This window comes from Orcinus orca, chromosome 7 (genome assembly GCF_937001465.1).
Source record: "Orcinus orca chromosome 7, mOrcOrc1.1, whole genome shotgun sequence".
Lineage (NCBI taxonomy): Eukaryota > Metazoa > Chordata > Mammalia > Artiodactyla > Delphinidae > Orcinus > Orcinus orca.
This window is the reverse complement of record NC_064565.1, coordinates 18,658,516-18,798,069: the sequence shown is the minus strand read 5'-3', so window position 1 is coordinate 18,798,069 and position 139,554 is coordinate 18,658,516. Positions and strand designations below refer to the sequence as shown.

The 139,554-nt window shown below is 46.2% G+C and overlaps 1 protein-coding gene, 1 long non-coding RNA gene and 1 pseudogene across 6 annotated transcripts; 2 read left to right on the top strand and 1 right to left on the bottom strand.

Annotated features, from left to right (window-relative positions):
• Positions 1–22,364: 22,364 nt before the first annotated feature.
• LOC101269483 (5-hydroxytryptamine receptor 5B-like) lies at positions 22,365–23,432 on the top strand (annotated as a pseudogene).
• A 15,408-nt stretch (positions 23,433–38,840) lies between these two features.
• On the bottom strand, positions 38,841–126,009 carry CCDC93 (coiled-coil domain containing 93). 4 transcript variants are annotated; one of them, XM_033440367.2, is made up of 25 exons: positions 125,788–125,967; positions 121,584–121,697; positions 120,019–120,113; positions 112,751–112,862; positions 108,642–108,740; positions 107,784–107,840; positions 99,013–99,113; positions 90,704–90,740; positions 87,872–87,964; positions 87,534–87,584; positions 86,587–86,673; positions 67,949–68,065; positions 63,957–64,019; positions 60,341–60,414; positions 59,175–59,256; positions 58,299–58,370; positions 56,996–57,049; positions 55,470–55,532; positions 52,322–52,430; positions 50,258–50,340; positions 48,224–48,261; positions 46,564–46,648; positions 45,016–45,112; positions 43,706–43,819; positions 38,841–39,227 (listed from the first exon to the last, which is right to left on the bottom strand). In XM_033440367.2, exons 1-24 carry the CDS (start codon positions 125,827–125,829, stop codon positions 43,728–43,730), a joined length of 1,917 nt encoding a protein of 638 aa, XP_033296258.1. In that variant the 5' UTR covers positions 125,830–125,967; the 3' UTR covers positions 38,841–39,227; positions 43,706–43,727. The 4 variants fall into 4 exon arrangements, 3 of the variants coding, with proteins under 3 accessions (XP_033296258.1, XP_004276544.1, XP_049568579.1); XM_004276496.2 differs by lacking the exon at positions 45,016–45,112 and having other exon boundaries at positions 125,788–126,009; XR_007478536.1 differs by lacking the exons at positions 38,841–39,227; positions 43,706–43,819; positions 45,016–45,112; positions 48,224–48,261 and having other exon boundaries at positions 49,978–50,340.
• Positions 124,895–133,325, top strand: LOC125965057 (uncharacterized). Of its 2 annotated transcripts, none has more exons than XR_007478540.1 (2): positions 124,895–125,563; positions 126,621–133,325. It is a non-coding gene; the product is annotated as an uncharacterized LOC125965057 (long non-coding RNA). The 2 variants fall into 2 exon arrangements; XR_007478539.1 differs by lacking the exon at positions 124,895–125,563 and adding an exon at positions 125,983–126,160.
• The last annotated feature ends 6,229 nt before the right edge of the window (positions 133,326–139,554 follow it).

Genomic DNA, 139,554 nt, shown 5'->3' with positions numbered 1-139,554 from the left:
GCGTGCAGCAACGAAGACCCAATGCAGCCAAAAATAAATTTATATTAAGAAAAAAAAAAATCATGGTGGTTACAAATGAGTGCTCTGGAACCAGAATGCCTGGGTTCAAATTCCAGCTCTGCCTGTTTTCTGGGCCTGTTAAATGAGTAAAACAAAGAAAGTGATAAAACCTACTTTGTAAGGTGGTAAGAATTGAATGCACTACCATGTAAGGTGCTAGGACAGTACGAAGTACCTGTTAGCTGTCTTTATTAGTACCTAAATCCTACACAAAAGGCCTGCTGCCCAACGGACTCAGGTACAAGGACTCACTGAAAAGCCTGAGCTATCTTGGGCCTTTTGGAGAACAGGCCAAGGATTTCTGACAGTCCAGGTCCCCTGGAATTCTGATCAGATCCACGTTTTGGGAAGTGCTCCAATCCTGCAGTACCTTCCTAAGGCAACTGTCAAGTTGATTCATGCAGTTTTCAAGGCTGATTTGTATTGGGTGTTTGGTGGAGGGAACAATGACTGGATAACGCTGAATGTTCATGAATCGAGAGCCTGCTAGGTGCCAGGAATTGCAGAGGACACGGATGCATGTGGCTGAGCTCCTCTTAGGAGCCTGGTAGGTCTAGAGAAGATAGGTGTCCTAAGCAATTGTGATATTGTTTTCCAAGTCATGTGACATGCAGATATCTAGAGAAATGTCCCAGCTATTTCTAAGCCTGGAAATTCTGCATCCTTGGGTTCAGGTGGACTTCAGCTGATAAAGAGCCGTCGGAACCTTCTCTACCTGTGGAAGACAGGCTTCTGTTCTGGGAAGTGAGTTCCCAAATGCCACACAAGAAATGCGCCACACAAGAAACCCCGAGATTTTTTTTTTTTTTTAAGATTTTTCTTGCCCATGCCCAGGAGATTGCCCATATAGGCCTTTAGCAGGGCAGAGGAATCTGGACGGTTCTCAGCACAGCTAGGTGTGGGAACATCCAGTCTAGAGTACAAACACAGTCTCTTGCTAAACCTTGTAATGATCTCATCCTGTAAAGTGAAATTGCCAGACGCAGGAAATGGCGTTAGTGTGTTTAGCCATCCACAAGGCAGGGTGGCCAGAAGACACACCTAAGACTCAGGCTTTCCAGCAAGAAACAGCTGTGCCTTTGTTTGAAATGCCTGACGTGGGAAAGCACAGTGCAGGACAGCACAACCACCTTGGCCCCCATTCCTCCCCCAGCCAGCCAAAGCCTCGAGATCCCCCAACAGTGCTCCATTCAATTGGGATCCAGTTGGTGGGTGTTAGCACAGGAGATGTCATTAAGAAAGCCATTCTCCCCTCTAGGACTCAGCATCTCATCTGTAATTTAAGGCAGGGGGAGGGGAGGGGATGCAAACAAATTTTAACTAGATGACCGCTGTAGTGGACATTTTTGGTTCGTGGGGCTGCCCAGCATCTAATCTCCTTCCTGGGTTCAGAGACCGAGCCATGTAAGTCCTGGTGTGTGGGCAGGATCGCTTCCCATTGGAAAGCAGAAAGTCTCCCCTGCAGTCAGAAGGGCTGTGACCTAGGTGTAACCTGAAGGCATCAGAATGCCGAATCAGGTACCAAAAAAGGAGCAGAAGCAAAGTGGCGGATTCCTCATGCATCTTCCAGAGACAGCTGCGTCAGGAGCAGAGGTGGCTCCAGCTGCGGCGTCCAGGCAGCAGCAGGACTTAACGCCAGATTGACTGTGGGACGTGACTTTGGCTGTGGTCCTGCCCATTATCGACCTGCCCCTATTTCTGCCTCTTCTCCAAGCCGGGGTCTCCAGCCACCCACTGTCATTTCAATTAATTCCTTTCAGTTTAGATCATTGAGTGGTTCTTTGTTGCTTATAAGAAAGAACCTAACGAAATAACCTCTAAGGCCCCTGCAACACTCAGCGACTCTCAGATTTGGTTCGTCTCTCTCCCTCTGTTGGGAGAGGGTAGAAAGTCCAGGTTGCTTCCCACCATCCAGGCTCTCCCCGCGCAGACTCCTGTCTCCTACACAGAGAAAATGGCTGATGTGGAGCAAAGCCAGGCGTTGAAACGTGCAAACATCCTTGAGGCAAGGATGCATCAAAAGAGGAACAAGCGGCAAGTTCGCCACCTCCAGGGAAAGATCATGGAGTACTGCTCTGGATCTGGGGGCCTGCGGGGCGGGAGGACGTGGGGCCTTCGCATTTCTCAGAGCCTCGTGTGGAGCACCGGCCCTGGTAACGGACCGGGCTGCCCTCATCGAACCTTCCAAGGCCGCAGCTTCTGGAGTCACAACCTGTGTGAAACCCGACTGCACCACTGACCGCGAGGCTTTGAACAGCGACTTCCCTCTCTGTGCCTCAGTTTCCTCATCCACAGAAAGGGAGGAAGTGACGGCATCCGCAGGATTAAACGCAGTAGAGCAAGGGAAAACTTTAGCACCGAATGGATGGAGCCGAGTCAGCTCTTGGAAATGACAGCTATTGAAGCTACTACCGCGAACATCAGAAAAGGGATAGGGTGGGTCAGAAACAAAACAATGTTTTCTCGGACTTCCCTGCTTTCTCACACCCTCTCCCCACCATCAAAACGTCACGGTTTCAGACGTAGGCCAATAAAGCCCGGGAGGTGTCGTACGCTTTCTGTGATTCCGCATCTCGCCAGCAGGGGCCGTGGCAGCCGAGCGGGAGCGACCGGCGTCTGCGGCTGCGTCTGCGCTCCCGCGGCCCCTCTGCGCAGAATCCGGGGATTGATTGGTCTTCCTTTTGTTGGCAGAGGAGGGCCATAGGGGACTCCTTCCCCCCGGCCCCAGGCTAGAGGAAAGGGGGCGGGGCGAGTAGGGGGAGAGCAGGGGTGCTCGCTCGCCAGGCTCCACCCTGCTCAGGGCTGGCGCGGGTGTCCCCAGATGGAGACGGGACACAGAGCCCCTGAGTCCTGACAGAGCAGGCGATGCTGGACGAGGGCTCAGGAGGCGTGCCTCGTAGCCCTGATGCTCCGGTCAATAGGGCTACCAGGGCGGCTGTGATAGATGAAAAATTTTAAAGGTCAGAAACCACATGAGCAATGGGCCTCAACTTTGTTCAGATAACGTGTATTTGAGCATCTACTAAGGGTAGAACCCCAGGAGTGTAGGGCGGTTCTGATGCCATTCTAGAAGCTTACTGTGAGAGGGATATGACATAAATACAGGGACAATGTACTATACAGAGAAAATAACCATCTCCAAGTGTTAAATGATGGCAGTCAGAGTGGAGTCTTGCAGGAGGCTTCACCTGGAGCAAAGCGGGTGACACAAGGGAGGAACCAGGTGTCCAGGCAACGATGTGAACAGCCTGAGCAAAGGCAAAAATGAAGCAGCTTGGGTAAAACAAGAACAGCACTGTCCATCTCACTGGGCTGCTGTAAGGATTCTATGAACCAATGTAAGCACTTCAGATATACTAGCGGCTATTAGCAGAGCAGGACGTGTACTTTAGGAGGCAGTGAGAGATGAGACTAGGAACCTGGGTGGAACTCAGAGAAAGGAGGCTAGAAAGCCAAGCCGTGAAGCTTGGACTTTAATTTGGTTCTCAGCGGAAAGAAAGCGGGTGCAATGTCAGATTGTGCATTAGGATTCATGCCGGCTAATGTTTAGAGTGGAGAGGACCAGGGTGAAACTGGAGGTGGGGCAAGCTGGGAATTAGAGAAGGAAACAAGAACAGAGATGAGACACTGTGATGCTGCAGTCCTCCAGACATGACACTGATGGATTCGGGGGTGACACTGGAGTGGCTCGAAGAAGACGGTGTGCTGACCACAAAGACGGGGCGCGGAGAGGAATGTGGTGCCGTTAGCGAATACAAAGGAGCCGAGGTGTCGCCTTGAGCAGGTAACCTTAACTCATTAGCTCACTTTCCTCCTCTAACTAATGGAAAACCATCCCTGCCTCACAGGTTTGTCATGAGAATGAAATGAATCAACAGATGCAAAGCAGCTTCTGCATAGCAAGGACTGAACAAGTTTTAAGCCCCTCGTCTCCCATTATGAAAATGCTGTCTTGTGTTGCCTTTTAATTATTTCATGTGACGAAGCTTTAGATCCTTGGCCAGTTCATCAGTGTACATACAAGTATTTTCCAAGTCTCCAATTTAATTTTCTTACAGATCATTTTTGTACTTTGTGCTTACATCTACCTCATTTGGAAATTTTTCTGTTTCTTGATGTCTCTGCATGTACACCAGCGGTTCTCAACGGAGGTCAGTTCTGTCTCACAGGGGACATTTGACAGTGTCTGCAGACATTTTTGGCCATCATGATTGGGAGAAGGATGCTGCCAGTGCTTATCAGGCAGAGGCCAGAGATGCTGCTGAACACCCTACAGTGCACAGGACAGGCCCCCACAGCAGAGAATTATCCAGCCCCAAATGTCAGTGGCATCAAGAATGGGAAACCCTGACCTAGACCGTCCTTGAGGGCATGGCTCTGGGTCTTATTTATCTTTGTACCCCTTGTGTCTAGCACACAGAGTTAAGAGTTTAATGAATAGGGATTGAACAGAAAAGAAATCAGGAAGAGGTGCTGATTTCTGGGGAAGAAGAGGGACTTCGGAGCAAGTCAATGTTGCGAATTCAGCGGATTCTGAGAGGCAAGGAGGACCAGAAGTCGTAAGAGAACCTGCAGCAGGACGTTGGGAGTCATTCCGTCACCCATGAGAACTGTACTGAGTAACTACTTTGTATGAGGTGCTGTGCTAGACGCGGCGGCAGCAGAGGGGAGCAACTCCATGCCTACGCATAAGGAGCTCGTGGTCCACTGGAGGTGGAGACACTCGGACGTAAATCCATCATGAGCAGAGCCTCGTGTGAGCCCTGAGGATGGGCCGCTAATGCTGCCTGGGGATTCATGGATGACGCGAGCAGTGACCAGAGGCAGGAGGGGCCGGGACAGATCTCTTGGGTAAAGAAGAATAGCAAGGACTGGAAGATATTCCAGGTGGTGGGAACTGCTCGTGCCAAGTGAAAACGGTGGAAACGCCGGGCAGGGCTGCATGAGAGGACGGTGCGGAGTGATGTGTGGTGGGGAATAGCAGGTATTCCTGGGTATAGCCAGGGCTCTGTATTTGGAGAAGGGTAGGAAGCATTTGTAGGTGGACACAAAGACAGAGGGCGGTCAAGAGTCCTGTACAGCAGCTACACGGTGTCCTGTGTAATGAGCACTGATTTCCTGTTAAATAAAGTTTCTTGAACTGCCACCTTGCCTAGGTCAAGAGCCGCTGTAGCCGCTTCCCATTACCTGGGAAGGTAATGCTGTTTGCTTTCTTAGGATAGAAGAGGCTTAAACATATCCTTGGGCAAAGGAGCGAGAAATTGAAGATGGAAGAGAGAAAGTGAGGGTAGTCGAAGAAGCAAAACCTCAGAGAAGGCTGGCAGGTGAGTAATTGATTTAAACAGGACACTTTCCTGTTTGATATTTTCCCCACTCTATGTGAAACTTAAGAAGTATCTGTTTCCTAACAGCATCCCCGGGCATCCTTGGCTTTGAGGTGTAAGGTGGCATTCTAGCTCCCCTGGCACCAGAGCCTGGAGGTTTTCAGCTCCATAGGGACCCAGGTGAAAAGACCAGGTTCTGGTTAGAGCAGCCGTACCTCAGATATGTTGGGATCTGTGGCAGCCAAAATAATGCCCCCCCCAATAATGCCCATGTCCTAATCCCCAGAAACCATGAAAACACTACCTTACGTGACAAAAGGGACTTTGTGGATGTGATTAAGTGATAATCTTGAGATGGAAAGTTATCCTGGATTACCCAAATGGGCTAACTGTGATCACAGGGGTCCTTATAAGAGAAAGACAAGAGGGTCAGACTCAAAGAAGGTGATGTGACAACAGGAACAGAGATCAGGGAGAGATTTGAAGATACTACCCAGCCAGCTTTGAAAACAGAGGAAGGGCTGTGAGTCAAGGAATGCAGGCAGACGCTAGAAGCTGGAAAAGCAAGGAAACATTCTCCCTGGAGCCTCCAAAAGGCTCTGCTGACACTTTGACTTCAGTTCAGGGAAGCCCACTTTGGACTTCCGATTACTGTAAAATAATAAATTTGTGTTGTTTTACACCACGAAGTGTGTGGTAATTCATTACAGCAGCCATAGGAAACTAATATAGCACCTTTCCCCCATTTCGAGTTGAAAGACTTCTTTGTACCTGTGCACATTTCCCGGGATCCTTGGCAACCACTTGGAAGACACAAGCTGTAAAACCCTGGACTTCTGCATTCAGCCTTGGAACAATGTTCACAGCTGTGGAAACTGGAGTTTAAATCTTAATAGAACTCCACAGGAATTGAAGACGCTTTAAAACAAGCTATCTTTTGGCCACAAATTAGACATCTGGAAGTCTCATTACAGACACTTCTGCAGACGCCAGTGTGACAAGGAATTAAATTCACCAGCATTCTCTGCTTCAGAGAAGTGTCCTCTGCAAACGCCAGCTGGATTGAACCCTTCCGCATCTGTGATGGACAGAGTGCAACAATGTATTCAATACCTACATGTTTGTTTCCCTCAATTCTTTCAGGTGCCTTTGGGGAATACGCGGTGGTGGAATGGTTGGAATACTCAGGTTTTTAGTCCACCTTCATTTCCCTCAACTCTAAGTAACAGCTTTACATGCCAGAACAGGTTACCATAGCAATATTTTCTAAGCAATAGATGGGCTGAATTGCACTATTGAAGAAGCTCAAGAGAAAATATGAATAACAACCTGGGAAAGTCCAGCATGCTACAGAGCCTCGAGGCTGTTAAAACAAGGGGCTCAATGGATTCCCTAGTGATCGATCAGAAAGGTGCGGCCCCCAGGTCATATAAAGTGCAGTGTGGGCAGCCATGGATCACCCTCAGAACGCCCACTTCCTCATCTCCAAGTGACCCATCCACGAAGCTCAAATGACAAAAGACAAATTAAACAGGTTGGGGGGAGGAATCTTTGAAATTCATATCAAAAAGGGGTACTTGACAAAGCTCTCCTACAGGGATCCCAGGAAGACGGTGGTCACCCTGACAGAATAATTTTTTGATTTTTCTGAATCCCCACATAAAAACAGAGCAGCCAGAGAGCAAAACGAAAAACCACAGACAATAGTTACATAAAAACAGAGCAGCCAGAGAGCAAAACGAAAAACCACAGACAATAGTTACATAAAAACAGAGCAGCCAGAGAGCAAAACGAAAAACCACAGACAATAGTTACATAAAAACAGAGCAGCCAGAGAGCAAAACGAAAAGCCACAGACAATAATTACAACAAAAAGTAGGTTACAGAGTGTCCTGTTGAATCCCCAAGCACAGGTGGGTGGGACAAAGCAGCAAACAGCCACAGACCTGTTGGTTATTGGCAAAGTGCAGGAGGAAACAGTGGGAAATAATGCAGCAGCTGATGGATCTAAGAACAGGAGAAACCCAAAAAGAACAAACAGGGGGCCAATTTGAGACCAGCAGATGAAACTGGAGGTTTTCACACTCTATTGTGAGGGAGGGCAAGGTTGGAAGGGCTAGAGGAGTCCAATCCCTTTGAACCCTTTTTTGGGTAGCTCTAATGAGATATAATATATATTATTATACCATTCATGTACCATACAATTCACCCGCTGAAAGTTTTTTTCACATATTCAGGGAGTTGTGCAACCATCACCACAACCAATTTTAGAACATTTTCACCGCCTCAAAAAGAAAGCCTGCACCCATTAGCAGCCCCCTACCCCTGCCTCCAGCCACTGGCAGTCACTCATCTACTCTCTGTTTTGATAAATATGCTTATTCTCTATCTTTCACATAAATGGAATCATACAATATGAAGCCTTTTGTGCCTGGCTTCTTTTGCTTAGCATGTTTTCAAGATTTTTCCATGTTGTCACGTGAACTTCATCCCTTTTTATGGCCAAATAATAATCCATTGTATGAATATACCACATTTTATTTAAACATTTGTCCATTGACGGGCATTTGGATTGTTTCTGTTTGGGGGTGTTATAAACAATGCTACAATGAACATTTGTGTACAAATTTTTGTGTGGACACATATTTTCATTTCGCTTGGGAACATACCTAGGAGTGGAATTGTTGGGCCAAATAGTAACTCATGTTTAACTTTTTTGAGGAACTGCCAGGCTGTTTTCCAAAGTGTCTGCACCATTTGCATTTTTAACAGCAGTGTATGAAGTTTTAATTTCTCACATCCTCAATGACACTGGTTATTGTCTGACTGTGGCTTGTAGCCATTCTAGTAAGTGTGAAGTGATATCTCCTTGTGATTTTGATTTTCATTTCTCTGATAACTAATGATGTCATGAAGATTTTCCTCCATGTTGTCTTCTAAGAATTTTACAGTTGCAGCCCTTACATTTTGGTCTTTGCTCTATTTTAGTTAATTTCTCTATATGGTGTGAGGTAAGGGTCTAACATAATTTCTTTATGTGTGGATATCCAGTTGTCCCAGCACCATTTTTTGAAGAGGATGTTCTTTCCCCCATTGAATGGTCTTGGCATCAATGTCAAAATCAACTGGCCATGAATATATGGGGTTATTTTTGGACTCTCTATTCCAGAGGTCTATTGTGTCTGTCTTTATGCCAGCTCCACACTATTTTGATGACTGTGACTTTGCAGTCACTTTTGAATTTGGGAATTACGATTCCTACAACTTTGCTCTTCTTTTACACAATTGTTTTGGCTATTTTGAGACTCTGTATAAATTTTAGGATCAGGTTTTTTATTCTGGAAGAAGGCCGTTGTGATTTTGATAGGGAGTACATTGAATCTATAGATCACACTGGGGAGTATTTCAGTCTTAACAATATTGTCTTCCAATGCGTGAACATAGGATGTCTTTCTGTTTCTTGAAGTCTTTTAAAATTTCTTTCAGCAATATTTTGTAGTTTTAGTTTACAAGTCCTGAACCTCTTTGGTTGATTTTATTCCTAAGTATTTTATTCTTTTTAATGATATTGTACATTAAATTGTTTTTAATTGCCTTCTTGGGTTACTCACTGCTTGTGTATGGAAATATTCGTTTTCGCATGTTGATCTTATAGCCTGCAACTTTGATGAATTTGTTTATTAGCTCTAACAGTTTTTTGTGGAATCTTTAGGGTTTTCTTCATATAACATCATGTCATCTGTGACATGTCTTAGTACCTTCTTTCCAATTTGGATGCCTTTTATTTATTTTCTTGCCTAATTGCTGTGGCTATAAACATGGTGAACAGAAGTGATGAAAGTGGGTATCCTTGTCTTGTTCTTAATCTTAGCTTTCAGACTTTCACTACTGAACATGATATTAGCTATAGGTTTTTCATTTATATCCTTTATTATGTTGAGAAAGTTCCCTTCTATTCTGAGTTTATCTAGTGCTTTATCTTCAAAGGGTGATAGATTCCTCAAATGCTTTTTTGCACACAGGCATAATTTTTAAAGATTTGGAAACAATACCCAAAGATTACCTTATACTTTTCCTCTATTTCATGTTCAAAACATATAAGGAAAAGAAAGAAAAGAGAGTTTTATTTTCCTTTGTGATTGACTGCCATTAGCCCTTCTTAAAGTCATTAATGAAAATAATGGCTAGTATTTGGCTGGGGAAGTTTTTAAAGAAAGACAGTCTGAGGATTTCAGAATTTGTCATGAAGTCAATCATGGCAGGGTAAGGGGTGGGTCTGGTTGTAGCTACTTCCATAGTCCTGTATCATTTCACCCTCAATAAAGAACACTCTGATACTGGGAGTTTCATATCTTGCCAACAGAATATAAATGTTACTCAAAAGAGACAGCAAGGACTGCTCTTTTGACTAGATAAGTTCAACTGTCAGATTGCTCAGGAAACAGAAGAATCTCCACTGGACCGTAGAGGCATAACACTAGAGACTTGACAAAGAAAAACAGAGAAAGAAAATCCTCCATGACAAGATCATCTAGGAAGTGAAAAGCAATCTGAATGGAGAGCTTCGTAACACAAAATGTGAGCTCTTTTAAGGCAGCTTAAGTCCAGTGTATCTATTTCTAAAAGGCTTACAATAAAAATCAATATAGAGCTAGGTTATTAAAATCGTTGCAAAGTAAGAAAAAAGAAGTATGAAAAATAATTTCTACAATTAAGAATGAAATACGAACCACAATGATATACCACTTCACATCTACTAGGATGTCTATAGTTTTAAAAAATGGAAAATAACAAGTGTTGGTGAGGCTGTAGAGAAATGGTAACTCTCACACATTGCTGGTGGAATGTAAAATGGTGCAGCTGCTATGGAAAACAGTGGGGTGGCTCCCCAGTAAGTTAACTATAGAGTTACCGTATGACCCAGCAATTCCACTCCTAGGTACCTACCCAAAGGAATCAAAAACATGGACTCAGTTACTTGCATGCCTATGTTCATCACAGCATTATTCACAATAGCCAAAAGGTAGAAACAACCTAAGTGCCCATCAGTAGATACATGGTTAAACAAAATGTGGTTTATACACTTCACTACAATATTATTCAGCCATGAAAAGGAATGAGATGTTGATACATGCTACACATTGTTCCTGCCCAGATGCCAAGCTCCCTTCACACGCCACTTGCAACAGTGGAATTTTCACCCACCTGCTTTCCTTCCTCCAATTTAGTCCCAACGCTAACCCGTCATAAAAACTGCTGGCAAAATATCAATAATGCTCCTAAACACACAAACCCAGGAGGGGGAAATCATGGCAGTACATGCCCTGGTACATCCCTCAAACTCCCTACATTATGTGCCAACATCCCAGGAGGGGGAAAGTGTAATTGCAATGGAACAGTCAAAGGTTGATAAAACAGCTACACATGTAGTAAAATTTGGATCCAGGTTGACATTTACAACCAAGTAAAAAATAGTGGATTTTTGTTAAAATAAGTAAAATTAGAGTGATTTTCAATAACTGGCATCAAGCATTACTATGAAATCTCTGCCCACCTGTGGCCCCAACAATGAATCAGTGTCACCAATACCTAGATAAGCTTCCTCGTGTCCTCATCTGCTCCAACATGCCTAGTTGCTCCTCGCTGCTTGTGGGTATTGGATGTCACAGCCTGGCCATCAAAGTTCTTCCAAATCTAATATTTAACCACAATCTAGCGTATCCAAACCCTATATCTAGCTCCCTCCCACCCCCCAGCAAATGGTGTCTGCTTTGCCTTCCTAAAAGTCCTGTTTCACAGACTAGGGATGTTCAGTCTCAAATTGCTTGAGTGATTCCCTCTGTCAAAAGCACCCTGTGTTGTTCTTTCTTCTTTACAAATCCTACCCATCAAGAAGTCCCAACACTTACAACACCTCCTCCAGGAAGCCCCCCTCACTATTTTCACCCTATTGAAGTTTTCCTGTGAATGTGTTTTTTGAATGGTAACTTAACGACCCTTCATTAGCCTTCATCTTGTATTGCTCTCAACCTATTTAATGTGCATTTCCTCATCCATCAAACTGTGCCTTCGGTATCCTACCTCATCACAGCTGTTGCAGGGGGAATTCCCTAGGACACGGGGAGATGCTGGGATGGAGATTAGTGTGCAGGAAGTTTATTGGGGTGTGGCTCAGGGGAAAACATCACCTTCAGGGGCTAAGGGAGAAGCTGAGCTGGGACACAGTCACCAAAAATTCACAGCTAAGCCCACTGGGGGCTCTGAAGCTGAGATGATCCTTCTGAGTGTCAAGTTGGAAAGAGGGGCTGAGACTTTATACTCTGTGTTGGTCATGGCTGAGCGGTCCTGGGAGGGGCTGCGAGCTGGGCCAGGGACTCCCTTCAGCAGAGTCAATTCCAGAATAAGCCGGGGTTGGAGGACTCTCTGTGGCAGATCCCCCAGCCGCCAGGGGACCAAGTCCCTTGATCCTAAAGGGGGAGCTGGTTGTCAACTCTGAGGGCTTAAAAGGAAGTGAGGAAAGAAAGGGGGAGATGGAAAAGAGGGAAGAAGGGGAGGGGTCCATCGTGTTACCCTGGGTCTTGTTTGGAGCAGTATGTGACAGGGTAGTCACTCCCTTATTAGGGCGACGAGCTGCAAGGAGACAAGAGGACGGCCATGCAGAGCAGTGGTGTCCTAAACCAGGGGGCTCTGCTGGCCGCTGGTTGAGCTGGGATTTGCACCCACGTATGGCAGGCTCCAGGGTCCCCCTTCGTTGTCCCCTCAGTTGGCAAACTGAGCCTCTGGTCACGTCATCGTTTGGAAAGTATCTGGAGATGTTGAAGGAAAAGTGGGCTCAAAACCAAGAAAGAGAATTTTGAAAGTCCTCTGCTCTCTCTGTAATCTTTAGAGACGGAAAGAAAACTTTCATAGAAGGAACATAATTCCGTGCACAATAAGGGTATTTTTTTTTAAGGTAAAAGTTAATTTTGCCTAAAAAGAGTATCCAGAGACCAGACTTTCTGTAAAGCCCAGAAAGGAATTCAAATTTTGGAGATAAAAGAGTGTGCCTGGAATGTGTTGGAATCTGAAATTATAAACCTCAAAGAAAGCCCACGGCGCAGGCATGATAATGACTCCCTCTTACAACCCGCAGAAAATCAAATTCCAGGAAAGAGAAAGGTCAAAACGATAGAGGCAGGGAGGAGAAGCGGAGGCAGAGGTGAGCCCAACTGGCATGACCTGGGCGACTTGAAAGTATTATTCCCGCTTCCAACTTCTGAAGCTCATTTAGCGGCCAGTTGTCACATCAGGGAAATAGGAACCACGGAGGCCTTTCCTGCAGTTCAAGAATCTGAATTCATCTCAGAACACCCTCCCTGCCCCCAGGAGGAATGAAAGCCCAAGGCTTCTAGAAATCATAATACCTTCTGCCCCCAAGGATCTTGGGCCAAACTGGGGTTTGCATCCAAGAGTGTGAGGCAGGACAGTGAGTGAGGAATTTTTCCTAGAATCCGTCCTTAAATCCATGCCTTTTTCAAAATATTTAATGCTTTTCTCTAACACCTTATAGTTAAAATTCACCAACAAGCAACAGATTGGTAGGGTATTTCTTTATGGCTCTCTGTATTCATCCTATAAATCTATACATTACATTTACCGAGTATCATCTGATCTTGATCGATTTTTCTAATCTGTACTCCTATCAGTGAGGTGTTTCCTGATTGACCTCTCCAAATTAAGAGACTTAGAGATCTTGGATTTATTTTGTTTTCTAAGCGCTTCTCTCTTTTGCTCCTCTGGAGTTAGAAATTGCAACTCTTGGTCATTCTAAGGCTGATGTTTCAGTTACAGGATCTGGGGCTAAATCAACAGCTCAGATAGGGTTCAGGGTGCAAATTAGCCTGCAGGGGGAATGTGGATAATTCCAGATCTCATTACAGCCGTGCTTTCCAATTTTGCCTTCCTGTGAACTGCTTAAAATGCAGAAAAAGTCCACTGAGACACCCCTTCTCTTCCATGCACCCCCTCGTCTCCCTTATTCTGCTTCTAACCCCTTCTGATGCTGGGAAGCAACATGTGGGAAGATGAGCCAGAGGTAATTAGACTGGCTAATTCTCCGACTGGTGGGAAGAGACCACTGAGCGTGGAAAACACTGAATTAGGCAGAGCCCTCGGTTCAGTGGACCACCCTGGGATGTAACCTATTGATGCAGGGTCCTGAAGGCTCTTGGATAGGCTTTACTATCATCACTGACATTGGAGAACTTTCAGCTTTGGACCAAGAGTCTTTGCTAGAGGTCTTTGCTTTAGTAAGAATGGAGGGATTTTCAAGGGTTGAGGTTTGAATGCACAGAAAAGCAATTACCTTTGGTCATGGAAAAGAAAGTAGCTGGGGAAAAAAATGGAACCCATCTGCTAATTAAAATTCTAGGCGTTGTAGGATGAACAATTACTCTAAGGCACTATCTCTCCCACATTCCTGCAAACAGATTGGCCTCAACACCCACACGTGGAAAAACAAACACCAATCACACCTGGATGTTTCCTTGAACATGTTTTCTCTTCCCCATCACCACCTGATCATTAACGTTACTTTGATGGTGAGTTGCCGATAAGCTCGTTGCTTATCTGGAAAAATTATTTTTGCCCACTTTTATTCTAAAGCAAAGTCACAGGAGTGGGGAGGCTGGGACCAACACCAAACCCAGATCAATTCCTTCCTGTGTGTGAGGTGAGAAAAAGACCACCTTCTTCAACTCCAGATAGAACACAAATTTCTGGGTGGCTGAGGACTAGTTATAGTCATTCATAGCGTAGGAAAGGAATATGCTTTAATTGTTAAATTTCAATGTAAATCATAATTGAGGAAATGTGGCTAAAAATAGTTTTATAAAGGCAGATGACACTATGACATAGGTTAATGTATAGAGGATGCGTTTCTAGATTTATTACTAACAATAGATACACTGGGGTACCTGCCTGAGACTAGTCCTTGTGCTTTTTAAAACCTTGATAAAGGCAAGCAGTGGGTTTGAGGAGGAGAGGTGGCTATTTTAAAGTCACAGGCATCTATTGCTTTCTCTGGAGGTGGACACCTGAATTTCACCCTGGCCGGCAGGCAGTTCCTTTGAGCATTTTGGTTATGCCAAGGCAGGGGTGCAGTCCCTTCTGGAATAGAGATTTCAGGAACCACACGGAGGGAAACTGGTCCGCACGGGCTCCATAAAAGAGCATGTTCACTGGGTGTGAAATACGGGTCACACTTCCTTTAGGGGAGAAAAATTCCTCCAAATGTGGATTTAGACCATACTGTCCTTAAAACTTCTTTGTTCTTGTGTGTGTGTGTGTGTGTGAGTGCAAGTTCATGCAGAAGCATTCTTGTTCAGGAATTTAACCGTCTGTATTAGGAGCAAAAAGGAGCTGGGGTGGTAGCCGGAAGGATGCAGTGACATGTCTTCATTTCACACTTGCTTTGTAAAGCTTCACACCAGGCATCAATGCAGATTAAATAACTCTGCTTTCAGGGAAGGTACCTCTTTGGGTTTTGGTATGGTCTAGGTGAGGGGAGCGACTAAGGAAAGGCCTTAGGAGGAACATTTGTTTCTGATGGGACTTTCTAAGGGCCAGACACCCCAGAAATGGGCTGGGCTGTGAGGACTGAGGGGTAGAGGCTGGCACTCCAGACGGGTGAGAACTCCTCAGGGACCCACCCTTGGAGGGACCTTATCACCTACAATATGGTGATTTGGAACAGCCATATCCAGCCCCCAGTGCTGTTCTCTGATTCCTGAGGAGCTAAGGCAGGGGCCATGCCAATGTGGAGGAACTTTCTCTGGGAAGCCGTAGGAAGGGAAACAAGTAGGACTAAGACTTCTGTAGTCAAGCAGGACATTTGAGAGGGGACATGCCAGCCAGAGAGACATGTCTGAAATACCGAAGTCAGTGGTTCTCAACTTCAGGGGCTTTGACCCCCAGGAAACGTCCGGCAGTTTCTGGAGACATTTTTCGTTGTCACGCCTGGAGAGGTGCTGCTGGCACCTAGTGGGTGGAGGGCAAAGATGTGGCTAAACATCCTACAGCAACACACTCCTCCTCCCACAGCAAAGACTGTCTAGCCCAAAATGTCAACAGTGCTTAGGCTGAGGAACTCTGACCTAGATGGATGCAGTAAATGCACTTAGATGTTCATATGCAAATATACTGAAAGCTCTGTCTCAAAGGTACTAGTAATGTTGGTTTTAAAACAAAAGGTTGGGGGCTTCCCTGGTGGCCCAGTGGTTGAGAGTCCGCCTGCCGATGCAGGGGACATGGGTTCGTGCCCTGGTCCGGGAAGATCCCACATGCCGCGGAGTAGCTGGGCCCATGAGCCATGGCCTCTGAGCCTGCGCATCCGGAGCCTGTGCTCCGCAACGGGAGAGGCCACGACAGTGAGAGGCCCACGTGCCGCAAAAAAAATAAATAAATAAAATAAAGAATAAAACAAAAGTTTGTCTGGCAAAAAACAAGACAACGAGATGTGTTTATTGAGGGTCTAGTGTGTGTTAGGTTTTGTTATGTGTTCTGGGGTCCTAGAAATCAACAGGACAAACTTCTTGTCCTCATGGAATTTATATGCCAGTTGGGAGGGGAGACCCCTAAGAATCGGGTACACTTCAGATCATAATTATGCTATCAGCTCTTGTGGATTAACACATTGAATTCTCCCAACAACCCGTAGTGAAATATGTGCTACTATAATAACCTCATTTAAAAAGACACCGAGGCCTTGGACCGTAAGAACCTTGTCCAGGGTCCCACCACTGACAGTGAGTCGCAATCTTTACAGCATTTAAAATTGCTCTTACTGTCAAACAGACTTTAGAGCTTCACTAGCTATACGATTTTTGGTACCATAATTTAATTTCTCTTGCTTCTTCCTTTATGTGTAGAATGGAGATAATAAAAGTATCATAGAAACAAACAAACAAACAAAAAGTATCATAGAAGGTTTTTGTGAAAATTAAGTGTGTCGCGTGATAGAAAGCGCTTGCACAGAGTGAGGGTTAATAAGTCGAATAAGGAAAGTGGAAAGTAGAGAGAGAATAGCTGAAAACCTGCTTTAGACCAGTGGTCCTCAAAGTGTGGACCCAGGATCAGCAACTACATCTGGGAGCTCATTAGAAATGCAGACTCTTGGCCCCCAGCTCAGGCCTAACTCTGGGGCTGGGCCCCAGCTCTCTGGGTGACTCTGATGCACGTTGAGGTTTGAGAACTAATGCATGAGACCAGTCTGAGGCGGTGGTGTTTGGGCTGTGATACAGGGGTGCTTCTCCACTAGATCCTAACTTCCTCCCCAACTACAAACTTTTTTTTTTTTTCAGTTTTTTTTGAAACTCTATATTTCCTCCCTTCTCTTTTGCTGTTTCTTTACTTTTGCTTGGCTTCATGCTTAACTGAACCTTCTCCTCACCTTCCACGACCAGATATCTTCCCTGATACCCTTCCACACCCTCAACTGCTCTCTACCTTCAGTTAGCTGGTTCTTGGCTCTCTTCATTCATTCACTCATTCATTCATTCATTCACTCCTTCCTTCATTCACTCACTCACTCATTCGTTCATTAAAAATCATCTGGGAGAACACAAGGGCAATAATATCAAAGAACAAATGCTTTTGTAATAACAGCAGAAGAAGATAATCATGGGAGATGCATGGAAACACTAAAGAGAAATAGCGGGATCAGCTGACTAAAGATGATTGAAATGTTCTACCTCTGTTTTCTTTAAAAGCAAAACCTGACAAACCAGAAGGGAATGAACTGCTGTTCAGTCAATGTCGGGCACTTCCTGATTATTCTCTGCCGGTGCCTTGGGTTTGTTGTTGTTTTTGTTCTTCTTTTGCCTCCAAGCCTTTGCTCACCCTCTTCCCCCAGCCAGCTCTGCCTCCCTCCTCCTTCACCTCCGTCAGGGAAAGTCCTCCATCTTTTAATGTCCAGGTCAAAGGCTGCCTCCCCCTCTGCTCCTTCCCATCGGAGGTGACTCCTCTCCCCCAGCAAGATCAGACACCTTTGTTTCTACTTCTAATCAGTGGTTGGCACATTTTGCTGCATTCCGGTCATGCAACAGATGGATGAAAGGTCTTCGGGCCAGGACAACATCTCAGCTGCATCTGTACCACCTCAACGTCTTGCCCTCAACAGTCAGGGCTGGGCTTCGCTGCAGACGATCACACATGGCCTGGGGATGAGAAGGCCGATCACCGTCTCCTGCTGCACCACACACAACGACTCCAGAGGGATCAAGGAGTTGAATTCCCAAATCTATCCATAAACTTGAGAAATAGAAATAAAGGGCAGCAAAGCAACTTAACAATTGCAAAGTAAATTGCAGACATTGGTGGAGACAAGATCAATGAGGCCTAGTATATAAAGCAAATAAATTATTCAACAAAATGTAATAAAATTATAAATGTGAACACAGGAATGACAGAAAAAAGTATGTGACAACAACACAGATGAAAATCTGCTCTATAATTACACTGAAATTGATCAATAGTCATAAGGTCGGTACCCAGATTCCTGTGTAAAGTAGCTAAAAGGAGATGAACGGTTTCTACACAAGAATATATAGACAATAAATCACCATGTGGAAAATTCAGGGCTTTTTTTAGCCATTGAAGAAATGTAAATTAAAACAATTAAAACAGATCATTATACACCAACTAAACTTTTTTTCTGATAAAAAAATTTATTTTGTCAAGGCTGTCAGTCTCTCGTTTCTCCAAAGCCAGGGCCAACACAACAGTGAATCCAATAAATCTCTCTAAGGTAAAGTTTGAAAATATGTAAAAAGAACAATCACACAGTTCCTACAATTCAACTCAGTTATTAGATTTGGGAGAAAATGTATCAAGGAAATAATCTCAAAGGGGCGAAAGAATTTTGCTAATTGTAATTTAAAAATCAGCAAACCGAAAAGGCCTGGCAAGTACTGTGCAGGGCCTGGAAGTTTACCTGGCTTGCAAGCTAACAAGCTACCCTGTCACTGTTTCCTAGATGCTGTCAGAAGACAGGAGACCCCCAGGTCAGAGACAGAGGACTTTATTCCTCCGGGGAAAAGCTGTAGCCAGAGCTCCAGGTTCATGTATGCCGGCTCCCCACGTTTCCCAAGTCCCATGGGGCTTACGGAAAGGACCTGGGCTGGATCCTGCACAGGCAGGGGTCTCTGTTACAGGAGAGGAACACTGAGCTTGGGGGGCTCACCACGGCTATAGTAATGGGAGCAAGCTTGCCTTTTGCCCAGGGGGAGAGGCTACTTCATCTTTTAAGGTGGCTTGCTGCACACACAACTCTGAGAGATGGCCTAGATAATGAGGAGCCAGGGCCTTGTAACCTTGGCCTGCCCTACGTGAGTGTGCAGGGGGGCTCAGGGCTCCCGGATCACCTCTCCCAATAGTGACTCATTCACTCATTCAACATATCCATTCAACTTTATTGTCACCTTCTATATGCCTTGCACTGAAATACAGTTGACCCTTGAACTGTGCAGGTCCACCTATACACGGAGTCTTTTTTTCTATAAATACCTACTACAGTACCGCGTGATCCGCAGTTGGTTGAATCAGCGGATGCGGAATCCCAGATAGGAGGGGCTGACCGTGAAGTTAGAGGTAGATTCTCCACAGCGCGGCACCCCTAATCCTCGGCATCGCTCGAGGGTCAACTGTAGAGGTTAAGGATACAGCGGTGAATAAACTTCCTGCCTGAGAAGAGCTTATATAGTAGGGGAGGCAGGTATCCAAAAGGAATTCAATAACATGATGGCACTCTGTGAACTGTTATGAAGACAAATAAAGCGAGGAGTGGGATAGAGCCGTCTTCAGACAGAACGATGGACTATAGATACGATGGCCAGGGAAGGCCTGAGATGGTGACACTGGACCAGACACCAGAAGGAATTGAATAAGCCACACGCCTACCTGAGGGAAGAGCATCCCAGGCACACCCCAAAGCCCAGAGAATGGGATGTGCTTGTCACCTTCAAGGAACGGAAGGCCGAGCAGCTGGGGTGTGGTGAGCAGGGGAGAGTGGTCTGAGATGAGAGTAGAAAAGCCCAAAATGACTTGTAATGGAGACAATATAATTTTCTAAAATGACAAACAGACTTTTTGCATGAAACGATTTTTACAGAAGAAGTCAATGAAACCCATCAGACCGAAGCCCCAGTCCAGTGGATGGAGGGCCACTTGGTGTCATGGACAAATGGGGTATGGGGGTCGGAAGAGCTAAGCCCCCCGCATCAGTCACCAGGCGACAAACCTCTCGCTGTTTCTCCATCTGCAAATAGGAAAAATGCTTAAAAAGCTTGCGGGTAAGATCAAGTGAAATAAAATGTGTGAATGTATTTTGTAGTTACAAATATTGGAGAGAGTAAAACTGTAATAACTCGATCTGCATCAAATGTCACAAGAGAATGGAATCTAAGCTTTGAACTAGAAGTTAAAAATAGTGGCAATTGGGCTGCCCTGGTGGCGCAGTGGTTGAGAGTCCGCCTACCGATGCAGGGGACACGGGTTCGTGCCCCGGTCCGGGAAGATCCCACATGCCGCGGAGCGGCTGGGCCCGTGAGCCATGGCCGCTGAGCCTGCGCGTCTGGAGCCTGTGCTCTGCAACGGGAGAGGCCATAACAGTGAGAGGCCCGCGTACAGCAAAAAAAAAAAAATAATGGCAATTGTCATCATTTATTGAACACTTATCAACTATTAAACCATACTTTTACAATAATCTCCTGACAGGTGTTAATTATCCTTATTTCTAAAATGAGAAAACTGAGTCTCCGAAAGCTTAAGTTGCTCAACGTCTCTCACCTAATACATGGAACAATATAAAAAAATGTAACTATGAAGAGAGTATATAGCAACACGAAAAATGTTAAGAGAAATCTGGAAAACAAAAAATTGACTTTAGGCATGAAAAGTGTATGTGGATAGAAGCAAAGACGGGAAAATAAAAGCATGTCCTGCATCCGACTGGGGCAAGATGAATGCTTTTACATCTTTGATATTCTTTGCTCTCGTTTGCCCAATAAAATAGGGAGAAAATTCTTGTGAAACTATTTCAGTTGCTAGTCACCATTTTCTTCTAAAGGATGGTCTTTGTCATGTCAATTTTCATCCCAAATCCAGCTTTTTCCACGATCAAGTGCAAACCCTGCTGCTTGGCATTTGCACTCTGCATGTCCATCTCCTGGTGGCTTTGCCCCAGCTACCCACACTGTGGCCAGGTCCCACCCTCCATTCATCTCATCCAACATCTAAATGCCTTCCTGACAGCTCAGTAAGCCTAAGGGCTTCTCCGACCACAGCTCCCCGCATCTCTGTGATCCCTGAACAGCCCATCACTTCTGAGATTTTTTGTCAACCACTTGACACTTACGCCTGCAAGTCCAAGTATTTTTATCTTGACTCCTCTGCCTGTTGCTCTTTATGCCCCAGGAGTGAGTCTGTGTGTGTAAGCAAGACCAGTCCCACACAGGATGCAGAAGGCAAAAGTCCTCACTCTGTGAATGGATGATGAAGGGAGAGTAAGGAGGACATTCTTTGTGTCCCTCCTGCAGGGTCCAGATCCCCAAAGATTGCCCCAGATGCCAGGGGTGGGATGCTCAGAGGACCAGGGAAGAAACACTTCCCTCCACTGCAGCCTAGGGAACCTTTCCAGAAAGAGCCTCTTCTGGGCGGCCTGCTCAGCCTGAGGCTGTTCCCAGGGTGTTGGTAAGAAGCCAGTGAATGACCGCCAGTCGAGCTGCCCTGACAAGAGATGGGGCAGTCTGGGCTCTGTGTTCTTTAGGTTCTAGTCTACTCCCAGGAACAGAAGTATTGCGGCTTTAGGCTGATTTCATTTTGATTGAACTATTTTTTAAAGTGTAAGAGACTGAAAATGGGGGCTGGGCGGCAGGTTAGGGGAATTTCACTTCTCACTGGTTTCTACCTTTGCCCAGGGGTCAACAAAATATAACCCGATCTCCACCCTGGATGTGAAGACTGGAAGACATACACTAGGGTCAGGAACTTCCGCAGGCGCAAAGGGAGGGCGGGGTGGGAATGCGGGTAGGGATGTGATGGGACGGGTTAGGGGTGGCATGGCGAGGAGGTGGCGAACCCTCCCGTGTCAGAGCCTCTGCCAAACTGCCTAGAAGCTGCGTTCTTTCTGCACAGAGCCAGAGAGGGAACTTCTCAAGGCAGCGGGAAGCCTCGCCCGGCAGAGGTGTGGCGAGTGAAGCGGCAGGCAGGATGGTGCCGGGTTGAAGAGCTTCCTGTTTGACATACCCAACACCTGAGTCTCCTAGTTCACCCAGGATGGGGATCCAGGAAACCAGAATCTCTCTGTCCGGTGCCTCTGTTTCCGGATGTCAAACTGTGCCCCAGGCTGGTCCCAGGGATCCGCGAAGGTGGCGGCCACGGGATTCCTAGGCGATTGTGAAACTTCTCCGCGGACTCCCGCGTTGGGGTTTTCTCCGCGCGGCGGGGGCGGGGAGACTCGGCGGGACAGCCTGAAGGCCTGGCTCTAGTCGGCGGGCTCTCCGGACCACCCGCCCCCGCGCACCCCGGGTGCAGCTCTGCTCCAGGGGCCGCCGGCTCGTGGTGGGGTCCACTCTCCAAGGCCGCCCTGCGCAGGGACACCGCGTGCTCTCAGATTCCCAGCCCTACGACAGCCCGTTGCCCCCGGGAAGGCGAGGAGAGGCGGGAAGGACTGGCGCGCCCGGCGGAGCTGGACTCCTGAGGGGTCCCGCTCTTTTTTTTTTTTTTTTTCCTCCACTGGAAAAGAGGTCCACGAGGGCACCAAGCAGAGGCGCCAAAGGAGGGCTGCGGTACAATGAGGGACCATGGTAGGACGACCTGGACCCCTCTCTGCCGTCCCCGGGCACACAGGGCCCCCCTCCGACGCTCGCACCCTCCCTGTCCACGCTGAGCGCCAGGGGCGCGTGCGTCCCCGCCAAGGAGCCGGGATCCCGCACGCCCCGCGCCATGGAAGCAGCTAACCTCTCGGTGGCCTCCACCGGGGTCGCCCTTCGCCTGGGACCCGAAGCCTAGAGCAGCAGCCCAAGCCCCGGCCGGGTCGTCCAGTTGACCCCAGGCGGCGCCGCCCTGCCTGGTCGAGAGCCGCCCTTCTCTGTCTTCACGGGGCTGGTGGTGACGCAGCTGGTGCTGCCGTTCGCGGCCACTTTCCTGTGGAACCTCCTGGTCTTGGTCACCATCCTGCGCGTCCGCGCCCTCCACCGTGTGCCGCATAACTTGGTGGCCTCGACGGCCGTGTCGGACGTGCTCGTGGCAGCGCTGGTACATCACGCCCCTGAGCCTGGCGAGCGAGCTGTCGACCGGGCGACGGTGGCGGCTGGGCCGGAGCTTGTGCCACGTGTGGACCTCCTTCGACGTGCTGCGCTGCACCGCCAGCATCTGGAACGTGGCGGCCATCACCCTGGCCCGATACTGGACCATCACGCGCCACCTGCCGTACACGCCGCGCACCCGCCGCCGAGCCTCGGAGCTCATGATCGCGCTCACCTGGGCCCTCTCCGCGCTCAACGCCCTCGCGCCGCTGCTCTTCGGCTGGGGCGTGGCGAACGACGCTCGGCTCCCGCGCTGCTAAGCGAGCCAGGAACCCTCCTACGCCGTCTTCTCCACCTGTGGCGCCTTTTACCTGCCTCTTGGCGTGGTGCTGTCTACTGGAAGATATACAAGGCGGCCAAGCTTCGCTTCGGTCGCCGCCGCAGGGCTGTGCTGCCGTAGCCCGCCACCGTGCAGGTGAGGCGCGGGTTGAGCAATGGGGATTTGGGGAAGCGGGTCGCTGCGGGAGGAGGAAGCGTGGCGAAAGGGAGAGCTGGCGGTGGAAGTTTGCACACTTGGCGCACGCGCGAAAACGTTGGCCACCAGCGCAGCCCGAGCGGCCGGGGAGTTTGCCATCTGCTCTCCTGCAGCGCACACCGAGGGGGCTCATCACCTGCGCCTGGCGCGCACGCGAAGGGTTCGCCACCTGCGTGGCTGGTGCGCGCGGGAGAAGGGGAAGGGGGCGACATGGGCAGCGTTGCTCGGTAGCGGTGAGGGCACGTCTGATTTCGCTGCGCCCTCTGTTGCTTTTCCCCAGGAGCTATTGTGTCCGTGCGAGTCTTTAGCCCCCAACTTCCTAGTCCCGGCTAGACCAAGCGCGACTGCAGGGGGCTGGGAATACGTCCTGCAGATGAGCGAATTCCTGTGACCATGCGCCCCTTATTTAATGTCTCCACTGCGCCCTCGTCCACACCCTGCTCTCCAGAGACGATTCCCCAACCCTATCGGCCAGCTCCCTGCCAAGGGGGAAGTGAAGATAAAAATGAATCCAAGTGTCACTTTGCTTTCACTGTCCCAACCCCAGTGCTATCTTTTAGTGACTTTGGAACGAGGTAGAACCGTGGGTTGAAATCCCAGCTGGGGACGTTGGGGCAGTTGCTTAATCTCTGTGGGTTTTGTTTCCTCAACTTTAAATAAGTGAATTCCTACTTCATAGGGCTGTTGGTTTACGTGAGATGAAGCATGCGAGGCACCTAGCACAGTGCCTGGCAAACGGGGAATGGGGGGCAGAGCTGGCCGGAGCAAGGAGATCCACAGCGTAGATGTGGATGTAGTAGCCTGGTATGTAGATGTAGATGCCAGTAGCCTGGCAATCTACAATGGGCCCGCACATAAGCCTGGAAATGAATGAGATGGAGGAACCTGCATTTGGCAGAACTTCTCTCCATTGTATTTAGAGTCGGGGCTTTCTGCCTTTTGGCCAGACCCTAACAGATGACAGTTCCCGCCTCACCCTGGAAGCCCCAGACTCTCCTTTTGAGTGAATGGGGGTTTCAGGCTCTCAGTCCTAGAGAGTAACAGGACTTATTGCCCCTTTCCTAATACAGGGAAAGGGGGCATGAGGGGGGAAGGAAAGAGACGGGGTAAGTTCTTCTGTTGTTAGTTTTGTTTTACTTTTGAAAGTTAACTCCGATACTTAGGTTATTCAAACGTGTGTACTTTTAAAAGCAGGCGTCTCGCCAACCCGCACGCCCTTCATTAAATGGCAGAGGAGTTTTGTAGGATAAAATAGGAATGTCAACTGGAAAGTGTTGGTAGGGGAGAGCTTTATTCAGAATTAATGATGTCCTTTGAAAGGTCCCTCGGAAATCCTGGGGTGATCATCGCTTTTCTCTCTGCTGGCCGAGGTAGGGCTGACTTTTACTGGCTACATCAATCCAGTGCGCACCCAGAGAAATCATGGTGAAACGGATGCTAGAAAGGCTTGCCAAGCCTGAGTTGAGTGTTCATTTTTGACAGAACCCATTCAGGCAGGTGATACAAAGCAGATGTGCCTGGTCGGGAGCCTGGCCAATGGGGAGGCCACTGGCAGGGAGAAAGAGCTCTAGGAGGCGGGGCAGCGTGGTGCACTGATTTAGCCACCTGCTGGCGCCACCTGCTGGGGCGAGCCACTTCTGCACCTTGTGCTGCAAGTCTCTGCTCTAGGACACAGCATTGGTCTAAGTCAGGCTAAGAGTCCTGACTCATGTGATGCTGAGATACATCTACAGATGAGATGGGGTTCGAGAACACCTTGCTTCTTTAGACTCCGGCAAGCTGTCACTCAAACTCCTGGGTAATGTTGCTGAGTCAGCATTTGCAAGCTTGGTGACCACAGGACATCCAGACAGAAATTTAAAATAATGTGCCGGGAGTACTCTCTCCATGCGTTCCCCCACCTGCTTTTGTCTGACCTCCGGGGAAATGAGTCAAGTTGCATTTAGGTCCTGCAAAGTGTCTTTACTGCTTTCTGTGGGTGATGGAAGTACTTAGGAAGGCAGAAGGCCTCTGGTCATGAGGCTGTGCACACCCTTCATCTTTCTTCAGGATTCTGTGACTAGGTCCCAACACTAAAATAGTATCAGAAAGGGATCTGCAACAGTGCCTCAATTTTTTAAAGTAGAGAAGGAAAGAAATGCTGACTGAGTTCCCTCTTTCAGGCACTGTGCCACTTTACCTACATCCTCTTATTTAATCCTCAGCGTCCAGACAAATGGCATTACAGTCTCTGTTCATCAGGATAAGCTAAGATACGCTGCGTAACATAGAAGCCCCAGACTAACGGTTTATCTCACTCTCACTCAAAGTTCAGTGTGGGTCTGGCGGCCCTCTTCCTGCTCAGCTCTCCTCCAGGCGGTAACTCATGGATCCAGGCCCCTTGTCATCCTTGAGCTATGCTGTCCTGAACATGTGGCTTCCAAGGTTTCTGTGGAAGGGGAAGCAAGACCTGGAGATACAGCAACTTTTACCTGCCTTGCGCTGAAGTGCCCCTTCGGGTCACAGTCCATTGGCCAGACACTGTGAAAACTTGGGGAGCCTATGGCTATTTGGTGAACACTAACCGTCTTCGCCACACAGCTCTCATTTTACAGATGGTCAAACTCAAGTGCCATAAAGTGAGTTCATCCACGACCACACAGTTATGGGGTGGAAAAGCTGAAGTTTGTCCCAGATCTAAAAGTCACTGTTCTTTTTCACCCCTTTTTCAGTATGCCATGCTCTCTCCAGGAACTTAACTTCTGGGCATTGTCACAAACATCTCACAAGCATCTAGACCTTCATGGGAGACAGGCAGTCATATCCCAGTCAAGGTGGGTCATGGGGATGTCAACTGAAAACAAAAGCACAACCTAAAAGGTGATAATTATGTTTTATTCAGTGGACTTTCTGAGGACTTAAGCCCGAAGACAACCTCTCAGGTCGCTCTGAGGGACGGCTCCGAAGAGGTAAGGAAGCAGCCAGGATATATAGAAACACCAGGTAGTCGGAACTTCAAAAGATTACTGTTAATTAAAGAAAACCTGATATCTTAAGTTTGTTTTTGTTTTTTTATAAATTTATTTATCCATCTTTGGCCATGTTGGGTCCTCGTTGCTGCGCACAGGCCTTCTCCAGTTGTGGCGAGTGGGGGCCACCCTTTGCCGTGGTGCACGGGCTTCTCTTCGCGGTGGCTTCTCTCGTTGCGGAGTACAGGCTCTAGGCGTGTGGGCTTCAGCAGTTGTGGCACATGGGCTCAGTAGTTGTGGCTCACGGGCTCTAGAGCACAGGTCCAGCAGCTGTGGAGCACGGGCCTAGCTGCTCCGCGGCATGTGGGATCTTCCCGGACCAGGGCTCGAACCCATGTCCCCTGCCTTGGCAGGCGATTCCTAACCACTGGGCCACCAGGGAAGCCCCAGATATCTTAAGTTAATGCGTTTAGCACTTGTCTATGTATGGGAAGATGCAAGAGTCTGGGCTCATTGAAATCAGCCCTTTGATTTGCACCTTAGCTATCTGGGGCCTGTATCCTGCTTTTCTTTGTCCTGAATCCCCTCAGGGTTCACAGTTCAGTGGCTGATGGCTTGAGGGCCACAACGTCCTCTGTTTACTGATATGGCAGGCGACATTTTTCATGCACAGGGAGCAGGATCTCAAAACTATGCCCGTGAACACCTTTCCAGGAGAGCGGAACACAGTTGAGCCCAGAGGTACTGCCAGCTTCTCTTGGGAGACGGGATTCATTCCCACCTGCATCCTTTTTTTCAGCCTCATAGACTGAGCGCGACACATAGCGTATATTCTGCCCTCACCACGCACCTCCCATGGGTTATGACTGTCTCCTTCTGCCCTGTGCCTTTTACTGCTTAGAGGAAGAAAGAAGCAAAGCCAATAGAGATGATTTGGTTGGCTTTTAAAATGCGACATCAAACATTTTGTTCTTTTTAATTATCTGATATCTGTGCACAAGTTGATACTGGGGCCATTTTTTCATTAGGCACAGTGAGGACACCACCAAGAGCCACCATACTTATAGGGGCCCATGGAAATAGTTGAATTTTAATTTCTTTTAGAGGAAAAAATGAATATAATTGTTAAGGAATATGTAATCATGAGCCCAGCCTCGATTATATTAGTCTTTATAATAATATGGTCATAAAATATAATTTTTAATATTTTTTTAATGGAGGATGGACCCACAGAGGCAAGGATGCCTCGGGCTCCTGAAGGTTATAACGTGGCCCTGGTTGATACCCTTCACTCATTCACTCAATCAATAAACATGTGTTGGGAGACAGTGTGCACAGTGGTTAAGAGCATGGGGTTTAGAAGCAGGGAGGCCTGGATTTCAATTCTTTTTGTGCCACTTATTAGCACTTCAGCCAGGTGAGTTCATCTCCATCTGCATTTCCATCTGTAGGTAAACTGGAAAAATTGCCATCTGCCTCTTAAAATTCTTGTGAAGAATAGATGAGATAATAGTGTATATGGAGTAACTAAAATAGTAAACCCTAAATGATAGCCGCTGTACTGTCTTCATTATTATTTTTTGAAATTCTTCTTATAAATTATAAGTAATAAACTATTATTTTATACCTCTTACCATTATAGGTGGGTTTGTTATTTATTTCTTAACAATTAGTACAAAGCTTAGTGTCTTAAGACAACAAAAACGTATGAACTCACAGTTTCCATGGGGCAGGCATTGGGAATGGCTTAGCTGGGTGGTTCTGGCCATACCACTTGGGCCTGGACTATAGGAGCAGCAGTGCCAAAGCAAATGGGTAGCAAGTGTGCAGCAATGTCCTCTTGCCGTGTATGTGGCAGACATTGCTAATTGATCTCGGCACATCTCCCCACTGAGGAGGAACTTGGCCTCAGAATCCTTTTCAGACAGCACATCAGGCAGTTACTGCAAATTGCCTAGAATTCATACAAGAGTCAAAGCTGATTTACCCTTCCTTTATCTAATTACCATATTCCTCAGCACAGGGCCCCAGTGGCCTGTTTTGTGGCCCACTCAGGAGCCTGTCTTCTTTGTGAAACAGCCCTCCCCTCCCCTCACCCTTATCCACCCAATTCAACTTATCTTTCCCAAATTCCAAGGCAGTGTATCCCAGTTTGGATGATAAGGATCATCTGAACTTTCGTTTTCTAAAAAAATTGTCCAGTTCAACCCATATCTACTGAATCAGACTTGTAAAGAAGAGGTCTGGTAATTTATATTTTATTAAATTCTCTAGATGATCTTTTTTTTAATCGGTGAGAGACACTGCTGGATGCTTAGGCTGCTCTTTAGAGCAATTAAATCGGCATTTCTGGGGGTTAAGATCCAGGCAGTAGTGCTTTCTTTTTTTTTTTGGTACGCAGGCCTCTCACTGTTGTGCCCTCTCCCGTTGCGGAGCACAGGCTCCGGACGCGCAGGCTCAGCTGCCATGGCTCACAGGCTCAGCGGCTCCGCGGCATGTGGGATCTTCCCGGACCGGGGCACGAACCCGTGTCCCCTGCATTGGCAGGCGGACTCCCAACCACTGCGCCACCAGGGAAGCCCGGCAGTAGTGCTTTTTAAAGCTCCCTGGGTGATTCCACTGTGCGGCCAGCATTGGGAACCCCTGGTGAGGCCTCTCCTCTGCTCTGCACAAGGGAGAGCAGCTGTGAGAAATGTTTCCATTACTTCACCATTCTGACTTGTATACGTAATAAAGTACTTTTGAAGCATTCATTTCTGGGTTCAGAATCATTCACATGTGATTGATCACACACACGGATACATGTTCATATGTACATACACTCACGTGTATGTCACTGAGATGGGGAAAATGTCTGTTGTGAAACTAAAACACAAACACCACCACCAACCTCTCCCCCCAAAACTGCCATAGTGAATCTTGGCCTTCCTGAAAAGATTAAATGTGGCCACATATGGAGGAATCCAAGGGCCTTGATGAGGGGGGGTGCCTGGAATAAGTCATCTTGGCCAGAGTCTACCTGATTCTGGAGGTGGCTGGCTGCCTATTGATTAGGTGTTTTAATTTACACGAAACAGTTCACCCCACCATTGACTCACTTGATGTCTGAGGTATGCAGACTATCTTTCAATTTACACTATAGAGTTATCTGTACTTTGGAGCCTATCAGAATATAGGTCCACTGGGCCTTTTCCAAAATCTTTGGGACCGATAGAATCTTTTTCTAAGTTTTAGAAATGCAATATGGTGTGTAATCCATAGATTAATTAATACCCCCAGCTGGTCTGAGCCAGCAGCCTCTAATCAAACACATGGGTACTTCTGCAGTAAAATGCATGAATATTTACACTGTGAGAAAGGAACTAAAAATAACCTCACACTGGGTCAGATCAGATTTTATCATCACATGAGTTAGAAACAACCTTTTTTTCCTGAGCTTTCTGTGCTTTGCTATTGAGGACCCGTATAACCTCAAGCCATCTGAAGTCCCAAACTTGCTCAGCCCTGCTGAGAGGAGGGATTCTGCAGGCAGTCTGGGAAGAGTACGTGGTCCAACCATTCCTTTGTTGCTAGAGGACGGGACATCACACGGTGCTTGGCATGGCCCCTGGGACAGCCTTCTTGGAGTTGCATTTTGGAAATATGTTCTTCTCTTTCATTGAAGGTGCTTCAAGAAATAGTCTTATGAAACTTAATCGATGCCTTTCACATAAAGCTGTAGTTGAAGTCATCTGATTACACTCTTTGTGAAGGCATGTTTTCTTATGATAATGGGAACTTTTAATTGACCATGTTTCTGTTTTTATTCTGTTCAGGAGGCAGAACCAAACTTATGGCTTAACTTTGGAATCTATATAGGAAGGGGTAACCTACTTGTGTTTGACGTTCCTAGCCAGTCTATAATCCCAATTCTTATTTAGGTTCTCCCTATTCTAGCGTTTTATGTCTTCTTTATACTTTACCATCATATTCTGTGTATTTCCTACAAGCTACCTCAAATCTTCTGTGAACTGAGACGGGGAAGTAAGAACCAGGAGATGACTGACAACCTGGATGCAGTGGAACAGGTGGGCACATCATTACTGATCAAATGGCGTCCTCAGACATCGTCACTGGTGGGTTTTAAGGGCTATATATAGCTCAAGCTTGGGGCTAGTGAGGATTTTCCCCTCTTGGTTGAAAGACACTAGGTGGTGTTAACGGTCTTCTCCCCATCATCCCTCCCCTCATAAAACACACAATCAGGAATACATTTAACAGTACTCTTTATTGAGCGCCCACCGTGTGTAGCTGCTATACTCGGTTTCATATACAAATACTCGTTGAATCCTACATCTATCCTACAAGGTAGGCACTGTCCTCATTTAATCATGTTCCAAGAGGGGGTGAGAAGCTTGCCTGTGGTCACACAGCACATGGTAGAACAGTACCTGGACTCAAGTCTGCCTGAATCCAAAGTGAAGTGGGAAAAATCCAAAGTGGGAAATCCAAATCCAAAGTGGGAAAGTGAAGGGAACACAACAGAAATCTGACTGGACTCCATGTTTCAATGTTGGCTTGCATTTCGCAGCACGGGACCCATACCTGGTGTAGTGGCTCCACTTGCATCGTTCTGGTTGGATTCCAGGCAGGAGTCTTAGAGGAAGAGTCTAGGTATGGTTGGGGGTGGGGAGGGGAATGCAAGTTTCTGGTTTACTCTCACTATTGGATAGGATGCTTCATCACTGTGTTCACTTGGCCCGGGCTTTGACTTAATGCAGGATCATGATGGAAGCGTCCCAGGCAGAAGGAATCATTTCTGTCGAGTTCTTCTTGCAGGGAAGTTGTGTGCCGGCTAACTTGGCAATTTCTGTCGGACCTTTCAGAGTTGAACTTTTTCTTCAGTTAGTGAGGCCTTCCCTGACTACTCACTATAATTACAAAACGCTCAGTTTCTGAGACACATCTGTTGGTGACTAACCTTACGTCAGGATGTACTTGTAATTCTTTCCAATACAGAGTATCAGAAATAGAAATCTATAGACAAACTGATGGATTTACAATAAACATTGCAGGAACTCCCTTAAGCCTAATGTCTCTGTTCTGCCTCAGATCTCTCTGCCTGTAGGACATGAGGGAGAGAGGGTTGGGAGGCTGTAAGAGGAATTAATCTCTTCCTTGCTAGAATTTATTTGCTGATTAAGTTATCACTAAAGGGTCTTCATGTCCAAATCCAATTCCATAAAGTTCCAGGTCTGCAGGGTGGGTGTGGCTAACCTGATAGTTTTATTTTGTAAATTTAGTCCTGCATAAAGCATGCTACTTTTCTCCCCTTTATCACTTTTCTCCCCTTTATCACTTTTCTCCCCTTTATCCATGTTTCTTCAGGCGAGTCTGAAGGGAATCTGGATTCTGCTCATGACTGCTGTCCTCTGTGAGCATCTCTTCCACGTGTGGGTACCAGCCCCAGAAGCCCTCTCTTCTGGCGCCTGACCTTCTCCCTCCACGCTGAAGCTGGATGATATAGAGAAGTGTCTTTTAAACTCCAGGTCACAACTTGTCATGAAATCAGTGGGTGATCGTCTCAGACAGCTGTGTTCTCAGTGTCTGTACACCATCACTACAGAATCTGGGTGGCGCAGAGCAACAGGCCTTCACTCCCTGCTAAGGTTGTCTGTGAGTTGCTGGGATTTCACTGATCCAGGCTGGGCCCTTCTGGGCTCAGCTTCAAGCTGTGGGTTGGTCTCCATCTGCTCCATGTGTCTCTGAACCTTCTCGGGCCAGCAGGGCAAGTTCTTTTCCAGAGAGACGTGCAAGGGGACAAGCCCAGCACACAGCACATTCTCAAACCTTTGCTCCTCTCAAGGCTGCTAATAGCCCACAGACCAGACAGAGCCCAAAGTCAAGGGTGGGGAAGCACATTCCAGCTGCCAGGGCGCCATGACAAACGCGTCCGCTCTGGGGAGTGAAGAATGGAATCCAATCAGTCAACATTTAGCGTTTTTCAAAAGTTACATAAGACAGGAAAAACATGAGTGTAGTGTGGAAAGGGTAAACACTGTCTCATAAAACCCCTTCCAGGCATGTTTCAGCTGGAGTATCAGTCACTGCTTAGCCGGACTCCCCACTTGTGTCCTTGCCCCCCCCACCCCTGCAGTCTGTAGTCAGCACAGCCGCCAGAGGGGTCTCTGCTGAAATCTTCTCAAAACCCTCCAGTGGTTTCCCACACAGGACGCCTTCCTGCCCCTCACTCACCTGCTGGGCATATGCTCGTACCTACAGCTTGACAGTTGCTACTCCCTCTGCCTGGAATTCTCTTCACACGGTATCTATCTATGTGATTCATTCCTCCACTAGTAGTGAGGTTTTGTTTATTAATATTTATTTAATGCTAAGAACACAGATATCCTAAAGAAGGGGCCGACAATTAAAGAACAGTCTTTTTTTTTTCTAAATAGGATTTTCGTAATAAAAACCACTAGTGATTCAAACCTCTAAAACACAAAAGCACACAGATCTAGAAAAATGCACAACATATTTTCTCTCTTACTGGAATTAATGTGACAACACCTAAATATTATCTTTAAGAAAGAGCAAGATTAAAATTGTGCAAAGAGACAGTACCCGTAGCTTTAAAACCATGAAACCAGTACCTGGCTTGTAATCAAATGAAAGCATGTAAAACAGTCTGCAGTTTATAGAATTCAAAGAAAATCAGGGTGACTAAAAAGTGAAAGAAAGGCAATAAGGCACAGGAGATACTCTGTAAAGCAGGATGCTCCCATGAGGTCTACTGCAAGCTTGGATGAAACCAGGAGGCTCTGAACGCCGAGAATCGCTGATCAGACGGATAAAATGTGGCATCTATGACAGGCAGCAAATTACCTGGCTGTCTGGTAAAATTTCCAGAATATAAACTGAGGTGGTTTTCTGTAAAGAATGAAAAGTCGTATCCCCTGCCTACGCATTATAAAATCGCAGCCATCACCACCACACCAGACACTTTGCTTAGCACACTGAGGCAAAACGCAATAGTGTACGTGTTACCTGTTGGTACACTTTCCCCTCAGAAGTGTACCTCTAGGAAAACCGGTTCCTTTGCCTGCTTGGGTCTATTCCCAGGGCCTGACCCAGAGCAGAAGCGCAAATATTTGTTGGTTGAATGAATGAGTGAACAGGGATTTATTTTTCTCATGGAATAAGAAATAAGGAGGCAAGCGGTCCCCACATTGGTTCGGAAGCTCGTCGTGCCTTCGGGGAGCCAGGCTCTTCCCAGCCTTTCGCTCAGGGTGCCGGATGTCCTTTTTGATGGTCTGGAAATGGCGAAGGCTGCTCCAACGCCCTGCTCTTCCCCAGCCAGCTGCCGGAACAGAAGCTCTTCTCTGCATCTCGTGCAGATCAGCAGCAGGAAGGTCTCCTCCGTACTGGCCATAACTGGGTTAGACACACAACTACGTGCATGTCTGTAAACTAATTCTTGGCAAACAGAAACAGACTTCTCATGACTGTTTTAGGACAGCTGTCACGATTCCTCTCCTGGGGCTGGACACACTGCCACGCAGAGCTGGACAAAATTGGTTCTGCTGGTCAGGAAAGGGATCACCCACATCAGGTTTCCACATAGGACAGGCACAGCTCCCCTTGGACCATGACTCAGAGGTCCCATCTCCATCTTTTAAAGCCCAAAAGCCAGAGGAACACGGGTTGTGCTGTGATCCTCGTGAGACGGAGGCAACCATACAGCAGCCCTGGTCTGTCCCCAGGTCGAGCCCCGACCGCGTCCCCCTCACTGCCACCCAAACCCACTCACGTAATCAGAGCAGAGCCACTCTCACTGCTTCGTCTCCCTGGAGCTGTTCCTCCAGAAGAGGAGGGCGCCCTCTTCGCTTCGCTATTTCCCCCCAAGACCCAAGAAAAGGAGATTAACTACTTTGGGCTCAAGGACTTTCAATTCCTAAAGAAAGCAGATTTACTGAACAAGAATCTGATGTCCTGTTTCTATTTTTTAGAATAGTAAACACAGTTAAAATTTAAAAACTTTATTTTTTGAATAGATAATACATGTAGATGGTACAAAATTCAAAAGGTACAAAAGGTACAGAGTGAAAAGTCCCCCCCCGGCCCTCTTCCCGGAGGCACCCAAGGCTGTCAGGTTCCCGTGGATCCCTTCAGAGGCGCTCTATCTTTACACACGCACGTAAGGACATGCACAGCCACAGGCATTTTTCTCCATCCCCTTCCATTTTTTTTTTTTTTAGAAACAAACACTGATAAGCGAAGAGCCTCTTTTTCCCCACTTAACCATGCATCTTAGGGATTATTCCACGGCAGTACATACAGAGTGGCTTAATATTCCATTGTATGGATTTGCCACAATTTATTTAACCATTGCCCTGTGTTGGTGTAGTTTCCAACTTTTTACTATTGCAAATAATGCTGCAATGAACATCCCTGTCTATAGGAAAAATCCTTAGAAGTAGCGTGGCTGGCCCGAAAGATTTGTGCATTTGCACTTTTGATAGAAATTGTCTGACTACCCTCCACGGGGTTGTACTGTTCATACTTCTGTATCCAGAATGCTGTATCCCGGGGCTGCTTCCCACTTCTTGGTTGCATGTGGCTCAGTCGTTTCAACCAGACAAGTTACCTTTACGCAGGGTTCACTTTGAGCCAAAACATACTCATGAGCTGATCACTGACAGTAATGTGCTTCCTTTCTTCCCCCTTCCCCCCATCTACATGGGGAGAAAATACTTCTGTAAAACATAATTCCTTTGAAAGGCCTGAAACCTCTGACACCTTTCTCATCCCAACCATCGAGGTTAGAGTGTAACAAAGACTCTGGGATCCTCCAAAGCTGCTGAATGAAATTGCCTCCTTGTTCTCAAGCTAAGTATAAAATAGATGAAAGGTCCAATCTGAACTTTGCTAATGCGGGGACACACAGCTGCAGTTTGGAGAAGCTGTTTTATCCAGCCAGAATTTCCTGCTCATCCACTCCAGCCAGATGCTGAGGAGACAGTGGGGAACGATACAGGCGAGGTGCCTGCGTTTGCTGCTCTTACACACCAGAGGGGAGGGCAGGCAACACACGTCGCAAAAGACTACGTGAGAGTCCAACAGGGACGTGTGCCGTTGAGACAGCGCAGGGGAGAGGGCAGTGTGTGGTCAGGGCTGCAGGCTGACACTGAGGGGTCTGTATGAGCAGCGGGAGGGTCTGGGAAAGCCCTTGCCCACGATCTGGGAGGGAGGGCGGTCCAGGCAGAGGCAGAGCAGGTGTGAGCCCGGCACTTTTGAGGAACTGACGTAAGGCTGATGCGGAGAACCCGTCGTGGTCCCCACGCTGTCAAAGAGGCTGCAGACCAGACACTGACTCTCCCCTAATGTTTTTACATATTTATTGTGAGAACAGGGGAGACCATAACATTATTTTTTAGTAGCATTGTCAGCCTATCACCATGTGCTGTGAGAGGGAATGCTGTGGGCTGGCGGAAAAGGACCAAGAGAGGGCCTGGGGACTCTGAAGACGCATCACACAAGGCCCCTCTCCCGGCCAGCGCTCAGCCACCCGGACAGACAGCGGGCCCTCACCCTACGGGGGCTCTTCACCGTCCGGCTCTGCGGCAAGTCGTGCTTTCCTTGAGGCCAACACTGGCCATGAGCGACTCATAAAGCACCTCCTTCCTCAGAGTGTGTTCTAAGCCAGGGATCCCCGACCCCCGGGGTGGTACCGGTCCGAGGCCCGTCAGGAACCGGGCCGCACACAGGAGGCGAGCGGCGGCGGGCAGAGCTTCATCTGCTGCCCCCCTGTCGCTCACATCACTGCCTGAACCACCCTCCCGCCGCCTTCTGTGGAAAAACTGTCTTCCACGAAACCGGGCCCTGGTGCCAAAAAGGCTGGGGACCGCCCACTAACTGCAGCTCAGGCTCCGCCTAGTAACCGTCAGCACGCGTTGCTAAAAGGCCCACTGCCCCCTCACACTGATCACCTGTCACCTGCAGAGAGGGCAACACAAGGCCATGCTGAGGCGACAGAGATCAGGGTGGCACAAGTGCGCAGGCCACAGCTGACGGCCCACGGTGCCCTCGGGCAGGGCTGCTTTGGTCACTACAGACGCGATCGGGGCTGTCAACCTGACAGCTTGAGGCCTTCCCCATCCCCTGCGCCCGGTTTCAGGAGGCCCGGAGCTGTGGGGTTCGTCAGCGAGCGGATCCTCAGCCTGGGAAAGGCCTCCTGTCTTCTGGCCCTGCTGCCGGCCCAGTGGACACCGGTAGGACCCGGCTCTCCACAGAACATGGGCAATGAACCCACCCCCAATTAAAACCATACCCTGCGGACTCTAAGAGAGCTCAGGCCTGACGAATTTGGGCTGTGCCCTCCCTGTTAAAAAGGGAGACGGGCCCCTGGCTTGTAACCTCAGCGCCTCCCTCGGGGGTGATTGGCTGAGCCCAGTGACCCAGGAGCCTGAATCCATGCCAAGGACAGCAACAAATATGTCCCCAGAGGCCTCGTGATCGTCTAGCACGTCCTGCTCGCAGCAGCTCTGATTTCTGTTTAAACCCAAGCAGCCCCGTGTACTCCCTGAGGGGCAAGTGGGATGGAGGGGAGCCCCAGCCCACAGGCTCCCCGAGAATCCCAGGGCACCTGCCGTCAGCAAGCTCACTGCTCTGATTGAGCAGGGACAACGGACCGCTCCCTGGGGAAACCCTGTTCCTCCCGAAGCACAGGTTTCCTAAAAGTAACTTATTTTTTAGCTCCGGAAAAGCCTGTGGGCTTAGCAGAACAGCCAGCCATACTCTGTGGGCGCACAGAAGGACACAGCCCTGGGAGGGCCCCCTGAGGGGCTTCTGAAATGAAAAGGGCCTCGGGGCATCTCCTCAGCCTCTGAGGCCTAACCGTAAAGCACATTTTCTGTCCTCATTACTCACAAGGGCAGCATCCGCCCTGTGGCTTATCTGTGGCAAACAGAATTCTCAAGATGGACTTCTGTAGTTTAATTCAAAATGTGCTCAAGGAGCAGAAATTGATTTATTATCTGTCTTAGGCCTTGTAGATTAAAACATGGGAAAAGATATCTACTGATACCTCCCTACACCAAAACCAAACCGAACGAAACTCCTTAGAAACAGCCCAAAGTAAACGCCCCTACTTTTAGAAGAATTATCGGCTGCTTCGGGTTAGTCGTGCCCTTCCTTCCCCAGTCATCTAGAAGAAGGACCACCACAGCCTCCGATATTACCTGTTCCTCTTCCCTACCACCTGTGGATAATACACGAATAATCTAATTGCTCAAAAGTTGTTAGTTAGGGAATGGGTCCACGAGCTTCTCAACACGATAACCAAGACGTTTCTCTGAACCCGAAATAGTTTCCAGTCAAACTGTCGTCTCCTTCCCCTGCCCTCGGAGCGCCACCTGCTCTTTGGCAGTCACTTGCTTCAACTTCCTTGAGTCCTTTCAAAACCCACAAAGGACCAGGGCTCAGGGCAAGTGGAGAAGCGCATGGCCCAGGAACGGTGCCCTTATCACTCGGGCACCGGGAGTAGCCTTCTCAGGGGGTGGGCCTCGCTGGGAGGACACAGAAGCCAAGGGCTGTTAGTCCAGCAAGAGACTGTTAAAGTCTGTACGCCATCAGCCCCGCTTAACGTATACATTAGGGAACTAAAAATGAGCACGGTGTCCCTGTGGCTGCACTGAGCGCCCTCCTTGCATGTTTGAGCTTTTATGTTTTATGGCCCAAACCTGCTGACTGGTACGTGTGCAAGGCTCGTGTGGAATGACGTGCAAGCCTCGTGCTGGGTTCACGGACCCCAAGCTGCCAGGTTCCCCAGGGCTGGGGCAGGAGAAGTTCTGTCTGGATGGACTGCTCCTTCCAGAGGAGAAACCTGAACCCTCCACCTTCCCTTCAAGCCCCTGCAAAGACAGGTCCCAGCCCACCTTTCCAGACTGGTCTCTAAAGCCTCCTGCAGAGACTGGCCGCTCACTCCTCTCCCCACGAGCATGCCTTGTACTCTCCCCACACCCTCTTATCCTTTATCCAAAATGGCCTTCCCACCAATCTCTGCTATTAAATTGCTATTCCCCCTTCAGATCCAGCCCAGACCCAGCCTGCTCCACGAAGCCCTCTGGATCTCCGCACACCGCGCCGCTCTTCCTGCTGGGACGCCCTCTGGCACCTGCTCATGGCCGGTCCCTCCGCCACTTACACGTTGGCCTGGAGGGCAGTGGCGGGAGAGCCCATCTCCAGGCCCAGCCCTGACCTGTGCAGAGAGGAGGGCATGTGATGTGCTCTTGGCGAGGGGGATGCACGGGACCACCCACAGGGTGGCTGGGACTCACAGGAGAACAGGGCGAGGTGAGGTGTCATTCTTACTTACATGTCCTCAAGCTGAGGCCCCTGCTTCCGATTTCTGGTGAGATGAACTTGAGCGGAGCGTGAGGGTGAAGCCAGGGCAGGTGCTGAGCTTTCTTTCTAGTTGCTACACCACCAAGCCTGCTGGCTGGCACCCGAGGGGACGGGAACAAAAGGCACCACGGGCAAGTGAAAGGCCCGAGTGAGCAACACTCACCTGGGCTGGTCATTCAGCTAAAAGCCTTGTTTGCTAAGAAAAAAATAAAATCCCAGTGGCCAAGCTCTGGGGCCACTTGCTGGGAGCCTGGCTGCTGGGTCTCTGCCACCCTGCTCTCGCCCTCAGTGCCTCCTTCTCAGCGGCTGCTCAATTAACATCACTTTATTCAGAGTCCAGACAAACATGGTACCTTCATATGCACAATGTCACTGGAGAAATAAGGGCTGAATCGACACAGAGAACAAATACCGCCCACATTTCTTCAGCGGAGGATGGGTGTCATCCAAGCCACAGTGGTTGCCCCATCTGATTCCATCGACAACAGTGGAAGCAGATAGGAGAAAGGGAATATCCAGGGTGTCGAGATCATCACACCTGCATCTTTGCTGCAGCGTTCAGAACCATTTCACCATCTTGTAGTTGATACACGGCATTTAGAAAAAGACATCAATGACGTACGATGTCGTCTGGGAATTTTCAGGAGGCCTTGGCTTTCACCTTGGACAGCAGCACCTCGTTCTTGCGGCCCTCCTGGAGGGGAAGCAGAGAGAGAGAGCAGAGAGGTGGGGACCGCGTCGGCACCCGCATGAGGCTCAGACGGCCTCTGCATCCTTTCCCATCCCGCAGGGAGCCCTGTGGACCATGGACCAGCCTCCTTGCATGCTGCCACCATCATGGCAGAGCTTCCTGGCCACACGCTGACCTTCAAGGCCCCAACGGCTACAAAGAGGACTGGTTTCTGGACTGTGAGAATGAGGATAGGAGAGGATTAGGCACTGTCATTCCAAAAGACTTCAAGAAGCCTCTAAAATCCCAAGGGACAGAAGCAGAAAGCAGATACTTATGTGACCCCTCCAGTGAGGAAGGGGGAAAGTCCTCGGAGACCATGGCCTAAGGAGTTATAAGAGGCAGCCCCAGTCCACACAGCAGGCAGGGCACGTAGAAAAGGTCTTACCCCGGCAAGAGTGAACGTTAAGAACACCCTTGGCTTTACGAGAGAAACTCACAGAAGACAGAGGGAAAGAGACGTGTCAGGGGACACCTCCCGCTCAAAGTGAGCTGAAGGAAACCCATCACTGTGTGTGCTGAGGGGTCACTGGGGCCTCCCCTGCGTGGGGAGTCTGGCGTCCAGGATGCAAGGCCACTGCTGCATCGTTTCATATCCCCTTCTTCCAAAGCTTATCACTGTGTGTCCTCCTTCCCCCTTGTTCGTAGTGGCCTTGACATCTCAGGGTACCTCCATCTGCTAGCACACCATCTCCACACCTTCACCGGGCCACGTCACGAGGAGCCCTGTTTAGAGTGAGAGGTGAATGCGGCAGGGGGAAGGGCCTGGAGGGGTCGAGCCCGAGGGTGCAGGCCCGGCGTGTGGCTAGGCCTCCAGTTGCCATGCTTGGCTGGAGATCCACTTAGTGTGGAAGAAAAATTTTCTGTCACCCATGGCCCCTCTGCATCCAAGCCCCCTAAAGTCAATGTTTCCATCTCCCTGGGCCCGGCCAGGTGCTCCCACTTCTCTGGAGGCCCTTTGGTCTTTCTGGCTGCAAGGACCCTGGTTCACCTGTAGGGTTTCTGCGTATCTTCCACTCAGAGCTGGGGAGGCTCTGGGCTGGGTGGGGGTGAAGCTGAATTGTTCTGCCAGAAGCAAGCTACTCTGACATGTTTTAAGCACGTGTTTTTGGAGGGGTAGCGAGTTAATTTTTCCTGGGGATGGGGAAAAAAAGAAGGTGAAATAAGTAACATGTGTTGTGTTAGAAAAGTTGAGAAGAAAGTTTTCTTATTTAAAAAGAGTTACTGAGATTTGCTTGGGCGAAAAAACCTCCAGCCAAAAAAAAAGGGCGGGGGGAGAGGGAGGGGTAAAGACAGACCAAGACGGGCAGAGTCAGGCTATCATATTGTGACACTACTTTCTCTACTTCTGTGTGTTTTTCAAAATTTCCATAATAAAAAGATAAAACAATAAAACAATGAATAAATAACTTTTGTTACCCACCTCACCTTCTGAATAGAGCAAAAAAAAAAAACCCTAAAAACCAGAACAAACAACTCGTAAGCATCAAAACACTGCTGTGGCAGAGTTCCACCCGGGGTGATTTTGGTCATCACACCACACTGAGATGATGCTGGAGGTTCTCAGTAAAAACATCCTTGGCTGTCACCTGGTGTGTGAGCACTGACTACCTTTCATGGAATCTCCTCGGAGCCTTTCGGGACTACAGAATGATACTGTCGGTCTGTTCAAAGCAAATACAGGAAGGGCCCTTTAGGTGTTTCTATCTATAAAGAAAAGGGAAAATGTCTCCTCCCTCCTGCTTCTTTCCTGCTGAAGACGGTATGGGGCTCGCTAGGTGCCAGACACCCTGAGCTCCGGTCACCGGAGATTACGTGCCCAGAGCCAGCGTCATAAAGATGTATGGCTGGCATTCGTCAGAGCCAGGCTAGAATCTGAATCTTGGTTTGGTGACCTTGTGACAGACTGTGCTTTGGGAAACACAATTAGTTGGTGTAATGATGCAATTAAGGTGATTCCAGAGTATGTGTTTTTTCCTGGCGGACTTGTTATTAATAACAAGTCCAAGAACAAGCAAGCCAATGGGATTTTAGAGACAACCCGACGTTGCCAGTCAAAAAAGGCCTTGATCTCAGAGGAGGCTGGATCAGGCACGGAGCCCATAGGCATCAAGGGGCTCAGTTAATATGGAGTCAACTAAACCATAAAGGGACGACGGCGGCGGTCAAAGGCCATGTTCTGGCTAACGCCCTGCTCTGCATGAAGAGCCATTACTGCCCAGGACGGTGCTGGGGACCAGGATGCAGTGAGAACTCAGACCTGGGGAGCAGTAACCCAAGCAGGTCGAGGAGAGGCAAATAAAGGAGACAGACAGAGGGTTCTGGGAGGAGAGTCCATCCTGGGATGAGAGTCTGACTTTTCGAACTGTGTTTCTTCCACAGATGAGATCTTACCTGACACTGCAATACGTAAAAGAACAGAATTCCTCTACCTGGAGGAATGGGGTGGAAACTGGGGAGCAGCAGGCAAGCCTCAACACCTGTGATGGCCCCAAGTTACCTCAGAGGATCTTGAAAAAAAAATTAAGATTTGGGAATGCTAACCTGTGGTGGTTAATTTTAAATTTTTGCCAAGTAAAATGATAAAAAAAAAAAAGGAATGCATACTGTCACTATCATCTTATAAGAGAGAGCAATTTTAACATCAAAAAACAAAGGGACATGCAATTTTTTAAAAAGGTGAAATACACTTAGCTATCTGAGGAACATATATCACATTCCCCCTGCCCCCTTTTTTCCAACTTGTTTTGGACTGAAGAAAACTGAGGCCAGCACCTGGTCCAGTCTGGGGTCTTCTCGGGCTCTGAGGGACCCACCCTCAGTCTCTGACTGAGAGTAACTGTGCCGAAGAGGCGGGAACGTGGAAACCTCCAGCTTAACGCATCTGAGGGAACCTTCCCTTCGGAGCAGAGATCACCCCAAGCCTTCAGCCTGAGAGCCTGCAGTGCAACAGTGAGCTTTTCTATGTCACTTTTATTTGCTTTGATTCTGACAGCTTATACTTATCCTCCTCAGCTCATTTGCTTTCTGTTCCTGCTGTCAAAAGGGCAGTGCTGGCGTTCACGCAACGTGTGAAATGTAGTTCTCCTCTGGGCCTTTTCTCCTTGTGCGTTATTTGGGAACAAGGAGCTCAGATGGGGCGCAGCGGGTCCCTACTTGTTCCCTGTCAGCTCACTCACTGGCCCTTCAGCTCCAACTGCTGCCGGCCACAGGGGCCCCCGGACCCGGAGCACCTCACCTGGCCACTCTGCCCGAGGCCAGGTCCTTCTCGTTGGAGAGAGGCCTTCCCCGACCACACCCTCTACATTAGTCCCTGCCAAGGCAATGGCTGGAAGTACTTCTTATTTGTTACTACTTGTTTATGAGGGTCTGTTTCCTAGCTTGCTATCTGTCTCCCCGACCACAGTGCAAGCTCCCGGACACAGGGACCCAGTCTGTTTTACGACTTGATGTATCTATCCCAGGGCCGTGGCAGGAGCTGGAAGAAAGAACATTCATTGAAAGGACGAGAGAATCTGAAATGCCTACGGTTGTGGTTCTCAAAAGTTAAGTTACAAAAAAGGGAAGGAGAAGTAGAGAAGAAAAAGACAAGGAAGGGAGAGAGAAGAGCCTCAAAACAGGTAAGGACCTGTTACTGGTATGGACAGATTGTATTTTTTATTCCACTGACCACACCCCAGGATACAACTACCTTTAGCCGCCCCCTGTATTTTCAGCAATCTCTAAATTCACTAAAACCACATGGATTTACATTAGAAAGGGGGAAAAATTCCGGAAAATAAAGCTGATGAGACAGATCTTGGCAAAAGCAAAAGGATAAAGTCTCCTTTCTGGAAATTTTCTTAAAAGGGCACGTTTCCTTCTGGAATGATGGAGAATAATCCTGCCCAAATGCAGGGAGAAAAGACAGGGGCAAGCAAAGTTCGCCTGCGTGTGTGGGTGTGACAGGTGCCAGACACAGACTAGATGCTCTCCTCTCTCGTCTGACCCAACAGGGATGAGGTCCCTCCCCACCTGCACAGCTGGCGAGTGGCAGGATTTGAACCCAAGCCTGCCACACTCAAATTCACTCACCTCCCATGTGGCTTCTCAAGGTCCCTCCCCAGTCTAAGATTGGGAGGAGGGGAAATGCTAGACCTGAACCCACAGCAAACACTGTTTCCAGGTGGGCTGAGGAGGCCATTTTACTTGTGAGTTTAATGTGGTTACTGAGTGTTAGGAAATTGAAGTGACGTTTCTTACAATGTCCAGTTAGAGCCTCAAGGTGGGCCACAGAACAACGCAATCGTGACGCACGCTTCACTCTCACATCCACTGCCAACCTGCTCTCTCCCATTTCAGACCAGTGGAAAAACAAAGCAATGCTCTGGTTTGCAAAGGCTCATCTGGGGGCGAACACAAATCTCGCCCAGCCTTACATGCCAGCCCAGCCCTCCTCTTACCTCCTTGAACTCTTTCACAGTCTTAAAGTACAGCCTCTGTTTTTCTAACAGCTCCAAGTACTGGTCGTTCAACTGGTCTCTTCTCATTTTGTTCTCTTGCTTCTTCTTCTCCATCTGTTGAAACATTTTGGGAAATGGTGATAAAAGGCATGTTCTGACCGAGGGCGGCTGGCAACGTCCAAAAGGCAACTATTACTAACATTTTCATGGATTTCCTTCCAGTAGTTTCCTTCTATGCATCATTTTTGAGGTTGGTTTATTTATTTGCATAATATTGCACAGAGACTCTATCATTTTTCAGCAATTCTCCTATCACTGGGCATTAACTGTTTCCTTTACAGTAAGCCCCCTATATACGAACCTTCAAGTTGTGAACTTTCAAAGATGAGAACGTGCGTTTGCGTGTCCAATCACGTAAGTTAGTTCACGCGTCCGGCGTACACTGTCATGTGTGTGCATCCTCTACAAGTGGTTGTGCTTTTGTGTACTTTACTGTACAGTACTGTATAGAATACAGTATCTTTATTTCAAGCCCAGGATGTCCGGAAGCAATTGTAAAAGCAGCAGTGATGTAGCTGGTACTGTACTGTACTTTTCAAGGTACTGTACTATAAGATTAAAAATGTTTTCTTTATTTTTTTGTGTTTGTTTTTTACGTATTATTTGTGTGAAAAGTATTATAAACCTATTACAGTACAGTACTGTATACCTGATTGTGTTAGTTGGGTACCTAGGCCGACTCTGTTGGACTTCAGAACAAATTGGACTTACAAATGTGCTCTCGGAACGGAATTCGTTCGTAGGGGACTTCCTGTCATGAGTTTTTGTGTGTGTGAATATAAACGATTTCACAAGAAACAGGTAGGCAGTGCCCTCTTTATTCAGCAACTCTTCCATGGACACCCAGTCTATTACTTGCACTCACTGCTCGTCTGTTCCGTGCACACCCTTCACCTGCCAGTTCCGGGGAAACCTGAGCTCTGGGGTACACACGCTCCCCTGCCACCTCTATCTGAGCAGGACCCATCATGACACCTAGATACGGAGGGCTGTGATTTTGTTTCTTTTAAATAAACACAACAAAAGACATCCATCCAAATGAGCATTGTTCTGCAGAGCAGACTTACTCCATTCAAGTGCCAGTCATTATTCAAACCCTACCTGGAACCCTTGTTGAGAACTGCTTTTGGAGTCAACAGAATGAATTCACTTAAAACAAACAGTTCTTGGGTGCCTGCTACAGATCAGGTGCTGTTGTCAGCCACCAGCAGGACAGACACGAGAGGAGAGAGCCCTCCCTGCCCTGGCACCTGACCATGCTTCTGGTGCTCGGCCACCTCGCGGGCGGGACGGGCACAAGGGCTGCCTCCTTCGCTGGCCAGCACTGAGGTGCCTTTGCCATGAAGCCTGGGGGAGGATGGAGAGAATGAAGGGGTCGGGCCCATTTCTCTCCCCAAGAATGCATCCGATAGTCAACAAAGGGGAAGCCAAAGGGGAAAAAACCCCAGTAACTTCCTGTTGTTCTTTACTATGAGCAAAAGCATCTCCCTGAGGACAAGCATGGCAGCTGGAAAGGTCCCCGCACTGAGGTTGGGTTGTTATAGGCCTGTGGTTGGCCAGGCTCTCTGCCCCCCACTTCCCTCACGCCCCAGATCATCAAGAAGGGACTCCACTCCCTCCTGCAAGAGAGCCTGTCCGCCCTGGGTAAGGATCCACGCACGTGGACAGGTGCTGCCTCATCTTTGCCCTCATTTTTGAGGTTGAATAGTCTTGTCACCAGTGACACATTTTTTTCTTTTTTTTGCTCTTTTGACATGATTTTACTGACGTCCTTAATAGGAAGATGAATATTTTGCTACAGGGAAAGGGGGTATGGTGAGCTTTTGCCTGCAGTTCATCTCTGGTGAGATGGGATTACAGGCAGCTTGAATGAGTGGATTTTTAGGACAGGTCCTACAGGCAATCCTTCCTTTCATGTGTTTACACTCTGGTTGCCCTCTTCGGACCACTTTGCCCCAGGATTGTGAGAGGAGATGCCCTAAGTCCCCAGAAGGTTTCACTGCCGTGCCCGAGGACCAGGTGTGTGATACGTTTTAAAAACACGACCAAAAGCAAGAGACATTGGAAGCACTAGTTAGGATTTGTCTGGCTATGGTAGTGGGAGGCTGTGGCTGCGTGCCCGGCTTTCAGACCATCAGCAAGTCTTCTTTCCTACCGACAAAGTGTGCCCGTGCAGAGCCACAGAGCGTGGAAATCCCCACGCTGCGCCCCGTCTGGAAGATTCTCTGCAAAGCTATCTCTGGAGCACCCACACCCCTCTTCAGTTCCTCTCTTTTCCCTTCTGACTTCTGAGGCTCAATATCCTCTCACTTTAGCAGAGTTCAGCAATTACTTGCACTTTTTACAGGGGGTTCCTGGAAACTAAAACGCTCTTAAGCTGCTAAGGAATGAATCCCTAACGGTAGAATGTCAGGAACCAAAGAGCCAGTGAGGATGTGTTTCTGGGCAAGAGAGAAGGCCTGCTGGTGAAAGTTTCCTCATCTGTGAAGTGGGGGGAACCCCACTCACTTAAGAGGGCTTTAGGAGGATTAGCACAGTGCTTGCCACATGGTAGGTGTTCCGTCCACAGAGCTGTTGCTAAGAGCAGCCTCTGAACGACCAGTGCGGGCAGACCGTGGAGCTAGCCTGCCCACTGCAGGGTCAGAGGCCTGGTGGGACCCCTTGCAGAGACACTGAAGATGTGTCTTCAGAATTGAGAGCACGTTCCCAGGACAAACAGAAGAGGCCTGCTTTCCCCAGGGCCTTCTCCATCACCAGTGTGAAACCCTGGCCACATTACAGAAAGGAAACCATCTGACCTTCATTCGACTTTGCTTAATTCCTTCTACGATCTGTTCCATCTGACGTAAAAACTGGTCCCGGGAAGCAGGGGAGGCCATGGCTCTGAAAGAAAGACCAGCAGAGGTATGACCAGCAAACAGGACTCTCAGAAAAGGGGAGGCACTGAGGGGTCAGCCCTGTACCCGGATAATGCCCCAGGAGGCAAGCAGGCATTTGCAAGGCAAGATGGACCCGTGGAGCCCCCGAGATCCCAGGCAGCCAAAGATTCTAAACTCTGAGGAAGGCATGAACATTAGCCTGGTCTTGTAACTGAATAGTAATCTTTTTTTCCCACTCTCCCTATAGTTTTCTTACTAATACATATTTTCTTAAATAAAATAAAATGTGACTAAAATTAACAATTTTTTTTTTTTTTAATTCTGAACGATGGCAGGTTCTGCTTAAGAAATGAATTTCACTTAGTTTTTAAAAATCTGCAGGTTTAGAGGCACTGCTCGAGACTGAGAGACATTTTCTGAGATTTTCCTAAAACCAGGCTGGGAAACCTGGTCCTGTTTCCAGGAATAGCAGCTAAAGAAGCGATGCCCTAAAACTTGCCCCTTCACCTCCAGTTCTGCAGAGGAAATGACACCAGAAGGATCAGAGCACACGGATACAAGAATGAGAATTCTTCCAAAGGACAGGCTGAGAGAAAGCAGAATTGGCCACAAAAACACTCAAACCTCAGCTTCTCTCAATGATCAGGGGATAAAGATGAAGGAACCATTTTCAGAAATGTCACAAGGTTGTTAAGTCACTAACTGAATCTGAATATTAAATGGGGCTGTGAGGATTTTTGTTTGTTTTTAGTTAGAAATGAAACTTAAAGTCTACAACTTGTTATCCATTAAGATCTTAGTTGCTGGTCACCTGCCAGGGGACAGCAGAGACCTGTGCTGGAAGGAGAGGAAGCCTGATGGACGGAGAGCCAGCCTGGGGCTGCCCGGATGGCGGGCAGGCCAATGGCCATGCTTGAGGGCTGGTAATGATTTGGCTACAGATGGGCCTTGCCATCCAACTTTTGGAGAACATATTTACACTTGAACAAAGTAGTTTAGAGTATGCACATGACTTAAAAGCCAAAATCTACCACAGATTTGAAAAGTATTTAAAAAAATCATATAGATTATTTCATTATTTAAATTTTATTTTATCTTATTTTATTTTTTGGCCACGCCACACGGCTTGTGGGATCTTAGTTCCCCGACCAGGGACTGAAGCTGGGCCCTCGGCAGTGAAAGCACAGGGTCCTAACCACTGGACCGCCAGGGAATTCCCTCGTTATCTAAATTTTAAAGCATCTCTATGTGCTCAAAAACAAATGTTATTAATCTCATCCTAGCAGGACAAAAGTAATCTATGAAGAAATCATAGTAGTTAGGCATGGTCAAATTATTTGAAAGTTCACCTTTTCCCTAAGCTATTCCTTGGTGTTTTTTAAAATTCACTGTATTGTTAAGTTTTCGCAAGAACTCAAGCTCTGCGTAAACCAAGGCACATCCGCACGTAGCAGCAGGGGTGAAAGCGTAAGTAAGAATCCCACCCTGAGCGCTGGGCCTTGCTCGATCGGGCAGAGGCGAGCCAACAAAAGCGCAGGGCACACAAGCCACCGACGGGAGGAGGGCTGAGAGCACTTACTGTGAGAAGTTCTCATGAACTGAGTTCAGCAGGCTAATCTGGGGAGGAAAGAAGAACAAAAACACAAAGCAAAGGCTGACAGACGCCTGTGCTGACCCCAGCCACCGCAAGCTTGCCGCGTGTCTCTGGAGGCTGCTTCTGAGATGAACACACCTTGTTCGCACAGATGCAAGTAACATGAAAAAAAAGAGCAACGTGTTCTCACCTCCAGAGTTTCCCCAGAGCGTCTGTCTACCTTCCCACAGCCATGACCACAGGAATGACGGAACCCAACTCCCAGCTGGGAAGCCTAAGCCAACATTAGGGCTCTTAGGGCTGTACCACAGCCCTTTCGATCTCACCAAACACTGCACTTTATTTTCAGGGCCATCAGCTCAGCAGAGGGTCAGTGGGCATGGAGGGTGAGAACACCGTGCCCGTTCTACTCCTTCCCACAAAGTCTCTAACAATGTGGCCAGCTGCCAGGCGGCCCTAAGAGCCTCCACGGGGGTGCGCCCTTCAAGGCCCCTGTCCCCTAGAAACGCCAGAGCCCGCACCTAGGACTCTCTACCTGTCCTGGCGATCATCCAGGGCAGGCCTGTGAGTCTGGAGTCTAGAAACCTAGGTCCTCTTTCTGGTTCTGTCACTGACTTGGCTTGTGAGCTCAGGACTGAGCATTTACTATACTTGGACTCAGGGTCACATTCTGTAAAATGGAGGTGATATTCTTGTCCTTATGACTCCACAGGCATGTTGAAAGCTAAAATATCACAGGTATAAATAGACTTGAGATAAAATGTACAGTTTATCCAAATGCAAACTTCTAACCGCATTAGTATGGCTTGGAATTTAAATAGCCCCACCCCACTGCATACTCCTCATTCTTAAAAGAATGCAACAACTTTAAACACTGCTGATGAAGGAAGGTCAGTGGGCTTCGAGGCTTCCTCAGGAGGGGCTGCCCGTCTTCCCTCACCAGGCAGGAAGAACCCAAGGCCAGGGTGTGCAGCAGAGCTACCCCCAGGGCTGACGTAAATCCCCCAAACGCGTTTATCAGATGCCTGTTCTGTGCCCATTACTGTGTACGGCCCTGGATACCGAGAAAACAGAACCCAACCCCTCCTCGAGGAGTGCATCTCGGAGGAGAGAGATCGATGTGGTTTGACTGACAATAGGCAGTCAAGGACAGTACTCACTGATGCCTCCATTTGGGTCCAGGTAAAAGGCACGTCTGTAATACTGTTCCTAGTAGACTGGTAATTAGTGCAGGTTGCAGGATGATGATAAAATAAAAATAGGTTCTGTCACCCTCGAGGGGAGGGGGAGGCAGGAGCTAATATGTATCACCACATGCGAGGGACTTCACAGGCACTGCCTCGGTCTGTCTCCGTCACTGCAGTTCTCTCCGTTTTACAGGTGAGGAAGACAAAACCGCACTAAAACCCAAACCCCTGTGAGTCCAGGGTGCCTGCTGCCGCCACCACACTGTGCTGCCGCTGGGAAGACAGCGCTGCTTTTTCCTGAACACAGCTGCACACCTGCCCCAATCGTCTGCCTTCCATCGAGGGCCCTGACCACCAGGGGATCTGGCCTGAGTCGGAGTAACATGGAGGGGCCGCCCCGGTCACCCCTTCCACTCCCGCTTTCGTTCTCACAGTTCTTTTAGTTCACGCCTGTCTGCCGCGGATGATTAAACCGCCATTTCCCCCTGTCAACCCTGACAGCCCCCCCTCCCCATTTCCTTTAGCTGGCTCTTTCCTTCCCCTAAAACTCACACTAAAGTCTCAGCAGCTGCAGGCCCTCCTCCTTTTGCACCTCTCGAGCTTCCAGGATGTTTCTTTTTATGACGTCGTCGCTCACGAGGCGCCACACAACTGCTGCCCACCCTGCACCGTGGGCACTTTCTGACCCTGTAGTCGGTGCTGGGCACACGGCAGGTGCTCTTCCCACTTCAGCCGAAGGCATCCCGACAGCAGGTTCGCGCAAACTTCCCGGGCGGACAGCACTGGTAGCTGCTCACCTGATTATGTTTCTTCTTTCTACAAAGGCTCTTACCTCTTTTTCCAAATAAACCTTCTTGTCATCCAGGGTGTTATATAAAGTGAAAAACTGCTTGGTTTCTTTGTGCACTGCTGAAACTGCAAATGCAAAGAAATCAGCAGGTGAGTGAGAAAATGTATCAAAACAATCCCGAGTACCCTCTCCCCGCGGAGGCGCTGCAGGACTCGGACCTGCCAGTGCCGTCTGTGCGGAAGCCCCACGGGGCACAAAGGCCGGTGTAGGGCTGCTGCAGGCCGACGGCACGTGCGTGGCAGCCGTGACGGGCCCGCCGACACGAGGAGCCAGCGGAAGCTCCCTGTCGGCGTGCGGGACGCGGGTTTCTCCGAAGTCCTCCAGGTGAGGGGTCCCGGGAGGAAGGCAGAGGGACGAAGCAGCCCCATGCCAGCTCTTCCTGTCTGTGTGGCTCCCTCCCTTCCCACGCTCCTCAGGGGCAGGAGCCACAGCCGGCTCGCTTTTGTAAACCCCGTGCTTAGGGAGAAAGATTTAACTTAAGGCAGAAACTATTTTCTGCTGAGAAACTGCGTTGACACCTGCCGCTGATCATCTGAGTCAAACGTGAGGACCGCATAGAACGTCAGGGTGGTGAGGTAAGACGTGAAAGGAAGCGTGCGTCTGGACGCATGTTCTGAGCAGGGACAGTGCTCCGGCTTGAACCAGGAAGGAGGGTTGAGACGCCAACGTCTCAAGGGAAAATCTGGGGTATATTCTGAAAGAAGACTTGGAGTTTTCCAAGTGGGAACTGTAGGGCTCTGGCCTCCTGGGCCTGGGACCAGCTCACAGGGGTGAGGGGCACAGGGACTGCAGGGGGGCCAGCTGGCCCAGACGAGGCAGGAGTTAGGATTCTGAAGACTGTCCATCCAGTTAGGGGGAGCTATTAAATGTCAAGGCTTTTAAAGCAAGAGTGTAAAATGATCAAATTTTGTGTGAGAAAGATCCCTCAGGCAGGAGTGCAGACAAGGGGTTAGACTCTGGGCAGTGATGAGAAGGTGGCTACAGCAGAGAAGACAGGGGGGTCTAACTTGGCTTGACAGCGATCCCAGTGGCCGAGGGGAAAGACGGAGGGGGAGGCAAATTCAGTCTTATATGTGTTGAGTTTGAGGTACCCGGGACACAAGCAAGAGTGGGAGCCTAAGGAAGGGGTGATGGTCCAGGATCTGTTTACAGAGGATGTGAGCTGGGCCTTGAAGGATTTTGTCTAACAGAGTGAAGAAGGGGTCCCAGGCGCAGGTTAACAGGAGTCAAGGCCTAGGATGTCAACGTGCATGGTGTAGTCAGAGGCAGCGTGTGCACTGAGGAGGGCAGAGTGGGGACTGCGGGCAGGAATCGGGACCTTCAGGCAGGCCACCTAGACTGGGGAGGGTCCTGGGCAGAATTAGGAGAGAGGCTTTCTTCAGTGGGTCTAGGAAGCGCCTGAGGATTTGTCACTGGAGAGAAGTGATATGACTGGATGGGTGGATGACAGACTCAGAAGGGGCTGCAGACCAGCTAAGGCTCACTGGGCTGAGCTATGATGCCAGGGAGAACAGATATGGCAGCAGCGCTGGGAAGAGAAAGGCAATGACAGCTCTGAGTGTCACTCTGAGCCTGACGAGATGTGCTCACTGATTTAGGCTGAGGGAGACCCAGTCCTGCATCCCTGGGTGAACGTGATGCTGTTAAAGGCAAGGACCACACGAGCAAGAAGGTCTGCAGAGGAGAAGAACAATGAGCGAAGGCTGATCTAGAGATGCCGGGGTCGCGAGGTTCCGTGTGACGCTGGAAAGTGGAGCGCGATGACTGACAGGGATGAGGGTGGGCTAGAGGCATCACTCTAAGAGCTCAATCAACTTAAGCTATCTGTCCAGGGAGAGGGCAGTCAGAGCTCCATGGTGTTTCTCTTGGGCTTCTGGGCTATGTGAAGTGAGTGGGCCTGACGATGAGCTGGGGGCCTTCCCAGGGGTGGCTTTCATGGACGGTGCCACCACGCTGAAGTGGGACAGAACCCCGCGCCTCCTGCCCCCCCACCCCCCACCGCCGCAGAGTCAGCCTCGGGAGCTTGTGTGTGGTCGATGCACCTACTCTGGCGGTAGAGTTCGATAAATCTCTTCTGATACTGTATTAGCTCGGCTCTGCTGGGCACTTCGTCAATCCTGCGATGCAAAATTGCTATTTCTCGGTTTCTTCGAGCCTAGATGCAAAAGGGGAGGGGGAGACAACACTGTTTGGTGAAAGGCCTTACGTGTCCTCTGGGGAGGCAAAACACTGCCGCCACCCACCCTGTGCCCACACCCACCCTGGAAGGCAGGCACCCGACGCGGCTGCGGCCTGAGGTGCGCGTCTCAGACCCTGACTCCCCCGGCAACACAGGGCGAAGGCGTCAAAATAATGGATCGGAGGGAGGATTCTGAACAGGAGGGCATGTGTGGATGGTGCCCCCGGCCAGCCCACCAGGCCCCCAAGGACTCCAGAGCAGCTGATTCCCAGCGTCAGGCAGGGACCAGGAAACAGAAGTGCTTCCCAGATGGCAAGGGATGCTGCCCTGCTGCCTCCATGCACATCCCAAATCCCTTAGCGTGTTTGAAAAGCTCCTACAGTTTCCTCCTAAAGCAGCTTTCTGGCACTTTCCCCCTCCTGTGAAACGAACTGGGCTCTTCTAGCCGAACTGCTCCAGGTGCATCTGGGGAGGCAGGGCTGTGCGTGGCGCAGGGGAGACCTCGGGCTCCGAGGTGGGCGGCTTCCCCAAGGGGCAGCGCTGAAGAGGGCCACCCAGCTCCCACCACAGGTTCACGGTCTCAGCGCTGCCCTTCTGCTGTGCCTCTCTGTCCTCCCCCTCTCTGGCCCACTTTATCACAGTGGCAGACGGGGACCTCTAATTCATTAGGACGCAAAAACCCCTCCAGGCGCAAAACCCACTATCAACTGTCGTGATCAAACCAAAATAGTGCCTGCTGCTCTGGCTCTGGCTCCTATACTTTCTCAGGAATCTAAAGATAAAATCATTCACTCTTTTCACTGTATCTTTAACCTCTCCTTTTCTACTGGCTTCTTCTCATCGGCATTTAAATATGTTCAAGTCCCTCATCCTTAGAAAGGCCCTTCCTTAAACCCTGATCATCTTTCAGCTTCCATCTTTCTCCTCCCTTTAATAGCACAACTTCCTGAGAGCAACGTACCCCAGTGCCTCTGACCCCTCCGCTCCCCTCGGTCACCCTTCAACCCACTGCCGCGGGCTGCTCCCAACACCCACTGGCACCGCTCTCGCCAAGGTCACCACAGACCTTCTCTCTGCACCTATGGAAATTCTCAGCTTCCAGCTTTCCTGACTTCTGGCGACACTGACCCTTCTCTCCCCTGAGCTCTCTGTTCAGCTGCCACGAGACCTTGGGCTCCTGTCTTCCCTGGGCCTCCGGCTGCCTGCTTGGTCTCAACCCTCATTGGTGGAATCCTTCTTTCCCTCTTCTCAGCCTGTATTTTCACATCCTAGGTTACCACCTATACAGCGCTGACCCCCAGATCTCCAGCCCAGACTATTCCTGCTGGGGTGAGTACCCCAACCTTTAAAAGCCCTAAACAGATCTCATTAACACTTCTATTCACACTCCCATCCCCTTCAGCCCTATCCTTTCTCCTTTAGGCTTTTGCTCGATGAATAACACAAGGATGCACACTATTGCCCAAGTCAGAGATTCCCCCACCAACCTCGACTCCACTTCTCCTCTAACCCATCCCCAGTTCCATGGATAAAGCTGCTCAGCCTCTCACCTGCCGGTTTATTTCTGTCCATTTTCACTGACCCAGCCCTGGCTCAGGCTTCAGCAGGCTTAGGGTTCTACTGCACCTTCCCTCTAGCCAGCATGTATGACTGACCCCCAGGTCTCCAGCCTGTAGTATGCAATTCGCATATAAGCCCCCTTGTACTTTGATGCATATGGACATATCTTGGTTCTCAAACAGCCAGCCGGCTCCCAGAAGATACAGCATCCCATTTACTATTCCTGGGATCTAATGCAACACTGAATACACAGTAAGCACACAGTCAAAAAGTTTCCAAGTATGCAGCTGTCCTGTCCTGATTTTATTTAATTCTGTGTCTCTTTAAGATTGGTACAGTGTCCTTGTATCAGGACAAATTTGACTCCCCAGAATTTAGCCCAACAACTCAGCAAAATAAGCACGGGCCAGAGAAAGGAGAAAGAGGGTCCCATTGGCCCCTGCAGCCCCTTGGCCGCTCCCCGCCAGAACCTGGCCTTCCTTTCCCAGAGAACAGAGAGAAGGCCCGGGCCAAAGTGCAACACAAGTTAACTCTTGGCTTTTGAATGTGCATGAGCCAGAATCCGGCAATGTAAAAGATTCTATAATGTAATTTTGATCTATGTGAATTTAGGGCCAACTTTAAAACTCCCCATATTTGATGGCCTTCTCACAAACCCCTAAGGTTATCAACTAAGACAGCTAAAGTGGGCACTTAATTTAGGGGAAAGGTACTAGACAAGAACACAATATTTTTAAATCTACCTTATCCTCCCCCCGCCACATTTTTTTAAACAGCTATGAGATATAATTCACAGGCCATACATTTCACCCAAAGTATACAATTCAATGGTTTTTAGTATACTCACAGAGTCGTACGACCATCACCACTACCTAAAATTGCAGAACTTTTTCATCACCCCAAAAGAAACCCGTACCAATCAGCAGTCACTCCCATGTCTCCCGACCCCTTACCCCCACCATTAGGCAGCATTAATGCACTTCCTGTCTCTACAGATTTGCCTCTTCTGGACATTTTAACAATTTTTTGTAGTTTGCAGAGTACAAGTTTTACAATTCTTTTGTTAAATATATTCCTAAGTATTCTGTTCTACTGTAAATAAAATTTTCTTAATTAAAAAAAAAAAAAAAGTACTGGACAAGAACATTAGACCTCTAACCTTCGCTCCGGCACTTACCAGCTGCTTGTACTTCACAGATGTGAGTCAATTTCTTCACACAGAAGATGAGGCTAATAGCTACTTTCCACCCACCTCAAATCAAACGAGACGATGGTGAAACAACATACCAATGTGAGGTGTTATAACCAACATAGTCCGCTGAGTTACACTCCAGATAGGAGAGCGAACAGCAGCTTTCCCGAGCCTCCCCAGCTCTTAGATGCTGAGGCTTTCTACCTCTGCTATAGGCACGCAAGCCTAGTTAGAGGCATTTACTGGCTCTTGTTTTTACTCACCTGTAGTAAACGGATCTTGTACAGCTTCTCTTTCTCCATATTGTACCGTCTGTCTAGGTCTTCCTGAAATTGGAAAGAAACACAATTATCTGGGAAGAGGAAATTTTCATGTTTTGATGAAATCTTTTGAAGTTGGACAGTTTTTATATATCTCCCTCATCCTGAGGCTCCAAATTCCTTTTTTCAAATGGCCGAGTTCAGGGTTGGGTCCTAAGTCCTGGGAGACCCTTGACACTCTTTCACATCACTTTATGACAACTCTTCCTTCTTCCGGGACCCAGGCTGCATCCAGGGCTCTTAAGTGAAGTATCCCTCAAGTCCACGTGCCCTTTCCTCCCGCACCAAAAAAGATCCACGAGGAGGAGAAGACAACCGTGACTTAAAGAGCCTGTCATTCTATGTCTCTGTGTTTGGAGGTGATGATGGCTTGCTTCCTACGTTTCTGTTTAGACCTGCACTATCCAATACGATAGTCACCAGCCACAAGCGGCTATTTAAATTTACGTTAACTAAAACTTACAAATACTCAGTTTCTCAACTTCCCTAGCCACGTTTCAAGTGTTCAGTAGCCACATGTAGCTAGTGGCTACCACACTGGACAGCAGAGACAGAGAACATTTCCACCACTGCAGAAAGGCCCTTTGGACAGAGTTGAATTAAAAGAGAGAAACGAGCCCCTCGCTGAACCCAATGGGGTAAAAGACATGGCTGGATGGTTTGCTGAACTGGGGAAAGCTACAGTAGTGTCAGAGGTGCCCCTTCCCCACTGTGTGTACACACACACACACACACACACACACACACAACCAGCTCCTCCATGGGGCTCAGCTGCAGGCAAACCTCAACAGCCTTCACCATGGGAGTCCCCGAAGCTCACTCTCTAGGAGCCTCTGAGGGCATGAAGGGAAGAGAAACCCTAAAGGAGGAGAATGTTAGAGGCTTTCCTGTTTCTCTCTTCCTTCTCTTCTTCCTTTTCTATTCCTTTCTCCTAGAAGCACCTGTTTAACTCAGAACAGGGGTCCGCAAACTACAGCCGAGCAGCTAAATCCCACAGCCCTTGGGTCAATTTCGCCTCTATGCCTAGTTTTGTAAATAAAGTTTTACCGGAATGTAGCCATGTCCTTTCACTTATCTATAGACTACCACGACCACAGTAGAGCTGGCCCACAAAGGTGACAATATTTACTACCCAGCCCTTTACAGGCTGCTGACCCTGGAACGCAGTCCCCCCAGAGAGAGCTCTCTTCCTGTGCACCGCTCGCCCCTCGGAGCCTGGGCTGTGACGGGCATGTGTGGACCTGTCCCCTTCCCGGCTCAGATGCCAGGGTGGGGACGGCATGCCTTGTGCCAGGTGCCGGCCGTCAGGGCCGTCCCCGGGAGGTCCTGCTCCATCCACGGGGCGGATGCGTGAGATAGAGCCACGTCCTGAGAGCCCGAAGACAAGGAGGTGGCCGCAGACAGGACGCGTGAGAAGCTGCCACACCCGCAGAGGACAGCGGCGGTCCTGAGAATGAGCAGGTACTTACGTTGTGCGTCATGGCAGGGGTTAGGGCACCGTGCTGCTCTCCCCCGGAGAGGGTCTGCAATAAGGAAAAGTAAAAAAAAAAAGAAACAAAATGCTTCTGAGGAAAGGGATGGGACAGAAAAGCTGAGGGTCCAGATGTGGGGGGGGGGCAGACCACGTCTGAACAGGGCGCAGCCTGCACACGAGCCCCAGATTTTAAATTGTTCTTAAATACCTGTCAGCCACACGCTAACAAGCTGAACTCTAACTGTCTTTGAATGTGAGTCAACCCCTCTAACAAGGTGTGACTGCTAAGAAGAGAAATGCCATCCTGAAAGTCTGTGATCTGTGCAAACCCAGAGGCTGCTGAGCTCACGTGAGCCTCCGAGCTCAAAGTCTTAGAAACAACTGGAAAGGCTGGATGTGGGTGGGGGGTCCCAGGACACCACCCACTGCACGGCCACACTCTGCTATTCCCGTGCCAGTCTTCACGGCTGTGGCTGGAGTGACACAACCCATCATGACAGGGAGGTGGCACCTCTGAGGCCCATCTCCCCGCAGCCCCGGTGGAAAGCATCTGGACTCATGCTGGCTGCTTGGACAAGTCCCCTCCCCTCTCTGAGCCCCAAGTTCCCCATTTCGCCAAGAGAGAGGGTGCAGTCGATGGGGTCCAAAGCCACACCCAGCTCTCACATCTTAAGCACAGGGAGCCTCAGCAAATAAGCCTTGAATAGGGTGTGAGAAGGGACAAATCACAGCGATCCCTACAATCTAATTTGGTGAGAGAAACAGACTTATTTTTCTGTCCTTGTCCACACTAGCTCCTTGGAAGGTCAAGGCGTCTGTTCCGAGAGCCAGTGGGCCGTGTTCCTGAGCCCGGGATGCTCCCGGGCTGCCAGAGCTCTGACCTCACATCCCGTGCTGCTCTCTGCTGCCTTCCTGTGTCCCCGGGCAGGAGTGCAGGGTGAAATGAGCAAACTGGCACAGAATTTACAGGCAAATGGGACGAGTGGGAACAGAGCTCAGGGGGCTCCTGCAAACACCCTGTCCCTAACAGAGGGGGCAGCCGGGCTTGTGACCCGTTAATTCTTATCTGGAGTTGCTGCTGGCCACACCTATGGATGCTTTAACCCATAGAAGGAAGACAAAGGACAGGGACAAATATCGAAGAAAACTATTTGAGAAATGTGTGTTCAGAGGACCAGGCTGAGGGAAGTCTGGTCTTTTTCGGCACCAGACTCTTCGCTGTTGAGTCCTCTAGAAATCCTTTCACGGTGGAAGTCACACGGCCCCAGCAGACTGGAGCAGTTCTCCACAGCCCGTACCTTTTCATCTCTGCCTGGAGCCCTCTCAGCCTTCAGGTTTTCAATTTCCTGCTGCAGCCGGGCCATCTCCTCCTTTAAAAGTAACATGAACATTTGTAAGATTTGGACAGGCTAGTAATCGGAGGTAATTATTTACCTTGATCTAGAGTCTTTTTTTCACTTTTCGTGAGTTTACGTGGAGTCAGAAAGTCCAGTAGGCAGTAGCTCCCCAGACCCCTCCCTGATTTTCAGCCTGGGAAGGTTAACTCAGGAGGATACAGGCAGCTGTACCTCAGTCAGAAGGGGCCTTTCTTCCTAAAGGGCAGGCGAGGCTCGCAGTAACCCCTGGGACACGGAATGAACGAGTGGCTTAGAGCCCAGTCCAAGCCTCCTTCTTGGTGCCGACCCTTCTCCACCTTTCCTGGGACCTTGCGGCCCGGAGCCCTGCCTCACCAAGGCACTCCTCCCCTGCCACACGGCCCTGCGCAAGTCAGACCAGCTTCCGGATGGCTCTGGCGCTACCGGACCACGAGGTCTCACGGGGCAGAACACGCAACACACAGACACGCCAGGTTTTCAGGGCGGCCCTGGTCTCCTAAGATGTTATGCCTTTCGCACTTTGTAAGACGTTTCTTTTCGGTACATTTGGAAATTAGAAAATATCGTTTGTTAGACTGTGCTCTCGGTCTGGGGGTCTGGCACACCTAAGTCACTCGCGGGGTCCTCAGAGGGCACCTACCATAGTCCTCTACTCCTCTCACACACTGCCACGTACCCACCCGGTGAGCCTGTTTTTCCGAATGCACCTGGACAGGACCCTCGGCAGCGCAAGAGAGGGAGAGCAGGAGGTTTTACAAGAATCTTGTTTAACATCTGCCGACACCAAGCCACACTTACTCGACAATGTGCTTTAAACTCCTGTTCCTGACTTTTCAGATTTTCATTCATGGCTACAAGGGCTCTCAAGTTCTGCAGGATGCTGAAAAGAAAAGACCAAAAAATGACTGACTTGAAACAAACTATTATGATTTTATGAATCACGGGGAAAACCGAGACCCCAGATAAAAAGGGATTTCTTTCTTAATTTCCTTGTCTCTCCCAAGAGTGTCTAATGGGCTTCCCACAAATGGTTATGACTACCCTTTAAATGACATTATTATTCATTTATAAGCTGAGTCCATCAGGCCACATCCAAACAAACACTACAGAATTCAGTATTAAAATGTCAGCTGCAGAAACAACAAGGAGTTTCAAGATTACTGTATATTTTTAATGATACTGATTACTTAACAGACTCAGAGCACAGACAGTATCGTAATTTTAATTCCTATTTTTCATTTCCCTTCTGAAAGGAAACGAGTTTTAAGGTCATTAAAAGCACTAATTTGAAATTTAAAATGTCAAGTATCTAATAGTACTTTGCTCCACTTCATGAAAAGAGGGTTTCTAATCATAAAGCCAAGTAATCTGTAGGTACTTCTTGGCTAAAAATGTCCACCAAACCCAGAACTGCTCAATCTGTGCCTGAAGCATGTATTACTTCATGATTTCACTCAAGTGAGTGACACTTGGGAGATTTCACCACCCACACAGTTTGGTGCTAAAACGGTCAAATGTAAGTGATTATATTTAATTTGTCTAAATACAATTAATTGAAAAATAAAACACAAAAACCCAGCAGCTGTGTCTTGGTCAAAAAAGACTGTACCTTCACTCCCAAAGGACAGGGCTAAAATGTGTGCTGTTAAAACCTGGTAACCATGGTTGACTCTAAGGGAGGGGGGCAAGGGCGGGAGGAGACTTTTCGGCACACGTCCTTTTGAACCTTGAATGTATTACTTAGTTTTTAAAAACAGAAAAACAAAACACAAAACGAGCTGTTCCTGACCCCAGGGGGAACTGGGGGGCGGGGAAGAGGAGGCTAACTCAGAACCCCTTGGGCAACAGTCACGGCCCAGATCAGCGGTGGAGTAACTGAGCGTCACGGGGCCAGCACCTCAGCCCGGTGCTCAAACCACCAGAGAGCTTCACGGAGAAAACAAGCACATGCTGAAACCTCTTACCTTGGGTCAGCTTTGGCTTCTACCTTCTCAAGGGCGGCCTGTTCCTTGTCCAGTTTCTCACCGTAATTCTTGAGCTGCGGGAGACAAGGAGGCACGTTGTGGGGACAGGAGATGTCCTCTCCTTCCCGGCTCACACCTGCACCCCTTTCCTGACAGCCCACTGGATTTGGCTGTATGTTGAGAAAATAGGTGGACGAGAGGAAGACGATAGGGGTGGAGGGACAGCATGGAAAGGTCAAAACCAGACCCTTCTTGACACAGTCTGTTGGTAAATGAGACCTTAAAGGCAATACCTTTAAATCACAGCAGCAAATGGGTGGAAAGCCAAAAGTAATGCTGACAGCAGGTGTCCTTCAGTAGGAAGAGGTAAATAACAACAGTGGCTGTGAGAGACAGACCTGGGTTTCAATTTCAGGATACCACTATCATGGCTGCTTGACAGGGGCAGGGTTAAATCTCCCATCTTGAAAAATTCCACTTTTTCTTTCTGGGTCAGACAGTTGGGGGATTTTAAAAAAGAAATTTTAAAGAAATTCAGATTTTAATTTTTAAGGTGTGCAGATCTATCCCACAATAGAATACTAAGCTGCTATTAAAGAAAGAAAGAATAAACAGCTCTTTTATGATGATCTCTAACATCTACTGTTGGCTGAAGAAAACAACATATAAAACCACGATTCCAATGCGCTTCCAATGTGTGTAAAGGAACGTACACATCGGATGTACACAGGTATAAAAGAACCTACATGTTATTTGTACATGCATGAAAATTTTCTGAAAAGATTCACAAGAAACTGGTTACCCTCTGGAGAGAGTAGCTGTTTGCTTGGGTTACAGAGGGACACCCTTCATACTTCTTGAATTTTGAACCATGTGAATGGGTTACCCATTAAAAAAAAACAAGTTAAAGAAGTTCTAAGAGTTCCAGCTGAAAATGGAAGACCAAACACAAGTTGCAACGAGCTCCTCTTGCCTCAAGTCCAGGCGATTCTGCTGGATCACAGGAGTTGGGTACCTCGGGGACAAGGAAGATGGCAGCAGACAGGAAGGGCCTGTGGAGGACTGCCGTGTGGACCCAGAGGACGCAGGAAGGCCTGGCGTGCAGGGCTGGGGTCTGTATCAGGACGAGCCAGCGGGCTACGCAGTGAAGCCGGGCTCCCTTAACCCAAGGGCTGGCACATGGGTCCCAGAGGCAGGGCAGCCCCCAGAGAGCTGGCAACACTCGGCAGCAGAGACAGTGCCCCAGCCCCGAACATCAGGTACCACTGGCTGATCCCACCAAACAGTGGGACCCACCCTTCCAGAATAGTCACTGCACCAAATGGACACAGAACCCATACAGTTGGTCACAGAAAATTTCAGAATCAACAGTAAGCACACCATGAGGAATTATCAAACATGTGAAGAAAGATATAACCATAAAAAATGTTTCAATTCAACAAATGAATTCTGATCTGAAGGAATAGTTTACAGATCAAGAAAAACTTCAGACACAGTTAATGCCCTCAGAGAGTCAGGAGAGGATACTGCATATTAAAAACAGAATTAACCTCTCACGTACAAAATCAAAGCTGTGATTGCTGAAACTGAAAGCGCACAGGCTAGAACCTGGGGGCCTCCGCTAACGCAGGGGCCTGCGGCAGCCCCCATCCCCCGGCCACACGTCAGGGCTCCCATCTGTCCTCTACCTTCCGTGCTCTGCTTCACTTTTCCTAAGTTTACTGGGAAGGCAGATCTTCCCTGTTTTCCAGTGCTACTAGGTTATCCTGCAAGGCGGGTTTTGCTGAAAAGGTAAAACCTGGGCACACTGGCATGAAAGGGCTCAAGTGCTCATTCTGCCCAGTCCTTGCCTTGAACAGATAAGAAGACTGAGGCCCAAAGGCAAAGCTCATTACTGATTCAGGTTCACAGTGTTCAGGATTCTGACCAAATCTGTCTTCTCTATAAGCTGTTCAGCACTAGGTTTTGGAGAGTCTCCCGTTTTCCTAGATGGGAATTAGTTTGACTGCCCTCCTAGACAGCAAGCTCGCTAAGAGGTCATTGGTGCCGGACTGTTAGCAGTGGAATCTGAACGGCCCCTCTGCTTTAGTTTCTCCAGCTGCAGAACAGGGATATCAACAGTGTGTTGCCAGGGTTGTTATGAAGATTCAATGACTAATACAAATGATGTGCCCAGAGCACACCCAGCACACTGTAATGTTAGCTGTTACTATTATGTGAGGACAGGAAGACTATCTCCTACTATTGACTTAACTCATACCTTCCACCTTTCTAGCACATGTACAAGGTTCAAAAAATATTTGATTTAGTGTTTAATACCAAAAGTGACTTGATAACCATTCTGGATTTATATCCTAAGACAGTTAAGTGTTTAGGGAAATTGATATCAAGATGTTTTGCCTTTAATCTCTTCCAGATTGTTATAGAAAGATGGATCCATGACTTGGCAAACTTCAAGCCAGGGACTGTGTAGCATGAAAAGTAGGACAGCTGCAGGGGTTCCACCCCAGGAGTTTGCCATCTAATCCAGAAGGAATGGAGTCACAGAATAGTGTAAAGAAAGCTGATGGGTCCAAATGCAACACAGGCATCTTTAGAAAGAATTTTTAAAACATTCCTCTAATTGTCATCTTGCGTCTGCCCTTTTCAAACATTCTGACAATAACTGAAGCCACCAGTCCAGGTCAGAATTACAAAGCTTTGTCAGGTTTATAGCAAAGCAGTGAACTAAGTGCTGCATACTGCTAGAGAAGTGACAATTTTAAATGGGCAAATTTCATGCGAAATTTAAAAAAAAAAAAGGGACTGCCTTGGCTTCAGAGATGCCTTTGAAGGCCAGTCCCGCTTCCACATGGTCCAGAAAGCACTAGGTGGGGCCCTCGCAGCAAGGCCCTTGTAAAGTACAGCTGTAGCCCGAGCACGAAAATCACAATGGGGAGAGCTCTTCAGACCTGGGTGAGGATTCGCTTTCCGTGGAAAGAGGGACAGAAGTAAAAAGAACTAAATGCCTCGCATGACAGAGCTAGTACCACAAATGTTTGTTTTCCTCGCCTGGCTTCTGAGGCAGTCGCCAGTGGGAGGTAAGTATGCTGTGATGCTGATGGAGGACCGCACGGTCGCCATCTGGGTCAGGACACGGACCACAGGGTCAAACAGACCCACAGCCCCTCTTCCATTCCGCCTAGGAGATCACCGGCAATTGTGAACAACGAATTATATACCCTCTGTAGTCGTGTCATCTCACAAAAAGAAACCTCCTCTCTCTCACGGAATCCAGTGTTCTGGAGCAGAGGCCCTTTGCCGTGAATGACCCACCGTGTTCTTCAACGTGGCCACCCTGCCTGTCAGGCCCACTGTCCTCAGGAAGCTTCCCGGACCCTTGCAGCCCACGGCGACCCCTCCCACCCAGACTCTGATGGTTTAGAACACGGCAGTGTGGATAAACTGATGGCTCGAGTCATGCGCTACCATGTGATTGTCCTTTGTCCCCAGATGGACCTGAGCCCTGAGAAGGGGATGGTGACCCCTCCACACGGACTGATGATGCAGGCATCCCATCAGTGGTGCAGGTCAAACGATTACCAACAAGACCCATGGAGGAAGGAAACCTGCTCACCTCTGTCAGTGTTTTCTTTTTTTCCTCATATCTGGCTTGTAGGTCGGTACGACTTGCCTGCAGCTGTAAACGAAAGATAAAAGACATCTGTTCTCATTTGAGCCTCACAATGGCACAGATCTGGGAGGTATCCACATTTCACAGATGAGAAAATGGAAGCTCAGAAAGATTTAAACTAAACAAATATGGACGTTTTTGACTCAATTAGCACCAACTACATGTCAGGTGATATACTAGGTTTTCTGCGTAAATCCTAACAGTGAATCCTTACTACATTCAATGGACGAAGACATTATCCTTATTTAACATAGGAGGAAATAAAGACTCAGAGGGGTTAAGTTACTTTACTAAAGTTTCGTAGCTGATAACTGATAAGGACTGAGTTCAAATTCAGGTCTGACTTCTTTGTATGGCTACAATCACTTCAGTTAACAAACAGAGAGATGGAAGGAGGAGTAAAAGAAGGAGAAGGAATAAAGAACATGGTCCATGTATCCTGTTCACAGGATACAAACTGCATTGCTGCCCTCAAGAATCTAGCATAGAATTTGACTGGATGGCAAACAATGCCAGATAGAAGAAAGGATTCAGGACTTCAACATGAGGAGAAAGAAAATGAACTACCTTTACCGCTCCAAGTTATACAATCGTAAACTTACATCTCAAAAATGTCATTTCCCTTTTCCTTACAAAAAAGGTATATCTTGTGCTGTCTATGAACTTTTAGATATCTGAAAACATTCCATTCAAAGCTCAAAGCGTTTGTACATTTCTACTTTTGAAAAGGGGATGTGGTAGAAAACCACAGTTAGACTCATCAGACACTTTGGTTGTTACCTGTGTACAAATTAACAATGAGAAATTGTATTTTGTATCTCAACGATTATTTCAAAATAACTCATTAAAAAAAATTATTTATTTATTTATTTATTTATTGGCTGTGCCGTGTGGCTTGTGAGATCTTAGTTCCCCGAACCAGGAATTGAACCCAGGCCCCAGCAGTGAGAGCACGGAGTCCTAACCATTGGACCACCAGGGAATTCCCAACTCAGCCCATCTTTGAACCTGTAAGCAACCTATTAAGAATTACATCACCTTCAAAAATCATTACTCTTGGGCTTCCCTGGTGGCGCGGTGGTTGGGAGTCCGCCTGCCGATGCAGGGGACATGGGTTCGTGCCCTGGTCTGGGAGGATCCCACATGCTGCAGAGCGGCTGGGCCCGTGAGCCATGGCCGCTAAGCCTGCACGTCTGGAGCCTGTGCTCCGCAATGGGAGAGGCCACAGCAGTGAGAGGCCCGCGTAACGCAAAAAAAAAAAAAGAAAAAAAAAAAAAAATCATTACTCTTAAACTGTGCTTCTAGTTACCAGTCTCCACAACTGATGAATTTCCAGGCAGGCCTCTCAGGAAGTCACCTCAAGCAGAGGGCAGGAGAGAGAGAGGAGGGAAGCAGGGGGCTCTGGCTTCTTGGTTTTCAAAGTGTGCCAGCTGTGCAATGAGGACTGTTATTAACCTGTCTGTGTCACTAGTAGATGAGGGCATTTCTGGAGAAAGTTTGTTTTTCTCTTGAAATCCTAATGACTTAACTCTTGAAGCACCAGGAAGAGTTCCTGCTATTTTCGTACCTGCTTCACCCACCTTCCTGCCCCCCTCTCTCCCCTGCACCCACCCACCCATCTGACATTTACCCAAGGCTCTGCTCAGATGAGGTGTGCAGTGGAAGGCAAAGAGCACGGCACAGTCCTTTCTCTCAAGGAGCCGAACCAGTAAACTGGGGATTAAAGTATGAGAAGAGCTGGGCCAGAGACGGGCCCCGGGAAGGCCAAGGAAAGAGTCCGCTTGCTCATCAAGGAAGGAGTCACCGACAAAGACACACGGGCGCTGGATCCTGACAGGGAAGACACCCCTTCTCTTTAACTAATCACAGATCTGCCCAGCTTTTCTCTAACAGGGGCTGTCCCAATAGCTTAGCTAAGTTTTTCTCTTGCTGGAGTCCTCCGTGATTCTCCCATCTCCATCTTCTTCTTCATCATTAACCCCGAGACTTAACCCCCAAACTTCAGCTGCTGGTTAACACTTCTTTCTGGATTCCTCTTTCTTCAACCTCAGGTTTCTTGTCCGCTATCTACTAGCTGCCTTCCTGCTCTCTGCCTCTGGCAGCATATTCCCCTATTGGACCATGTTCTTTATTCCTCCTCCTTCTTTTACTCCTCCTTCCATCTCTCTGTTGGGTTAAGGCTCTCTCCGTGGTTCTCAACACCAAGGCCGCAGGAGAATCCTGGTCACTTTCTACCCTCATGGCCTTGTAGGAGAGGTTCTTGGATTTAAAGAGTTTGGATTTTCTCATATATTATTGGTAGAAGTATAAATTAGTAAAACAATTGGTGAATAATTTGACAGTTTCTAGAAAAATTGAAAATGCATATTTTTTTGATCCAGCAATTCCACTTCTTAAAATCCGTTTTACAGAAATATTTACATATTTGCACAAAGATGACTGTACAAAGATGTGCATGGTAGCATAAGTTTACAACTGGGGAAAAATCCCTGGGGAAAAAACCTCATAAATAGAGGACAGGTGAAATAAACTACAGTACATATATACTGTGTATATATACTACGTTCTTTCACCAGAAAGAATGAGGTAGATCTATAGGTTCCAGTCTTGGTTCCACTGCTAATAAGCTGTGTGACCACAGGCAAAACTGCTTCACTTCTGTGTCTCAGGTCCTTCATTTGTAAAATGAGGGTAATAATAGTACCTCCTTCACAAGGATGTTGTGTGAACTGAATGAGTTAATTTTTTAAATAATTAATTATTAATTTTTGGCTACGGTGGACCTTTGTTTCTGTGCACGGGCTTTCTCTAGTTGCGGTGAGAGGGGGCTACTCTTTGTTGCTGTGCACGGGCTTCTCATTGCGGTGGTTTCTCTTGCTGCGGAGCACGGGCTCTAGGCATGCAGCCTTCAGTAGTTGCGGTGCGCGGGCTCAGTAGGTGTGGCCTTAGGGCTCTAGAGCACAGGCTCAGCAGTTGTGGCGCACGGGCTTAGTTGCTCCGCGGCATGTGGGATCTTCCCGAACCAGGGCTCGAACCTGTGTCCCCCTGCATTGGTAAGCGGATCCTTAACCACTGTGCCACCAGGGAAGTCCCTGAATGAGTTAATTTTGAAAAGCACTTTGTAATTACTCTAAAAGAAAGTCCTTATTAGACATTACTATTACTGACAGAGAGATATCTGTGATAAAATAAGTGAAAAACAAACTCAATTTTTATAACCAGACAACCCCCTCTCCCCAGGTGAATGAGCATATGTAAGAGCTTGCAAAGCCTAGGAAACAGCGGGTTGCTCTAGGGAATGGGACTGGTTGAGAGTACAAGGGGATTCCCATTTTTAACTTCATACAGTTCTATACTATTTTGTTTATTTACAGTGAGCTTGTATTATCCCTATAATTTAAATTTAATGAGCTGAAGCATTTAAATTTACAAAGACAGAAAAAAATGATGTATTTGTCTAGAGTATGTCCCCTCATCACTACCTTCAGACCCCTGAGAGCAGAGATCGTAACTTGTTCTTCTTTCACCACCATGGCCTAGTTCAGTGCCCAGCACAGCGGTGCTCAGCTAATCTTTGTGAATTAATAAATGCTCTTCTTGCCCTGTGATCTTCTTCTAGAACAGAGGTTGGCAAATATTCTCTATAAAGGGCCAGACAGTAAATACTTTAGGCTCTGTAGGTCTCAATTCTGCCACTGGAGCTTGAAAACAGCCACAAAACATATGTAAACAAATGAGTGTGCATGTATTCCAATAAAACTATTTACAGAAACAGGTGGCGGCTGGACTGCCCTAGGGCCTGCGAGTGTCGACCCCTGTTCTAGAATCTCCTTTGACCATTCTGACATGGAGATCTTAACGCCTTCCCCAGTGTCTCTCTTCTTGAAGAATGGTTTTATTTTACTTGAATAAAATTATGAAAAGAAAACACTAACCTCTTCCAGTTGTTTGGTCTTCTGCAGAATCTGCTTGTTCAAGGAAATGACTTTATGATGATGTAGTTGGGAGGTTCCTAATTTTTCTGGACTTTCTTCAGCTGATAGCTCAGACTGCTGTGGGAAACAGATGGAAGACCCAAAGGATTTAATTAGCCCGCCCCAGTGCATTAAGACAGCCCTGTCCCTGCTCAGTCTGGGCAGAACACCACTGGGCAGCCGGTCACAACCAAGCCAGTGGGGCCCCGGGGTCCAGTGCAAACCCAATTCAGAGAAGAAGATTTTGACCCAATGACCAAAAGCCCGATCAAGAGCGTCTACGTTCCTGGCAGAGTGAACAGCATGCGCAGAAGCACAGGGATATGTAACTGCGGTTAGGTTGATATCACATAAGCAATAGGTTCTCATCAAAGGGTCTCAAATAGAGGAATAACATGGTCATCTTAGTATCTTCATTAAGACCATTCTGCAGTTATTAAGAATGATGAATTGATTCACTTTCATCAAAGTATTATAAATATATGGTTAAAAAGTTTAACCATTCGGAAGCACTTACAATGAAAAGAAACAGTCTCTCTCTCACCTTCTTCTCCCCATCCATGGGCCCATTTCTCATTTCTATTCCTCTGGTGTTCACGGAGGATAGATTTGAGAGAGGTGAGAGTTGCTGAGAGAGGCCAGGAGGAAGGTCCTGAAATTGTGTAAATGGTGAGGGGATGGAGAAGAAGGGCTGGACAGGACGTAGAGATTGTCAGGACAGTAAGTGAGCAAGGGAGAGATCTCTGGTTGGGGTGATAAGGTGAACGTCTCAATGTTACCAAGAAACCGTGCAAAGAAGGGGGCAGCTTGGTGCAGATACTGAAAACAAACCCTTGCCTCAAGACCCCAGAGAGGGAAGTCCCAGGAACAAGAAACAAGAAGTTTGACCCTATTCCAATAGGCATCTTTAAAACACTTCTTGGGTGATCACAGAATAGACAGCTTCACTGACCAGCCAATGAACACCCATTATAACCACATTGCCTTCTCTACTGGAAGTACTCCAGTTCCAAGCTAATCTCTGATTTTTAAGCCCAAGCACATCGAAACTGTATGAATATCTGATTTCCCCTGCATGTTTGAACAGTGATCACGAGCTTCAAAGTTTTGGAAGATTTACCTCTGGTGGAAAGAGACAGAAAAGCGAGAAGGAGAAGAAACTGGATGGTACAGTCACCGCTTATCTTGGTTAAGGATTTCCCTGAATAAGTCAGAGGCACTATTAATAGAGGATAAGTTTTTTGCTGCTTAATGACTCTGGAGGTGGGAGTCAACCAGCAGGATATGGCTGCATAAAATGGCAGGAAACATCATTTTCTATCTTGTGAGCTGCTAGGCCATAAAGGAGAACTAGACATTACGAAACAGCTAGCTTTGAAACCTGGGATCTGTGGAAAATGTCAATTAACACACTCCAGCTTATCTGAATTTCTTCATGTGGGAGTTAACTTTTAAAATGCAATTAACTTTGGGCACATCAAGATATTTACAACCTGTAGTCAAGGGAAGGAGAACTGTTCCCGAAGATTATTTGAGAGCATAAAAAAAGGCGGAAAAGGAAAGAGCACTCCCTCTTGATTTTCAGATCACTTGTCAGAAACATAATTATAATTGACTAATTATATCTCCTCCACTTTGACTACATCATCCTGAACTATGTTATCAATTTGGCCACTTCTGTCTGTTATGTATTTAGTAGCTTTCTTCTTATAGTTCATTTCAGATTTGGGTTTTAACATCCAGCTTAGATTCCTTGATACTGATTTCCAAAATGTCACTGGCATATCCTCAGAGCATTCTGCTTTACTAGCAGAATTACATAAACCCTCCATCTCATGATTTATTGATGTCTGAAATGGAATTAATTCCCCAATCATAGGAACTACCCCACGTGGTATGTCTCTATGTTTGATGTCAGGATTATCTTGAGTGCCCTGACCTCCTCTGGCTGTCTCTCTGGCTTTGGATCAGGTCAAGCTGTGGGCAGGCAGGCTCCAGGGGATCCATGTCTCGGTCACCTCCCAGGGAGACTTCCTCCGGTCTGTGGGGGTGAGGGGTGGGCACATACTCTTTCAGTGCTGTCCTGCACCTTTGGCAGGAGTTGGATGATGTCTCCAACTCTTAGCATGCCTTCCTGCTGAGAAACTGCTTTTATGGCCAAGGTCCCAAAAGAATGAAAACTGCATTTCCCACCCAGCTTCCACACCCTCTTATCAGTGTACCTGTCAACACGCACAGCTTCGTTTAAGACTATGATCTTTGACTTCACTTCGAAGAACCCTTCTTGCAGGAAAACCAGTAGCTAGCTTGCAACCTGGAAAGAGGACTTCCAGGCTAGCTGGCTATTCCTCCCCCCTGCCCCTGCCTCTTTCTCAATTTAAATTTTTAGCCACATGGTCCCTTAAGATCCTTTCAGGGGGTCTTTGAGGTCAAAATCCTTTTCATAATGATACTAGGATATGATTTTTTTTCACTCATTCTCTCATGATTGTACACTGAAATTTTCCACCTGTTATATGACATGTGATGGTATCACTGCTCTGATGTTAATATGTAATGCATTTATCATTGTTATTTGTAAACGAATTAATATGTAAGTTTTTAGGACCTCCTCAGTGATTTTTAAGGGTTCTTATAGGGTCCTGAAACTAAAAATTTTGAGAACCATTACTTTAAGGGGCTGGCTCTCTTGGGAATCTACTCACTGACGGGGGCAGCCTCATTAACCCTGACTCCAGCCAATGCAGTGGGCCCACCCACAAAACTGAGAGGGGAAGCGCTTTCTGATTCCACCCTCACTAGACAGCTGCTTCAACCAACCAGAGAGAAAATACTTGTAGTGCACCGAAAGGACGCTCAAGTCTCCATACAAACTTACTATTACATCTCTGTTATGACAGTGTATGTCCCAAGCAAACATGGGCTTTCAAAATCCTTTCTCTTGCTGCTAGGTGGCAATTCTCACTGCTCTGTGCAGTCCCTTAAACTTGCATCTGCAAAGCATTAATGTACACGTCAGGTTATTAAGTGCCATTTCCACATCTGACATTTCTCCAGTGCAATTAAAATGACTAATATGCACATGAACAGGCCCACAGTACATATAAATTTGTGAATTCCTCCATGTGCCTGAGTCCAGAGATGGTGCTACGCAAACTGCTTTATTTAACGGGAAGTTATTTTTGTAACAGAAAAAAAATCATTTATTCCAGAGCTGCACTGAAGAGAGTTCTTAACCTAGTCAACGGGAAGCTGATTGCTCTATATTTCAAACACACTTTTTATTAAGTCATTGAAATTTTTCATTTCTTTCAAATACCCTCCTCAAAGCCAAAAGAACTAGACCAATGAAGGCAGAAACAGGTCTTTGAAACAGTACGGCTCATCTGACATTGTGTCCACTGACAGTCACAGTGGGAAGAAAACTAAAGATCACCAAGTTGGATCTTAAAGGATGAAACAAAGTTGGACAGATGGAGAAAGGAGAACGGGCTTTACAGAAAATCCTTGACAGAAAAAAATTAAGTCCCTGGGGTGTATTAACTGATTTTTACTTGAAAAGCCCAACATCTCTCAAAGAATGCTAACCATCTATAAATATTGCATTGTGTTTACATTAGAGCAGGGGCTAAAGTGCCAATCTAATTTTGTTCAACAATTTCAGATTAAGAACGTGCTTTCAAAACCACAGGGTGGATTAAGATGACTTCTAGTGCAGATTCAATGTTTTCTAATAATTGACAGATGTTTGCAATTTCTATTCTTAGGGGAACCAGATATAAATGTCACTCGATAATATTAGTCCAGTTCAAAATAGTAAATTCCTAAGAGAAACACAAAAATGATTACTTTAGCTAAAACTATATACTTTCATAATGAAATAGACCCAAAAGGTTATCTACATATCAATCTTCCTAATACAGGAATCTTTCCTATGTCATCCCTCTCCCATTCCCCCACTAAAATGTGGCTACTAAGCTGTCAATAATAAAAGACCCTTATCTCATGAGGGTGCCACAAGTTCTCCATACTGAATAGATGAACTTCAGTTTCTGGACCTTGACAAACCCTCCCACTGAAAACAATAAACAGACAATATAAAATATTTATTTTTTTAATCTTAAAAAAAAATCTATGCACTAGCAAGAATGTAAGAAATCCTAAAAGGCCAAAAAGTTAGTAAAAGTGGGAATCCAAGAGGTAGGTGTACCCATGGAGGCTGGCTTTTTTCTTGAGTGTTTGCCAAAACCAGTTGATCTCAGGCTTTGATTTTTATAATTCAACAACTGCTTTGCATAATCCTTGACACAGATGTAGGAGGAAAAAAAAAATCTGCCATGAGGTTCTGTGACAACAGATTTGCCCTCGTGCAGTTCTATAATCTAAATGTACACACTACCTGGATGGTCCAAAAAACCTACAAGCCAAGACTATGTGTACAATGGGCCTGAGCTGGGGTGTGCCCAAACGCGTGTAAGAGCAAAAGACAATCCTCTCTGGAAGAACAGAGCTTCAACTCTAGGTCTCAAAGAACTTCTACAGATAAATTTCCAAGCAGTATGAACGGACAGTCAAAAATCAAAAGCACACACGAAGTCAAAGCATCATGAGAAAAAGCTGGCAGAAACGAACAGCAGAAATGGACCTGCAAACTCACACACACGTACCCGCTCCTCCCGGAAGCCACAGAGACAAAGTGTAATCACTCTTGTGTAACGGTCCAACTTTTCTAACAAAGAAGCATCCACAGCTCTGCCTTCTCTCCTTTTCATAATAAGATGTCAGCTCCTTTCACCATCTTGGCTATCCCCTGGACATACCGTAGCTCATAACCCTTTTCGAGCATTCCCAATGGAATCTGAGCACTGCAGACAGGATGGGATCATTCACTTTCCCTGATCTACACTCTGCTCCCATTAACGAAACCAGATACGTGAATGTGCTTTTCGATATTCTTGACTCTCACTAACGAAGTCCCATGAATTTCAAAGACCCATATTCAAGTAAACTTGCTGAGTCTAATGAACAGCTCTGGGTCCCAAGGTGACGAATACAGTCTATCTGCCCAGAATGCAGCTAAGATTTAGGAGGTGTGAACAAAATCCAAAACCTCCCACTTTTACCCATGAACTAATGTCAGGTTGGACAGCATCCTCATCAAATCCTGAACTGGTATGACTGATTTTTCTAAAATAAAATAGTTCACTCGTACCTTCCTTAAAAAATGAATTTATTTGTTTGGGCTTAACATTTCAGTCTAAGATATTTCTGAATGTTGATTCTATTCTCCAATCTATTAGCCACCTTTTCTATTCTAGCTTTAAATGATGTTTAAATTTGACGAAGCTAATTCCTATGTCTTTATCCAAATTGATAAAGACCCTGAAAGGTATAGGTTATGCTGTGTGACTTGAGACAATCCCACCAGGTCAACAACTTGTTAGCTTGTATCATTCTCTTCGCTGTTAGTTTCTGTGTTACGTAACTCAGAATTTAGGAAATCTTGGAGCAGTCTGGAGACACAAACATATTAGCATATTCTCTCTAGATATACAGGGTTCCTTCATCTCCGAATTCTGATTGTTTTAAATCTCTCTCCCCACCTTCCTTTGTTTCATCAGCTAACCTTTACTGGGGCACAGTGTTAGGCACTGGAAACGTGGAAAAAGACACAGAGCTCACGGTCTAGTCAGGTGACACCCACTCATCCATAAAGGTGCTATACCCACCACATTCTCCCCAAGCCTTCATCGTGACAAAGCAAGAGAGAGTTCTGAAAGCTCTTCTCGTTCCTCCTTCTTCCTCCCTTCCTTTTCTCCTCCCTTCAACAAATGTTTATGAAAACCCCATTACGTTAGGCACAGGGCATGTACAATGCTCCCAGCCCTGGCTGACAGCACAATTTCTAGTCCTGGGAGACAGAGACAAATGAAATAGTGCCTTGTGAGTAGTGCTACACGGAGCTGACCCACACATCAGAGAAAAGCCTTAGGAAGGAGAGGCACCCGCAACTACGGGCGAGCGTTATTATGTGCCAGGCAACAGGAACACAGAGATGAAAGATGAAATCTTGGCCCTCCAGAAGTTTACAGAGCTGGAATATGACCTGTCTAACACCTGTGACCTTAAGTGAAAAAGTGGAGCCTAGAAGGAAGGGGCTTAAAAATCCTCCCCGACCTCGCCACCCCACCGCCCCCCGAATCCCAACCTGGGTTTTTCTATCTGCGAGAGGGCACCTCCTCCCCTGTACTGCCCTTCTTCCCCAACCCTATGTGCTAATGCTGCTAGAAGAAGAGTTTTTCGGGCGGGGTCAGGTGATGAGATTAGAATCATTCATACCGGAGCTTATTAGAAATCACACCGGTTCCAGCTCAGCTCAGGAAAGATTCTCTAACGAAAGTCAGGGTCTCCTAGTTCCTAAGCACCCCATGACCTTCTGATGCAGGCAAGGTCCCTGTGCTGGACAGGAAAGTTTCCAAAACCTATTGAGAAAAAGAATTTCCTCCACAAATAAGTCCCCTGATGACCCCAAATGTATCTCACCTTAAAATAAGATCAAGATATTGACAGTCTTCTGTCAACAGAAGGCTAGGATATTCCACTCTGGAGAGCTGGATGAGAATATTTTAATGTGGCATTTTCCAGTGATATGAAAAGCCACTCACATACCCCAAACAGAAAATCCCACAGTTTTTAGTAGCTTAGGCGTGACTGTGTGTGAGTGCTTGGGCTGCGTCAGTTTTTTACTTATTTCTGTGGTTAGTTCCCAACGTGACCTGGCTTCTTCACCCCACGCAGCCCCACTGGGCAGTCAGACAGTGGGAGAGTCTAAAGAGGCTTGGCCACTGCAAAGCCTGGGAGGCAGACACTAAAGATGGCCAAGGAGGCCATCCCTGCTGCCCCCTGAGGACACTCCACCCTGCCACAGAGACAGGTTTCAAAGTCAGACAGTCCTGTATGCAAACCTGGAACTTATTAGCTACATGGTAGTACACAAGCTACTTAACGCCTCTGATGACCATCCCATCTACAAAACAGATATAATATCACATGCTTATGTACTAAGCAGCAACACTGCCAGGCGCTTGGTGAGGCTCTGAGATTACAGAGGAGAAGAGTAAAGTGTGGTCCACGCACACATAAACAGGTAGCTTCAATTGCACACAAGCAAGTATCAACATACGGATGGAGGAAGGCAGAGGGTTATAAGCAAGGAGGCAGCATGCTCTTTTGAAAATTAAATGAGATAGTGGTACAGAAAGTACCTGGAAAGGAGTTCGATCAAAATGGTGGAGTAGAAGTGGAACTCACCCCTCCCATGAACACATCCAAAACACACCTACAGGCGGAACAGTTCTCACCGAAAACTAACCGGAAAATGGCAGAAAGACTCCTGTACAACCAAGGCTGTAAGAAAGATACACATGGAATCAGGCGGGAAGGGAAGAAAAGCAATCGGGTCAGGTTCCCTGGGAAGGGATCAGAGGAAAAGGGAGATCACATGGGCAGAGATCCACCCTGGGGAGTGAGCAGTTCAAGCCGCGTGTTGGGCTCCCCGTTCCCGGGGTCCAGCACCAGGAAGACGAGCCCCTCAAGCCGACTGGAGCACCAGTGGGACGGACAAACAGGAGGGCTGTGGGAAGCCTGGACTCCGCTCGAGAGAAGCATGTCTGCGGTGGCTTGCTCTCAGGGCAGGGTGGAGGGCGGACGGAGGCCTGCTCCAGTGGCTGCCTCGTTTCCCACCCTGGCAGGTGCCCCAGCCTGAGGCAAGTGAACACCCTAGCCCGGCTTACTTCACATCGCAGCTCCACAGTGGACTGGGGAGAGAGCTCGGCCACTGCTGGCACTCGCTCAGCCAGTGCATCAGAAGCAGCCCCGCTCTCTGACGGCACCTGGACTCCACAGTCCACACCCCGATAGAGACTGAGAGCCCACATGGGCCCCATCTGCCCTGTGGCATGGCTCCACAACAGGGCGGGGAAGGCAGAGGCTGGGGGCAGGGGCTGGCTGTGAGGGACAAAGAAGACGTGGCCCCGAGGTTGCGTCTGAGCAGGATGGCAGCAGCCACTGCGGTGCTTGCACAGGCGGCATAGGGAAGCAGCCCTGACCTCTGTCTGTGGCTGGGTCACCACAGCCCGCGCCCCATCATGAGCCGAGAGCCCACACGGGTCCCATCTCGCTCCAGCACTGCTCCCCCGTCTGGGGAAAGGGGCCCAGTGCTGAGAAAGGGGAGAGCATACACTTAGAGGGAACAGAGCCAGCTTGGAGCCAAACCTCAGGGCTTCTGCTACAGCAGCTGGGGATCTGCCCCTGCCCCTGCCCCTGATAGGGCAGTAATGGCCACAGAGCAGAGGGGAAGCCTGAGCTCACAGCTGGCTCCAGCTTTAGCCCCTCCATCTACAGCCCCACCTTCTACCAAGGTGAGAGCTGCCAGCACACCCTGAGGAAAGATGTGACTTGCTTTGAGGTCAAATCCAGCTCTCCCACCAAAGGCAGGAGGCAAATGTAGTCTGTACAGGGACACTCCCACATAAGGACACCCTTCAGGACTGTAACAGATAACTACTGTTTCACGTAAGTTCATAGAGGCAGAGAAAGTTAAGCAAAATGAGAAGGCAGAGGAACTGGTCTCAACTGAAAGAGCAAGAGAAACCCCTGAAAAAATAAATAATGAAAGAGAAGTAAACAAATTACCAGATAAAGAATTCAAAGCATTAGTAATAAAAATGCTAACTGAATTAGGGGAAAGAATAGATGAACACAGTGAGAATTTTAACAAGGAAATAGAAAATATAAAAAAGAACCAGTCAGAAGTAAAAAATACAGTAACAAATGAAAAACACTATAAGGAATTAATAGCAGACTAAGTGATACAGAAGGACGCATAAGTGATCTGGAAGATAGAATTATGGAAGTCACCCACTTGGAAGAGCAAAAAGAAAAAAACAAATATGAAAAAATGAGAACAGTTTAAAAGATCTCTGAGATAACACCAGGCATTACCAACATTCACACTGTAGGGGTCCCAGTAGGAGAAGGGAGCCAAAAATATATTTGACGAAATTATGGTTGAAAAATTCCCAAACTTGAAGAAGGAAACAGATATTAAGGTATAGGAAGCACAGAGGGTCCCAACCAAGATGAACTCAGTCAGACCCATGCCAAGACATATCATAATTAAAATGGCAAAAGGTAAAAACAAAGAGAGAATTCTAAAGGCAGCAAGAGAAAAACAGAGTCACATACAAGGCTATCAGCTGATTTTTCTGCAGAAACTTTGCAGGATAGAGGGAGTGGCAGGATATACTCAAAATGCTGAGAGGGAAAAACCTGCAACCCAGGATACTCTACCCAGCAAGTTTATCATTTAGAATTGAAGGAGAAATAAAGAACTTCTCAGATAAGCAAAAACTAAGAAAGTTCATCAATGCTAAACCTACCCTAAATGAAATGTTAAAGGGTCTTCTCTAAGTGGAAAAGAAAAGGCTATATAACAAGAAGTAAGAATCTATAGAAAAGGAAAAATCCAACTAGGAAAGGCCTCAGTGAGGGCTGAGGATCAACCACTTAAGTAAGCTAGGACAAAGATTAAAGACAAAAAACTGGAAAAGCAACTCTGACTACAATAAATGGTGAAGGGATAGACCTGAAGCTGTAAAATGTGACATCAAAACCACAAAACATGGGGGAGGGGAGTAAAAAAATGCAGATCTTTTAGAATGTGTTTGGACTTAAACGACTATCAGTCTACCACAAGTATCAACAGATACAGTTATAAGCCAAGATACATGAACCCCATGGTAACCACACATCAAAAACCAGCAATAGATACACAAAAACTAGAAGGAAACACAAACATACTACTAAAGAACCACAAGGGAAGAAACAAGAAGAAGAAGAACAGAGAAGAACTATAAAAACAATAGGAAAACAAGTAATAAAACAGAAATAAGTACATACCTATCAATAATTAATTTAAATATCCATGGACTAAATGTTCCAATCAAAAGACATAGGGTAGATGACTGGATTAAAAAAAAAAAGACCCATCTATATACTGTTTACAAGAGACTCACTTCAGAGTTAAAGACATATACAGACTGAAAATGACGGGATGGAAAAAGATATTTTATGCAAATGGAAATGACAAGAAAGTAGGTGTAACAATACTCGTATCAGACAAAATAGACTTTAAAACAAAGTCTATAACAAAAGACAAAGAAGGGCACTATATAATGATCAAGGGGTCAATCCAAGGAGAGGACATTGTACTTGTTACCATATATGCATGCACCCAATACAGGAGCACCTAAAAGTATAAAGCAAACATTAACAGACATAAATGAAGAAATTGACAATAATACAATAATAGTAGGGGACTTTAGCACCCCACTTACATCAATGGACAGATCACCCATAAGGCAACAGTGGTCTTAAATGATACAATCGACCAGTTGGATTTAATAGATATCTACAGGACACTCCATTTCAAAACAGCAGAATACATGTTCTTTTCAAGTACAACAACTTTAAGAGGACAGAAATTATATCAAGCATTTTTTCCCCAACCATAACAGTATGAAACTAGAAATCAATTACAGTAAGAAAAATAGGAAAAGCACAAATACGTGGAGACTAAACAACATGCTACTAAAAAACCAATAATAAAATCAAAGAGAAAATCAGAAAATACCTCAAGACAAATGAAAATGGAAACACAACTTTAAAAAATCTATGGGATGCAGCAAAAGCAGCTCTAAAAGGGAAGTTTATAGTGATACAGGCCTTCTAGAAGAAACAAGAAAAACCTCAAATAAACAACCTAACCTAACATCTAAAGGAATTAGAGAAAGAAGAACAAAGTCTAAAGTCAGCAGAAGGAAGGAAATAGTAAAGATAAGACAGGAAATAGAGACCAAAAGAACAATGGAAAAAAATTCATGAACCTAACAGCTGTCTTTTTTTTTGAAAAGATAAATAAAATTGATAAAGCCTTAGCCAGGTTCACCAAGAAGAAAAAAGAAAGAGGACCCAAATAAACAAAACAAGAAATGAAAGAGAAGAAATAACAAATGATGCCACAGATATACAAAAATCCTTAAGAGAATGCTATGAACAGTTCTATGCCAACAAATTGGAAAACTCAGAAGAAACAGACAAGTTTCTAGAAACATATAGCCTGCCAAAACTGAGTCAAGAATAAACAGATAATTTGACAGATTACTAGATGTGAAACAGAATAAAAAAAAAAAAACTCCCTGCAAAGAAAAGTCCAGGACCAGATGGCTTCACTGGGAAATTCTACCAAACATACAAAGAACTTATACCTATCCTTCCCAAACTATTCTGAAAAACTCCCAAATTCATTCTATGAGGCCATCATTACCTGGATACCAAAACCAGACAAAGACACTACAAAAGAAGAAAATGACAAGCCAATATCTTTGATAAATGTAGATGCAAAAATCCTCAGTGAAACACTAGGAAACTGAATCCAACAACACATACAAAGAATCATACACCATGCTCAAGTGGGATTTATTCCAGGATTTCAAGGATGGTCCAATATTTGCAAATCAGTCAATGTTATAGACCACATTAACAAAAGGAAAGATAACAATCACATGATCATAGATGCAGAGAAAGCATCTGACAAAATTCAACATCCATTCATGATTAAAACTCTCAAAGTGGGTATAAAGGGAATATATCTCAACATAATAAAGGCCATTTATGATAAACCCACAGCTAACATCATACTCAATGGGAAAAAGCTGAAAGCCTTTCCCCTAAAATCAGGAACAAGAGAAGAATGACCGCTCTTACCACTTCTATTTAACATAGTATTGGAAGTCCCAACCACAGCAATCAGACAAGAAACGAAGGAAGAAAGGAAGAAAGAAAGAAAGAAAGAAAGACATCCAATTGGAAGGGAAGATGTAAAACCGTTACTATTTGCAGATGACATGGCACTATATAAAGAAAATCCTAAAGTCTCCACCAAAAAAACTATTAGAAGTAATAAATGAATTCAGTAAGGTTGAAGGATACAAGATTAATACACAGAAATCTGTTGCATTTCTGTATACTTATAATGAACTACCAGAAAGAGAAAGTTAAAAACAAAATCTCATTTAAAACTGTGTCAAAAAAAAATACCTAGGAATAAACTTAACCAAGGAGGTGAAAGAACTATATTCTGAAAATTATAAAACACTGATAAAGGAAATTGAAGATAATTCAAAGATATGGAAAGATATCCTGTGCTCTTGGATTGGAAGAATTAATATTATTAAAATGGCCATACTACCCAAAGCAATCTACAGATTTAATGAAATCCCTGTCAAAATACCCATGACACTTTCCACAGAACTAGAACAAATAATCCTAAAATTTATATGGAACCATAAAAGACTCCAAATTGCCAAAACACTCTTGAGAAAAATGAACAAAGCTGGAGGTATCATGCTCCCTAACTTCAGACTATGCTACAAAGCTACAGAAATCAAAAACAGCATGGTTCTGGCACAAAAACAGACACGTAGATCAATGCAACAGAATAGAAAGCCCAGAAATAAATCCACACACCCATGATCAATTCATCTACGACAAAGAAGGCAAGAATATACAATGGAGAAAAGACAGTCTCTTCAACAAGTGATGCTGGGAAAACTGGACAGCTACATGTAAAAGAATGAGATTAGAACATTTCCCAACACCATATGCAAAAACAAACTCGAAATGAATTAAAGACCTAAATGTAAGACCTGAAACCATGAAACTCCTGGAAGAGAAAATAGGCAGGACACTCTTTGACATAAATTGTAGCCATATTTTTTTGGATCTGTCTCCTAAGGCAAAAAAATAAATAAAAGCAAAAATAAACAAATGGGACCTAATTACACTTAAAAGCTTTTGCATAGCAAAGGAAACCACTGACAAAATGAAAAGACAACTGTTGGAGTGGAAGAAAATATTTGCAAATGATATTACCGATAAGGGGTTAGTATTCAAAATACAGAAACAGCTCATACAACTCAATATCAAAAAAACAAACAACCCAATTAAAAAGTGGGCAGAAGATCTGAACAGACATTTTCCAAAGAAGACGTACAGATGGCTAACAGGCAAACGAAAAGATGTTCAACATCGCTAATTATTAGAGAAATGCAAATCAAAACCACAATGAGCTATCACACATCTGTCAGAATGGCTATCATCAAAAAGTCTACAAATAACACATTTCAGTTAGGATGTGGAGAAAAGGGAACCCTTGTACACTACTGATGGGAATGTAAATTGATACAGCCACTGTGGAAAACAGTATGGAGGTTCCTCAAAAGCCTAAAAATAGAACTACCATATAATCCAGTAATTCCACTCATAGGTATATATAAAAAAAAACTGAAAATGCTAATTCAAAAAGATACATGCACCCCAATGTTCACAGCAGCATTATTTATACAATAGCCAAGATGTGGAAGCAACCCGAGTGTCCATAAACAGATGAATGAAGATGTGGTGTATACACACACACACACACACATAAAATAAAATTCTGCCATCTGCAAAAACGTGGATGGACCTAGAGAGTATTATGCTCAGTGAAATAAGACAGAAAGACAAATACTGTATGTTATCACTTATATATAGAATCTATAAAAAAACAAATGCACAGATATAGAAAACAAACTGGTGGTTACCAGTAGGGAGAGGGGTTGGGGGAGGGACAAGATAGGGGTATGGGATTAAGAGATACAAAATACTATGTATAAGATAAATAAGCAACAAGGATACATTGTAGAGCACAGGGAAATACAGCCATTATTTTGTAATAACTTTAAACAGAGTATAGTCTATAAAATACTGAATCACTACGCTGTACACCCAAAAGTAATGTAATGTTGTAAATCAACTATACTTTAATAAAATTTTCTTTTTTTAAAGTACCTGGCACTGAGAAGGCACTCAGGGTAGATTCTTCTGATTCCCCAAGACAGATCTGTGCCTCTAGATGTACAAAATGTTTTCAGATCCTGTCTCAGGGAGATGTTGACCAAGAATGATTTAGTCGCAGATGAGTCAAAATGGTGTACAGTTGATTAACATGTGGCATTGAGGAGAGTCCCTTCCTGCCTTTCTAGGCACCCTGCACCTTCCCTGGCCCAGCCTTGCCTGGCTCAGCTTCCTTTCCTTCCTTCTGCGATAGTACAGTGGAAGTATTTGGGGGACAGTCAAGCTTTTAGTTTTCTGCAAATCACAGTACTAGATTCTTCTTCCCTGCAAAAATGAATGCTACGATGCAGTGAGCATGTTGGACAGTAACACCACGAAGCACAGTGGTGCCTCACCAAGTACGTTCTGGGAAGAGTGTCATCCTCTGGAAACAAAGGGAGATGGTGCTCCCTGGCCAGAGCTTGCTGACACTCATGAATTATATATCTGGAAGCTTATTCACATTCCTCTTCCCTGCTTTACAGGAACCATATTAAACTGAGTTATGTATCTCAGGGACTTGCTCTGAAAAACATGGATTACGTACCATGTTACACTGTTGTAAGAACCTGTGAACTTTACAAATGAAAGGGAAGCCTGCCCATGTTTTTTACTTCATTTTTATTTCTCAGTGCCTGTCGACTTTCCAACCACTCGCACCAGGCAGGCTGTTTGATTCATTCCCTACTCACAAAATCACTTTCACACTTTCATCCTCCCCAAATCATTGCGTCCCTTTTCTTCACTAAGCAAAAAATCCATCCTGATCTCAGCCTAATTTGGGTTTCTTTCAAGTGCCACCAAAGGCTTTCCTCCTGAGCATTCCTCAATCCCATCTCTACTTTCAAGGGTTTCATTACCGAGGCCAGGAAGGTAGGGGCATGGATTTTTAGATGGATTGCCAGTGCCCTGTTTCAGCCCAATGTATGGCAGTAAGATTAAAGAGAAAAACAAATACGCTGTGGTGGGCAGCTCTAACAGAGCCCCACAGTCTCTGCAAACGCGATGGGATGCATGTAACTGCATGTACATAATTATGTCACATAAAACTGTAATGTCTGTCTTGTGGGGAGGTGCTTCCTTTGCTGGCTTTGATGAAATAAGTGATGTTGGTGAGGCCCACCTGGCAAGGAACTGAGGGCAGCCTCCAGCTGACTGCCAGAACTGCTGACCTCAGCCAACGGGTGTCAAGGAACTGAATGCTGCCAACAACCATGTGAACTTGGAAGTGGATCCTTCTCCAGTCAAGCCTCAGATGAGACCGCAGGCCAGGTCAACACCTTCACTGTAATCTTGTAAGAGTCTGAAACAAAGGACCCTGCTACACTGTGCACAGAAAGTGCAATAATAAACTGTTATTTTAGGCCACCGCATTTATGTAATATCCTGTGTAGCAATACATAACTAAATTCAGAGAAAGAGAAAAGCAGCCCCTGACATCTGAGAGCTAATCTGGTACTCTCAGCAAGGCCTTGATGTTGCTGGGAGCTGGCCTGCACTCATACTAGGCTTCGGTGTTAAATATAAATAATTCCAGAGAACAGCAACATCAGACACGCACAAGCATCGACCACTCTGTAATCATGTTTGTACACGGACAAAAACCTGAACATTGTTCAAACCCCCTAAATGATCAAACATCCCCCTATACCAGCTAACATGGGCATACAGCTTTAACCTTGATTCACTGCCCTTGTCTCATAGATTTCTTTAGATACTATTCACTGAATTGCCCCTCCTTAAGGCATACAACACAGAGCAAAGCTCTACTTTCTTGAAGCTTCCCCCAAATCCCCTAAAACAAGTCTGAATCCCGTAAGTCTTTTCTGATGCCTCCTTACTGAGATGCTGCATCACTCCCCATTGGTGTGTGGTCTCCCTCACTACAACCAGCAATAAACCCGACTTGTTCAACTATGGGTATGTTCCTAGTGGTCTTTGGCTGGGGGATATTGACAAGCCTATAGCAAACAAATAAAGCAAATAACAAAAACACAAAAGCAAACATGATTTTACCATGGAACTTGAATAAAAATAGAAGTTTAAACCAATAAAGCAAGAAAATACATAGTTTAAATTAGATCTAAAATACAAAGATATAACAAAGTATCTCCAAATGAGTATAAAGAAATTATTTGATAAATGATATTAAGTGGATAGGAGCAGGAAAACTAGGATGAATGTACACTTAGACTAAATAAAAATGAACTCTACACAGGTTAAAGGATTAAACATAATAAAAAATGAGCTGAAATGTAATGAATTACTTTATCAGATCCATGTGAAAACTATTCTGAAGACTGGAAACATGGAAAATGTTTAGAATTTGATGTGACCAAAAAAAAAAAAAAAAAGCAAATGGTAAAGGTGCAAATAAAGCCTACCATTAGGTGCATGGCTATAACGTGCCAGGAACTGTTTTAGGCATTTTGTTCACATTTCATTTAATCTTCACAACGCCGTGCCAGGAAAGTTATATTATTCCCATTTTATAGATGAAGATACTAGAGCAAAGAAGTTAAATAAACTGCCCAAGGTCACAGAGCTAGGAAGTTGAGGAGACAGGCGTGAACCAAGATAGGACTCCAATGCTGTGTTTGTAACTACACTGTTCTACCTCTTCTAGACACACATGATGATTGCAACTAGGTGTTACCATGGATATCTGGGGACAAACACTGGATTAAATATGCAAATGTGAGATAACTGTGATACGGGAACAGGATTAAAGGCAATTTAATTTTAAAAATACTTGTCTTTAATGCTATATATTTAATGCAAATAACACAGACAATCAAGCAATGAACTGGTGAACTCCAATTCTCCATGAGAAGTTTTAATTATATACGTCCTTGGAAAAAGACCTGTCCAAAACTACTATCTCACTCTTTTCTGGAAGAACAGAACAGATGCAGAGAAGCAAGAATACAGAATGCAGCCATCGGATCACTGTACAAGGGTGAGGTGGGGAACGCTCAGGGGATAGAGGTCCAGCAGGAATTGCTGAGCTGATGGGGAAGGCAGGTAAGCTTCAAGACTGGCAAGCAAGGACAGGTATACTAAGGAGGGTCTGCCTACTTGCTTCCCCTCTTATCATCTGAGCTCCTATCTGCTTGCAGTGGGCAAGTATGAAGATAAAAATCAGAGTCCCTGTAGGAACAGCAGTGAGTGCCCCATCCATTTGTCTTTTGGTAAAAACTGGATTCAGCAATGCCATGTGGCGACCTAAGGGCAGGTACAGACTCACCCTCTTGCCATCCAGGTGTGTGTGCTGACTGCAAACCAATATAACTTCTTCTTAGGGCAGTGAATTAATCACTCTTTCCACAACTATGTCTTCAAGTCTTTTGATTTTACTGGTACTTTTAGGATGACCTAAATCTTTTTCCGGTCAAATCTCAGATGACACTTTGACAACTGTCACCTTTTCTAGGTGGTAAATTAAAATACAGGATACTCTGGATTCTATGAAAGTTGGATTAGAAAACCCATGTTAAGAAGCATTGATTTGGAGGGCGGGGAAAACAATAGAACTCCATTCCCCAGACATTCTATGCCATTTTTAAAAAGCTGGTTTATAACATTACATGAATTTATGTGTACAACACTTTATTTCGACTTCTGAAAGTGTGTTCACCAACAAAAGTTGTTTCCATCCGTCACCGTACTGTTGACTCCCTTTACCCATTTCGCCCTCCCTCCGCCTTCCTCCCCTCTGGTAACCACTACTCTGTACCATTTTACTCAGCCTTACTCAGAAGGCCCCTCACTTGGTGGGAGGTGACCACCCGCTGTGCTTACAGCAGATTATAGCTACCAGGTTACAGGTGACACCTGTTCCCCAACTACATCATCTGTGCAACTGCTTCAGAAGAATATTGCTCAGAGGGTCAGGGCAGAGCTAATTTGTCGTCAAGCCTTTTGAGACAGGGAAAGCAAAGCTGGATGCTTCAACAGACATCAACGTTTTAGTGGGGCAGCCTGAGTAGGGCTGGGGAAGGAAGGACGTGAAACAATGTCCTGTAAATCTGATTTTACTGATACTACGTTTCAGCCAGACCAGAATCAGTTATGTGCAAAATGATTAATCACTGTCTCCCTGAAATATTCAAGGTCCTGCTGCCTATTCTTAGGATGGAAAAAAATCTAACGCTGAAATACGACTTTCAGGCTTTTGTTCATTCTATACCCTTTTAATAAAGCAGAACACAAAATTTTGCCTTGGGCTTGGCTGACTTATGGGGTTTATCTGCTAAGTGGCAAAGTTTCATCCCTCAGCCCCATCACCAAACTGAGCCCAAGTTATAAGGAGCCTGGTAGAGAAGGAAAAATGCGGGTGCTGCACCTAACACATCCATTTATCAGATGCAATAATTGCTCGGAGAGACAGGTTTTCTCTTTATATTTATAGAAAAATAGGCACTGCAGAAGAAAATGAATTCAGCTAACGGGCAAACACGGATGACTCTGCATGGTGTATGTTTCTGACAAACGTGGCTGATGAATTACAACTTGCCTCCCTCACTGCTGGGAGGGGTTAGGGAAGCAGGAGAAGTCCTTGGGGCATTATCTGAGGCAAAGGCTCCAGCTGGGTCCCCACATACCTTCTCTGCATACTCAGACACAATCTGCTTGATCTCGGCAGAGCAGAGGCCCACGATCTGGCCCACGGAGCTAGCGGTCAGACGGCTCTGCAATCACAGGGAGGGTGTGTTCTCAAGGCCGTGCACTGTCTTTCACACAACTGGAAACCCTGAACACTATTAAAGTAAAATAGATAATATTCCCAGGGGGAAAAAATAATTTGGCTTTTGCTCATGGGTTCGGAAACACGGAAGGGAGAAAACGAGCTTCAGGGCACAGGTTAAGCCACCTCCCTCCTCCTGAGTCACTCAGCAGGCTGTGTTAGATTCTCCTCCAACCCTGGGTATCCTGGAAAATCATTCCAGGGATTTTACTGCTGAGGATCACTAAAAAGAGCCTGAAGGGAACTTGGCAGGCATAGGACTCAGAGGAAAAAAGTACAAATGGGAGAGGAAAAGGGATCTCAGAATTCCTGAACTACCTCTTGACTGTCACAGGCCCTTCCTGCCCTAAAAAGGAATTCTCCTTTCAAAGCACTTGGTTAAACCTTTTAACACAGGTCATGAGCTCTGGGAAGAATGAATATAAATTTAGTACCCTATCATCTACCTAGATGGTGTAGGAGGGAAACAAGGGCTCCTTTGGCATGGGACGCCACACGCAGTTATGGAGAGGCAGGGCTGAACCACAGCTCTCCTGCGGGGGCCCTGTGATGCCATCCCAGCTGGGACATCCTGTCTTCACATGGGTCCTTCAAATCTCCCTCCTAGAGGTTCCCATGGACGGCAACACCGTGCATGTATAAAAGGTTTCCAAAAGAAAGATCCCAAGAAAACGGGAAGCAGGGTGCTGAAACAAGAGGGCCCTGAAGGTGGACACTTGGAAGAGGCCCCTCATAGCAGAGCCGGGGTGGTGCCGGGCCTCCACCTCCACACCACGCCCACCCACATGACCATGCCTGCCTCACCTCCTCACGTGCCATGGCAGTCATCTTGGTCATCAGGGACTGAATACGCTGCTAAAAGAAGAACGGGGAGAGGTAGCAGTGAGCAGGTCTGACCACACGAGACTTAAGCAGGGTGTTGCAATAGGTCTTTGCAGTGGAATCCAAGGGCTATTTCAGCCGGTCTCGTTTTACGGTGAGCCTCATGAGAGGTGATGAAAGGAAGCTGAAAAGGGCGCGAAAGGCCAGCCAACAGCAGCTGGCTGTGAGAGGCAGCTAGCCATCCTGGAGAGCTGCGGCTGAAAGCGAGATTTCCCCCAAAGACTCAGGCGGAAACCTCAGGGGCTACGTGGGCCACTCACCTCTTCAGCAGCCTGAAGCTCGTCTTCCTCGCGGGCGTCGGCCTTCTCTGCAGCTAACAGCCCTGTAGGAAGTGCCATTTTCTTGTCCTCGGCCTGGAAGGGAAGGTGGGAAAACAGCTGAGCGCTGCAGTGGGAGATTCAGTAGAGAAAGGACAACACTGCAAAGGACAGTGAGTCTGTGAAAGAAAACACACAGATCTGGACAAGTCACCCAGTCTCGGGGAAAGAGAGCGAGGTTCAGAGACCGGGGCTTCCACTACAACCACAGCCCAAGCAGCTGGAGCCTCGGGTCTCACCCAATGCCCGCCTCCATTTCTGAACTGTTCGCCGACGCAATTCCCATCAGGTCATACACCTTTGCCAGACTTACCCTTACACTTTGCTTGGGTCTTCCCCTACTTTAATTCCTGCTAAGAGCAGATCGCTGCCTTAAGATCACTGCCTGTTGTTCAACAGAGACCCATTAGTGGGATATGAAAGTAATTTAGCAGGTATGATTGGCATCTAAATAAATTAAATAAAAATAACAGAACACAACACATCCAAGTGCACTACAGGTAGTAAAGGGTTATGTACCGCTTTGTGAAACTTTTGTTTTTGGGGTTGTATCTGCAGGGTGTGTGTGTGTGTGTGTGTGTGTGTGTGTGTGTGTGTGTGTGTGTGTGTGTGTGTGTGTGTGTGTGTGTGTGTGTGTGTGTGTGTGTGTGTGTGTGTGTGTGTGTGTGTGTGTGTGTGTGTGTGTGTGCTGAAACATGATGAAAAACAGAGTTCTTATTGCCAAGAGTGGTCAGCAAAGTTGGAAAACCACTGGCCTGAAGAATAAGACTCTAAACTGCTTGCCCTGGTGATCAAGCTCCAGGCTATGGACCCAGCTCAAGCTCTAAATGTACCGCACCACACTCAGGACACCTGGAGTAACGGCTGCTCCCCAAACCTGGGCTGCAAGTCTAGGGTTCTTGGTTTTAGCTCCATCTTTGCCATTCACCAGCTGGCAACCTCAGGCTTACCTTCTCTGGATACTGGGGTCTTCTAGGGTTGAATGAGAGGACTGCTCTCAGATACCCTTCTGAGACCATCCCAGTTCTGAGATGAATTTCTATAACAAGCCTATGACTGACCCTGGGGCATGGCCTGAGCGCCTGCATATATCTACAGGGGATAAGACTTCCAGTTCAAATGTGCCATCTCACATGAGAATGATAAGGCAAGGCCAATGCAAATAATATTTCATGGGCATCTCACGATTTTTCCAATCATAACCAAACTGCCTTATTTCAGAATATAGTCATATACACAGACATTCTTTTCAGACTTAAAATTACATATTACACATACACAGCAAATTCTTATACACTAGACGCTACATGACACTCAAATCCAGAAAAAAAACCTTGCCTTGGAGGAAATGGCTGTTTGGTTGAGTGAAAACACAAATGTGGAAGAAATAATAAGAAAACCAAAAAAGAAGATGTCATAATGAATGCATAAATGACTGTTAATGAGAATCATAATAATGATGATCGTTAACGCTTAGTAGATGTGCACTGTGGGTTGGATGATTCCACATCCTTTATATTTTAATCTTCACAACAACGTTGTGAGGTAGTACAATTTCTGCCCCCATTTCACAGATGCTGTGAACTAAGGCACAACAAAGTATACTGACCAAAGTCACACAGGGAAGGGGAGGAGCTAGGATTTGAAACCAGCCAGTCTGGCTTTGGAACATATGCTCCAAGTCACTGTCAGTGCCCTCCAAGGACTGAGACAATGGCCACAGAAAGCAGAGGGAGGCCGGGGTCAGGGAAGGCTTCCTGGAAGGACTGAGGAATGGGGGATCTGGGCAGAGGAGGGGTGGCAGGAGAACAGCAGGCAGAGTGGTGTCTCATTCAAGAAAATCTGGGGGTCAGGAGGGGAAGGAGGGAAGAGGTGTTACTAGATCTCAAGCTGTGGACTCTCGTTTCTAAGAGGCCGCTGGCCACTTTACTTAGCATGTTATTATTGAGAAGGCAGTGGGTAAGAGCACAGGCTTTGATGTCACACAGATGTGGGTTCAGATTCTTATTATGGCACTCTAGGAGCTGTGTGATCTTAGACCAATCACTGAGCCTCTCTGAACCTCAGCTTTCTGCCCTGAAAAACAGAAATAAGTTATCTTCCTCACAGAGCTGTTCAGAGGAATCAGTGAAAAAAATACATGTAGAGCCCTGAACAAAGGGCCTGAACACAGGAAAGGTTTGGCACTATAAGATTTATATGCCTGCCCTGCGGCTGACAATTAAGAACCATGAATGAATACTGATACATATAAAAAAATACATGAATGAAGAGAAATCCTTGATACTCCTTTAGGAACTTATAAAACCCCACCTTGACTTTCCGTTTTTTCCACACCAGGTTGTCTTAGTACAGGGCCAGGCTGTAACGTGCTCTCTCTCACCGCCATCAGCCTGCTGACACCTGTGTAGGGCCTCTCTCATCAGATGAGGAGTGCTAAGGGCTCTGGGAGTGGACTTCATCTCTACAGTTTTAGAGTTATTACAGGCCGTCTGTTTGACCCTGGTGTCATGACTTCCAATCGCCCTTCACTTCCAGTCCCATGATGAGGTGTTGCCTCAGCTCCGCAGCCTGCACGGGCAACAGACTGGGGATGCCACGAGGGAGATTCAGGGGCCAAAGGCTGCTGGCACATCCCCGCTGCCCGGGGTTGCCCAAGGACCAGGGCCCTGCTGTCCCACCCCTGCTGGGAGCCTGTCCGCGTGGGACAGAGGCAAAGGGAAGTAGCACTTGCGTCTCTCAAACATTCTCTCCCATTAGCCAAGCTTTTCTTACCTTCTCTGCTTTGCTCTGGCGGCTAAATCCATACCTCCTGCAAGCCACAAAAGAGGGGAGTTCAGTTACTATTAAAAAAATAAATTTGATCACAGGCATTTTAGTTGGATTTTTATATGAAAAGCACCACAAAGAATTTAGGCTATTTGGTGACTGGAGAACATGTTTCAAGTGCCTAAACCAAAAACATATCCCACTGTTTCTGAATAAAGGGCCCGCCGTTCTATTTGCCATATAAATACTATAAATGGGAACTCTCCCTGCAGAGTGCAACGTTCTCTTTAAGTGCGATTATTACTCTTTGAATCAGGAACTGTATCTCAGATCCACGGTTTAAGCTAAAAGCCTTAAAAATATCTGTATGATATGTGCATGTGTTGGCTCAAGCTAAACATGCTCTCTAAATGACTACTTTCATAACCTCATGTCCAGCCCATTTTTTATTCTCAAACACAATCCAAGCATGACGCCGATAATGTTGTGTGCTCACTTCACGCCAAGTTTAAATTCAAAGATGCGCACAAATGCACTTTAGTTTACATTAACTTTTCAGATTCTAATTAATATCTATTTTTTATTTTATTTATTTATTTTTTTGCGTTACGCGGGCCCTCTCACTGTTGTGGCCTCTCCCGTTGCGGAGCACAGGCTCCGGACGCGCAGGCTCAGCGGCCATGGCTCATGGGCCCAGCCGCTCCGCGGCATGTGGGATCTTCCCGGACCGGCGGACTCTCAACCACTGCGCCACCATTGGAAGCCCAATATCTATTTTTTAAAGCAATGCAAAAACCATTCGACCTAGAACAAAAACCGTAATGCAAAACACCCAAACTCACTTACCTTTAAATAGTTTTTAAAGAAATAAAATCACATGCAACCATTTAAGAAAAACAAATTAAGGGCTCCTGCTCTGCCCTCACCCTGCTTGCTGCATCGTGTGCTGGCCTCTGACCTGGTCTCGGGCCTCCACGCCCCCTCTTCCTTCCCCATCCCTTATTCAACCACCTGCTAGCCTGGCCCACATCTGTCACTGGCAGGGATCACCTGCTCTTGTGGGCACTGTCACTAGGGCCTCCCTTCCACGGCCCCGCCTAACAACCGCTGAGCTTCACTCACCGCCAGCAGGTCACCTTCCCCACTCCTGTGCATCGGCCCCTGAGCAGAGCTCTGCACACTGTGTTATTCTCCTGGCTCCTCCTACTTTCCTAATCACTCCTCACACCTCAGCTCCAAAGCCACCTCTTCTTTGAAGTGTTCCCAGACTTTGCTTTGGATGGTTTTAGTCATTTCCAAAAGTCAGTTCCACTTTCAATCTGAAAATCTCCATCTGGGACCAGTGCTTTGCCTGCCATGTGATGAGTGTGAAGGGAAACACACACTTGGGCACAGGATTTCTTAGAACTCTGTGACAAATCACAGGCTTAGTTTACAGTTGAGTCTGGTAGAAAGTCAGGACAATGGGTTTAGCTAGAGTCTTCACTCTGGTACCAGCAAACTGTGTAATATGGGGGAAATTGCTTCCCTTCTCTGAGCTTTGTACCACTGATATGGGATTGCAAACATGATCCCAAGCCCTGTTGAAACAGCTTCCATAGGATTTCTATAAATTACCACTGACGGTACGGGAGGGCCGGAAGGAGATACAAACTACAGGCTGGGTAGTTTGGGTTGGAAACTTTTCAGTTGCTCAAACATTCTGCCCTGGCTGATCCATCCCTCTGCCTGTACGTGTTCCCCCTACTTCCTGGACAGAAATCATGCCCAACTGCCTGTTTGCCTGTCTGCATCCTTCTCCAAGAAAATGGAGAAATCAAGAAGCCAAAAGTATCACCCGACCTTGCAACAGGTTGTCTTATAACTGGAGAGACCAAAAGTCACTGCCGGGTACACTGTGCCCATCCTCTAGGCACAGATCTACAGGCCCAAAGTGCAGCAGACTAAAGTTATGTGTTGGGTATCCACCCAAATCCTGTACAGGACCTTATGGCAGATTCCGTGAACTGGCTTAGTCAACATCTAGCATCTTACTATACCGTGGAGGTAGGAGAACAAACAACTCTATTTTCCATACTCTCTTGCACCTGGGGCTCTGAATACTACTTAGGTTCCATCAATGAGATGCATTTGCTGGAGTTCTGAATGTGTAGCAGGTAGAGAAGGAGACGGCAAAAGCACAAAGGATTCACTGCACTGGTGCGGATCACAGAAGCAGTAACCTGGTTCTGGGGCCAGAAGCTGTCACGGCGGTTTTCTGATTTTGGCAAAGTGGGTGGTTTCTTTGTCAGTAGCTGCAGTACCAGCTTCCCAACTCCACAGGCTGTTCACTAGCTTCCTGATGACGGAGGCAGAAGCTGTATCCCAGGCAGCCCAGATCTAATGTGACACTTGGGAAGTGACCCTGCTCAGCCTACGTCACATCTCTTAACTCCTCCCATCCACCCCTGCAATCAATCCTTTCTGCTGAAACTAGTGGGAAGGTTTTGTGTCCTGAACCCGGGAGCGCTGACCAACAGAGGGTCTCTCTGAAGCTTCCCACTCCTAGAAGTGTCCTTGCACCCTGGGTATTCTTTTGTTTCCCAGGCCTTCAGTCTGTGGAGACCTTCAGGGCAGAAGACATACCCTCAGGCAGACGGGCCTTATCTAAGGCCCAGGAACTTTACAGATTTTCCAAATAAAGCAGTAAACAGCTAAATCTGAGTATTTCAATTCCCAGGTCCCAGCTACTTCTCCTTAAAGACAGAGGCTCTGGGAAGATTTTTCTGACCACCCAAAACTAGGTTAGGTCCACACAGATATGCACTTCTGTGTTGACACCCACGGAGTCCAATAATTATGTGTTATGTGCAATCTGTCTGTTGAGCCCTGGAGGGGAGGAAATTTGCTTCATTCACTTTTTTTTTTTTTTTTTTTTGCGGTACGCGGGCCTCTCACTGTCGTGGCCTCTCCCGGTGCGGAGCACAGGCTCCGGACGCGCAGGCTCAGCGGCCATGGCTGGCTCAGGGGCCCAGCCGCTCCGCGGCATGTGGGATCTTCCCGGACCGGGGCACGAACCCGTGTCCCCTGCATCGGCAGGCGGACTCTCAACCACTGCGCCACCAGGGAAGCCCCATTCACTTTTTTTTTCTTTACATTTTTTAAATTGAGGTGTAATTCATATAACATAAAATTCACCATTTTAAAATGTGTACTTCAGTGGGTTTTAGTGTATTCACTATTTTGTGCAACCACCACTACTGTCTAATTCTAGAATAGTTCCATCACCCAAAGCGCTCCACACCTAATATACATAAATAGCAGTTGGTCCAATTTTCCCCTATCCCCTTCCCCTGGCAACCACTAATCTACTTTGCGTCTCTGTGGACTTGCCTATTCTGAACATTTCACATAAATGGAGTCATACAACGTGTGGCCTTTTGTGCCTGGTTTCTTTCACTTAGCGTGCTTTCAAAGTTCGTCAATATTATAGCATGCATCAGTACTTAAGGCCTTTTCATGACTCAACAGTATCCCATGGTATGAAAAAACCACGTTTTGTCCATTCAGCAGCTGATGGACATCTGGTTCGTTTCCACTTTTTGGTGACTGTGAAGAGTGCTGCTATGAATATTCACTTTTGTATCCCCGGCGTCTAGTGCAGTGGCTGGCACATAGTAGGTACTTGATTAACGTTTGCTGAATGAAGAAGAGTCCCGCTGACTCTTGTAAAGGTTTCCTTCTCCATGTGACATAGTGGCAACTCTTCCATGACAAAAAAGAGCTGTCCTCAGCTGCCTATCAACGCCTGCCTCATTTGCTCACTGGTCCCACATCTCTGGGAGACTCTTCCGTGCTGTTTGAGTTTCACCAGGAGAACATGATACCCTTTTGCCTAACATCCTCACGAAGCGCAAGGAGATGCTTCAACTTATTTCTACTACAAACACATTTACTTCTCTTTCATCCTTCCTAGAGCATCCTTTCATGCTGTATCCTACAACCTACCTTTCCTCTTGCCCTGTCAGCTGGGCCCTTTCCTCTCGAGCACCAGCCTGATATGCAGTGCCACGTGCTTCAGTGTGCTCCTGGATTTCCCGTTGTTAGCTCTGACCCACCAACCCGGCTGACGTCTACACCGTCAACACCAACAGAGCTCCAGCCCTCTCACCACCCAGTCACTTCCTCACACTCCAGACCCAGGACTCGGTCTTTATCATCAAGGATGTACATCTTCTAGAACTTTAAATCAGTGTTCGCATACCCAAGTTATTCCGGACATACTTAAACATATTCCAATAACTAAAGCATGTAATAAAAATATTTAAATTTAACTTAACTGTTAAAATTCTGTTCCTGAGCCATACTAGTCACATTGTAAGTGCTCAACAGTCACACGTTGCTACTGGCTACCATACTGCACATCACAGTTCCAGAAAACAAACTAACTTTCTCCCCTAGGGCAAAGTAAGACAGATATCAAATCGTCTGGAATCCAGAACAAATCAGGGGCATAAAAAAGCCCTAAATACTAAGGACTGTGGACTCTGTTCTTTGTTCAGTCAACGAGCATTTACTAAATACTCTATGAGCATGTCATGGGCCTTCAGAGGGGACACAGGTTGGGAGAGACGTGTCATGTGCACTTAAAATGCACTTCCCCACAGTGACAGTTTCATAGTGTGGTTAGTTGTTTAAGTTTGGCTCTTAAAAGTTGATTGGACCCATAATATAATTGAAATACTATAAAGATACAATTGTGTTTAAGTCTAAAATTGAAACTATGAGTCTTGTTTTCCCAACAACGTAACATTTAAACAAATATACCCAACACGTTTTTAACAAGACACACAGTCCGTAAGGTCCTCTGCATAGTTGGCCAGGCTCAAAGTCTAGCCTTATTTGAGCAACTGAAAGTCAAAAAAGGGAGAAGAAACTGGGATGCGGGCCTCAAAGCCAGATGCTCTGTGGGCTTAGGCTGATGACTGACCTCTAACCCCAAAGAAGAAACACTGTTTTCCGACCTTCTTTTGTAGGAGTCAAAATATTTTCCCTCTTGTCAAGAGGCGAGATGAAGAGGAAAACAGAAGCACTGACAACAGATGAGGGATTAGGATTCCTAGGTGGGGATGAGCAATTAAGGGGTGCCACAACAGTGAGGGGGAGGCAGGGAGGGGTGGAGTGAGTCCCCGAGGCAGCAGGCGCCCAGCCTTGCCGGATTAGGAAGGAAAGGGAAGAGGGTAAGGCTTCTCATAAAGGAGCTGGAGGGAGGGCTAGAACTGGGGGTAAGGAGAACATAGGGATAAGGAGAACTGAAAGGAGGGGCTCAGGTGAGGCTCCTCATCTGAATCTAAAGGTCACATTTAAGGGCATCTGAGACTGAAAACTGCTGCTGCTCAGGATGATGGTGATGAAGATGATGGTGGTGATGGTGATAGTGATGAAGAGGAAGATGATGGTGATGATAATGATGATGATGGTGTTGGTGGTGATGATGATTATGGTGATGATGGTGTTGGTGGTGATGATGATGGTGTTGGTGGTGATGATGATTATGGTGATGATAGTGATGGTGATGATGATGGTGTTGGTGGTGATGATGATGGTGTTGGTGGTGATGATGGTGGTGGCGATGATGATGGTGTTGGTGGTGATGATAATGATGGTGATGATGATGGTGTTGGTGGTGATGATAGTGATGGTGGTGGTGATGATGATGGTGGTGATGATGGTGTTGGTGGTGATGATGATGGTGGTGGTGGTGATGATGGTGGTGGTGATGATAGTGATGGTGTTGGTGGTGATGATGATGGTGTTGGTGGTGATGATGATGGTGGTGGCGATGATGATGGTGTTTGCGGTGATGATAATGATGGTGATGATGATGGTGTTGGTAGTGATGATGATGGTGTTGGCGGTGATGATGATTATGGTGATGATAGTGATGGTGATGATGATGGTGTTGGTGATGATGATGGTATTGGTGGTGATGATGATTATGGTGATGATAGTGATGGTGATGATGGTGTTGGTGGTGATGATGATGGTGTTGGTGGTGATGATGATGGTGATGATGATGGTGGTGGTGGTGATGAGAATGATGATGGTGGTGATGACGATGATTGTGATTATGGTGATGATGATTATGGTGATGATGATGGTGGTGGTGGTGGTGACAGCACCTAACAGTTGACATTTCCTTTTTCTACATGAGACAAACTGTTCAAAGTCCTTCATAAAGACATTGTTATGTAATCCTCATCAAATGGGAAAGATCTCAAGCAGTGGAGAGTATTGACTTAAAACCCTAAGGGAGGAGTAAGAGAGACAGAAAGGAGGCGAGCAGCCTGCCCAAGGAAGGGGAATAAAAGGACACTTCTTGGGGCTATAAGTTTTATCCCATTTGCTCTGTCAGCTGTAATAACCACTCTCTGGTTGTTCAGTCTCAGATCAAACAACCAACGCTGGGCCTGTCTTCCTAAAATCAAGAACCAAACTCTCACCAGAGGCTCAAACAACATTTGCAGATAATAATGATGACATGTTTTTGGAGTCCAGCAAACCTGAGTTCAAGTCCCACTTTGAGGCTCTTACTAGTTCTTAATAGTTAGCAGTTGACCTTGGGCAGGTTATTTTTTAACCTTTCTGAATGCTGTCTTCATCATTCTCAAAATGGGGAATGAGCTGAATAAACCATCAGAATTCTCCACCTTCACAAACTCACCCTCTCCTTACCAGAAAAGCTTAAAAAAAAAAAAAAAAAAAAGGCAAAATAACCCCATCTCCTAAAAAACAAACAAAAAAAGGCTTTATCAAACACCCACCCCAGGCTCAGGAGTCAGGAGTCAGCATGATCCCACCAATAAGAACTAAGGCTAGTTCTGAGATACATACTGGATATTGGAAAAAATGGAGGTATGAACAATACAAACTACCAAAAACCACACTTCCCTAAGTCTTCTCTGGCTCCGGAACATGTGACACTCCCAGAGGCTGCCTCTCCAGCTCTGGCTCGCCCGGACCAGCGCAGTCTCGTGTGCCCGCCTGCAGCTGAGGGGTGGCTAGAGAGCCCCCCTCACAGTGTCCAAGGCGTGCAACTCGTCCAGTGGCACGGGACCTCACACCCGAAGGGCCCCGCATTTGGCTGTTGCCGCTGTCATGAAATCCTTAATGATTAATCATTATTCATGATTCTCAGGGGCCTAACGTGCCCTGCATTTTCATTTTACACTGATTGGGCCCTGCAAATTATGTCGCTGGTCTGGAGGTGCCTGACTCAGAAGCAGCTCAATTCGCAGCAACAGCTGGTGAGCTGTGGGGCAGCCCTCACGCTCAGGTCAGGGCCAGAACTAACAACTTCCTTTGAATGAAACGGACTAGCTTTCATTCTCAGGAAGAAAGGATCTGAGCCCGCATTACTCTCTCAAAAACAAACAAATGAACAAACAAACAAAAAGCGGCAACTGCAATTCCATTTGAGAGATGGCATAAGTAAGGCAATTAAGCCTTAATTTCCTTCTGGCTGTCTCCAGTACCCTAGAGGGAGAAGCCATCAGATGCTCACTTGGAGATGCTAGTGGCAGTGCTGTTACTTCCAGCCCCCCAGTGCGGGCTGGGTTATGAGCAGGGCAGCACACAGCAATCACTCCGAGCAGAGGGGGAGGAAGCACAGGAGACATACTCACATCAAGGAATCAGTGACCCTAAATAGAAAATTCAGGACACAAAGGAAGGTTAATACCCAGAGCCAAGCAAAAGATTCAACGAGGAGAAGCATTTCCGTGTGCGTGTGTGTGTGTGTGTGTGTGTGTGTAACTGAAAACTGAGGCTGTAAGAACTGTATTTTTAAAACTTAGAGACGTTTTTAAGAAGTGACAAAACTACTTCTAAATTCTTCATTTTCCTGGTCAGGACAATTCTTCACAGGGAACCAAAACGATTAGACTCTGACACAAAGTAAAACTGCCGTAACTGCCTTCAATTCTTAGTTTACCTGAAGATGTTAACATACAGCAGGGGCATGAAGGGCAGCCCACCTGGGCCTCTGTGAACGCCCCACGCTTCCCAACTCCCCGAGGAGGGCAGAGCCAGGGATGGGGGCTTGCTGAGGAACTTCAAAGATCAGGCCTCTACTACCACCAGAGAAGCTACCCACAGAAACTGAGCTAATTCCACACCAGGGAGAAAAGTCCCCGGTGCTGGCAATCACAGGCTCAAACCTGTAGACTCAGTCAGGTGAAAACCAACCAAGTTCACCCCAGTGAAGCGATTTAAATTAGCTTTTCTTTTCAATGGTTTTATCAAATAGACACTTCAGACTGGGCCGCCTTCGTTACCTGCCATATTCCAAAAGCGTCGTGTGGACCCGTGATTCTTCATCCAGCAGCTCCTCTGCTCCCCGCTGGCGTCTGTACTTCCGACGGGGCTTGTAAGCATCCTGAGAAGTGGATGGGGAGGCCGGGAGTTACTAAGCGTGAGGAGGCTGCTCCAGCCTGCCAGGGGCGGGAGTCCTTTCCCATGGCAGTGGGTGTACAGCTCCCCTTCAGGAGGACAGCTGGCACATGGCGGCTGCCTTCAAGGGGTCTGCCCCTTTGATTTTTATACTGGAGCAAATATTTCCACCCAATCTATTGCTTGTCAACTTTGTTTAATCTTCTTGGGTTTTTTTGTCCAATTTAATATTTCATGCAATCAAACTTATCAATCATCTTACTTCCTAACCCAGGGACTGTAAAAAAAAAGGCTCTTGTATGTTATTTTTATAGATTATATTTAGCCTTTTAATCTATTCAGAATTTTTTTTTGTGGGGGGTATAGTGAAAGGTAGGTATCTATAGATATATGTTTTTCTCTGAATGGCAAATTAAGAATCCCAACATCATCAGTTTAATAGTCTATCCTTTCCTTGATTTAAAATGACAACTATATACATATATATAAAACATGTACCAATATTACCCTCTTCAATTCCTCTTGCTTTATGAGTCTTTATCCTGTCTCCACTGTTCTTTTTCAAATTTCCTGGCTATTCTTACACATTTTCTCTTCCAAATGAATTCTAGCATCAGCTTGTCAAGTTCATTATGAAAAACTGTTGAGCTTTGACTAGAATCACACCAAATTTATACATTACTTTGGGAAGAACTGACATCTCTATAATACTGAATCTTGCCTTGAAAAGCAAGATTTATCTCTCTATTCAAATCCTTTTTGTTCTTGAATAAAATTTTCCAGAAAACAATACAAATTTTCCAGTCACCACATATCCAGACCTTTCTACCACCCAGAGACATAAACTGTACAACAATCACAGATATACATGTTAACCTAGAATGTTTAAAAAAATTCTCTCATGGCACAGAAATCTCCATTACCAGGAAAGGAAAGTAAATACAAACCCTTCACAGATATATATCTCTTTACAAAAGTGTTTTGAGGTTTATCCTTAAAAAACTCATAAAAACAACAAAATGCACTTTAAACTTTCAATGACTTTTTAAAATTATTAGAGTATTATTTAGTTATAAATGTAGAAACACAGACCTCTTTTGTGTAGGACACATTCTGAAACTGCATATATGTATTTCCTAAACACAAAGTACACGGCACGGAGTAGGTGCTCAATTAATGTAGGTCTTCACCCACAGATGACCTGGTTTGTCATTCTACCCCAAATGAATGTCCTTCTTGACTGCCAAACTGGCATCAAACAATACCTTAATAATATTTGCTCAGGACTCTGGGTGCAAACAGGCAGCTGTTTGTGCAAGGTATTCCAGTTTGTCCCTGGATCTTTCCTTCTCCACTAAAGGAGTTCACCACACCTAATCTCTACCTGGACATCACCAGGACAAGCACACTATCAGGTTTCTCTAGACAGTGGTATTTTAATGCTAATTAGAATTGTTCCCCTCTTGATAATTCTTGTTAACTTTATTATTATCTCACTTTTTGTTATGGAAAGTTTCAAACATACAGAAAAACATCCTTTCTGTAACATATATAATGTCAACAATTTTGTGGAAAAGGAATGAAACAGGTGCTGGGATGGCCCTGGACGGTTGTTCTTGTAACTCACTGCTGCAAATATTCCTAGGTTGCTGCTGGTGCCTACAGGAATAGGAAGCTCTAAGTAACACAAAATATGGGGAAATGAAAAACATAATAGACCCATAGGACGTCAGTTACTGTGTACGATTTAATTTCCACGGAGCTCTACCATTACAGCAGCACTATATGATTGAGCTTAACTGCTACTTTCCTTAGTTACCATTCATAGAGTCAACGACCCCAGACAGGAAACTGGAATCTAAAGAAGGACTGACTCCAAAACAATAGCATACGGAAACCGACAGCCACAAGGACCTTTTATTCTGCCAAACAATGACAAATGTTGGCCTTCGTGTAATTATCCTTATACTTTAAAGCATGCCACATACATCACACCTTTTACATTTTATAACTACACCATGAGGTAGAAGCAGGGCAGATGCCATTACCTCCACCTTGCTACTAAAGAAGCAGAGATTAAATAATTCGCCTCTCAGTTACGATGGGCAACCCCTTCAGGAAATACCCAGCGGGCGGCAAGACAGCCAGGAGCAGCCACTGCCCTCCAGAGCTCCAGGGGACCGGACCACACCCAACTCAGCAGGAAGCACATCTCAGTCTCCTAGGGCTCACCTGGCAGCCCAAACCCAAACCCTACTCTAACGGACACACCTCCGCCCACCAGCCCCTGAACAAACGCTGCCTTCCACCCAGAGAGGCTCCGCTGATGTTCCCATCAGCAAGTGCAGGGCCCTGACACACCCCAGAAGAAAGTCATTATAATTGAGACAAATCAGGTTGTTTTCTTCATTCTCACATGAATAAAACAACAACCACAACGACAAAAATGAAGTCCTGGGAACTGAGTGAGGGAATGATGAGAGATGGATGGCAATCATGTCTATGGGTAGGAAAGTTAGCTGGGGAGGTAGGGTTTTCTCCAGATGCCCCTAAACTTTGTTCTTCCTCTATTCTCTTTTACGTGAGCTCTGCTGTGCAGGCCTGTCTTCTGTTCTTTTTTTTTTTTTCGGTACGCGGGCCTCTCACTGCTGCGGCCTCTCCCGTTGCGGAGCACAGGCTCCAGACGTGCAGGCTCAGCGGCCACGGCTCACGGGCCCAGCTGCTCTGCGGCATGTGGGATCCTCCCGGACCGGGGCACGAACCCGTGTCCCCTGCATTGGCAGGCGGACTCTCAACCACTGCACCCCCGGGGAAGCCCCTGTCTTCTGTTGTTTGAGGTCCAGCACAAGTCCCATCTCAGGTCCCCTTGAGTTTGTACCAAACAGTGTAACTTGGTGGGTAAGAATGAGGTCACTGTTTTGTATACATGAGCCAAGATGGCTTCTGTATATCGACTCCTAGCTTTACTTCTTCACAGCAGGCTGAGACCCACAGCTCAAAACCCTCCAGCGCCAACGTCAAACTTTTCACAGACCCAGTTGTTTAAAAGATGGCCCCACTAAGCAGAGTTTAGCGGTTTACAGCCTGCCCACGTTGCATGCTCTGCAAAACCGCACCTGACATTTGCAAACCACAGATAGGATAAGCCCCGTGGCTATAAAGACCCCAGGCTGCAGCTGCCCTTCATATTTCTCTATCCTGCCCGGTCGAGGCTCCCTCGTTTCCTTGCCTCCCCTTCTGAATGGTGGCCCCGGCGCCTAGGCCTCGGGATGGCCTGCGCACTGACAGCCTCCCCACCCTTCAGGCAAACCTGTCAAAGCATCGCCCAGAGACCCTGTGTGTGCTACTGCTAACCCCCCGTCACATCTTTTCCCTTGATGAGTCCCGAAATCCCTTGAATCCCTTACAGCTGCAATGCTCCTGCTCTTACCTCATACCCTAGAATGCGGTCTGGCACACAGTGAGTGCTCAATTACTATTATGGAATGAATATATATGGAGTCAGACAGACAGGGTTTTAACCCATGCCCCATTACTACCTCTCTGATTTGGGGTAAATTACTTTAACCTCTGAGGTTTTCCATCTGTAAAACAGGTATATGGAGAGAGTCGTAAGGATTAGTCAATCTATTTAACGTTATCTGATACACATTAAGGGCTAAGATATACATACATGCGTATATTTGCTATTATTGATAAAATGTACTAATGTATTTTTTTTTACTTATGTTGCCATGTTTACATTTCATGTCCTGGAAAGAAAGGCCCTCCTCACAGCGTTTCCTATGGAAGAACACAGTGGAGTCGTAGTTTTAAATGACCTGGTCTCTTAGGGGACCAATAAGAAGTCTTTTTTTTTTCCCTCTGTCCCCTCTGTTCTCATACAAAATTCTAAACATTACCAAGAAATGCTCAACAAATAGTAAGCAAATGTATCTTTGGGGGCTCCGGGTAAAATTTCACGGCTACTCTTTACTCAAGGTTGAGAGGGAGTAAAAGACCTCACTGCACAGGTCAGATAGTTCATGAATATGGAAGGCTGACAGTTCAGAAAGGGAGGAAGTAGACTGTACCACAGCACATTAGGTGAGACAAATGAGCGATTACGATTATGATGCGAAAGTGGAAGGGTAAGGGGAGGCCTGTCCTGGGCAATAGTTTCATTTTCTTATGTCCTTTGAAAATACCACCTCCCATCAAGCAGGCCTTCTACAAAGCGGCCGCCTATTCCGTAAAAAGGAGATATGGAGACGTCAAGAAAAGAACACATTTCAAAGGAGAAGCAGAAGTACTGGGAATAATCCCCAGGATGAAGAAAAATGAGGCCAAGACAAAAAGAGAGAACACTGGGAGGTGATGAGCTCAGAAGTTAAAAGTTCACACAACAGCCTTTCTGCCAGGCAATCTTGGCAAGAGGTACTAACAGGTTGAGGCATAACCTCTGAACCAACTCCACTTCATGGAATGTAACCCAAGTAAATAATTAAAGATAAAAGAAAAAATTTAGCTATGGGGATGTCCTACATAATAGCCAAAACAAAACAAAACAAAACCAAAAAAAACCCCCAAAAAACAAACTAAGTTAAGTTAGTTAAGTTAGTACCACACAATGCGTAATGTACAGCCACTGAAAATGCTATGGAGGTATATTTATTGGCATGGAAATATATCCTTGGTTATACTGTTGAGCAAAATAACCACGCAACAAACAGAATATATAGTATCATGTCATTTTTTGTGATCTCTAATTTTCTATATTGATATCTATAACTATATATTTCCTACTTGGAATAACAGTGGTTATCCCTGGCTGGTGGTATCATGGGTGATTTAGTCTTTGTACTTTCTCTCCATTGCCTAATTTTTCATTATTACCACAGTAGTAGTATGAAAAGAAAAATAACCTTTTGTAAAACAAAAAATCATGCATCAAAAAAATAGATGAGCTACATAACCAAGGATGAATGCAAAAAACTGGAACAGTCCTACAAAGATGGCTAAAGACAAGACAAGCTTATATTCTTATAAGCTAAAACTTTTTGAAAAATATTAAAATGTTTAATATTTATTTTTAAAAAGACACATAAGCAAGAGTAAGTAAAGTCTGCTTGTTGAGGCACAGTGATAACTTGTTAATAGATGGAAGAAAAAGACAACAGGACAGTCTCCACTTGGCACCCATTCTCCAGCTGGACAAATGGTCTTCAAACGGGCAAAGGCAGAGTAGATGCCCTCACAAGGGCAGAGTACCCAACCGCTCTGCATGCATTTGAGTCTCTGGGACCCTGATAAATAACACCCCAGGGTCCTGAAATCAGTCAGAAACATTAGGGCCAAATCAGTGTCAGGGATAATGCAGGAAATCAGAGACCAGGTGAAGAGTGAGAAAACTAGAGACGCACCAACACCTGCTGTGTCTGAGGAGCCAGATGTCAAATGAAAACCTGGCTGCCTCTTCTCGGCTCTGCAACTGTGTACGGAATTTATTAACCTTTCTGAGTTTCAACTTCCTGATTTATAAAATGGAAATGTAACGCATAAGTCCTTGAGTGTTGATGAGTACATGAGATAATGCTTGTAAAACGCCTCATTAGATGTCAAGCACATAGAAGGCACTCAGTCAGTACCCGGCAGCTACATGCATATTTTATAAAAGGCTGGCTCTAGAAACCTGGCACTGTATGTAAGAGCGAATTTTAATCCTTAATTTACCATTCAGAGTTTAAATTTGGGATTCTACATTTGTCAGTAAGGGGTAGGTAAGAAACAGTGATGAGACATCTGAAGGGCAGAACTGGAGAGAGGCTGGAAGGAGAAGAAAACATTCTTGAGAAACTAAGACTTGCCAAGAGCCACACCCTGGTCACCTAGGAAAGACTTTATTCCCTTTACGAGGGGAGGGACTCCCCTTGGAGAGAGTGACAGCAAACAAACCCCAGCAAGCTGTTTCATGTCTCACACTGACTCACAAGAAGAAGATAGGGACATGGAGCCCTGGAGTCCCTGACAAGCTCCTGGGACCCTCACTCCAAGCCTGCAAGCAAGCGTGTGCAGCAGTGGTGGGTGGGAAGGACGGAAGTTAATGGCAACAGAGCTCAGCTCAGAAACCTAAGAAGACAGCATCTAGAAATGGGGGAGTATTTTCAGTAGACAGAGAAAGTAGAAAACAAACAAACAAAACCCAAAGGCCAGCTTTGGCCATCCATAAAAATTTTTTTATCATTCCTGTTGCCAATGTATTGACAGTCAATGTTGGAGTAAGTTCGCACATAAAAAAAGGAAATAAACTAAGCAATTTGAACTATTATCAGAGACCTACAATTTTTTTTTCCATTTTCCTTTATCTTTTTATTATTTTCTAATGAGCTGCAAACAGCATTTTATCTAGCATTTTATTGCATCCTGGCTCCATCATCACCAATGTGACCTAGGGCAACCTACATAACCGATCTGTGCCTTAGTTTCCTCACCTGTCAAAAAAAAAAAATACTATTACTTCATAGGGTTGTGGTGAGCACTAGATAAGTTATATATAAATGCTTAGAACAATGTTTGGGCCCTATATATTTGTCACTGTCATTATCTCCCTAAATTCCATTAAGAATTTAAGTCATATTGCCAAGCAGAAGACGATTATCTTTAAAAACTCCATTACAAATGAGAAGAAGAAATAATGTGTCTCTAGAGGCCTGAAATGTTGAATAGGTAAAGAGACATCAGGCCCAGTTTGATCAACAGCTACACTGGCCTTTTATTCTTGGTGATACAGCCAAAAAATGCAATGTTTCTCACTCTCTACCCAGGGCTCCAAGTGAGATTTGCACATGAAGATATTCAATTAAACATTAAATATTTTTTACACTATTGATTCTATGTATAAAATAGATAACTAATGAGAACCTATTGTATAGCACAGGGAACTCTACTCAGTGCTCTGCAGTGACCTAAATGGGAAGGAAATCCAAAAAAGGAGGGGATATATGTATACGTATAGCTGATTCACTCTGCTGTACAGCAGAAACTAACACCACGTTGTAAAGCAACTATACTCCAATAAAATAAAATAAAATAAAACAACATGCTGAAAATATCAAAAAAAAAAGAATTGGATTTTATAAGATTTGATACAGTAATATATGCCTGTAGTTATAATTTTGGAAAAATAAACTTCCTACAGCTTCTTAATTAAAAACAATTAAATAGTTTTTACGTTATTGTTTTTGCATAGGTAATACACAGACTTAGTATAAAATCCAAGTAGTACAGAGTTTATAGGGAAAAGAGAATTTCCCTTCCTCTCCTGCCACTGGCTCCCCAGCTCCCTGTATCAGAGGGAGAAATGAAAGCATTTCTTTTCACTTCTTTTAAATGAAGCATCATTTAAAACAAGGGAAAGCAACAGCACATCCAACCAATTGGTTATTATTTGTCATGAAAATGAGATTAGGAGGAACCTTTAACAGCATACAAGACTCTATATTGGTAAGTGGAAAAAAAAAACTACAAAATTACATTCAAAGTATAATTCTAATTCACTATAAAAATACACATTAAAAACACAGAAGAAATATGTCCAAACATCAAAAGTGGCTGCTTCTGTGTTGTTAGATTAAGGTTGATTTTCTTCCTCTCACCTACCAATCTTTTTAAAGAAAATTTTAAAGATGTTCTAAACTGAACATCTACCTCACAACCAGGAAAAAAAATTACTTGCTGTTCTATCATGTCCTCTTGGTATTATTATTTAATAGTGCCACCAAATCTGAAAACAGCACCTGGCTTCAGAGTATAACTATGTTAAAGGTTTTCCATTTCTCCCATTTCCAAAATGGCACTGTGGAAAAGATACAAATTACAACCATAAACTGACAAAGGCTTTTTTGTTTTAAATGAGCATTTCACGTCTTTCATCATCAAACTACTGTTATTCTTTTCACAGTAATCACCTGGGGAGACCACACATTTATTCTTAAAAGTAAAAAAAAAAAAAAAAAAAAAAAAAAAAATTGCAGACTAACTCTAGACATTATTTTCTAAAGAAAGTGAATTTACACCCAGGCATTGCGGCTCCATTCCCATCAGCTCAAATAGGAAGGCTGGGGGGTGAAGGCTGACAAGGTCCTGCTGGGCTCTGGCCCAGAGTGTTTTGAAAAGGCCCAAAGCTCTCCTCTGGCCCTTGTACTGGGGAAGTGGGCACATGAGTGCAGACCCTGTGGTTAAGATACACTGTGCTTGGGGACAAAGGCCATCCCAGAGTTTCCCACACAAAGCTCAGACGCTACTCTGCCTCTCTGAAGGCGTCATGGTGGTGGTCACCTCAATGCATCAGCTTTAGTTCGTCATCTGCTCTTTGGAGCTATGTGAAGTTTACAGCTGCCGCTGGCACAAATGAGGAAGGGCTTCGGGTCTGGAAAACTGGAAGTAAGGGAAACAGGGAAGTGGTTGTGGCACGTTCTACCCTGAACGCTGGCATCGGGTACCGGGCACGCACGGCAGGCAGGGCCTCCCTCACATGTGCACCTGAGATCAGCTCCTGGGCAACCCGGCAGATAGAAACCTCGGGGGGCAGGGGCTTTTGTGATTTACCTCAAAGGGCTACTTGGAGGCTACGACCCTACGTTCTTCCCTTACAGAAGAACTCGGGCAGGGAACTCACCGAGAGGTCAACAACTGTCTTGATGGCCTTTTCTTTTCTCTTGACGAAGTCATCATCCTGCAAGACAAGAAGACACAGGGATGAAACAAATCTTCCTGCATAAAGACTGAAACTCAACTGGACTGCTCAGCAGTCCGTCTTATGAACTGACTTCTCATCACAACTTTGCCTGAAGAAGTCTCAATTTTCGAACAAATTGGAATATATCCTGCATGGGAAAAAGCTAGGGCCTCTGCCGATGGCTGCAAAACAGATCCCTAGAGCCGGTGAGAAAAAGGGGGGACCACAGAGTGTAGGGGTGAAGACAAGCGTTTTCACTTCAAATCCGTATGAGCTCTGAAACCTCAGCAAGTTACCTAACCTCTAAGCCTTAGCTTTTCCACCTGCAAAATGGGGATGATACCACCTATCTCAGGGAACAGTCATGAGGATCAAAAAATAGAAGGCATGTGATGTGCCAGGACTGGAATACAGTATCTGACAGTGATCAGCTAGTATTGTTGTTGTGATTACTATTCAGCTGTTACTATAGGTGTGTCCCAAGCAGGTGGGCTCTCAAAAACCTTTATATGACTATACAAAAATACACTCTTGTAATGCTCTTATAATTTAACAAAAGGTCCAGATCCAGTACGAAAATTGAGAGACAAGGACAAAACTGTAGGGCTTGACACTCATGCCCATTTAAACAGGCAATTCTAATGAACCAGGAGGCCCAGGTTCAGGGGTGATTAGGTGGGGGCAGGGAGGCCACGCAGGCGGGTGGGAGTGCAGGGGAGCCTGAGCATACTCTGCACCTTCCCAGGGGTCCCTCACTGTGCACTCAGGTTCACAACTGGGCTAGAAAAGAACACTGACCTCAGGGAGACTGTAGGTTTTCTGGAACTGGGAAATGGAGTAGGAACGGATGTAGTCGCCCATCTCTTCTTTTGTTTCTATAGCTCGCTTCACCAGCCACTGGGGAAGAAAGTGAGGAACCGTGAGCCGACGGGGATGAAACATACTGTGGTAAAGGCCAGCTCAGAGACGGCACAGGCCCTGCGCCCGAATCACAGAACGTGAACTGCCCAGGCGGCGAATAACCACCAACACGTACTGCCCGCAGGAAAAGCAGCCGCTGGGTGTCTGGATGCTGAGATCCAGGGGGACCTGAGCTGACAGCCGCGCAGGAGCCTTCGGGCCTCGCGTCAGGTGCCCGGGCCTCAGTTTCCCTCTCTGCTAAAGAGGAGGTGAGAGTATCAGTTCCCTTCACGTCACAGAGCAACTGTGGGAGCAAATGAAACACAAGTACTAGACAGCTCTGTAAACACCTGGAGCCCGACACAAACAGAGCTGTCCCCCAAACCTCCCCGTGCCCAGTGGCAGATCTTACTGGAGCTCTCTCCTTCCCGTGCTGCTTGCACCACAGACCAGAGGGAGGGAAGGGAACCAGTGAGAATGCCTAGTGTAACCCTCGCTTGACAGGTGGGAAAAAATCCCCCCGATATTCAGACTTGAGACCAGATGTACTGAGTACAAGCCCGAGGCCTCAGGTTAGCTCGGCACCCACAGCAGAGCTCTCGAATCCACCCAACACTATAAGGTAATTGGCACTGGCCGCGTTTTACAGAATCGGAAGCTCGGAGAGACGACATGATCCGCCCACCGACCCACAGCCAGCAGCCACACAGCTGCCGGCCACATCGGGACACTGTGCGTCTGGGCTTCACGCCATGTGTCCTAGGTCGACCGGGTCGATACGCACAAGGAGCCGCTCCTCACGCCCGCTGACTTACAACTCGAGGGAACTGAAACACACACCTGCACACACTCACGCCCCACAGCCTGCGGGAGGCCCAGGTGCCCTGCGGGTGAGAATGCAAAGTGCAAAAAGAGCCTTTGCTTCTCCTCCTGACTCTTCATTCATTCCCGTTATTACTGAAGAACTTTAGGGAGAGATGCCATTCTCTCTCCAGAGAGAGCTACTACATCTCAGAAGCAGTTTCTGGACAGTAGCTGTGCTTCCCCGGGGCAGGGCCACACGTGTCAAGGTTCAGACACATGCACATGGCATAGGGCTCCTGCGGGGACGGCAGGAACGTGCGCTCAGGGAGGGCGGCCAGCTCAAGTAAAGGACATACTTAGGAAGCAGCTTCCCGGGACAGCAGTGGCTGCAAATAATTCTATGAGGAGTATTCTTTTGTTGCTAGTATCTTCCATTTGTTCCCATCATTCCACTCCACCCCACCTCCAAACAATGACCTCAGGCACTGACTAAAATCCAGAAGGGCAGGGGCAGAAAGTCAGAGGGCATTCGGGGCTACTCCAGCCCCTCACCTGTACCCCAGCACCGGCCCTGGACATCTAAGGAGGCTGAGTCACTGTTCGACTCAATTTCTCTCTGCTTTGCTTTGCATCGGGAGATCCAGTTTCTGGCCTTTCATTGTTGTTGCCTTTTCAGATCTGCCTCTGTTAATTAGATCGACACTGAGTTGTAACTTGGCTGGATCCTGGAGAACATGCTCAGATGAGGAAGGCAAAGCCCGTTGATTCAAAGAATTCAAAGGATTCCTTAGAGACTCGACCGCTGTGTTTTGGAGTTCCCAGCATGAAGGGCTGCTGAGGGAACCTCTAGGACAGCTGAGCTCTGCCATAAGCCCCTAGCATTTGAGAAAAATACCTACCCTCACAGGATTCATGTGCCCCACGTGGGAGAAAAAGACGTGACCTGGAACTACCAGTAGCCGGAAGTTAGCTCTTCTTTCCTCCTGGTTGCATTCAGAGAGTGTCACCACAGCTGTGCTAAACAGCGCGAACAAGGGTGGTGGGCCTCTAGTCCCACACAAGACAACCAGTTCAGTGGTTCCCAGTGGCTGGTCCACGACTGCTCTTTCACTGGTGTCTGGCAAAACAGAAAACTACAGGCATGTGGCGAGTTTTTCATAAGGCTACATGTATTCCATTTGAAGGACTGTCCTTTATTCTGAGAGTGAGAGTTAAATGGCCTTTCTTTTAGGATGGTAAAGAAAGCAAAGTAATTGTTGCCTTTAAAAACGTCCCTTCTTGCCAAAATACAGGTTGCAACCGCAGGTCAACCTCTATGTGCGCTTCAAAATTTTACAGATCCACGAAATTAAGATATGGGGTAACCACTGAGAGAGGCTCTCACATCCAGACAGGAAGCCCTCCGACATTCCGCTCACAACACAAACATTAGATGCTCAAAATGCCCAAACCAACTGTAGACAATCACTTCCCTTTCATCCCCTTCTCATATATGGCCTAGAGTTTGGGTCCTCAAAGTTCTAGCAGTTTTGAGTAAGGTCTAGTCACTAGAGATCCAGGCTTCAGGGGAAAGGGCGACAACTTCACAGTATGATGGGGTTGGAGGCTTCTGTAAGCATCTACACAGACTCCCTACTTCTTACTTTCACAAAATGATTGGGTACCATCCATCCCCTAACAGACAAACAACTCAAATCCTGAGTTCAAGTCCTAGCCTCAAATTGACAAATTTCAGTTATAAATGTCAACGTATTTGATTTGCAGTCTAGTGCAGGGGGAGAGTCCCAATAGCAGTAACAACAACAGAGACAACTATATAACACTTACAGAGCACTTACTGAAAGGTGCCAGCCCTTCAATCAAGTGCTTTACACATCATAACTTACTCAGCTTCCATCCCACCAGGTAGGTACTATTATGATTTCTACTTCTCAGGTAAGAAGTTAAGTCATCTGCCCAAGATCACACAGCTGGAAAGTGGCAGAGCCAAGATGTGAACCCGGGAAGTCTCCAGAGTCCAGGCTCTTCACTGCTACGCTACATAATCTGAACAGAATCACAAAACCCCTCCCGCGGCGGCTGTGCGGCTTTCCTCGGGGTGGCTGCATGGTGGTGGAGGGGAAAGTACAGGCTTAGAGACAAGGAGTTGAGAGGAATCTGCCTCTCCGCTCACTAGTTCTCTGCCCTTAAGCAAACTGATTATCCTTTCTGAGTCTCCCTTTCCTCAGATGTAAGACAGGCATTACAACAGATGCTTCAAAGAACTCTATTAGGATCCGAGGCAAAGTACTGTCCACACAGCAGGCAACCAAGTTAAGTCCCTTTGCTCCTCTTCTTTCTGTGGTGCCTGGAGGAGGGTCTGAGACACGAGAACCGCACAGAATACAGGGACTTGTACAGCACGGCCACTTAATCACGGGGCCTTGGGGAAAAGCCGGGGTAGAGATAAGTCTCCTGTTAGAAATTTAGTCCTTTGTTAGGACTGAATGCCTACAAAGTGCCAGACATTCCAAGAGGTGCCGGAGACACGAGAGCAAGCAGGACAGCCATGGTACCTGCCCTCAGGAAGCTTACAGTCTGATGGGAGAGAGGTACGAATAACCGAACATTGAATGGACACGGTCACAAAGTGCAGTGAGGAAGCTTCCTGTGAGGTTAGGGAATATGCCGTATAAGAGGATATAGCAAAGGAACCTGCTCTAGATCTGGCAGTCAGGGGAAGCTTTCTTGAGAAGGCTTGATGGAACTGAGATCTGGAAGATAAAGGTAAGGAGAGAAGGGAAGACCTTCCCACCCTGAAAGGCCCCGTGACAGGAGGAAGCACAGTGTGTATGAGGAAATTTGAAAGAAAGTCAGAGGGGCTAGAATAGAAAGAATAAAGAAAAGCAAAGAATAAATTAAGGCTGGAGAGGTTAAAGGGGACCAGCGCATGGGGTGCGATAGGGGGGCTATGGGCTTCCATCTTTACCAGAAGGGCAATGAAAAGCTACTAATGGAAACATTCAAAGACCAGAACAGGTGACGGTGTGAAACTAGGGTAGACTGAGCACTGGCAATGTTCTGAGCAGTGTCATCATGTTCTGCTGCCACCAAATCCATACCACACCCATCAGATCCAGGATCTAGGCCAGACGGCCCAAGAGCCAGACCCGTTACAGGAATTCCAGTGTTTGCAGGGCAAGAAACCCCACAGATGCTCTTACCTGGACAACAGGAAATATGTGAATAAAATCCATCCCCTGGATCTGGTGGGGCTCCAGCTGGTGTGGACATTTCATTCTTGGCAGGACGGAGACAATTTTTTCTGACAGAGCTCTGCTCAGAGAAAAACAACAAGCCAAGAGTGAGGACACACCAAGTGGCTCTTAAGACATCTCTCAAGTCTGGCTGCGACCCAGAGGGATCTGAGGTTTCGCAATACCAGACCATGACCACGTTTCTCCTGGCTGATGGCAAATTGAGGAAAATAAGCACAGCTTAGGCTTGTGTGTGTGTAAGGACACAAAACTACCTTCATCCTTAATTCTAAGGTCGTGCTCGTCCTACTTTTTTTTTTTTTTTTTGTGGTACGCGGGCCTCTCACTGTTGTGGCCTCTCGCGTTGCGGAGCACAGGCTCCGGGTGCGCAGGCTCAGCGGCCATGGCTCATGGGCCCAGCCGCTCCGCGGCATGTGGGACCTTCCCGGACCGGGGCACAAACCCGTGTCCCCTGCATCGGCAGGCGGACTCTCAACCACTGCACCACCAGCGAAGACCTCGTCCTACTTTTTATATTAAAATATTTTGTTTCTTGAAGTTATGGCGATGTTTTTAACATCCTTACATGGTAAAATAAAAAGTTATGAGTGCTGCATATTCTTTTACATTTCACTTAACTGCCCTACTTTTTCCAAGTCTGGAAACCATTAGGTTAAACATTAAAAAAATTGTTCTAAATATCATTCAAGCAACAAATAATTACCAGACTCTGTGCCAGGTGCCAAGAATATTAAGACAAAACATGAGGCCTCATGCTCAAACAAACAAACAAAAAAATGAAGTTCTCTACTCCAACACAAAATATTTTTGAAATAAAAAATAGCCTTTGGGGGCTTCCCTGGTGGCGCAGTGGTGGAGAGTCTGCCTGCCGATGCAGGGGACACGGGTTCGTGCCCCGGTCCGGGAATATCCCACATGCCGTGGAGCGGCTGGGCCCATGAGCCATGGCCGCTGAGCCTGCGTGTCCGGAGCCTGTGCTCCGCGACGGGAGAGGCCACAGCAGTGTGAGACCCGCGTACTGCAAAAAAAAAAAAAAGTAGCCTTTAATTTTTTTTGATACTCTAAAATTAATCTTAGGTTTGGAGGACCCATACGCCCTCACTCTTCCTTCCAGAGAGAAGGTGCTTTCCACTTCTCACGAGGGACACTTGATCTGTCTCCTACACCTTGCTCAGCCTTCTCTTGAAGTGGCTGGAGGAAGAGAGCAGGAGTCAGGCTCCTTGAGGCCCAGACCATCGCCTGCCTCAGTCAGGAGCTGAGCACCCGCCCTGCTGGACGCACAGCTCAGCCCTGGCCTGGGTGGGGCAGTTTAATGGCAGGAGTGATAGAGGGACTTGTGTGCAAGTCCACTTCACCACAGATTTAAATCTTCTCTAACCAGCTGCTGTTTGATCTCCAGCTGTCTGGTTCCTATTTCTTATACCTTAATCGGATCACATTCAAAAGGAGAGAACAGAGGTTATTTAACGGGTCCGCTAACCCCCAAAGCCATGGTACAAAGCCTAGGAAACCTGAAAAACAAGTCACAAGCTGTGGCCTTGTGAGGCCATGTGGAGAAATGGGAGCTCTGGCTCAGCCTATGGGTAGTTTAGGTTACACCCCATCTAAGACACTAAAAAAAAAAAAAAAATCATAGCTAGTTACAGCAGCTACTGCGGCCTCATCTCCAAGTGCCAGACTTTTCTCTAATAGATGAAGGCCCTGCTGAACAAGGTCACCAGGTTCTTATTAGATGCCTCAAATGCAGTAAGTTTGGGGTCTATCTATCAAAAGTATTTCTTGTTCAAAGAAATCTTGTACACTTTTGTCTTTCTGCAGTTCCATAATCCTTCTCAGGGGACAGACACCCTTAAGACCGACATCTAACTCAGGCCTGGATGAGTACTTACCTTACCTATGGTCCCTTTAGTATGTCTCATGCCCTCACTCTTGGTAGGAACCAAGGTAGCAATCTAGGGACAGAAGCCAAACAGCTCCCAGAGAATGATCCCATGATCCCTGGAGAACATGCTATAAAACCATGTTTAAGTCTACAGTAGCTTTACAAGGTGGGAGCAAGGTTAAAACTGCCGAGTGGAAACAGTCCCAGTCCCAGCTCCACTGATCACAATATCAAGTCCAATATGGTAAGAGAAAAAATTTGGAGAGGGAACACTGATCCCTGCTGCACACATTCACAGAAGGAAGGACTACCCACCTCCCAGGAGAGAAGTACACGGGAGGACATTTTCACTGCAAACAGAAGGGGTGTGTGTGTAATTTATCCAAAAGGTCCGAGACGGGGAAGGAAAGTGTCATCTGACTCCCAGCAGCCCCTGCAGGCCCTCCTTTCTGAGCAGCCCGTTCCTAGGACACATGCATCTTCTCTGCCACGAGGTACATGTCCTGCCCCAGTTGAGAAGCCTCTGGTCGTCCAACTCTTCCTGGGGCCCAAATGGGACAGTTTAGTAGGAAGGATTGGCAAACCCATTTGGCAACATAGCTAAGGCTCTCTCTCTGATAAGCTTTACTTTTTAATGTGATTTCCATAAGATGCCCATTCCTTGTTCCTTAATTTCTTTGCAACCTGTGAGGGGAAGAGGTGGATGCCTAATTGGCCCTGCTCCCCAGACTCCAAGCTTAGCAACTGAAGATGGTCCCCAGCTCCAGCTTTGTGTCCTTGCTCAGGGCAGGTCTTCACTAGGCATTCACATCTTGGCTCGGCAGGAGGAGAGCGCCCTCTAGTGGCTACAGATCTGTGGGTCTGTGTAGGGTTACTGATTGCCTGCAACCAGTCAGCAGCTTCCAAATCACCGTCCAGCCAACCCTCTACCTTCAGACAAGGTTCTCCCTGGCCACTCCTCAGAGACGGCCCACTCTCCCAGTTCATAAGGACCTTGAGGGAAGGACGCCCAGGGTCATCTCAGGGTTTACAACCCTCTTAAACCCGCTTCCCAAAAACGACTGCCAAGTCTGCAGTGGGGGTGGGGACCGGAGGGAAAGAGGCCAGCTGAGGGGGCAGGAGTCAGGACGGCTTCTTGCGGAAACCTACCAGCCCCCATTCGGCTTCTCCCTGGAGCTCAGAGGAGATCCTCTGACTTGCTGAAAATCAGGGAACACGACAGTCTCAGAGGCCACCAGATGGGCTTCCTAATCTAGGCTTCCTAATCTAAGATTCCTCATCTAACAAGCCCACGTTTCATTACAGGTGACAGGCTTGACTCCTTAGCTTTCTGAGTGTTCAGTGCACTGTTTCCTCCTCCACTGCAAACAGTGTGAAAGACAGTGAATTAAACCAGGGTCTAAACTCCAAGTTCCATCACCTACCATGGAACTTCTGGCAAGCCACCAGGTCCCACTGGTCCAATGATCCCATCATAAAACAAGGGGTAATCCCCCTGTCCTGCCTGTTCAAGGGTTGCTGTGAAGGTAAAATAATAAAATGCATGTGTAAGTGCTCTGCACACAGGTGGCTAGTAAATATGTGCTGTAGAAATGAACCCAGTTATAAGCCTAAAATCTCATTTATGGACCTCAGAACATAGCACTCTGTGGTAAGGGGGTTTTAGGACAGGCTGGGGATAGAGGGCCGAAGCTCATGGAACCCACAAGAAAGAAGGCTCAAGAAGGAGGACAAGGTCCCAACGGAGCCTGGAAGATAACTGTGCCCTGTACACAGGCAAGTGTGCTCCTCAGGGGTGCTGCTGGCCCCCCCTCACAGCAGCTGGGGTTTGCGGAGGCACTGCAAACACACGGCGGTATTAGTCTGATCTGCAAGTAACCAGAAACTTTGTGGGGGGGGACCCCAAACACAGAACATATTCCAAAACCAAACAGAAAAGATTTTTGGATAATTCAGGGCCCTATGGCTATGCCATTTCTCCTGCAGATAAGAAAAGACCCAACTGTCTGATGCACTGCTAGGAGTCTGCTGGGTCTTTACAAGTTAACCCTTGTCAACAGCTTTGCCTTCAGTTGTAGTTCATGGCTGTGCACTTAAAAGCTACACATCAAATACTTACCAGGGAACACAATACGCCCTCAATCCCTTATCCAAACCCTTTAGGAGCAGATGTGTTTCAGAAGTCAGAATTCTTTAGATGTTTGTACCTTAGTATACCTAAGGGGCATATACTGTGTATTAGGTAAGACCCAGTGAAATCTAGAGCAGCACCCTATAATCAAAGAAATGAATATTTCTGCAGTAAAACATATGAACATTCATATAAATGGGATCAATAAAGACTATAAATAACCTTAAGTCAGTTCAGGTCATGTGTTGCTTCCAAATAAGTTTTGTATCGGCACTTGAAAGAAGAAAAACCCATTTTCAGTGTTCTTTAGACATCAGAAACACAGATAAGGGATTGAGAATCGTAGCCCAGAAGGAATGCAATGGAAAGATATCCCAGAACATGAGGGGTGCCACAGGTGGAAGAAGCAATCAGCTCAAACTGGAACAGAAAGAGGCTTCAACCAAGAGCGTACTCAAGAAGACAGTGAATTCATGTTAGTCGACAGACTGATTAAGAAGCTGGCTGATCTTCATTACAGGTGAAACTACGTGCTTCTCTGTCATCAAGAAAAAAAAAAGGCAATCAGAAATGCAAGGGAAAAAAGCCGTATAAACATGAAGCAAATTGCAGTGTGCTTGATTCTCAATGACTTGCACAGACCGTCTCCACCTGCTCGGGCCAAATACTTCCGAATCACCCTCAGCTCCTCTCTTACGCTCCAAATCCAATGTCATGAAATCCTGTTGGTTCTACCTTCAGAATAGATCCAGAATGCCACCACTGCTAGTCCACGGTTCAGGGCACCATCATCTCCTGGGAGGATTACTATAATACACTAAAGAATCTCCCTGATTCCCCTTAATTCGGTAATCGGACCAGGGTTTCTTCTTAAACACAGAACAGATTATGTTCCTCCTCTGCTCAAAACCCTCCAAGGACTTCCCATCTCACACAGAGTAAACCCCAAGTCCTTACTCTGACCCACAAGGCACCGCACCTGATCTGCCCCCATGACCTTTCTGTGCTGACGTCCTCTGCTCCCCACTCCGCCCTCCACTGCAGGCAAGCTTCTGCTTGGGGCCTTCACGGTGGCAGTTCCCTTTGCCTGGAACCCTCGTCCCTCAAGTCTTAGCTCTAATATCACCCTCTCAACGAGGCCTACACTAACTGAAAACAGCTGCCTCCTGCCCTACGTCCCTCCTCATACCCCTTCCCAGCTTTAATTTTTTTCATAGCACATATTATTTCTATATATAATTTAGTTATTGATTGAATTGGTTTTTGGTCTGTCTCCCCCAATAGACTATAAGCTCCATGAGGGCAGGACATTTTTCATTAATGTATCCAGAACAATGCCTGACTGTTCAGTAAATGTAGGAGTTTGATATTTACTGAGTCTATGAATAAATGAAAACAGATCGCTTTTGACTATGATACATTGAATATTCTCCTTTAAACAGCACCATTATGGTCCAAAAGATTACAGTTCCTTCTTTCTGACCCCATCACAATTCTCAGTTCTTATCGTAAATACTGTTTATAGATTTGCTTTTAGAATTTACCTGTAGATAAAGCACGGACAATTTAACTGCTACTATGGAAGAGACTATAAATATTATATGCTAAACATTATAAAAGTGATGTCATGATGGTACATGGAGGCTGAAGGATAGAAGGAAAGATAGAGATACTAAAATGTTTACTCACTTAGGACCTAGGAGAAACCACCTTATGTTAGTGGGTCAAGAAACAGAAGCTTAAGTAGATTCAAATTATGCAAGGGATCATAGAAAAACCAGAAAACAATTAAAAGAGTGGAAGATGGAAGACAAAGGGGATGTAGTGAGTGGTACAGGTGAGCCAACTGCCTCCTCTCATTAGACTTGAATGAAACAGACTGTATACATTGTTGGAGATGTATTAGTGACCACTCTGAAGAATCTAAAACCTGGACAGCCACGATGACTGTTTCCAGGGAATAAAACTGGGGTGTAAAATAGGAAGGAGGAGAGACATCAGCTGTATGTTTTGCTCCCTTTGGTAGTATTTGAATTTTTTTTTTTAACCTTCAAGTATGTAACACCTAAATAAAAACAAACAAAAGAACAAGAATACCATCTACCTCTGGATTGAGCTGGACCGACAGGGAGCAGAGCCACACGCCTGGACTCCATCGTACCCTCCCAGTGGAGGACTTTTCACTGCGGGTCGCTGGAATCTCCCTGATGCCACAGGGATGCCACAGCCCCACACAGGTGTTAGGACACAGAGCCCACTACTCATGGCCGGGCACCGATGACAGTATCTCTGTGTCAAACAGCATGTCCTCCTTAACAAGGAGCCAAGAGACGCCTTTTGGTCATAGTGTTAAGAATTTTGGTGATTCACAGGGACCTATTTTTCTTCTACTGTATGGAAACTGTATATTGGGTAATTTAGCATGTTTTTTTCTTTTTTTCCGCAGTCAAATCTGTGTCCCACCCTTGGAAAAACAGGGCCTTTACGGCCCCTCACAGGTGTGTCCCTTATCCCCAACTCTGCCTTTTGTTTCCTTTTTTTTTCCTTTTGCTTTGCTTCACTTTTCCAGTATTACTGCTCCCCATGCGTGTTTGTAAACTATCTTTAATCCATTTAGGGGAGGATAAGGCTTCAGAAAAATGAGGAAGTAAGTCACAGAATCATACAGATCTGAGATCACAAACCCTCCTTCCTACAGAAAAGAGACTAAGGTTTGCCCAAGGTCACACGGCTGCCCAGGGCAGGGCTGAGCAGAACTGGGGATCCCAATGGTCTCATGAAATCACCAAGCCCCTGCTGAGCTACGGACGACCAGCCAGGGCACCCTCCCGTGACACCTCCAGCGAGGAGCCCAGGCTGCCTTCTCTCGATGGCAGGCAAAGTGGGGCTCTGCCTTACCCAGAGGCAACGGGGAGGGAAAGAGTCCCCTTCTCCCACCTATTCAACTTCCATCCACATTCACTGCCTTTGGAAAGAGATACGTGAGCAGTCGACAGAAACTGTGATCAAGGAAAAGCATCAGAAATAGCCTATATAACATCAGAGTAACATTAGGTGACTCTCATATCTTAGCTGTGTGACCTTGGCTTCTTTCAGCCTATAGGTAAACCGTCTAACACAACTTCTGGCACATAGCACACGCTCAAGAGTTAGCTCTTTTCTCCCCCTTCAGCCTCTTCCATGGAAAGCCGGGTAACTTACATTTTCTGACCTATTGTAGAGTTCTCCTGAAAGAGCAAATCAACATCCACATCAAAGTTGCAAGTGGTGATGCACCAGGTCATGCCTCCTACCACCTGAAAGACACAAAAAGATACCTATTTTCTCTTCCTAGTTTGGGACGAGGGGAAGAAGTGGAAGGTAGATAAAATATAAATCGTTCTTATATACAAAACTGGGTACCCTCAGAGAGATAATACGTGTCCTGACTCCATCCACGACGATTCACCTAAACAGCACTGCTGAACACTGTAAAGCTTTCTGCAAAGACGGGAACAGTCTGTATCTGCACTGTTTAGTACACTGCTGCTAGCCACATGCAGTTACTGAGCACTTGACTCATGGCCAGTGGACTGAGAAGCTGACTTCTATTACTAAACGGACCTATGATGCATAGATCCTCTTTGTACTGATGGGACAGACATTCAGTCTCAGCTGGGTGAAGTCTTAATCCAATTATAGACAAGTGCCAGACTGCAGAGAAATTATGTATGTTATGGACCAGATATGTGGGTAACAAGGGTGACATTCTGTGACTCATTACTTAATTTCCATACAGCTCATTTTTCTCTACTACCTAAAGGAGATGAGAAACCTTGCTCTAGTTTTGTCAGGGGATTTCTCGGAGATGCAGATGAGACCAAGGCTACAAATCCATTCTGAAACAAAACATCTTTAGACACAGCCTGATGTTAGAAAAGAACAACAGTGAATCTTATCCCTGGCTATGCTGTGAGATGCATAATAAAATACAGATTCCAGTGCCCAGCCCAGACCTAACAAACCAGAATTTCAATGGCTGAGGCCTAGATATCTGTATTACAAAAGAATCTGTGATGTGCAGCCAGGGCCGTGGCCCACTGGAGGACTCAACGCTTTCTTCCACCAGGAAGCTTTCCCGGCCTGCCCCAACTGATCTGAATGCTTCATTTCTGTGCATAGTTCACTGTGGCATTTACCGAATTGTGCCCTTTAGTCTACGCACGATGTTTTACTTGCCTCTCTCCCCTACTCTTTAGAAGTCAGGCTTTTTGGGTAGAAGGCCTTTGTTCTTATCCTTGTGCCCTCAACACCTACTACCATGCCTTGTGCATAAGAACTGTTCAAGGTTCTGCTGAATTAAATGACTTCATCCCATAGTGATTTCTTCCTCCTCTAAACCCAACGTTTACCACCCACAGAATACCTGGCAATGGTCTGTGAGCGCCCCGACTTGGGATAGCTCCCTATTACCTCAAATTATTTTATCTTACATAAACTTTACCTCCCCACCCAAGCTTTAAGTTCCTTGAAAGAAGGAACTATTTATTTTGCTTATCTGTATAGCTCAAAGCTTCGTGCACAGAAAGGACTTCAAGGTGTAGTTACGGATACATGATTATTTTCTTTTAATAGGAAATTTGAACACTTCCATCATGAATCTGAATCCAGGAGAAATGGCAACAAGGACGTAGAGAAAGTAAAAACACAACCTCTTCCTCCTTTCCACGGTAAACCATGCCGTCCTGACAAAAACTAGCCTAACGCTTAGAAAGACTTCGTCTTACCTTGTCAAAAGGTGACAAGCCTTTAATTCTTGCCCTGAAATACCCAGCTGCAACCAACAGCTCCAGAATCTCAGTCAACTTGACGTTTTGTTCTTCATCTTCTCTTGTTTCTACCTAAAACAAAAGCAAAAGGCTGGTAAAAGTTACCTTGAATAAAGGAACACCAGGTATACTTCCGATGCCACAATCTCATTGCCAAGGAGCAGGTGACATTGGCTGTATCAGGGCATTCATGCCAGAGCGTGGGGACACAGTGCTGCCAGAGTCGCACAGAACAGGGTCCCTGGTCCTAACCTGCTGTTAATCGTCTTAGGTGGGGGGGGGGGGGGGGGCGAGAAGACGCGCACAGGTGGTATGGACGGTTCATCAGGTGTGAAGGAATCCAGGGAAAGGAAGCTTCCAGCACATTACCACCCTGTTCTCTAACATGTGACTTGTATGGCAGGCTTCTCGACTGGATTATAAACTCCTTTCAGACGGAACAGGTAGTTTGTTTTGTTTAAGTTTATACTCATCTTGGTCCTAGAAATTACTGACAAGAGGGGCAAGAACAAAGAATTCAAACATGTGTCTCCATCTGCACTTTGATCTCTACAGCAAATATAAGGAAGGCTTTCAACCCAGATATATTACGGGCAGATTACTACCACATAACAGGATTGCCTTAAAAATAAAAAAATCACTTAATACATTTAAATAAGGATTTTATTTAAATGTCTTTAATTAATATCCTACCTTTGCTCTCAGGTTGTTTATCTACAAGTTCAATATATCTAAATATTCCAGTACGTTTGCCTCCATTTACTTTCCTGAACTGTACCTTTCCTGACTTCCATTATTGCAGAAAATAAAAAACTACTACCTCTCTACAGAAAACAATGCCAAGGTACCCTGGTTTAAATCCTCATACCCACCTCTGACTACTCCCTTACCCAACAATGCCTGCTAAATCTTCCTTAACTACGCAGCTCACATTGATCCTCCCTTCCCTTTTCTTTGCACATTATGCCAGGACTATGGCAACTGCCTCTCAATCTTCCTTCCCCGTTAATTTGTCTTGCTCATTCCTTCCGAAATCACAGCTTTCTCATCATCCCTCTTCAGCTCGGCCCCCAGCCCTCATCATTAAGGCATCATTCACTGTCTATCAGATAAATTCCAAACGTCTTGGTTTGGCATTCAGATCTTGGGCTGCAACCTATCTTTTCAGCTTCATCCTTTACCTCCTGCCAAAACAATACAGACATGGCTGTGGCCAAGCTAAACAAGCCCTGTTCACTCTCATTCCTTCACGGCTCTCCTGATATTCTCTAACCACCCAGATACCACCTTCAGCCCCTAGCTCCTATTCAATGTCAACCCTACAGCCTAAAGTGGTCACTCCTCTGCATTTCTATTTTATTTACAGTCCGTCATTCATACAATTATCAACCTCTTCTGAGTGAGATGTCTGGTGTTAATGGACACGCCAGTCTCTCCAAACAGACTATTAGCTGGTTCAGGGGAGGACCCATATATTCCATATATTATCCACCCACGTTTACTCCTCTGTTCTGAACAGCATTAGTCTCCAAGAACACACTTGTTAAGTATGGAATGACATGCTCAAACATTACATAAAGTGCATGACCTAAGCCAGTCTCGTATTAACAAAATGTTTTCATAGTCGTGACACTGATAATGGAAATTCAAGTTTATTTTAAAGGACAAACTGCCAGGAGAAGGGGCACACATGTAGGGCTTCCCTGGTGGCGCGGTGGTTGAGAGTCCGCCTGCCGATGCAGGGGACACGAGTTCGTCCTGCCCCAGTCCGGGAAAATCCCACATGCCGCGGAGCAGCTGGGCCCGTGAGCCATGGTCGCTGAGCCTGCGCGTCCGGAGCCTGTGCTCCGCAATGGGAGAGGCCACAGCAGTGAGAGGCCCGTGTACCGCAAAAAAAAAAAAAAGAAGGAGCACACATAGCTGGACATGGAACTATTCACGTGACTGTTTAATCTCTTGCAGTGTGTGGTGATGGAAGAGACAGCCTTGCAACACTGCTCAGTATACTTCCCTCTCAAAGGACCCTGGTCTGGCCTATCAAAGATTCTGAAGGTTAGCATTCACTAATTCCTAGGAGACATGCAAAAGTAAATATTAATTATTCACACATTCTCTTCCTTGGCAAAAGATCTGTGATGGTTGAGAACCATCTACAAGTCAAGAGACACAAAGAGAAGAGAAAATAAAGAATAGTTATGGTTCATAAAAATAGTATAGAAAAGGAAAATGGATGGTATAAGTATTTTCTTAAAACTCCTGGGATGTAAAACAGGAACCCTTCATTCGTTCAATCACTTATCATGAAAACGCTTCCAAGAAGAGGACAAGACATCTGGGGAAGGGCATCCCTGCCTCAGCCTGCACCTAATGAGCACCCACTGCCCACACCATGGCAGGTGCCTGGCCCATGCTTCCCATCCACTTATCCCACGAATGGAGAGGTGTACTTTTGCAATGCACCCTGCGAAGTAACTTTTTAGCACGAGACAATGAATGGAGAATGTTAATAGGACTCCAAATTCAATTCACAGATTAACACTAAAACAAAATGCAAAAGGGTCCCTGGCTAATGTGCAGGGAATGAAAGAATATCCTCTCTTTAAGCCATAAAAAGTCACCAGGCTGGGTAATACATCCCATTGTTAAAACTAAAATTCTGATAAAGATGAATGCTGTGAGCTCTTAAACCAGGCACACTAAATTATCAGTTGTCTGATACTGGAGTTCACATAAGCTGGAAGGCAGGGCCACGTCTAACTATATCTCTATCCTTCACATACATACAATAAAGGGCTTACAAAATTGAATTTAATGAATTAACCGGACTAGTGACAGCTTAATGACATATTCATATGTACTGGTCTTTGAACGAAGTGATAATAATTGGATTATTATATCCACCCTGTTTTCCTCCCAATTGCCAGGAACTTGGAAAAGTGACAAATTAGACCCAGTCTCCTGACAGTGAAGGGTTAAACAAAGGACAAACAGGGGCAAGTTGCTTTTTATTTTAGAAAGACTCTACTGGTAGTACAGTGGGACAATGAAAACGTCAGAAAACTTGCTAGGTTTTCTGGAGATAACAAAATGGATTTGCATTCTGGGAGCACACACTGACAGCTTAAGTCTGTCCCTCCATTAGTACACCTCCAGCTTTTATGCACAGAACAGTGATCCCTCAATTAGTGGTACTAGTGGGATTTAAGAACTAAGGATGCGGGGAGAGGGGAAAAGAAGCAAGATTGGCCACAGGCAGCTAAGTGTGAAGGGACCACGCACCATGTCAAGGAATCAGTCCCTCTGACAAACGCCTGCTTCAGAACCCTAGAAAGGGGACAGAGGTGCAGCGTGGATTCCATTTCTTTCAGGAATCTAGTAAACTAGACTAGCTTTTGAGCAAATCAATTGGAATAGAGGACAGATGCAAACCACCTATGCAATCACCTAGCTAAGTGATATTTGCAGCCAAAAGGAAATGCACTTTTCCTCTCCTTCCAGGTAATGTGTATGTAAATACAGAAACCGTTGATCATCCTGTCCCTCAGGACCAAGCGAGTACTTAATAACAAACACCTCCCTTCTGGAGAAGCAGCGACGGTTTCCGCCCGGCCACTCCGCACGGCTCCCAAACTTCCTCCCGCCGGCCCGGCGGGGCGTGGGGACAAACGCAGGGCGGCATTCCCTCCCGATACCAAGGCGGCGGGTGCCGGCCGCCAGGACCCCGTGGGCCCGGGGAGGTGGCGGCCGGCGCCACAAGGTCACCGCCCTTTGCACAACCCGAGCCCGGACCGTCCCAGCGCGCGTCTCGTGACTACTGGGCGCAGCACCCCCTGTCCTCGAGGCGAGCCGAGCGGCGCCGGGGATCGCGGGGCACTGCCGGGGGAAGCCGGAGAGGTGGGACCCCAGGCCCCGCGGGGCCTGGTGCTGCGTCGGCACAGGTATTGGGCTGAGAAGGTTCCCTCCGTCCCGGGAGACCCGGCACCGGCTGAAGTTTGTCCCCGCCCACGCCCACACTTGCTCGGCCCCCAGCGGACAGGGCCGGTGCTCCCGGCGGCGGACACACCTGAGAGAGGGGGCGGGGCGCCCTAATCGCAGCTGGCCCCGTGGGCTTGGCCCTCTTTCGGAAACCCGGACGTGTCAGGGCGGGAGGGGGGTTCCTTACCTCCGGGAGACCCTGGCCTTCCGGCCCCTTGGGCAACCCCATGATCTCGTCGGACTGCCGTGCGGCGGCAGCGAAGCCCGCGGAGCGTCCGGAGGAAGCTGTCCCCAGCCCCGAAGCTGCTACCGGGGTGGAGTGCAAAGCGGTAACTTCCTCCCGCCGCCGCCGCTGCCGCCGCCGCCGCCGCCGCCGGCCGGGAGCTCCCTAGCCCGGCGGAGCATGCGCGTTGGGGCGGGAGCGCTGCGCGACTGCGCCTGCGCGAGGGCAGGTCCGGGAGAGGTCCGGACTCGATCTGGAGCGTGAGCTGCAGTCCAGGCCGCCTGCCGAGTTCCAGGTTCTGCGGAGCTTCGCGCCGGGGCTCTGCATTTTCCTCGAGGTGCTTTATAAAAGGGATTATTCTTCTATCTTGGGGAAATTTTGCATCCTGGTTCCCGTCTCTGCTTCTCACGGGCATCAGATGCCCCAAGTGGGTTCGGTCCTCTCCGCGAGCTGGACTTCGGAAGCCCGCTTGCTTCCGGGTCAAGGCTTGAGCACTGATGAGCTTGGCGATTCAGACCCGGCTCGTTGTGGCTCAGAATCGGGGTGTCCCCTGATTAACGCGCACTTGGGCAAACTTCTTGATATACGGACCAGGGAACCGAGTACCCGAAGAAGGATTCTTCAGGTCGCTGCCTCCCCAGTGTCCGAGCCAGTGCAGCGTGTTCCCCGGGAACTCACCCCCACCATCCCCAGTTTCGGGTTCTTCCTGAGGAGAAGGTCATCTCTGAGAACGCGACTCCGGTATTGACGTCATTTTAGCTACATCGTTTACCTGAAGCACCCCTTGTCTGTTCCAGAGGATGGCAACTATGTAAAGGAGTGGTGTCCCTAGCCACAAGCCCCTCGCACCCGCTCCATAATGGGCTTCTCCAGCCTTTTTTGTTTAAGCGATGAAGAAAGAGGTGACATGTGAAAACTTTTCTGTAGGGAAGATCCTTCCCTCTGTGAGTATGTAGGGTGGGGCGGGGGGAGGGGGCAGAGCGAGGAGTGTGAGGCTATGAGCCCCTTGAGATCAAAGAGGTTGTGTGTGTTTTCCTCTCTGCATCCCCAGCATCTTAAAAAGTAGGTACTCAGTTAATGTTTGTCCTTGAAGAAATTCTTTGTGCCTTTTGTACTCCTCCTCGAGTTTATCCTGACAGAACAGAGATTACTCTGGAACCAGAGTATACAAATTGTTGGAAGCATCCTAAGAATGACCATTTCCTTCTAAAATGTAGTTGGTAAATATTGCTAACAGTATTTAGCAGTAATTTGAATATGCAAATTAAGGTGCTATGAGAACTCTCTTGACTGTGTTGTGTGATATTTTGCTCTCATCCATTGTGAAGCCAGTGAAACTCAGTGTCTAAGGTGCCCACACTCATAACTTCTCAGATGTGTTATCTTTGTAACCTTAAAATTGTCCTTCCCTGAGATGGTATAGGATGAGGGGAACTAAAGGTGGATAATTTGTAGCCATTGTTGAATGACCAGACAGGTGTTGATGCCTAGGGAACGGGTAGCATAATCTCACATAGCAGCAAGCCTAAATAGCTGTATTTAAAGTACCTTGGGGAATAGGGCCTGGAGAGTAATAGGACTCAGGTAGACCACACTGGACTTCCCTGTTGTAAATGACTTTGCAATGTTTTAAATAAACATGAGCAGCTATCTTTCCCAGTAAGAAACCATCCTGTCTGTGTAGGGTGACAGTAGCAGAGTCAGGGTGGCAGCATGCCTTTTTTTTTTTTTAAAGATCCAGCAGGGGGTCTTCCCTGGTAGTGCAGTGCTTAAGAATCCTCCTGCCAATGTAGGGGACACGTGTTTGAGCCCTGGTCTGGGAAGATCCCACATGCCTCAGAGCAACTAAGCCTGTGCACCACAACTACTGAGCCTACGCTCTAGAGCCTGCAAGCCACAACTACTCAGCCTGCGCCCCACAACTACTAAAGTCCATGCACCTAGAGCCTGTGCTCCACAACAAGAGAAGCCACCGCAATGAAAAGCCTGCACATTGCAATGAAGAGTAGCCCCTGCTCGCCACAACTAGAAAAATCCCGTGTGCAGCAATGAAGACCCAACACAGCCAAAAATAAAATAAAAAATAAATAAGTAAATTTGTATTAAAAAAAAAACAATCCAGCAAAATAGCCATGGCAACAATCAAGAAAGCTTGAGTAGGACCCCAGTGTTCATTGCAGCACTATTTACAATAGCCAGGACATGGAAGCAACCTTAATGTCCATCAACATAAGAATGGATAAAGAAGATGTGGTACATATATACAATGGAATATTACTCAGCCATAAAAAGGAATGAAATTGTGCAATTTGCAGAGATGTGGATGGACCTAGAGACTGTCATACAGAGTGAAGTAAGTCAGAAAGAGAAAAATATACTATAATATCACTTATATGTGGAATCTAGAAAAATGATACAGGTGAACTTATTTGTGAAGCAGAAATAGAGACACAGAGGTAAGGAACAGACGTATGGATACCAGGGGAGGTGGGATGAATTGGGAGATTGGAAGTGACATATATACACTACTATGTATAAAATAGATAACTAATGAGAGCCTACTGTATACCACACAGAACTCTACTCAGTGCTCTGTGGTAACCTAAATGGGAAGGAAATCCAAAAAAGAGTGGATATATGTATACGTATGGCTGATTCACTTTTCTGTACAGCAGAAACTAACACAACATTGTAAAGCAACTATACCCCAATAAAAAATAATAAAAAAAGAAAAAATAAAAAGAAAGCTTGAGTAGGGACTTCCCTGGTGGTCCAGTGGTTAAGAATCCACCTCCCAATGCAGGGGACGCAGGTTCGATCCCTGGTCAGGGGACTAAGATCCCATATGCCATGGGGCAACTAAGCCCCTGTGCCAAAACTACTGAGCCCACACGCCACTACGGAGCCCACGTGCTCTGGAGCCCATGCACCACAACTAGAGAGAACCCTGCACACTGCAACAAAGAGCCCGTGCATCGCAACAAAGATCCCACGTGCCACAACTAAGACCCAATACAGCCAAAAATAAATAAATTAATTAATTAAATAAACATGAGAAAAAAGAAAGAGCATCTCATCACAAGAAAAACAATTTAAAAAAAAAAGAAAGAACGTTTGAGTAGCCCAAACCTTCTCTAAGGTTTGCCTTAGAGAAGACCTCAAACAGATAATATCAGAAGAGGAGGTTTGTGAGGGCTCAGATAAATGCATCTCTCCCCTTCGTCTGGCTCAGTGTACCCATACACACATTTTATCTCCCTAGTGGGGTATTTGGGGATTAAGGATCAGTCTGTCCCTCCTCTGCACATCCAGTACGGAGATGTGTGATGTTCTTCTAAGTGCAAGATTCTCGGGAACTCCACAGATACTTTCCTTTTCCAGGTAAAAAGTTGCTATAGTAAAGAGCTTCCTGTTAGGATCACCTTTATCCTGGGTGACAGTTTTACAAAGCCTCAGTCATTCTGTCCTCATGTTTCTCCCAGCTCTTCCACTCCAGGGCTCTTACTGTAACCAAGAAGGGGAATTGTGAAGTCTTGAAGCAGGAAGTCAGACGGCAACTGTGGGGTTTAGAAAAGTAGAGTGACACAATTTAGGGCACATAGCATGTTATTGGCAGTGCTTGGACTAGAGCCCCAAATTTCTGATTCACAGTGTCCTTTTATCCTTCCATCATCCATCCATCCATCCAACAAATACTCCTGAGTTCCTTTACGTCAGCGGCTCTCAAACTTGGCTGCACCTTGGAATCACCAAGGGGGTTTTAAAAGGTACCAGTGCCTTGAATGCTAGCCCCAGAGATTCTGGTTTAATTGATCTGGAAAGAAGCATGAATACTGAATTTTTTCCCTTGGAATATATTGTTTATATATAAAACAATACAGGTATATGTACGTGGGCAACACAGTAGTAACTACAGTGACTACATTATTATTGTTTCTTTATCAATTACAGTGGCATACAAAATTTAAGATTCCTAAACAAACTAAGAGTCTTTAAGTTAAATGAGTTCTTCCTGAAAATTCTTAGTTGTATGCTGATCTATTCTCATGCAGTAAAGTTTTACAACACACTACCCTGTATGTAGCATGTCACATTTCTATAGTAAAAAATAGAGGCACAGATGATACAAGCAAACCTAACCCTCCTCTGCTTCTGGACACAACCCAGCACACACACACACACGGAAACACACACACTTGGATGAGTTCTTCTAGTGCATTTTCCCAAACGTGGTAGTTTTATTAAAGAATTCCAACAATTTCCGTAATTTTCACAACCACACTCTATTCACTGCATTACAAAGGACTTGACGAGGATCCAGCTACACAGCAATGAATAAATGCTTGAGAACATCTCTTACATTCTGTATCTCCTGCAGAAAATGATATCTAACATTTTCTTGGTAAAATGATTGGGGAGGCAAGTGGATTTTTAAAGCTTCACAGGTGATTTTGATGAGCGGCCAATTTGACAACCACTCTCTCTGTGCCAAAGACTCGTTCCTGGTGCTGGAGATACTGCAGTTAGCAAACCAGACAAGATGATGACAGAAATTAAACATGTAAATTAATAAGATAGTATTGGAGTTTAAGAAAAAAAAATGTCATGAAGAACCTAGGGGTAAGACAGGAATAAAGACACAGACCTACTAGAGAATGGACTTGAGGATATGGGGAGGGGGAAGGGTAGCTGTGACAAAGTGAGAGTGGCATGGACATATATACACTACCAAACGTAAAATAGATAGCTAGTGGGAAGCAGCCGCATAGCACAGGGAGATCAGTTCGGTGCTTTGTGACCACCCAGAGGGGTGGGATAGGGAGGGTGGGAGGGAGGGAGACGCAAGAGGGAAGAGATATGGGAACATATGTATATGTATAACTGATGCACTTTGTTATAAAGCAGAAACTAACACACCATTGTAAAGCAATTCTACTCCAATAAAGATGTAAAAAAAAAATAGTATTGGATACAAATAAGTGTTCTTCACGAAAAAGAAACAGTGTAACGTGATAGGGAATCTTTGGAGTCAGAGGCTCTTTTAGATCTGTCATCATGTACATCTTTTAGATGAAGGGGGCAGTATAGGGCTTTCAGGTGCCATTTGAAGGGAGACCCAAATCTTAAGAAGGTGCCATGGGAAGATCTCCTTCCAGGCAGAAGGAGCATCTAGGGTGTTCTGGACAACCTCTCTTTGCCTCTCCAGACCCACTCTTACCCCTCTCACCTTGCTTGCCGCTATACAAAGCTGGCCAGTAAGGGTCCATCAGCAGGACTTGGAGTACGGGTGCCTAGGATGTGAGGATCTGGAGTGTCGATCCTGGGGTGGCAAGTTCTGGGGTGTGGGACCTGGAAAGTAGGGTATCAATAGTAATTTGGCAAACTGTATCAAGAACTTACAACATATCCTTGGAGGTGATACTTCCATTCTTAGGACTTACGCACAAAGATCTTCATCATGATGTTATTTACGAGAGGAAAACCTGGAAACTATGTAAATAGCCCATGAAAAGGGAATGGGTAAATACATCAGAGTATGTCCTTTTGGTGCAACATCATGTTGCCTGTAAAAAAACGTTCACTGCAGCAGGCCAGGAAAGAAAAGGGTAAGAGATGAGGCTATATAAATATTAGCAATGTCTGCCTGTCAAAAACTCATTAAAACATTTAAAAGGCAAACTGGAAAACTATTCATTACCAGTGGCAAGATTTCTTGCAAATGAGGAAGAAAAGTTTAATAGAAAAATGAGCCAAAGACTTGAATAGGGAATTACTCAAAGGAATTGTCACTGTATATATGAAAAATATTCTCAGCCTCACGTGAGTTATAACCTTTGCACGGAAGTCATAATTAATGTTTTGAGGACATTGAACTAATGCCATAACACTCCCTCATCATTAAGGTTTTGCAAGGGTTTTTGGAGGGCAATTTGGCAAAGTTAATTTGTTACCAAATATCCATTGAGTGCCTACTGTGTGCCAGGCAGGGAGAAGGGTTCTCAGTGGGGTTGGAAGTTGTGATTCAGCACCCAAGGGGCATGTGCAGTTTTCACAGTGACTGAGAGTCATTACCAACAATTTAGCACCCAGCCATTGTGGATGTCAAGTTTCCTGTATTGAATTTGAGTCATAAGAATTGCTTTGGCTGGACAAAGTGAGAGAGTGACATGGACATATATACACTACCAAACGTAAAATAGATAGCAAGTGGGAAGCAGCCTCATAGCACAGGGAGATCAGCTCGGTGCTTTTGACCACCTAGAGGGGTGGGATAGGGAGGGTGGGAGGGAGGGAGACGCAAGAGGGAAGAGATATGGGAACATATGTATATGTATAACTGATTCACTTTGTTATAAAGCAGAAACTAACACACCATTGTAAAGCAATTATACTCCAATAAAGATGTTAAAAAAAAAAATCAAGTAATGTTTTGAAAATTGAAAAAAAAAAAAAAGAATTGCTTTGGCTGGAGGAATGAGGGAAGATACGAGACTGTGCCTGTTCTGGGTGGGGAGGCTAAGAGCCCTTCTGTTCATTCCAACCGTTATGAGAACACACCCAGGCAGCCACGGCTCCCTCTGCCTGGGTCCCTCCATGAGAAACAGAGAAGGGAGAAGACCTGAGACCCAGCCCAACCAGCCCCATGAGTGGGGTATCAGTGTGAGCACTGAGATTTGGCGGTTGTTTGCTGACATCATCATCACAGCGTAGTCTGACTAATGCACCACACAAGGGAGAATTGTCTCTCCAGATGCCACAAGCACCCCCAAACCTCTGACGGAAAAACACTGGGTACAGTAAGTGAACAAAATGGAGCTGTGAGATGAACGTGCACAGAAAAATAATACATCAAAATAATACAACAAAAATAATACAGACTAATACGACGAAAAGTAATCACATCAAAGATACGTGACTGCAGGTGAAATACGTGCCATTCAAGGCAGGTTGAAAGGTGGGATGAGAAGGACGAATGGCTTTGGGTGGGAAGTCAGTGAGATTTTCTCCAGGGATATCCATTTAAGAGCTGGGGTGGAGTAAGAGACACCGCAAGGGAAAGCGTTTGGGGCTGAGGGATGTGCGCGGGCAGAGCAGAGGGTACCTGGGTGAGCCTGAGGGACTGGACTTCAGAGAGCGGGAGGTGGAGGGGCCCCGCCCACGCAGGGCCTTGAGGCCCCCCCCCCCCACCCGCCCAAGGTGTTCGGATTTCACCTAAGCACAAGGACAGCGATCAGAGAGCTTGAATAAAAAGTATTTCATAAGCACGTTCGTCTTGTCCCTGGAGTCAGTTCATCCCTTGGTTCACAGAAATGGACTTTGGGTTTCCAATGTCCCCCAGTGACAAGACTGCTCATGTAAAACTCCTACTACTGTTCATGTTATGGGGACTCAGTAAACAGCAACAGGCTAAACCCAGCCCTTACACCGTCTGGAAACGGTAGGGGAGGAAACAATTGACTCAGGAAATGTATTTCTAAATAAAGTGCGTTTATGTAACGTTATCCAAGGAACCACAGTTCCCTCAAGTTTCTGTGTGAAGCTAAATGAAAAAGGTCCAAAATTACTTTAGAAGAGAGACCAAAAAATGATGTTTTCCTGGATCAGTAGGAGAGACTTCTTAAATAGTCTTAAATAAAGACATATTATGCTTTCATTATCTTGAAATCAAATAAAATGGAAATAATTTACTAGTAAGATTTACAATTATGTTGTAGATTTCTGAAATGTTCTCCTAAGACCCTTCACGTTTCTTGGCAAAGACAAATGATTGCTGCAGTGTTTCTGGATTATTTGATTGGATTTGTTAAAACAACAAAACTGCTCTATTTACTCTACCTGCAAACAATGACATGGAAGTGGTCAGCTTATAAGATTGACATTTAAATAATCTAAAATTAGAAACATCATCCTAAAAATTTTAATTCTAACAGGCTTCTTTTTGAAACCCTTACTTAATAGCAATAAAAGTAAGAGAAAAAGAAATCAGAATTAAATTAGTAGAGAGAGAAAAAATCATCTTGTTGCAGTTCTGGATCCTCAAAATTGGACTCATCACAAGGTGGGATCAACTTGGAAGGTAAGTCACTTCTGTTCTCAGGCTGTGTGGATAGAGGGCTGAATCCAGTGCTTCGGGTAGTGACATTTCTTGTTGAGAGTAGAGGATGTGATGGACCGGCAAAGACCCTCAACAGAGAAAATGCCTGGGGAGTTTCCTCCCCACTTTCCAGCTGCAGGACAGAGGATCCTCTTTTCAAGAACTACACATGTGGACAAGGAGGTGTGCATGAGATTGTTCATGGCAAGCTTTTTTTTTTTTTTTTTGTGGTACGCGGGCCTCTCACTGTTGTGGCCTCTCCCATTGCGGAGCACAGGCTCCGGACGCGCAGGCTCAGCGGCCATGGCTCACGGGCCCAGCTGCTCCGCGGCATGTGGGATCTTCCCGGACCGGGGCACGAACCCGTGTCCCCTGCATCGGCAGGAGTACTCTCAACCACTGCGCCACCAGGGAAGCCCATGGCAAGCATTTTTTGAGATAGAAAAATACAATGACCTAAATATTCATCAAATGAAGGATGGATATATATATATAATATATATATATATATATATAGATAGATAGATATATATATAATATATATATATATATATATATATATATATATATATATATAATTTGGGATATCTCCCTGGTTTAATATCCAGGGGTGAAAATGAACTAGAGTTATGTGTTTGAAGATGGATAATTGTGAAACATATAAAGTTGAATTTTTAAGAAAAGCAACATTCATAAGGATTTGCTAAGTTTACACACATTCAAAATAATATTAGTCAATGCTTATGGATACATAAATATGTAGTAGAAGTGTGAAAGCCTGCCTGGGAATTATGCTCATGACTGTGATTCTCTCGGGGTCGGGGGAGATGGAGCAGGGAAAGGAGTGGGAAGGAGGGTCAGAGATCATCTATTCTATCTGTAATGTTTTATTTCCTGGGGAAAGAAGATCTAAGGCAAATATGATATAATGTCAATATTTGATAAAGGTGGGTAATAAATACATGGGCAATTTTATTATTCTTATTTTCTGCATATTTTAACTATTTATAGTAAAATATATTAAAAATGAAATAAAGAAAAACTTTAAAGTGAATTAGCGGCAAGAAAGAGGGGACAGAGGGTGTAGACTCCTCTGTGGAGAAGCTTGGTTATGAATTGAAGGAAAGAAATAAGTTGGTTAGGGGTATGTGATTGATGGAGAGTTTGTTTCTTTGGCTTTTTTAAGAGACAGCAGGGACTGGAATATCTTTTATTAAATTGCAGGGAAGAAGCCAGATGAGAAAAAAAAAAAAAAGTTGAAAATACAGACTTGAACCTTAGTGCCTTAGCTCTTGCAAATCTCCCTAAAAAGTGCATGTTTTTCTCCCCGTTAGATTGTCAGCTCCTCAAGGAAGGACAAGGGCTGTGTGTTTTCTGTTTATCTTAATGTCCAGAGCCTGCCTCGAACAAGTGCACCATGGATGGATGGATGGATGAAAAGATGTAGGCCAGGTGTGCAATATTAGCATAACGTGTGCATCAGAATGGCCACCAGGTGGCAGATGTGACAGTGATTATCCTTTCGGAGAAAAGAGTTCAGGTGGACCACAGTTATAACTGTACTCTTGAGTAAGCTTATGTAAGTGAAATACACCCAATATTTATATGGGAATTTGGGACTGTCTTATCATCTATTGATTTCTCATTTCAAATATCAGTAGGTGAACTTAGTCATTCTTGGAAAAAGAGCTCTTGGTGTAAAAAAATGCAGTTGCATTGATTTGTGGTTAAAAAAGGGACTAGACTAGACACATGTGTCCATCTTCTTTCTGTCCTGGTATCCAGATAGTATGAGAGTAAAAGTATGATTCCACAAGGACAAAAAGAATGGAAGAGGAAACCAAAAAAAGCTATTATAACCAGTTCAGTAAATGGGTTATACTCGATAAGCTGCAAACAGGAAGAAACCTGGTTTTCCTCCCACCTATCTTCTTTAAAGTTGCTCTGTTAGCCTTTCCCCCCCATCTGGATCAGATCTTGTGCAGATTCTAAGGCTCTTATGGGCAATTTGGGAGGCTAAAATCGTCTCCTTGTCAGGTATTAAAAAGTCCAGTCTAATCTAATCTTCAGTCTTTCATCCACTTCATACCTTCTCCCCCTTCCTAGCTTGAATCTGACCTGGAATTCTGCAAAATGGAAGCAGGGGTTCATGGACTATTCTTTTTTTTTTTTTTATGCGGTGCGCGGGCCTCTCACTGTTGTGGCCTCTTCCGGTGCGGAGCACAGGCTCCGGACGCCCAGGCTCAGTGGCCATGGCTCACGGGCCCAGCCGCTCCACGGCATGTGGGATCTTCCCAGACCCGGGCACGAACCCGTGTCCCCTGCATCGGCAGGCGGACTCTCAACCACTGTGCCACCAGGGGAGCCCCATGGACTATTCTTTTATTGCTCTCACCCCACTTCTTCCCACATTCACTAACTGATGCTTCAGCCCCTCCCAGTGTCATGCCCAAAGGGAACCAGAATTAGAAGAGGAAAATTGTATTTGATTGGGCTGTTATGCCTGTCATTGATGCCTCTGTGTGACAGGTGCCCCAAGCTGATCCCTTCTGGTGAGCATGCTGTTGTAGTATTTTTTTGCTAACTGTCTCGTGGGACTTGTGAACTTGCTCTGTTCTCCCCACACTTCACTGGGGGAAACACCATGCTGCTGACATCTCATGCAGTTCCCTCTATTCTCCTTCCATGTGCTCCTGAAGAAAGCTCATTCTGCTAGTGCATAACTGTTAGGTGGGGGGTCCTCTGAAGCTCACTCTCACCTTCCTGGTTTTCCACTTAGTTCCTGGAACTCGTGAATCTCCGTCCAATCCAACTATGAAAGTTTATAGACTATTCCCACTCTAGTCTCTTCTTTGTTCTACACAGGTAATACCAGGTAGCCTCAGGTGATTAGAAGGCACTAATCTCTCCACCCCCCACCCATCAGACGCCCTAAGTCCAGAGGACATGGGTCTAGTTCACCCCCAAAGCACTCTCTTCCCACACTTTGCCCGACTGCCCAGGTTGCAGCATAGAGCAGACCTACAGGTGTCTGCAGCTCAGCAGAAGCTGGCTGGGGCCCAAGATGTTAGTCTCTACCCATGGCAGAGACTCCCAGGGTCTTGAGTGTGTGTTGAGAAGCTTCCCCTTGCTGGGCCTGAGGGGTAGAGAGAAGCATCCACTTTAAATGTTCCCACTCCCACGTATAATTATTTAAAAAAATCTTGACTCACTTTGAAGAATCTCCAGCCTTTCTTTTTCCCTCTCTCCCTCCTTCCCTCCTTCCTTCCTTCCTTCCTTCCTTCCTTCCTCTCTCTCTCTCTCTCTGTCTCTCTCCCTCCCTCCCTCCTTTCCTCTTTCTTGCTTTCTCTTCATATATGCATAGAGGTGGAAGGTAGGCTAAGGGCACAGGACCTGTTTCACGATCTCATAGTGAGTCTTATATGAATGGTCTAGCATCTTTCTTTGGAATATGGGGGTACATTACATTCTAGGTTTTAAACCTCAGCCAAAACTCCAATTTTTTTTTAAAAAATCTCACTTCACAGCCTTGTATGCTGTACTTATACAATTACAATTATAGATATTTACTAATTATAATTAATAATAATTCACATATGAAAGGGAGCCCTTGGAAATTAAAAATAGATAGCTGATTAAAAATCAATAGAAGAGTTGTAAGATAGAGCAAAGGAAATGTCCAGGAGGTCAGACATCATAATAGAAGACAGTAGGGGAGGCAATTTTCAAAGATATAATAAAAGAGTGTCCAGATTAGAAAGACCCTCCAAATGCCATGCATAACGAATGGAAAAGTGATTCACACCAAAGCACAGTATAATGACATTTCACAACACTAGTGATGAAGAGAAGATGCCAAGATTTTACAGAGAAAAAGACCAGGTCACAGAGAAATGAGAATTAGAATGGCATGATTTTGCAACAGTAGCACTGGAAGCTAGAACAAAATGGAGCGACACATTCAAAATTCTAATGAGACATTATTTTTAACCTAGAATTCTGTACTCCAGTAAGATTTTAATCAACCAGGGGAATAGAATAAAAATAAACATAAACATGCAAAATGTACTTGCTAGTCACCTGTGACGTCCATTCTTCCTTGCTTCCTTTGTAGCAGAACCTGTTTGGTGTAAAAATATGCTCAGTTAAATTTCTAACTAACCTTGAAACCTTCCTCTGCCTGAAGACAATAAGTTTCCTCTTTGATCAAAGCTGGTGACTTAATGTGTTTTGTTGGTGTCTGTATTCCCAATGCCCAGTGGAGTAGGTTTTCAATGACAGGTTTTTTAAATGAATAAATGAGCCAAACAGTGAAGAGATATCATCCTCCTCTATCACCTTCCAAGATTTGCCCACCCTCCTTTAAGACTTCAGCATTTAATTCATAGTTTATTTTCCTCACCATCTTTGGCTCACAACCTCCATGATTTCAACACCCACAATATCCTTCCAACCTCAGACCTCACTGTGCCTCGACTTTTAAAGGGATGAACTAGATTATTCCCAGATTCTGTTCCTTGCATCTGTATTTTCGTCTCCCAAAATTTTTTATTGCCTCTCAGCAGAACAATTACAATACCTTCCAGCACTCTTTCATCCCATGACACTGCCATCTGATTTATCATGTGAACAATGCAGCCCCCTGATATAAAAACCCATTTATTAGAAATAGTCTGAGGAGTTTGTTTTCCCTTCACAATCTCGTTCCAACATGTCCTCCTCTCCTAACCTCACACAGCCACCCTAGATTTCTCACCTCTTCTCAGAACCTGCCTGGAATCATCCTAGTTCTTTGCAATTGTTTATACTGTTCCCTCTGCCTGGAACTGAACTTGCATTCCCTCCAGCCCACAGTGCTTCATCTCAGCCAATTAAAAATGTACCCATTGTCCTAGGACCTGTTCCAATGCCCCTGTCTCCCATGAAGCATCCCCCAATGATTCAAGCAGAATTAATCCCTGAAGCCTCTATGATTGCAAAACACTTTGCTCTTATGTCTATTACAACATTTATTAGGACAGTTAATAGTATACATGGCTACCTGCCCGTGGACACTCATTGAGGATGCTCCATTTCTGTGATACTCCAAGACGTAGCTGCATGCATTGTATGTGCCTAGCACATAGTACATACCAAAAGTTGTTAGATGAACTGAATTGAGGTTCAAGGAGCTATCTCTGACTGTGATTTAAGTCTAGTGACTTGTGGAAATGGGCAAGAGCAATGCATATCTCCTCCCTTAGGGACACTGCCTCATAATTATTTTAAAAGTTTTCTATTTTATCAGAGCCTTAGAAACTGCTCCTTTTCAAATCTCCACCAAAGTATTATTTTCCTAATTAATTATTGCAGAAGGATAACTATTGCATAAATCAATTCTCAACTTAGTTTGATCGTGACCACTAATGAACTAGATTGGAGATCAGAAGCCCCAAAGAGAATGTTTTCAGATGAATAGTATATTTTATTTGTCAGCAGTCCTCAGCCTCAATTTATGGTGAAATTAACTGAAAGTGGATTGCATATAATTGTCAGCTCATTGTCAGTCTGCCTTTCCAAGGCCGGGAGAAGATAGAATGACGAAAGGTAATTTCGTTTTTCTTCATAATTGCTTCTGGATGATACCAGAGCCTTTG

What these genes read in the sequence shown, in the direction of transcription:
- CCDC93 (XM_033440367.2), bottom strand. Translation starts at nt 125,829, where the DNA reads ATGGGGTTGCCCAAGGGGCCGGAAGGCCAGGGTCTCCCGGAG. An exon ending in ACATATTTCCTGTTGTCCAG is followed by an intron (nt 108,741 to 112,750) that starts GTAAGAGCATCT and finishes TTTCTTCCCCAG; the next exon opens with TGGCTGGTGAAGCGAGCTAT. An exon ending in AGACCAAACAACTGGAAGAG is followed by an intron (nt 64,020 to 67,948) that starts GTTAGTGTTTTC and finishes TTTCGTTTACAG; the next exon opens with CTGCAGGCAAGTCGTACCGA.